Source organism: Prionailurus viverrinus, chromosome C1 (genome assembly GCF_022837055.1).
Source record: "Prionailurus viverrinus isolate Anna chromosome C1, UM_Priviv_1.0, whole genome shotgun sequence".
Classification (NCBI taxonomy): domain Eukaryota; kingdom Metazoa; phylum Chordata; class Mammalia; order Carnivora; family Felidae; genus Prionailurus; species Prionailurus viverrinus.
This window is the reverse complement of record NC_062568.1, coordinates 101,968,995-102,113,173: the sequence shown is the minus strand read 5'-3', so window position 1 is coordinate 102,113,173 and position 144,179 is coordinate 101,968,995.

The window sequence follows — 144,179 nt, the reverse complement described above, 5'->3', positions numbered from 1 at the left end:
ATGGGTGCAGAGAAAGAGGGAGACACAGAATCCGAAGCAGGCTCCAGGCTCTGACCTGTCAGCACAGCTGAGCTGTCAACACAAGGTCTGGCATGGGGCTTGAACCCACGAGCTGTGAGATCATGACCTGAGCCAAAGTCAGACACATAACTGACTGAGCCACCCAGGGGCCCCAATAACTAAATGATTATTTATTTTTCAGAGAGAGAGAAATAATGAGCTGGAGCAGGGCAGACAGAGAGAGAGAGAGAGGAGGAGAGAGGGGATCCCAAGTAGGCTCTGCACTGTCTGTACAGAGCCTGATGTGGGGCTCGATCCCACAAACTGTGAGATCAGGACTGGAGTTGAAATCAAGAGTCATACCTTTAACCAACTGAGCCATCCAGGTGCCCCAGATTTTCAGTTGTCAAGATAAGTAGGTGTTATCGCATTGAAGATAGAAAAAAATACAGAGAATCCCATGTAACTTAGAGAGTGTTCACCTGGGACACAGAAGAGGCTATCCTGTTGTTTGGAAATACCTCATGTCTCTGGTTTACAACTTGGTTTTTGCCTTTGCATTTGTTATTCCCTACCTCACAGCCATGACTGCCAAGCTATTTTAGCATCAACATTAAGGTTTATCCTTATGGCATTTATCATTAGTTGCCCAACTGAGTCTCCCAGATTCCAGCACTGCCATATTACCACCCTGTGGAACCTAACCTGACTAGAAAGTGACTAACAGGAGAAACCTAGACCTTCTCCACTTGGATATTATTGACATCCCTTGTCCACCTCACTGCTGACTTTACTGACTTTACTGATCATGGGTTTATCCTCATCCCTCTGATGATATCAAGGCTGCAAGTTATCCTTTCTCAGTAGGGTTTTAGGACTCTTGTCCCCACACTGCTGGGGAGAGTAGATATATTGGTAGCCTCCCTGCCACCTGGCCCTGAACATACATGTAAACTCACAAAATTAACAAAAAAAAATGTTAAAATTTCTGACTCTGATTAGCAGTACGTGACAGGCTATCACTTTAGATGTAATTAGATGAAAGCTTATTTTGAAGAAAAGCTTCTAGTAGGGAATGTGAGTTAGTATTTCCTAATGGGGGCATCTTGTCCCTAGTGAACACATAAAAATATTTAGGTCTGATAGTGTGAAGGTTTTCCAACAATCAACAATATCAACTTACCATTATCTACAATCAAATTAGTTGAGAAACTATTGTGGTAGACTGTAAGCTAACTATTTCAGTGCTTGACCTCCATTTTCACCACAGTACCCATGGAATCCGGGAGAGAATTTAGTGCCTTGCAGGTGCTATTATATCATATGATTAATGTTATATAAACCATTTATTGTTGCATGCACATAGAATTAAAAGTGTTTTTAAAAAGATGATCTCGTTCCTTAAAAAGATGAAATAGAAAATTAATATAACTAGCAATACAGAGCTGGAAATATGAAGTATGGAATTAGTGGCACAGATCTTTTAAAATAAATAACCATTCAGGGAAAGCAGGTTGATATGAACCAGGCAGCCAGGAAAGCCTTCATAGACCTTGGAGGAGAAAATGGATCAGCGACTAATTTTTGGTAATTGTAGCAAACATTTATTTTGTCCATCAAATGCCTCATTACCATTTTGTCAACCCAAGATGTGAAAGAAGGAAACTCAGAGTAACCTTCTAAAGAAATAAGGCAGTGAAAATTATTCATGATTTTAATATGAATAATGACCAACATTTCAACTTGAAATCTACATCATCTAGTGAATAATTTATTTGTACTAATTTGACTCTAATTCCTCAATATGAAAATTAGTTATATGGCATCAAGTATAGGTATATATTTAACCTCGTTTAACTTACAGTGGAAATGCTGACAAAGAATGAATATGTATTATCCTGTTAGGGTAAGTTAAGCCACTGTGTCCAATAAATCAGCTCAACACTACACACAGGAAAGGAGAATATTCTTTTTAAGTTTATTTATTTGTTTTGAGAGAGAGAGAAAGAAAGAGAGGGAGCATGAAGGACAGGCAGAGGGAAAGGGAGTGAGAGAATCTGAAGCAGGCTCCATGTTGTCCACACAGAGCCTGATGTGGGGCTTGATCCCACGAACCATGAGATCACAGGCTGAGCCAAAGTCAAGAGTCGGAGGCTTACTGAGCCACCCAGGTGACTATTTTACTGAAGAACGAAAAGATGTGTGGCCACTAGTCATGACTTACACTTCATACACTCACTCATTTGATTCTACCATCGTTTATCCATTTACTTAACAGTTGACACATACATTCATTTCAGAAGTATATACCAAGAGGTCACTGTAGTCAGGATCTATTCTAAGAGGCAGGTATTCTGAATAGAGGAAGATGGAATCACTGCCTTTCCCCTATCTCTTGTTTTATGCAATTTTCAGTGGCCCTGAGATCACCGATTGCCCCTCAAGGTTTTCTCCAAATATGTTGGCTTACCTAGCATCCGTCACTCTTGCCAATAAACTCTTATCTACCCTACTCGGGAATGGTGAAATCAGTTATCTGTCTATAATAAAATTCAGAGAAGCTATTTCATTCTACATCTTTTAAAGATGACGTGTTATGTCAAACTCCCTGGCAGGTGACACGGGTGCTCAGGTGCATGGCAGAGGGACAGCATGAAGATGAGGTCTCCGGAAAAGGTTACAGTCAGCCCCTGGATTCATGTCTAATTACAAGCCTGCTGTTAATGCTGAAGCTATCGTGAATATCTAGTAGGTCTCCACAGAAAGACCAAGCTCCTGGATCTGTTGCCTCTTGCTGTACCCTGGAGTGGTAGTTGTTTAAGAACTCTTTCTCTGTTGGTTACATCCTGTGGAACCCACAAGCATAAGCCCTTACAGGCTGCCAGAGCTGGGCAACGGACAGGTGTCTGCTTTAAGCAGTCACAAAAGTTGGGGCACCAAACAGGGAGCGATGGCTAATTTTAAGTGTCAAATTGACTGCACTACAGGGTACCCAGATATGTAGTCAAACGCTATTCTAGGTGTGTCTGTGAAGGTGTTTATGGATGAGATCAACATTTAAGTCAGTGGACCGAGTAAAGGAGATGGTCCTCCCTCATGTGGGTGGGCTTCAAGTCAACTGAAGACCTAAATAGAAGAAAATGGCAGAGTAACAGGGAAGGACTTTGGCCTGACTGATGGCACTGGACCTTGGTCTTTCTCTGGCATTTGGATTCAGACTGAAACATTAGCTTCTCTTGGGTCTCAAACCTGCTGGCTTTCAGACTAGAATTTATACCGTCAGTTCACCTGGTTTTCAGGCCTTTGGATTCAAACTGGAATGACTTCTAGTGCTCCTAGGTCCCTAACTTTCCAATTAAAGATCATGGGGCCTTTCAGTCTAAATTCAGATAGACACACATACAGACACACACAAATTATTGGTTCTGTTTCTCCGAGGAACTCTGACTAATACAGATGATGCAGCTATATATAGTAAAACTTTGGTTTGCAAAGACAATTAATTCCAGAAACATGTTTGTAATCCAAGGCACTTGTATACCAAGTGAATTTCCCCATGAGAAATAATGGAAAATCAGATGATTCATTCCACAACCGAAAATATTCACATAAAAATGATTACAATGCTGTAATATAATACAAAATAGTAAAGAAAATACCAATATAAAGAAAAATAAACAAACTAACCTGCACCTACCTTTGAAAACCTTTGTGGCTGGTTTGAGGGAGACAGGAGAGAGGAGGGTGACTGGATAGGATGACTTTCACTATCACTAATGGAATCACTGCTGTCTATTGGCTCAATGGAATCTTTTTCTGCATGGAGGCCATTGTATACTCTTGAATGGATGTTGACTACACTACAGTATTAATGAGCTCTTGTCGTATACTGTATTTAATGTAACTGGCAATGAGGCAGCAAAAGAAAAGGTCTATATCTGCAGGCAGCCTGACCTAGAATGAAGCAAATCATTCCTAAGCTTACTCTTGCATGGAAAAGCAAAAGACTGTCTGTAGGTGCTTTGAAGTGATGGAAAATACACTACTGCCAGTTGACCAGCCACCATCCTGCAGTGAGAGAGAGAGAGAGAGAGGAAGACAGAGAAGAAACACTGGACCAGTTATGATCATGTGACATTCGGTGTCATGTACGACTCCTGTTGCAAGACCTTGCTCCTTTATCAAGTTAAAATCTATTAGAAATCTTTGCTCCTCTTGTGGAACACCCACAGAACAAGTAACTCACAATCCAAGGTTTTACCATATTAATAATGACTGAATCCCACTGTGTAAATATAATTATATATATTTTAGGTTCCAGATAATGTTGACGGTTGCTGAATTCAAATGGACAATGGATTATTGAAATGTTAGAACTCCTAGCCGAGGAAAATTTCTAATGTTATCCTATGAAGAATTATGTTCTAGCTTCTATTGTTTCACCTTGTTTACCCAGTGCTAGGTCTTCTGTTAAAGAAAACAAAGGTGAAATCTTTAATCCTTAGCTCTATGTATAGTCAAACATGCTAGAGTGTGCTGGTCCAAATAATTCTGACTTGGAGGTAGAAGCTCATATGACTCATGTATGAAACCCTTCTCTCTTTCTGCTTTCACATAGGAGAGCTCTGCCTGGCCCATTCTGTATTCCATATTTTCTGCAGATGTACTAGGAATATTCTACTACTCTTGGGGAGATGTATTATTGTGTAACTGGAGTCTGAGGTGGAGATGTATCCTTACTGTATAGAAGCATATATGCCTTGAATCTTCCATCGCAAGACTACTATATTTTTATTCTAGAAATAGTTCCTTGGGGGTGGTGCTATTCAATCATTTAACACCAATATAACTTGGAATAAGTTTATCAGAGCCTAATGGAAAATAGGATTATATAGCTAAGGTAGAGTAATCTCACAGTATCAAATTACAGTAGATGTGGACATATGACAAACAGCAACAAACATTACATGGTTTTAATTCAAACAGCAGCATGTTATAGGAAAAACTCTAATTTGGTAGAAATAAGTAGTTCAACACCGAGATTCCTGAAATGCTAGGATGACACTTCAACCTGAGATATTGCAGCTGAAATATAATTGATAAAGCCTCAAGGAGGTTATAGATGAAAATACATTTAAAAAATAGAGAAGGGCTTTCAAGCTAAAATAGATTATTTCTATTTTTGAGAGGACTAAGCAATCCTATTCTACAGATTAAATATTCACAGATGGCACACATTTGGAGAGGGCACTCACATTTAAAGAAATGCATATAAAAACACTTCCTAAAATATGTATCATGCGATATTAAAGGCATACGAGAAAAAAATGAAACAGAATCCACAACTATGAAATATTCTGTGGTCTAATATATTTTAGAAACTATTGTTTATTTTATTATTTTCTTAATGTTTACTTATTTTTGAGAAACAGAGCATGAGCCAGAAAGAGAGAAGGAGACACAGAATCTGAAACAGGCTCCAGGCTCTGAGTTGTCAGCACAGAGCCCACATGGGGTTTGAACTCACAAACTGAACCATGAGATCATGGCCTGAGCCGAAGTCAGACACCCAACCAATGGAGTCACCCAGGCCCCCCAAGCAACTAGTGTATAAACAAAATGCTTTCTTAGATTTCTCAGAGCATACAATATACTAACATTCGTTGTGTATCTCTGGGATTGAGGTATTTTATGTGGGATTTCTAAAACATGTTTGAATACAAAATCCTTTCTTGGTGGAGCATCTTTTCTGCCTTGCACCTCACATAACTTCAGTTTGGAGAATATGAGCTGAGAACCTCATTATTCCAACATTTACTGCTTTTCTCTATTTGTGTATTTATAATTTGGAACTGAATTAGCAACAGACGATTTTCTGAATCGTGAACAAAGCTGAATTGTGCGCAACTGTATGCCCATTATGCAGAATTCTCAGCAACTTTATGTTATCATGTGAGCTTATATTCATACCGATCGATGTGGAATGTTGTAAAAGGGGACGCCAGAGTTTAACTGAGACCTATATATTATAATAAAGTAGCTTTCATAATCCTGGGTAAGGGATTCACCAATAATCAAATAATCATTCTTATTTTAATTAGCTCACATTTATTGTGCCTCATACCGTGTGCCAGATGAACTAACATAACGGATGATCACAAAGCAGATATGCCAATGAATTATTTGCATGTAAGTAAAGCATATTGACCAATCTAGACCAATCAATTTATCCTTTGTGACTGATAAAATCATAAACAAAAATTACCCCCGTGGGATTTGTTAAGAAAAGACACCTGCCTTCATTTTCAGTGACAGATATCATCGTCATATTCGACCACAAGACTTTCTCTAAGAGAAATGTGTTCCTCTTTTCAATTTCAGTGAACCATCCTCCCTTTTACAGCCACGAATTGGACTTGGGGGTTACATTAACTTGGGTCTTATTCTTGGTTCCGCCACTTTTCAATTGTGTGATCTTGGGGAACTTACTATCCTTATCTGAGACTTTATTTAACAGTCTAATAATCTAGTAAATTGAATAATTCATGTCTGGTGCAGTGAAATTTCATGTGAGTGGCCCACACCACGATTAGGATGGAGTGGATGCTCAATGTAAATGATTATGAAGAAGACGATGGTGATAAATGATTGAGGATCAATCTGCTTTTAGGCAAAATAGATTAGGGGGAAGGGATATTGGCTGTAGAGGGAGTGCTAGAAGTCAGTATTTCAATGATAATGAGCAGATAGCAACATTTGAGGTATATCATGAAATAAATTATAAACATCATTTAGTGATAAAAAAATGTGTAGGCAATGGAGTTACGCGCTTAGTTTTTCCTAATCTTTTCGTATGAGGAGGTGTGTATTGGGGGCTCTTAGCGGTAACGAGGCGATGGGTGGAGTTGAAGAGTCTGACCCAGAGGTGTTAAGTGCCCTGACAATTCACAATATCCCTGCAGATACTAAGGAGATAAATGTTGAACTGCATACTCCCCATGGCAGTGCTCAGCCACACCTAAAAGAGTGATGGGCAGTATCTACTCTAAAAATGCAAAGATCTAATTCTTTATACCCAGTATCGCTTTTTTTTTCCTTTTCAGTTTGCATATTATTATGTCTTGGCAGTATAAAAATAGGGAACTTCTTGGCATATTACGTTTACACCCTAAGACCATTTTGCTCAGGTTGCATTAGAAAAGTGAAGTTCGTTCACTAATTCTGTGGGTAAATAATTATTCAGTTTGAGGAGTAAAGTCTCCAAGCATTAACCTTGCTGAACAAAGAGCACATGTCTGCAATCCAAATGAATATAACTGCAAGAGAATTTTATGAGCTGTTACATTCTACTCATAAAAAAAAGCCTTCACAATAACAGCAGTGGTGATTTGTCCAAAAAGTTCAGGACTTAATATGCTCTGTGAAACCTCCCGAGTCCATAAAAAGGAGTTGTAAACATTGGCTTCTGATTCTGAAATGTTTCAGTTGGGGAAGCAGAACTGGGTACAAAAGGAAATTACAAGTGTAAAGTGAAATCAAAAGATGAGGAAAATAGAGTTTATTTTAATGCACTGTATGGCTTGATTGCTTCCAGGGTTTTTCTTCTGTTTTGGCTTCTTTTGTTTTCTTTTTCGTTTGCATGTTTGGGGTTATTGAGTATTATATTTAGGAAGACTCCAAAGTGTGTCTGTGTGTGTGTATTTTTTTAAGTTTTCAGTGAAACGCAAACACAAATTGAAAAAGAGAAGCAAAAATAATCTACGTGTTCATATTTTCATTTTTATAGTTGAGTGTTTAAGATCGATTTGATTATGGCATTCAATAAAAAACAGAGTTAATATAATAAAAATAATGTGCAAAAGTATAAACCATTCTACATTTGTGCATTTTTATATTCAGTGCACATAGGAAGAGCTTGATAAGAGCTCACTGAATTCAGAATAATGGCTCATCCGACTATCATAAAATCTCGTAAATGACTATAACATAGTTAGAACAATTATTAGCATGGCTCTCATTTTTCAGACAAGGAAACTGAGGCATAGATGATTATAAAATGATATAATAATAATTACTTTGCTCAAAAATCACCGAAAGGCATTCTATAAAAGACAAACCCACAGTGACTTCCAACCTCCTTTCTAATTAATTGCTTAGGCTACCCAAGTAAATCCATCTGAAGAAAGCAAAGCCTTTGCCTGGAGCATTTGTTGTTATTGTTGTTTTCATTAACTGTAACTGCTCCTTTCCACTTTTTGCCCTCTAGTGCTGCTGATTACGTCCCATAATGGTGATTCCAAGGACACAGACGATACACAGTCCCGTGTCATGGTGGTTGATTCCCCACATCATAGACTAACCTTGAACGAACAGTCTAACACAACCTCTGTAATCTCCTTTCCCTTATTAGTACTTGGTTGCAGATGGCCAAGCGGTCAAGATGACATAAAGGGAAAACTGTTAAGAAAGTTTTCCTTACTCCTAAAAATAAAGAAGGAGATGGACCGTCTTTCTAGTCTATTGCTGTGGCTGCATATTACACCTAAAAATTTGAAAGACGTTATATAATCATGAGTCAGACTTGCCTAACTAGGGACAATGAGCATTACTGTAAATCTTTATGAAGTTCTTATCATATGATACTGCTTTCTTGTTGTTCAAACCAGTCAAAATTTCCTCTATTCATAGAGATATTCATTAATGTGCATTGAAGCCCTTTTGACTTCTGCTATCCTGGGATCTGTCTCTATAATTACAAAAATTAAGGTAAAATGTGGAGATTCCATAAATCATCTGGCATTTGGGCATACATAAGCTTCCATTTTCATCTAGAAGTATAATGCCATCTATATACAACTTAGCTGATGTGGGATTCGTTCCAGATGCCTAGCAGGTGGGTTCCATTTCTTCTTGAATGACACTATATCCTCACTGGATTAAAGGGAATTTAATTTTACCCCATATTCTGATGCTTCAACTTATTTCTTTCTTGTACATTTGGAAAATAATTCATACATGAGAATTAAAAACAAAAGAGAAAATGTTGTCTTATGGCACCAAAAAATACACTGAGAATTTCATAAAACTTTATAAAAACTAGGTTTACTATTATTCAGATGTTATAACCATTAAAGACATCCTTTCTTGTTTTAGGAGTTTGACACAATTTCGGCTTTGGCAGATGTTTCCTTTGGTTTTTGTTCCAATCATGTCAGAGCTTGATTTAACTAAAATCTGTTGCAATGTGTGACTGGCAGTCAAATAGCAATTCCCTAGCAATGGGGCTATATATCTGAGCTGTTACAACCCCCCATTGCCACTGTTCTCTTAGAATCTGTTTTTGTGGTTACTCCCATGAGATTTTGCTTCCTGAGCTGAAGCATAGGCAGCAAAACCATAAGGCAAGCCTAGAGAGGAATCTAGAAATTTCTGTAAGTGTGAGATATCTGGCAGATAATAACAATCTAGTCAAGGGGCTGTTTTAAACAAGGAGATGCTAACAAGAGCCCTAAAACCAAGAGAAAAAAGATGAATCTGGGGGAGGAACCTGAAATTGATAGTGAGAAAGGTATGGGTTTGGAATCTAAGTAGATTTGGATGGAAAGTCAACCTCTCCTATCATCTAGTTTTTGACTTTGGCCAATTTTATTTCACTATTTTGAGTCTCAGTTCTCTCATCTTTAAAATTGAGAAAATATCATCCATCACAAAGAAAAAATGCAGTGAAAAGGAGATTTCTTGAACAGCCTGTGTTTTCTCTTAAATGTAACTCAATTGCTATTATTATTTGGGAAGCGTCCACAAAACTAGGCAGAAGCAAAATCTTATGCCCAGAAATATCAGAAAATATGAAGAATTAGAAGGGATTTTGACCTCTGAACTTAAGGAAATTGCTCCGAGCTCATTAATGTCCCTTGTTATACATGGGTTTCAAAGGCCTATAGAAGTAACTAGTAAGTGTAATACTATTTTTTATTCCACCCGGTAAGAAGGGCCATATATATCTTATTTTGTCATTTAGTGACACTGAACATTGCAATGAGGAATACAAATAAAGTCAAAATGAGTTAGCTTCCTGGTTTTGCTAATTATCTTCAAAATTCACATCCATCAAATGTATCTCTTTTTAGTCTTCAAGATGTGATCCAGGGAGATATGGAAGACAACACCTGCTCCAGACTGTATATCAAAGGATGCTAAAAACAATAACTAGGACACACGTGTAATGCAGTGATTGATCAATATATAGGCACTTACACAATGTTAAACCAATCAATGATCAGAAGGAAATATTAGCCAGAACCTGTGGAAATAGGTAAATCTGGAGTTGGATGTTAGGGTTCGAGAGAAGGACAAGAGACACTGACATTTTGTGACGAACTCCTCGAATCATGCCAGGCATTTTAAAGATGCCCTTCATGTAATCTACTCAGTCTCTCCGTAATCCTGGGAAATACCATGGGCATCTCCTTTTTATGTGAGAGCACTGCTGCCATCACAAGCTAGTTTGTATGGCAATGTTGGGACTGGCGCTCTGGTTGATCAAATCTTCTGAGCTGCACTTTCCCCACAGAACTATCCATGCCCCCCCATGGAGAAGCATTTAGGGAAATAATTTCTGGATCAAAGGGTAAAATTGACATGTTTTAGGCGAAATTTAGTTCAGAGACCTCCCTAGAGTTGATGTGTTGATCTGAATCGGTCTGGCTGTAATGATAATCTGAGTTCAGTAATGAGAAATTAGGAGTGGCATAGAGACAAAAAAATGTGTAGAAAGCCACTCTAAACAGATAATTATCCATCTGAAGTACATTTCTGTGAATGTGTTTTTCTACTAACAGTTCCTAATTTTACTGGGAAGGTATCCAATTCAAAGAAAATCAAAGCATAAAGTCCTGATAACTGTAACAAGGTTCTGTCTTTTTATTGAGCCCTGTTCTAATAATCTGTACTACATGAGAGAATTCAATATGATGCCATTCCATTGTCTATCATTATCTGTGTGTTTCAGAAAAGATCGTATTTTCCCTGACTAGTTCATGGTTTCTCATCCATTACCATAATGTGTGGTTTCTATTCCCTTATTAGATTGGCAAGTTATTTATATGTAAAAATTTTTTTGTAGTGAGTTAAAAGTTACTTGCAATGGTTTCTATAATAAAATGTAATCATTTTCAGGTAATGGGAAGTGGGGAAGAAAGAATGCAAGTTTAGTAATTTACATAACTTCTGCCTTACACTTTATCTCTGATCTACTCTGAGATGCCCTGAGAAACGACAGTGTGGTTGGGAAACAAGAACTGTGCAGGAAAGATTTTAAAAAGACCTATTTATTCCAGCTTTCTGAATTTGAAAAGAAAATTGAAATTTAAGAAAATCGTCAGGTAATATTATGGATTTATTTTTCTTCTTTTTACCTATCTGAATTTAAGAATCATAAGACATATGAGTAAAACTCTCAGCACAAAAATCACACCAGCTCCCAACAATGCTGCCTTCCTTGTGGCCTCTGAAAAGTTTTAAAAGCATTTGAGTTTATAAGGTAGATGTCTTATGGCCTGCAGGTGAAATCCCACCAGGAAATGTGCTTTGTTTGGTCTGCACAATTTTATTTGCATTGAATTAATTAATTCACGTAAACTTAAGGTTTGCATACAGCTCTGGAGAGATACCAAATTACTTTAATAAGACCTTGGGAGAAAAGAATTCAAATCAAGCTTCTTTTAATTTAAGAAGATCTCTAAGAAGTGTGATGGTTTAAAATGAAATGAATCTAGCTGATGATGACATAGTGACAAAGGACAGAAACACAAGAAGCTAACAACTTTGAATATGGCTTGTTGAGCTGTTGAATTCTGGGGTTAATATATGTTATCAATGTTTGTAGCTTGGTAAAACAAGAGACCCATTTTCCGGACTGATAAACCAGAGTACATGCTCAGCAGATGTGTGTACTCGTAGAGAGAGGCAGAGAAAACTACTGCCAACCGAAATCTGTATGTCTTCAGTCCAGTTTGTCCTCAAATTTTCCTAGAGTCTGAGCACCTTGTGGAAAGCTGAGACTTACTGTAGGAGTTTTGAACATATGCTCATTTTTTTTTGTCTTTAGTATTTGAGGTAAACATATTAAATAGCCCTCAAAGATGTCGACATGCTAATCCTGGAAATCTGACAATAAGATCGTCCTTATGGCAAAAAGCGTTTAAAGTTGAAGATATAGGAATCTTGCTAATCTTTACTTACTAAACTGACATTAAATTAGGGGGATTATCCTGAGTTATCTGGGTGGGAAACAGAAGAGAATCAAACAGATGGAACATGAGAAAGTCTCACCATAAAGTTGCTGATGGGGTGGAGGAAGGGGCCATCAGCCACGGAATGTGTGTGACCTCTAGAAACTAAAATATAAAAACAAGGACACAGATTTTCCTCTAAACCTCTGTAAAGGAATAGAGCCTTACACTAAAGCCTAACTTTGCGTTTAGTTTACTGAGACCAATGCCACGCATCTGCTTTATGAACTATTGGATAACAATTCTGTTTGTTTGTATTAAGCCACTAAATCTGTGATAATTTGCAGTAGTAATGGGACTTTAATATGATTTTTTTCTAACTGAAATAGAGTAATGTTGAATAAATACCTAAAAATGTGAGAGTGACTTTGAAATTCAGGAGAAGTCTGGAAAATGTCAGAGTGAACATGATAGAAAAAGCTTGTGTTAATCTGATCAGCTGTTAGTAAAAATATGAATGTTACCATACGCTGGTCAAGGCTCAAAAAAAAAAAGAGAGAGAGAAATGGTAGATAAAGCATATACTGCTATAAAGAATTCCTAAGTTGTGATGAATAGGTTATTGGTAGAAATGAGCACATGAAAAGCATTGCTCGTGACAGCTGAGAAGCCAATGAAGAAAATAGAAATTAGAAAAAGGATAATTCCTTTTTATAATAGGAAAAGGCTGAGCAGAATTGTGCAAAACAAAACTTGTAAAGGGAGAAACTGGACATTCATCTGGGAAGATTTCTAAGCAAAGTCTTACACCTTGGTTCCGTCTTGCCATTTGTATTAAAAGGTGAGAGGAAAGAGAGAGATTTGGATAAGAAATGTTCTGCAAAATGGAACCATAAAATGATGATTTGGGAAATTCTCAGCCTATCCAGATTGTAAAGATGTTATAATTAGTGGGTTCATTGCCAAGAAACCTACTCTAGAGAAAAAGCCAAAGATATGGCTGGGTAATCTTTAGCTTAATATACCTCAAAGACATTTTTTTAAGAGTACACAGTTGCACAAAGTCTCTTTCAAGAAATTAAGTAGATGACTCATAGACTTTCTCAGCCATTTAAGCAGAAACCAAAAAAATCTAGGTGGGATTATCTTTGGAGGAACTTTTTGCTTAATGGAATGAATGTCAGAGAAATACATAGAAGGCCCACCTATTTCTGGAGAAATAGACAAATCCACTTTTGTTTATTTTTTTTGAATTTTTAAAATAGCTTTTTTAATTTTTTAATTTGATTTTGAGAGAGAGTGAGACAGAGACAGAGACAGAGTGCAAGCAGGGGAGAACAGAGAGATAGCAGGAGACAATGAATCCAAAGCAGACTCCAGGGTCTGAGCTGTCAGCACAGAGCCCAATGTGGGGCTCTAACTCATGAACCATGAGACCATGACCTGAGTTGAAGTCAGATGCTTAACCAACTGAACCACCCAGGCACCCTGTTTTTTTTTAATTAAAAAAATATTTAAATTCAAGTTAGTTAACATACAATGTAGTATGGACTTTAGGAGTAGAACCCAGTGATTCATCACTTACATATAACACCCAGTGCTCAACCCAACCAGGGCCCTCATTAATGCCCATCACCCATTTAACCCATCCCCCCCTCCTCCCCTCCAGCAACTCTCCCTTTGTTCTCTGTGTTTAATAGTCTCTTGTGGTTTGCTCCCTTCACTGTTTTCATCTTATTTCTCCTTCCCTTCCCCTATGTTCATCTTTTATTTTTCTTAAATTCCACATATGAGTGAAATCCTTTGATATTTGTCTTTCTCTGACTGACTTATTTCACTTAGCATAATACACTTTAGTTACATGCATAATAGAGAACTCAGAGATGGACCCACAAATGTATGGCCAACTAATCTTCAACAAAACAAGAGAGAGAGTATCTAATGGAAAAAATACAGTCTCTTCAGAAATAGTGATAAGAACATGGAATAACAACATGCAGAACAATGAACCTGGACCACTTTCTCACACCAAAAAAAAAAATAAATTCAAAATGGATGGAAGACCAAAATGTGAGACAGGAAACCATCAAAATCCTCTAGGAGAACACAGACAGAAACCTCTTTTACCTAGGCCGCAGCAACTTCTTACTAGACATGTCTCTGGAGGCAAGGGAAACAAAAGCAAAAATAAACTCTTGGGACCTCATCAAGATCAAAAGCTTCTGCACAGCAAAGGAAACAATCCACAAATCTAAAAGACAACCAACGGAATGGGAAAAGATATTTGCAAATGGCATATTGGATAAAGGGTTAGTATCCAAAATCTATAAAGAACTTATCAAACTCAACACCCCAAGTAATACAGTGAAGAAATGGGCAGAAGACATGAGTATACATTTTTCCAAAGAAGACATCCAGATGGCTAACAGACGCTTGAAAAGATGCTCAACATCACTCATCATCAGGGAAATACAAATAAAAACCATGATGAGATACCACCTCATACCTGCAAGAATGGTTCAAATTAATAGCTCAGGAAACAATAGATGTTGACGAAGATATGGAGAAAGTGGAACACTTTTGCACTGGAGGTGGGAATGAAACTGGTGTAGCCACTGTGGAAAATAGTATGGAGGTTTAGGATTCTCAAAAAATAGAACTACCCTATGACCCAGTAATTGCACTACTATTGGGTACAAAAATGCTAATTAGAAGGGACACATGCATCCCAATGTTTATAGCAGTGCTATCAACAATAGCCAAAGTATAGAAATAGCCCAAATGTCCATCACCTGATGAATGGATAAAGAAGAAGTTATTACACACACACACACACACACACACACACACACACACACAATGGAATACTACTCAGTGATCAAAACAGAATGAAATCTTGCTATTTGCAACAAATCCACTTTTATAGTTGAAAATTTTAACACATTTCTATCAGTAATTGACATATCTTGTCAGCAGAAAATAAGAAACATATAGATGTATTGGATAGTACCATTAAATCAACTGGAAGAATACTTCATCCAACAACAGCAGAATATACATTCTTCTTCAACTTCTTCAAAATGTGGTCACCACATTTTGGACTTTAAAATACACCTTAACAAATTCAAAACAATTGAAACCATATAATATGTGTTTTCAAACTACAACGGAATTAAAGTAGAAATCAATAACAGAAAGAAAGCTGGAAATTTCAAAATATTTGGAGACTGAACACTTCTAAGTAAGACATGGGTCAAGGAAAAACTCTCAAGTGAATTAAAAAAAAACACTTGAACTAAATGAAAATAAAAATACAACACAGCAAAGAGTTGTGAGATGCAGTGAAAGCACTGGTTTGAGAGAAATTTGTAATATTTAATGCATCAATTACATAGTAAGAAATACCTAAACTCATTTATCTAAGCTTCCACCATAAAAAACTAGAGAATGAAGGGAAAAAACCTAGGGAATGAAGAATATAAATATGAAGCAAGCAGAAAAAAACTAGAACAGAAATCAATTAAATTGAAAACATAAAAGCAATAGGGAAATCAATGAAACTAAAGGTTTTTAAAAATCAGTAAAATTGATAAACTCCTGGCCAGGCTAAGCAAAGAAGAAAAAGACACAAACTACTAATACAGTTATTGAAAAAGAGGCCATAACTACTGACCCTATAGACAATATGCGATATAACTGGCAACTGTATCCCCACAAATTTGACTTAGAAATGGAAAAATTTCTTGAATAACACAATCTAACAAAAGTCACACATGGAAATATAGATCACACGAACAGGCTTAAAAGTATTACAGAAACTGAATCAATAATCACTTTCCAAAGAAGAAAGTGCCAGGCCCAAATGGTTTCACCAGTGAAGTCTGCCAAATATTTAAATAAGAAGCTATCAATTTTCTTGGATGTCTTTCAGAAAATAGAAGCTGAAGCAACACTTCCTAATTCCACTTCTAACATCCATATACTGTAAAACTGAAGACATTATAAGAAAGAAAAAAAACGTATAGACAAATATCTCTTACAAATATGTATGCAAAAATTCTCAATGAAACTATAGCAACTGAATTCAACAATGTCTACAAATAATTATAAACATCAGTCAAGTGAGGATTATCTTAGTTTTGCAAGTTTAGCTTATCATTTGAAAATTCATTAATACATCACATCAGCAGGCTAAAGGAGAAAACCATGTGACTGTATCATTAGATGCAGAAAAATAATTGAAAAAAATCTGGCATAGATTTATGATAACAACTCTCAACAACTTAGGAATTGAAGGTAAGTTCCTCAACTTGATAAAGGACATCTGCAAAATTTTAACATCTTAATGGTAAGAAATTGGATGCTTCCCCCCTAAGATTGAGAGTAAGGATGTCCCTTGTCACTATTCCTATTTAACAATGCAGTGAAAAATCCTAGACAATGCAATAAAAGAAGTAAAATAAATAAAAGATACACAGATTGGGAAGAGAGAAATAACACTGACTTTGTCCATACATGGCATGACTACTGACTATCCATAGAAAATCACAAAGAATCAACAAAAAGCTACTGCAATAAGTAAATGATGATAGTGACTTTACAGAGTATAAGGATAGAGAACAGTCTATTCCTTCCCCATGTATTAGCAATCAATAATTAGAATTTGACATTAAAACACATTTACATTAGCACCCCAAAAATGAAATATGACAAAATATATACAAGATCTCTATGACAAAAACTCTGACAAAAGAAATCAAAGAAGGTCTAATCAAATGGAGAGATAGTCCATCCATGTTTCTCGATAGGCAGAATACAAATTGTTAAGATGTTAATTATTTCCATTTTTTTCTACAGATTTAATAAAATCCAATCAATATCCCATCGAGCCATTTTGCGTATGTCAACAAACTGATTCTAAAATGTATGTGGGAAGGCAAAACTACAGAATAGCCAACACAATACTAAAGGGAAAAAAAACGTCAAAGGACTGATACTTCAAGTCTTCAAGATTTACCAAAATGTCACAATAATCAAGACAGTGTGATACTGGCAAAATAACAAAGATAACAAAAAAATAGAATGGAGAAATAGTCAACTATGGGTATGCAGTTATAGTCTACTGACATTTGACAAAGGAGAAAAAGCAATTCAATGCACAAAAGGCAGACTTTTCAACAAATGATACTCCAACTTGACATTGCCAGGCAAAAATGAAACCAAGCTAAACCAAACCAACACAAAAAACCCTATACAAAAACTTGACGCCTTTCACAACATTAACTGGAAATGGATCTCAGCACTGCATGCAAAATGCAAAACAGCAAAACATTTAGAGGATAGCAGAGATGATAATCTAGTTGAGATTGATCGTGACAATGAGTTTTTCAGACGATGCAGAGAGTATAATCCATAAAGAAATTGACAATAATTAAAATTAAAATGTTCTGTGAAGGACACTGTTGAATAAAAAATGAAGCCACATAGTGGGAGAAAATATTTGCAAACCATCTATTTGATAAAGGACTTCGGTCCAAAATATACAAAGAAGTCTTAAAACTCTATAAGAAACAACTCAATTTTTAAAAGATTTTCTTTAATTTGTTTTAATGTTAATTTATTTTTGAGAGAGAGAGAGACAGACAGACAGAGTGAGAATGGGTGAGGAATAGAGAGAGGCGGAGACACAGAATATGAAGCAGGCTCCAGGCTGTTAGAGGTCCACATGGAGAGGGACATGAAGCTCAAACTCACACGTGGTGAGGTCATGACCTGAGCTGAAGTCAGACTGCTTAACCGACTGAACCACCCAGGCATCCCTCAATTAAAAACAAACAAACAAACAAACAAACAAACAAACAAAAACCTAGGCAAGAGGTGTCTGCGCGGTTGTCAGTTAGGGGTCTGACTTGATTTTGGCTCAGGTCATGATCTCACAATTCTATTTGCAAGATCAAGCCCCACATCAGGCTCTGTGCTGACATCACAGACCCTGCTTGGGATTCTGTCCCTCTCTCTCTCTGCCCCTCTCCCTGCTCGCACCCACACGTGCGCTCTCTCTCTCTCTCTCTTTCAAAATGAATACATAAACTTTAAAAAATATGAAGGGGAAAAATATTCAAGCTTAAAAGAAAAGCAGGCAAAAGATCTATCTGCACAGACACTTCATCAAAGAAGACATACAGATGACAAGTGTATGAAAAGATTCTCATCATTATATGTCATTAGGGACTTGGGAGTTTAAAACAATAATGAAGTACCAGTAACACACTTATTAGAGTGGCTACATTCCAAAGAACTGACAATATCACACGTCGATGAGGACAGGAACTCTCTTTCATTGCTGGTGGAAATAAAAAAAATCATCCAATCGCTCCTGAGTACAGTTTGGCAGTTGCTTAAATTATCAAATATGCAACTACCATATACCCCATCAATTATACTTTTTTCATTTATTTTCCAGAGAAATAAAAATTCATGTACACAAAAACCTCTACATGAATGTTTGCAGCAGTTTGATTTTTTTTCAATGTTTATTTATTTTTGACACACACAGAGAGAGAGAGAGAGAGAGAGAGAGAGAGAGAGACAGAGCATGAGCAGGGGAGGGGCAGAGAGAGAGAGGGAGACACAGAATCCAAAGCAGGCTCCAGGCTCCGAGCTGTCAGCACAGAGCCCGACGCGGGGCTCCAACCCACAAACTGTGGGATCATGACCTGAGTCGAAGTCGGACGCTCAACTTACTGAGCCACCCAGATGCCCCAAGAGTTTGATTTTTAATAACCAAAACCTGGAAACAGTCCAGATGTACTTCAATAGGTGAATTGTTAAACAAACTATGGTACATTCATACTATGTAAAACTACCCAGCCACAGACCTAATGAACAATACACATAGCAATTTGGATGAATTATGTAGAGGTTTTTTTTTAAGTCAATTTGAAAAGGTCACCTACTGTATAATTCCATTCATACATAATTCCTTAAATGATAAAAGTATAGAAGTGGTGAATAGATTATTATTTGCCAGGGATCACAGGCAAGGAGGGTCATAGGTATGCCTACAGAAGGTCAACGCCAATATTCCGTGTGGTGGTGAGATTGTTCAGCATCTTGACAGAAAATGTCAATATCCAGTGTGTAATCCTGTCCTAGAGTTTTGTAAGACGTTGTAGTTCAGAGAAAATGGGTAAAGTGTGCATAGTTTTTCTGAATTATTTCTTGCAACTACATGTGAATCTATAATGATCCCAAAATAGTGATAATAATAATAATAATAATAATGAAACAGAGGGGAATGTGGTCTTCACATGGTGTTCTTTCTCAATCTCAGGTTGATATTAAGTGAAATTGTCTTAGTTAATTATACACTGCAGCAACAACACATCGTGTGTAGTTTATCATGTGGACCAGGTAACCCGGGAGAGATACTTAACACCCAGAAAAAATGAGGACAGCCAATCTCACCTAGCCCTTGGTTTAGGGTAACGGAGATATGAAGTTGTGTGTGTTATGTCAGCTAGGCAAGTTTTTCAGTGGTTCCACTATGAGATATAATTAGACTACTTATATTCAAACTAGCCCATTTCCAGGGCCCAATCTTTGAAAGCCAAAGTATCTGACTATAAGGCTTTTGCCTAAGTTCCAGAGTCAGAATATTCCTCAAAACAGCAACAAAAATAACAATGCTATTGATAGTAAAAACAATAGTTAATATTTACGGAATATTTATCACATGCCAGCCATTATTCCTATTGCTTTACAAGAACTGTATTATTTAATTACCCACTAAGTCCATAAGCTGACTAAAATTTGAATCACAGTTTTCATTGACCTAGTGATTTATAAGGAAAGCTAAGTGATTTTCCCCAAGATGAAACACTTTCCAAGTGGTGGAAACAGGGATTGAACTAAGGTAATACGACTCTGGAGACTGTTATCACAACACTCTGCTCTATTGCCTTACAGAGCAAAACTACATAGCTCATAAAATGATCTCTAGAGAAACATATACAGAGAAAAAAAATAATATGTAACACTGGAGCAGGTGTGCCTAGAAGAAATAATAAACATGAAGAACCTGGAGATTGTATATACGGCTAGGACTTAGTTATGTAAGGATTTGGATAAAAGAAATCAGTGTAGGCCAACTGAAGATTTAGAGGGATTCTTCATTAGAGGTAGGATGTCAGAGCTTCTAGGGACTAGACTGTCTGGCACCCGTCTGTGTACCTGATATCGAAACCTGGCTCTGCCTAAGGTCACGTTACTTGGCCTTACTTTTCCTTGGTTGCTCTATCTGTAAAAGAGGGGTAAAAACAGAATGTATGTCATTAGGTTGTTGGGAGAATGAAATGAGCTAATAAGTAAAAGGCACTGAAATAGGAAGATGAGCTCTTTTAGCATGTAAGTATTCAAACGTTAAAAATGTTTCTGAAGGAAAATGGAAGTGCTTCAAAGATCCTAGACAAGTCAATACCTTTGGTAAATTAATTAGTATGTTCTTTTCAATGAGAAGACAAAGGACACAAAATCACATAGTGCCATCTAGCTGGGTCTATCTAGCCCCATAGCAGCCTCAAGGTAAGATGATATCAGGAAATTATATATATATATATATATATATATATATATATATACACACACACACATATATATGTATATATACATATGTACACACATATATATGTATATACATATATATGTACACACACATATATATGTATGTATATACATATACATATGTATATATATGTATACATATACATATGTATATATGTATACATATATATGTATATATGTATGTATACATGTATGTATATACATATATACATAATACATGTATACATATATACATATGTATACATGTATATATGTATATATGTATACATATGTATATATGTATATATATACACATATATATGTATATATACATATGTATATATTTATGTATATATATGACTTTTTATACCATATTATGTCATGGTATATCAGCTTTAGTTTATACTAAATATATGTGTTTATACTAATAATATTTTAAGAATGTATTTTATTATTATTTTTCTTCTCCAGTAAACTGTGTTTCTTTCCACATTTGCTTTTTTATTTATTTCTCTTTCTTTCATGCTTTATCAAATGTCTGATGATTCTTAGCTTTCTACGGATATTACAGACTGAGGTGATTGAGATGCTCACTGGGAGTTCTATGTTCTTCCCATTGATAGAAATCTTTTTAAGATGAGCTCAGAGAAAACCAGACAGTAGGCTTCCTCTTCCCGCTGTAGGATGGCAGGGAATAGCTCTCTGAGGATAATGACTGCTAGCTGTCTCAGTTCACTTCAGCTTATATAAAGTTTTAAGAATAAAATATTGTAGTATTTGATGATGAGGTCATTTGGGTATGGGGTTTTGTGGCTGGAGTTGGGTAAAGGGCATGGTGAGTTTACTGTTTCATATAAAGACATTAAATGAATGTCTATTTTTTTCTTGACAATTTCTTACTTCTATATTTCAACTATCTTTCTAGGCTTCCCAGAGCCCCGAGCCTCCCGGGAGTTCTGCAGGGCAAACAGGCAATGCCACCTTTGTATACAGATCCTACAGCTGTGTGAGGGCTGACTTTTCTGTTCAGTGTCATTGTCAAGTTTCATACTTTTTTTTTTTTTTGTCTTGTATACATTTATTGATTCTCTTTCCTGTAGGGAAATGTATGTTTCCATTTTTGTTTTTAAGTTGTTTTTTTTAATTTTTTTTATGTTTTTATTTATTTTTGAGACAGACAGAGACAGAGCATGAGCAGGGGAGGGGCAGAAAGAGAGGGAGACACAGAATCTGAAGCAGTCTCCAGGCTCTGAGCTGTCAGCACAGAGCCGGACGCGAGGCTCGAACTTAGACCACGAGATCATGTCCTGAGATGAAGTCGGACGCTTAGCCAACTGAGCCACCCAGCAGCCCCTGTTGTTTGTTTTGACAGCTTTATTGAGGTATAAATGATCTACAGAGAATTGCACAAATTCAGTGTGTACAATTTGATGAGTCCTGACATATGTAAATACCCAGGAAACCATTATCATAGTCAAATTAAAGACACATCCAATATTTCTCAAAGTTTTCTTGTGCCACTTTGGCTTTTGACTTTTGTTTTTGTTTCATTGGGGTTGTGTTGTAACAATGAATATAAGATCTACCCTTTTAACAAACCTGGAAGTGCACAGTTCGTTAACAAACGAACAAAGATCTACCGTTTTAACAAACTTGGAAGGCACTATGTTAGACAGATCTCTGGAATTTATTCATCTTGCACAACTGAAACTTTATAACCATTGAAAACAGCTTTTATTTCTCCCATCCCCAAGACCCTGACAACCAGTACTGAATTATCAATGTCCATCAATAGGCAAGTGGATTAAAAATGTGGAAAATGCGTGCAATGGAACATTATTGAGCCTTAAAAAAGAAATACTGACACTCGTAACAATGTGCGCGAAATTGGAGGACATAATGCTAAGTGAAATAAGCCAGTTACTGAAGGAAATAAAATTGTATGACTCCACATTTATAAGGTATCTAAAACAAACTCAGGGGCACCTGGTTGGCTAGGTCGGTTAAGTGTCTGACTTCGACTCACGTCATCATCTCGTGGTTCATGAGTTCCAGCCCCACATTGGGCTCTCTGCTGTCAGCACAGAGCCTGCTTCAAATCTTCTGTCCCCTTCTCTCTCTGTCCTTTCACGACCCCCCCCCCCCAACTGGCGCTTGCTCTCTCTCACTCTCAAAATAAATAAATTAAAAAAAATAATCAAACACATAAAAGTAAAGAATACAATAGCACTCATTTATTTTCAGTCAAATACCATATTTTCCTCTAAGAAAGAAATGGTTTGAAGGAAAAGGATATGTTTATTTTTCTTTATTTTGAAAGAAAAAAATCTTAATTATTGCGATTAGCAGTAAGTTGTAACTCTGAGATAATTAAAAATGTTTTAACCAGAGTTTGAAGACTGTAAGGAAGGTAACTATGTGTTGCCTCAGGTATGTCCCTTTTGAGACCTCGCTTCTTTTTTTTTCTTTTTGTTCCTACTTTATTGAGACAAAATTGACAACATTCTGTACATTTAAGGTATACAGTATAATACTTTGATGCATTTTTGTGAAGACATTATCACAACAATGTTAGTTAACACATCCATCATCTCACATCGTTACAATATTTGTGTTTGTGGGTGGTGGGAGCTTTTAAGGTTGACTTTTTTAGCAACTTTCCAATACACAGTGCAGTGTTTTTAACTATCGTGGCCCTGCTGTACATTACATTTCCAGAACTTACTGATTGTACAACTTGAAATCTGCACTCTTTGACTATCTGCACACTTTTCCCCTCCAACTCACCCCCCACCCCGGCCACACCTGCCTCACCTCTGGCACCTAGCAATCTGCTTCTTGTATTTGACACTTTTAGATTCCACATAAGTTATACAGTATTTTTTGTTCCCTGACTTATCTTACTTAGTAAAATGCCCTCAAGGTTCATTCATGTGACCTCAAATGGCAGTATATTCTTCTTTGTTATGGTTGAATTATATTCCTTTTTAAAATATATGTGGTATATATGCATATTATTTATTACACATCGTACCCAAATTATATTATTATATTATTTAATACAGTACATATATACATATATGATAATATATATCTAAATCCATTTATGTGTGTGTGTGTGTGTGTGTAATATATTCTTTCTTTATTTATCGATTGACACTTAGGTTGTTTCCATGTCTTTGATATTGTAAATAGTGCTGCAATGAACATGGGTACATATATCTCTTTGAGATAGTGATTTCATTCCTTGGGGTACATGTCCAGAAATGGTATTGCTGAGTCATTTGGTAATCATTTATCTTTTTAATTCTGGAGAAATCTGCTTACCATTTTTCATAGGCGCTATCCCAATTCATACACCCACTAGATTGTACAGTGGCTCCCTTTTCCCCACATGTGTGATAACGCTTGTCTCTTTTCTTTTCAGAATGGACATTCTGGCAGGTGTGAGGTATTATATCATTGTGGTTTTATTTTTAATTTTCCTTGTGGTTAGTGATGTCGAGCCCTCTTTCATGTACTTGTCATTCATTTGAAATTTTTTTTCTGGAAAAATGTCTATTCAGGTTCTTTGCCCATTTCATAAATTGGATTGCTATTATTATTATTTTTCTATTCAACTTTATAATATTTTGGACATTTATGCCTTACCATACATATGGCTTGCAAATGTTTTGTCCAGTTTCTCAGGTTGTCTTTGAATTCTGCAGATTGTTTCTTTTTCTGTACAGAAGCTTTTTAGTTGGATGGAAACATACTTGTTAGTGCTTTTGTGGCTTGTGTTTTCAGGGTGATACTGAGAGAATGATTGTTAAGGCCAATGTCAAGGATCTCTTTCTCTAGATTTTCTTCTGGAAGTCTTATGGTTTCAGGTTTTAACATTTAGGTCTGTAGTACCTTTGGGTTTTCTGCGAGTGGTATAAACTAGGGATCCAGGTTTTGTCTTTTACGTGTGAATATTCATTTTCCCTAAATCATTTCTTATAGACACTATCTTATATCCATTGAGCAATGTTGGTTTCCAGATCAAGTATTTGTTGACATTATATGCTTAGGCTTACCTCTAGGCTCTTGATTGTGTTTCATTGGTATATGTTATTGTTTTCATGTTAATACCAAATTGCTTTGATTAGCTTTATGATATGGCTTGAAGTTCGCATGTTGTGATGCCTCCAGCTTTCTTTCTCAGGATTGTTTTAGCTTCTCAGGGTCTTGTGATTTAATAACAGTTTTAGAAGTATTTTTTTCTATTTCTGTAAAAAATGCCATTGGAATTTTAACTGGGATTGTGTTGCCTTCATTAATGGCTTTGGATAGTGTGACATTTTAACAATATTAATTCTTCCTATGAAAGAACATAAGATGGTTTTCCTTTTATTTTTGACTACTTTAATTTGTTTTTTCATCAATGTCTTCTAGTTTTCGGTGTTCAGAACTTTCAACTCCCGAATTAAATAAATTTCTAACGACTTTACTGCTTTGATGCTATTACGAGATTTTCTTTAATTCTTTTCCAGGTAATCTGTTGTTGGTGTATAGAAACACAACTTCCTTTGCATGTTGATTTTGTGTCTTCAGTCTTTACTTTATTAGTTAGAGCAGGTTTTATAGTAGGCCATTAAGAATTTCTATACAAAAAAAACCCGGCCAAATGCAGACAGAAACGTGATTGCTCTGGCTATTAGTATCTTAATATCATTGGTATTATGTTGAATAGGAGTGGTAAAGGTAATCCTCTTGTCTTTTTCCCGATCTGAAAGAAAAACCTTTCCAACTTTCACCATTGAGAATGATGTTAGCTGTGGACTTTGTCATATATGACTTTTATTAAGGTGAGTTATGTTCTCTGCATACCCAATTTTTTGAGAGCTTTGTCATGAAAGTAGAATTTTGTCAAATATATTTTTGTGCATCTTTTATGATGATCTTTTCATTTATATCTTTAATTCTATTCATGTGATATATCATATTTATTGATTTTTGTATTTTGAATCATCCTCACAACCCAGGAATAAATCCTACTTGATCATAGTGTCATAATCAAAGGATCATTTGATCATTTTAACATACCATTGAATTCAATTTACTAGTATTTTATTGAGAATTTTTATATGTAAATTCATCAAAGATATTGGCCTGTAGTTTTCTTTTTATACAGTGTCTTTGTCTGACTTTGGAATCGGGGTAATGTAAAGTGATTTTAGCCATGTAAAGTGATTTTAGGGGTGTCCCCTTCTTAATTTTTTAGAGGAGTTTGAGAAAGATATGTGTTAATTCTTCTTTAAGTGTTTGGTAGAATTTACCAGTAATTCTTCTGGTCCTAGGCTTTTCTCTGTTAGGAATGTTTTGATTGCTGATTCAATCTCCTTATGATTGATCTGTTCACATAATTTGTTTCTTCATAATTCAACCATAGTTATTTGTATGTTACTAAGAAATTAACCATTTCCTCTAGGTAATCCAATTTGTTGACATGTGTGTTCATAATAGTGGCTTATGATCAATTGTGTTTCTGTGGCATCAGTTATATTGTCTCTTCTTTCATTGATAGTGTTATTTATTTGGGTCCTCTATCTTTGTTTCTTGGTTAGTTTAGTTGAAGCTTTGTGAATTTAATAGGTTTTTCAAAGAATTATCTCTACTTTTGGTAATCTTTTCTATTATTTTCCTATTCCTTATCTTTTATTTCTGACTTAATATTTATTATTAGTCTGCTTTGTGCTTAATTTATATTTCTTTTTCTAGTTTTTTGCAGTGTAAAGTTGGTTGTTTATTTGAGATCTTTCTTTTGCTTGGTGTATGCATTTATTGCTTTGAACTTCCTTCTTAGAAATGCTTCTGCTGCATATAGTAAGTTTTGGTGTGTTGTTTTTCCATTTTCTTTTGTCTCAAGATATTTTTTTTGATTTCACAATAATTTCTTCTTTGACCCACTGGTTGTTCAAGAATGTGTCATTTAATTTCCATGTATTTGTGTATTTTCCAAATTTACCTTGTTATTGATTTCTATTTTTTCACCATTGCATTCAGAAAATATATATTATATCTTCTTGATTTTGTTGAGACTTATTACATGGCCTACCATAAGATATATCTTGGAAAATGTTCCATGTGCATTTGAGAAAAATGCATATTCTGATGCTGTTGAATGACATGTTGTATAAACATCTGTTAATGCTGCTTGGTCTATACTGTTGTTGAGATGTAGTGTCTACTATTGATTCTCTGTCTGGTTGAGCTATCTGTTGTTGAGAGGGAGGTATGAGTCTCCAGTTAATGTACCGCTGTTGGTTTTTTAGGTGTGTTGTTACTTGCTTAATATATTAAATTCTCCAATGATAGATGCATACATATTTATAGTTGTTATATATTTTTGATAGTTGCCCTTTATTATTATATAATGACCTCTTTTGTGTCCTTTTTTTTTGCATTTTTGGCTTAAAGTCTATTTTATGTGATGTAAGTATATATAACTCTGCTTTCTTTTGATTACCACTTGCTTGACATATCTTTTTCTATCCCTTCATTCTTTTACTATGTGTGTCCTTAAAGCAAAAGTGAGTCTCTTGTAGGCAGATTATCATTGGATCTTATTTTCTTTTCTTTCAAGTATTCCATGTAATTTTCATTAGAGAATTTAATCCATTTATATTTAAAGTAATTATGATAGGTAAAGACACTATTGCCATCTTTCTTAATTGTTTTCTGAATGTTTTCTGTATCTTTTGCTTTGTGCTAATTTCCTTTGTGATTTGATAATTTTTGTGACAGTATGCTTTGATTCCTTTATCATAATATTTTGTATACCTACTAAAGGTTTTTCTTCTGTGTTATCATGAAGTTTACATAAATATTTTGTTTATAACATCCTATTTTAAGCTGATAGCAAGTCAGTAACATCTGAAACTTTATAGTTTTCTTCACCTCCCCTCATATCTTCGGTTATTGGTAATACATTTTTCATTTTGTAAGTATTTTTAATGTTTTATTTACTTTCTTATTTGTTTGTTTGTTTGTTTATATGTTTATTTATTTATTTTTTGAGAGATACAGACAGACAGCAAGCTACAGAGGGGCAGAGAGAGAGGGAGAGAGAAATCCCAAGCAGGCTCACTGCTATCAGCAGAGCTCAAACTCACGAACTGTGATAATGACCTGGGCCAGAGCCAAGAGTTGGAGGCTCAATTGACTGAGTCACCCAGGCATCCTAGCGTTCTATTTATTTTTGAGAGAGTGCAGGTGGGGTAGGGGCAGAGAAAGAGGGACAGAGGATCTGACACAGTCTCCATGCTGACAGCAGCAATCCTGATATGGGGCTTGAACTTACAAATCACAAGATCATGACCTAAACCAGAGTCAGACACTCAATTGACTGAGCCACCCAGGTGCCCCCAATTTACATCTTTTAAATATTGTGGATCTAGTAACAAATTGTTTAGAGGTATTTTTAATATGTTTGTCTTATGACTTTTAAATCCTTTCTATATTGAGTATGAATTTGAGTAAAACTCTGAGTTTTACACATTCATATATATTTATGTCAATTTGCATCCTTTAATTTCCATTTGAATAACACACTTCAGAATTTCTTTTAAGGTAGGTCTACTGATAATGAACTCCCTCGGCTTTTGTTTGTCATGAAAGTCTTTATTTCTCCTTCATTTCTGAAGAAGAGTTTTTCTGGGTACTGTATTCTTAGTTAGCAGTATTTTTTTCTTTCAATAATTCAAATATATCTTTCACTCAATCTTGCCCTGCAAAGTTTCTGTTGAAAAATCAGCTTCTAATCTTAGGGGGTTCCATTGTCTGTGATAAGTATTATTTTCTTTTGCTGTTTTCAAAATCACTCTCTGTTTTTCACTTGCAGCAATTTAATTATAATGTGTCTCCATGTAGCTCCCTTAGTGTTCCACATTTTGAGGTACTGTAGATCTCTTGAATCTGGATATCCATTTGTCTCTTCAAGTTTGGGAAGATTTTAGCCATTGTTAATTTAAATTAAAAAAATAATGTTTATTTTTTTGCGACAGAGAGAGAGACAGAGTGTGAGCAGGGGAAGGGTAGGGAGAGAGGGAGATAGAATACAAAGCAGACTCCAGGCGCTGAGTTCTCAGCACAGAGTCTGACGTGGGGCTTGAACCCACCAACTATGAGATATTACCTGAGCTGAAGTAGACTGAGCCACCCAGGTGCCCCTAAACATTTTTCAATGTTTATTCATTTTTGAGACAGAGAGAGAGAGAGAGAGAGAGAGAGAGAGAGAGAATGTGCATGTGGGAGGGGCAGAGGGAAAGAAACACAGAATGCAAAGCAGGCTTCAGGTTGTCATCTGTCAGCCCAGAGCCCAACAACGGCTCAAACTCATGAATGAGGAGATCCTGACTTGAGCCAAAGTCGGGTGCTTAAGCATCTGAGCCACCTAGGTACCAGTAACCATTGTTACTTTAAATTGACTTTCTGTCCCTTTTTCTTTCACTTCTCTTTCTGGGTTTCCCATCATTTGTATGTTGTTTCACTTGATAGTTTCCCCTAAGTCCTATAGGCTTTCTTCATTCCTCATTTTTTTTCTAACTTTGTTTCTCTGACTGAATAATTTCAAATGACCTCCCTTTTAGTTTACTGATTCTTCCTTCTACTTTGTTGGATCTGCTGTTGAAGTTCTGTGTTGAATTCTTTGTTCAGTCATATTCTTTATCTCTAGGATTTCTATTTGCTTTTGATGGTTTTCATTTTTTAATTGAATTTCTCATGATTTTAGTGTGTTTTTTCCTATTTTGTTTAATCACCCTTTGAGTTTTCTTGTAATTCACTACACTTGTTTAAGAGAATTATCTTGAATTCTTGGTTAAACACTTCATAGATCTCTCTTTTCTTAGGGTGACTTATTAGATCTTTATCAGTTTCCATTGGTGGTGTCATCTTTGCCTTATGCCTTATGATTTTTTATTCGTTGCATTGTTATCTGTGCATTTGAGTATGTAGTCTCCTCTTCCAGACACTGCAGGCTTACTTCAACAGGGATAGACCTTTACCAGTCAGCTCTGTTTGGGAATATGAATGAGTCAACTGATAATTGCCATGGGCAGGTAGCTTGCCATTGAGTGTCTGTCTGGCATGTTTTGATGTTATAGTGGGGTGTTGTTGGCAGGGCTCCACATTTTAATAGGGCTGTGGGTGGACACCCTGATTTTGCAGGCCTGGTAACTGACACTACAATCAGGTGGGTCCACTAGCTGGTTTCTGTAATTGCCTTAGGTCAAGCCAGATTGCAGGGTTTGTTCCCTGGCAGTGTGGTGCCATGGGTTGAACTCCCTGACTGGGAAGGGCTATTGGCTGGGATCCACAACTGCTCCTGCTCAGGTCTCAGGCAATGCTCCTTAACCAGATGGTGCATCTAGTTGGACTTTTTGTTCGATCAGGTGGGTCTTTGAGTTCAGACAAGTCTGTGCTCTGTAATCAGGCAAGAATGCAGACTCTACCCCTAAGTTGAGTGGGGTCTCAGATTGGGCTTTGCAATCAGATAAGGCACTAGCTGTGTTCTGTCATTGGGCAAAGTCACTGGCTGGGCTCTCTGGTTAGCAGGAACCTCAAGCTTTATTTCGTATTTCGTACAGACTCCTCTGTGTTTGGGCAAAGTCACTGTCTGGACTTCCTCTCCATGTATGATTAGGCTGGACCAGTGGCCAGGATCCATGCTTCGGCAAAGACAGACAGTGGGGCAGGACTTCTGGCTTGGCTCCCTGCACAAGTGAAGTTGTTGGATGGTCTCTATAACTTCCCTGGCTTCTTGGATGGACAAGAGTGGAGACTACTCTCAGAAGTTTGGCGAGGTTGCAAGTTTGCTTTCCTAACCAGGCAGAGCTATAGGACAGGCTCCATAGCCAGTTCCACTTATTGGCTGAGGACTCAAATTAGGTAGAACTGTCAGCAAATACTTGACCAAACATGGCTACAAACTCTGCTTTGCAGATGGGCAGAGCCACTAGTTGGGAATCCCTGATTTGATACCACTGCAAGTGAGGCTTTATAAAGGACTCCATGGATGCCTGTGTTTACTGGCTAGTCTTCCGGGTTGGGGAGAGGGGTGGGCTGAAGGCTCTCCTCAGCCATTAAGAAGGACGCTGAATATGCTTCCTTGTTCAGGCAGAGTCATAGGGTAGGTTCCAAGTGAAGTACAGCTCATTAGCTGAAACCTGAATCAGGCAAGTTTCTTTCCATGGTCTGACCAGGCAGGGCCAGTAGCTAGACTCTGCAGATGGGCAGAGTCACTGGCTCAGATCTCTGCTCAGGCACTGCTGTAATCATGACTGTCAAAGGGGCTATACATCTGCTCATGTTCTCTGGGCAGGGTTTCTGATTGGCAGACCTGGGGCCTGTACTCAGGAGTTTGGTGGGGCTTCAGATTTGCCTCCTTTCTTAGGTGAGATTATGTTCCATGGCCAGTATGGTTCATTGACTGGGGATCAACATCAGGTAAAACTGCCGCTGAGATTCCTGGGAAGATAGAGTGATTGTATGGGCTCTTCAGAGAGGAGAGCCACTAGATGGCCACCAATCTCTGCTTGGGTGCCTCTGCAAGGAAGAATGAGGTTTGGCAAGATCTGAGCATAGGTGGCTGTAAGACCTATCCTACTTTTCCATCTCTATCTGATACCTAGTCGTCAGCCTCATGGGTTCTCCCAGTGATCTATGTGAGATGTGACCTAAGTGGGCCTCCTAAGAAGCATCAAGTAATACTGGGGAAGCTGGATGTCTACCCTGGGCTTTCTTTTTCCCACTAGATAAACTATTGCACTGTGCTAGCCTAGAAAGGGAGTGATGTGGTCAAAGTGAAATTACTCTTCTTACCCTTCTAATACATAGTCTTTCTTGGTTTCTGTGACTCAGGACATTACTTCAGCCTCACTCCCAGGTTCGGATGTTTCCTCAAAGTTGATTGTCTATCAATAGTAGTTGAGTATTTTTGTTTTTCTGGGGACTGAAGTCAGGAACAACCTAAGTCTCTATCTTGACAATTCTAGGACCTGGTCTCCAAGGGGTCAAAACAGATTTTACACCTTCACGAAGAGTTGGTTAATAATTGGGCTTTATTGAGAAAAGTAGAAATTCAGAAAGCCAGGTTGGCAAAACAGAGTCACATGATCCTCAAGATTTATTTAAAAAAATTTACATATCATACAGTCAGATGTAAAATTAATCCATATAATGATATATATATATATATATATATATACACACACACAAATATATATGTGTGTGTGCGTATATATATATACACACATATATATGTGTGTGTGTATATATATATGCATATATATAGCCATCATTAAGTCAGTTTGCATCACCTCAAAAGTACCCTGTATCTTTTACTTATCAACCCCTAGTTGCTCACCCACCACAGCCCTTAAGCCACCATTAATTTACTTTCTGTCTCTATAGATTCCCTATTCTGGACATGTTATATAAATGTAATCATGTAATATCTGGTCTTTTGCTACTGGCTTCTTACACTAAGCATATTGCTTTGAGGTTCATCCATGTTTTGACATGAATTATGTATCACTAGTTTATTCATTTTTTTTACTATGTAATATTCCATTAAATGGATATACCATGTTTTGTATGTCTTTCATCAGTTAATGGATATTTGGGTGTTTTTACTTTTTGAGTAGTGTGAATAATGATGCTATTGATATTCATGTAAAAATTTATGGGAACATATATTTATTTTTTTTATATATACCTAGACAGGAGATCGTTTGGATCTTATGGTGATTCTATATTTAATCATTTAAATGAGCTGTCAGACTGTTTTCCAAAGTAGCTGCGCCATTTCACATTCCTATCAGCAGTGTAGGAGTGCTCCAATTTCTTTATATCCTCGCCAATACTTTCTTTTTTATTTAATTTTAGGTATTCTAGTGGCTACTGTGTATAGTGTGAGATAAGGGTAAACTTAATTCTTTTGTATGTGGCTATCCAGTAGTTTCAACACCATTTGTTGAAAAGATGTGTCTTTCCCCCATTGAATGGCCATTGGCATCTTTATTAAAAATCAGTTGGGGCGCCTGGGTGGCGCAGTCGGTTAAGCGTCCGACTTCAGCCAGGTCACGATCTCGCGGTCCGTGAGTTCGAGGCCCGCGTCAGGCTCTGGGCTGATGGCTCAGAGCCTGGAGCCTGTTTCCGATTCTGTGTCTTTCTCTCTCTCTCTGCCCCTCCCCCATTCATGCTCTGTCTCTCTCTGTCCCAAAAATAAATAAACGTTGAAAAAAAATTTTTTTAAAAATCAGTTGACCACAAACACATAGATGTATTTTTCAACTATCAATTCTATTTCTTGTATCTGTATATGCATCCTTATGCCATTATCACATTATCTTGATTACCATTGCTTTGTACTAAGTTTTGAAATTGAGAAGTGTGAATTTACCTGCTTTGGTTTTATAAGATCATTATGTCTCTTCTGAGTCTCTTGCAATTTGATATCAATTTTATTATTATTTTTTATTTTTTTAACGTTTATTTATTTTTGAGAGACAGAGCAAGAGTGGGGGAGGGCAGAGAGAAAGGGAGACATAGAATCTGAAGCAAGCTCCAGGCTCTGAGTTGTTAGCAAAGAGCCCGATGTGAGGCTCAAACCAACGAACTGTGAGATCATGACCTGAGCTGAAGTCAGACACTCAACAGACTAAGCCACCCAGGCGCCCCATTTTGATACGAATTTTAGAATCAGCTGACCATTTCTACAAAGAGGTCATCTGGGATTCAGTTAGATATTGCACTAAATAGGTAGATCAGTTTGGAGAGTATTGCTATCTTAAACATATTAAATCTCCTGAACTATAAACATAGGCTGTTTTTTTCTACTTATTTAGATAATTTCAATTTCTTTCAATAATGTTTTGTAGCTTTCAGAGTACATATCTGCATTTATTTTGTTAAATTTACTCCTGAATATTTTATTCTTTTTGATAGATATAGTAGGTGGAATTGTTTTATTAACTTCATTTGAAGCTTTTTATTGTAATTGTAAAGAAATACAAATAGTTTGTAAATATGTAGTTTCTACCTGGTAACTTTATTGAATTCATTGACTAACTTTAGATTTTTAGTAGATTTATAGGATTTTCTCTATACAAAATCATGCCACCTGCAAATAGAGATAATTTTAGATTTTCCTTTGTAAATGGGTACTTTTAATTTCTTTTTCTTGCCTAAATGCAGTGGCTGTTACCCATTCTTGTATCCATTCATAAAGAGCTGAGCAGAATCCAGAGACATCCCCTGGACATGGTGTGGATTTCATTCCAGTGGAGGGACCCCTTCTCTCTGAAGCATTACTTTCTTAAAAAGCAAGCAGGGAGATTATATGTGCTGTTTGGCTCTTGTACTCTGGGATAGGGTACCAGATATATAGGTTACCTGAGACTAAGTACCTTATAGTCCATTGAGTTTTGAAGTATCCTCCTCTTGAAGGAAGCCCTTTACTGTGGGAAAAGGGAATCTAGTCCCTGCTGATTCATTGTCCATAAAATCCAGACTTAGGTCTTGAATGTTTTCCACTTATTGCACCAAATGGTGAAGTGAATTACATAGGATATCCATTTGTAAAATAAATGTTTGCTCATTACTGTATGATTTTGTTTGAAGTAAGAACTGCAGCATGATTTTTGCTCTGCAAGTTCATTTTTAAATTTGTGTAAACTCCAGATGACTTGAAACATAACCTGTAATCAAAACACAATATTTCACCTAGAAAAAAATCATTTTGTGCTAGTTTTACAACTTTAAGCTTGTCCCAATAATGTCTTGAAGTCATAAAGATACAGTAAAGTTTCAAAGGCATACATACATGTACACATACCTGCTTATTGATAGATTTATTTACATAAATTAGAGATATAATATTTTACAACATTTTTCTTTGCAAGTGATAACTTCAATTTGTGTCAACTCCTACCTTCTGTCAGTCTAACTATGGCTCTAAATAAAAAGTAACTTGAATTTTTCTAAAAGTTCTCAGTATTAGGTTTCTAAACACCTTCATGATTGTATTTGTCTCTTTCGTCCATCAGCCATCCACTGCAGAGGAATTGCTCATTCATTGATCTCTGAACACATTGCAAACATTCTGCCTTTATACTATGCATTCCCTTACCTACAACCCTTCTCTTAAGGTTTGACTAAGCCTCACCTTTTTCTTTCATTATTACTCATATTCCATCTCAAGAAGAGAACTTACCTTGGATTCATGGGCAGCACTTCCCCTGTTGAATGCCCGTTGATTTGGTCATATATCATTCATGAAGTATTGTGTTTCTTTTATCATACTATAATGCAATTGCTGTGCCTGAGTCACAATTGGATTACAGTATGAATAAAAAACACAGTACTTCATGAATGTTAATAAAACCTCATAGCAAGATCTGCTACACCAAAATAAAAATTTTGTATACGTATGTGTAAATGCACATATGTATGTATATTTTGAGTGAGCGCATACACACACACGCACGCACGCACATATATATATGTGTGTGTGTGCGTGCATGTGCGTGTGTGTATATACATATATGTATATACACACACATACATTATTTTTTCTTTTTTTACAATAATGTCAAATTTCATCTGCTAAAGATACAAGTTGAATTTGTGGAGCATGTTTTCCTGGGCACTACATTGTAATAGAGGTTTCTTGCAATGATTGATACACACACACATAAACACATACACACACTATATGCATATATATGCATATATTTATACATAGCTTTTAAGAAGTATCGAGTATATATATATATATATATATATATACTTTTTTGTATATGCACACTTTGTTTTTGAGATACAAATGCAAAACTATATGGAAACTAGAATTGCATTGACTTGTACAACAGGAAACAACTAAAGCCACACACAAAACCATTTAGCCTGTTTGTAAAGGACAGTAAAAGTATACTTGGTATTTATTTAAGACCATGTTATGAATGCTGCCTCTCCATGGAGCATAAAGGTTCATATAGAAATTGTTGTTACTAAGGAGAAAGGGTAAGGAATAGCCTCTATCTTGGCTTATCATCTGGTCATGGTATCTCTAAGTCAGCTTGGCAGAGAATTGCTGGGAACCTAAGCAAGTTTGGTCTGTTAAATGGTAGATTGAATTGATCAAAATACATTATGTGAAGGACCTTAGAGAGAGACCAAAACAAAGCTATATGAGAACTTGAATTGCATTGACTTTTACAACAGGAAACAACCAAAGCCACACACAAACCCATTTATCATAGACAAACTTAATGCCATCTTTAGATGCCTTCTTCATAGAATCTTAATCTTATGGTCCATAAGAAGTAATGTGAAGCTTGGTGAAATAAAGTCTGCAGCCCCTTTTCTCAAGTTTGATATAACAAAACAATCCAAAATGTCAGAGGTGGCTAACTTAATGTCGACTCTAGCCCATAATTTTTCTACAATAAGGAATTCCGATTGACCCCCTTCAACCCAATGTCTGTCATAAATATAAAATCTAATTCAGAACTCAAGTGCAATGCGGAAAGTAGAAGGCACTTGGGAATGGGTTATGAAATTGTGGCCGAAAAGGCTTAAAGCACCAGAAAGGAATATACAGGGTCAGAATTTGAACTGATGTTAAGAGATGGACAGAAATCAATATCGCCAAATCATAAGACTTCACGTCTGCCAGGCCTCTTATTTGTATACGTGAAACAGAAATGTTAATTTTTATTGTTAGCTTTTGCTCTTAAATTCTTGGGAGCTTGAAACATGAACGGGCTGGCACTTTTCTAGGAAAAACATTGCTTCTCAGCATCATTTATTACCACAAGCGTTTTTTCATAGACATTTTTAGCATTTGATTAATTTGTTAATGTGAGGTGAGTTAGTTTATAACTGTATTAGTGTTTCCTCTATCAGCCCCATTGGCCAAACCATAAAATTTGGAGAGAGATCAAAGCTGCTTGTTTTATTCCTTCTGATGAATTTCAATAAAAGTGGCAAAAGTGATTTTTACATAAAATGGAGACAGAACTGAGGGACTAGACATGTTTAGATTATATTTTATTTACTTTGTTAATAATTGGTGCTTAATAGTTTAGTCTGAGAAATTTGGGATTCACCAATTTAAATAGACGCATGAGAAATAAACTAAAAAGCCACCCTTTTATTTTGAATACCCTGGTTTTTGTTTGTTAGTTTTCCTCCTCCCCCTCTTCCTCAGCCTCCTCCTGTCCTCTCATTCTTTTCTTCTCCTTTCTCTTTATCCTTCTTGTGGTTTGTTTTTGTTTTATGTTTTTGACTAACTGAAGTGAAATGGTAGAGTAGAAAAGCTCCAAGTTCTCATACCCTCACAGAAACATCGAGAAACAACCAGAAGCTGTCTGAACCAACTCTGTAGAGGTTCTAGAAAGCAATAAAAGATTGCAGTAGCCAAGAAAAAGCCTAGTGAAGGAAAAAAAAACAGCAACAATCTTTAAAATGATAACAAATCTATATGGAATTATAATCAATTTTGTCCCGCCACTTCCAAGGTGGAGCAGCAGTCAGTCTTGAGCAGTGGCGACCAGGTTCTTAAATCTCTCCCTCAAAAAGGGGATAAAATAACAATCTTAATTTGCAAAATATTGTATATTCTGTTCTAACCATCCTGGGGGCTACCTGCAGGATGGAATCACTTGTTTCTCTTTTGCAAAATTTGAAACCTAGGCTATAAAAGCACTGCAAGCTTCTTGTAAAACCCACAAGAGAACTACAAATCTACAGATAAATACACCTGAGAAAGAAAGTGTGGGCAGAGATACACAACATACCATATGAGGTCTGAAGGAGAAGCTGGGTCGAGGCTCATTGGAAAGTTAGGACATTCAAGGCAGCCACATATAAAGCAGGAATTTATAAAGCCATGTGTATGCTTAAAGATGACGCATATTGAAAAAAAATTCGGAGACGGCCTTGAATTTTCATCGTAGGCAGCTCCATAAACCCAGAACAAACTTAGCCAATCATTGAAGGACTCCCCAGCCCCAAGCCAGACTGCAAAGACTGAAAGTGGTGAATTACTTTTGTATTTGGCTGTTTGTCTGTCTGTTTCCATCTGTGCTTGTTTGTTCATTTCAGCTCCCAGAATTCAAGAAAATCTCTGTGTAATCATTAGTCATGCATCAGCTAAAGGACTAGAGACTTCAGGGAACACACACATAGTAAGGAAGAGTCTTGTATAGATACTTTGAAAAAGTCTCAAATAGACTACTACAGGGTCAACAATTAATAAAAGCAGCAAACTCTGGAAAAGGGGCAGACTATGATTTCCATAGATACCACATTGTAACAATCGGATACCCACTTTTCAAAAAAAATCGCAAGCTGTACATATAAACAAAATACATAGCTGATTCAAAGGAACAATTTATATTGAAACTGTCCTTACTAGACAAAGCCTTAAAAAACTGTTGTAAACATGCTCAACTAGGGGAAACACAAATAACTAAAGAAAAGCAAATACATATATTATATATATATATGGAAAACAAGAAAAATGCAATGTATATATGTAAAACAAGAAAAAAATGCATAAAAATAATTTTATACTAATGTTAATGGGTACACAATGTATTAAGATGTAATTCATGATATAAGTAACATAAAGGGGAAGGGAAGATCTATGAAAGACTAGTTAGTGACACTGAAGTCAAAGTGACATCAATTTAAGATAGATTGTTATAACTTTAGGATGCTATAAGTAATCCCAATGGAAATTCCAAATAAAATATTAACAAGATATACACAAAAGAAATTAAGAAGAGAATCAAAATATATCACTAGAGGAAATCACTAAACATAACAAAAGGCGGTGACATAGAAGATAAAGGACAAAATAGCTATAAAATGAACAGAAAATAAATAGCAAAATGGCAGAACTAAGCCCTTATTTATAAGTACTGACTTAATGACTTTATGTGTAAATGAATTAGATTCTTCAATCAAAAAGTATACATTGGAGGAATGTTAAAATATATATGGGACACAAGTATATGCTATTTTCTGTCTACAGGAAATTCCCTTTAGTTTTAAGAACACACATATTTTCATTGAAAATGAAAGGATAGAAAAAGATAGTGAATGAAAATAGTTACCAAAAGACAAGATGATTATGCCCATGTCAGACAAAATATATTTTAGGCTAAAAATTAATACAAGGAACACAAGAGGACATTTTATATTGTTGAAGAGTTGATTCATCAAGAAGATGCAACAATTATAAACTTACATTCACCAACATCAGAGACAAAAATCTATGAAGCAAATATTGACAGAACTGAAGAGAAAAATAGTTTTATAGCAATTTACACATTTAATGCAATCCCTATCAAAATACCACCTGCATTTTTCACAGAGCTAAAACAAACAATCCTAAAATTTGTACGGAAACTCGAAAGTCCCCAATAGATAAAGCAATCTTGGAAAAGAAAAACAAAGCTGATGGCATCACAATTCAGGATTTCAAGCTATATTATAAAGCTGTAGTCATCAAGACAGTATGGTACTGCCACAAAAACAGACATATAGATCAATGAACAGAAGAGAAGACACAGAAATGGACCTAGAACTATATCCTCAACTAATCTTCAGCAAATCTGGAATGAATAGCCAATGGAAAAACTCTCTTCAGCAAATGGTGTTGGGAAAACTGGACAGCAACATACAGAAGGGTAAAACTGGACCACTTTCTTACACCATACACAGAAATAAATTCAAAATAGATGAAAGTTCTAAATGTGAAACAGAAAACCATGAAAATCCCACACGAGAACACAGACAGCCACCTCTTTGGCCTTGGCCATAGCAACTTCTCACTAGACACATCTCTGGAGGCATGGGAAACAAAAGCAAAAATGAACTATTGGGATTTCATCAAGATAAGAAGCTTCTGCTCAGTGAAGGAAACAATCACCAAAACTAAAAGGCAGCCTATGGACTGGGAGAAGACATTTACAAATGACATATTGGATAAAGGGTTAATATCCAAAATCAATAAAGAACTTAACACACACACACACAAAACAATGGGGAGAAGACACGAATAGATATTTTTCCAAAGAAGACGTCTAGTTGGCCAACAGACACAGGAAAAGATGCTCGACATCACTCATCATCAGGGAAATACAAATCAAAATCATGATGAGATACCACCTCACATCTGTCAGAATGGCTAAAATTAACAACTCACAAAACAACAGATATTGGCAAGGATGCAGAGAAAGGGGAAATCTTTTGTACTTTTGGTGGGAATGAAAACTGGTGCAGTCACTGTGGAAAACAGTATGGAGGTTCCTCAAGAAGTTACAAATAGAACTACCCTACAACCTGGCAATTGCTCTACTAGGTATGTACTCAAAAGATGTTACAGAAATGCTTATTTGAAGGGGGAAATGCACCCTAAAGTTTATACCAGCATTAACAATAACCAAATTATGGAAAGAACCCAAATGTCCATCAACTGAAGTATGGATAAAGAAGATGTGGTATACATATATATGTCATATATATGTGGCATATATATATGGTGTATATGTATATATACATATATATGTAATACATATATATGTATATGTATAATATATATATAGTGGAATATTACTCAGCCATCAGAAAAAATGAAATCTTGCCATTTGCAGCGACATGGATGGATCTACAGTGTATCATACTAAGCAGAAAGACAGATTAAAACAAATACCATAGGATTTCACTCATATGTGGAATTTAAGAAACAAAACAGATGAAAATAGGGGAAAAGGGAAAAAACAGGGAAGCAAACAATAAGAGACTCTTAACTATAGGGAACAATGGGAGGGTTGATGGAGGGGAGGTGGGTGGGAGATAGACCAAATGGGTAATGAGTATTAAGGAGGGCACTCGTTTCGTTGAGTGCTGGATGTTATATGTAAGTGGTGAATCACTAAATTGTATACCTGAAACCAATATTACTATATATATTAACTAACTAGAATTCAAATAGAAAATTGAAGAAAAAATACAATAATTGGAGATATTACTACAACACTGTCAATCATGGATAGACAATTAGACAGAAATCAATAAGGAAGTAGAGAAACTGAATACTATATCCCAATTAGATATAACAGACATCCCTAAAACAATCTATCCAAGAAGAGAGAATATGCATTTTTTTCAAGTGCACATGGAACATTTTCTATGATAAATAATATTTTAGGTTACAAACATACCTTGATTATTTTTTAATTGAAATAATACATAGTATCTTTTCTGATCACAATGGAATGAAGCTAGAAATTAATGTAAGAAAGAAAATTGGAAAATTTAAAATTATGTGTAAATTAAACAATACATTCCTAAGCACTCAATGTGTCAGAGGATATCACAAAGAAAGTTAGAAAATGTGATATCAGATAAGAAAGAAAGAAAGAAAGAAAGAAAGAAAGGCAACATATCAAAACATTTGAGGCAGTGAAAGCAATATTTAATGAGAGATGTATAGATGTAAAACTTGAAGAAGGAAATAATAAACATAAAAGCAGAGATAAATGAATTAGATAATATTGAATCATTAGAGAAATCAAGGTAACCAAAAGCTGGTTCTTCAAAAAAGTCAATAGAATTAACAAATATTTGGCTACGGTGACTAAGACAAAAAAGCCCACAAAAATTGAGATTACTGGAAACATAAGTGAAAGTGGGCTTTATTACTGGTTTTACAGAAATGGAATGTATTATAATAAAATATATTGTAAGAGAATATTTGTATGCCAACAAATTGGATTACTAGATGAAATAGACAAGTTCTTGGAGGGGGGTGAGAAACATAGTTTACAATAGGTGAATCTTGAAGAAAAAGAAAATCCGAATAGTCTTATACTTAGTAATACAATTTAATTGGTATTCAAAAATCATCCAGGTAAGATTTTACTGGTGAATTCTGCCAAAAGTTTAAAATAGAATTAACACCAATCCTCCCCAAATGTTTCAAAAAAATTGAAAAAGAAGGAAAACTTTCTAACTCATTGTATAACATCAGCATTAGACTTATACCAAACCAAAGACACCAGAAAAAAATAAAACCACTGATCAAGAATTATTATATTGATGCAAAAATCCTCAAATAAATACTAGCAAATCAAATTCATCAGTATATTGAGAGGCCTATACAGTACGACCAAGGATTTATTTCTTGGATATAAGGATTATTCAACATGTGAAAAACCATGTAAAATACCATATTAATAGAATAAAAGAAACAAAGTTGTAATTATGTCTATTAACGCATAAATTTATTTGATAAAATTCAACACTTTTTCTTGATACTCAATAAACTAGAAATATAAAGAAACTTCCCAACCATGATAAAGACTATATATGGAAAACCCATAAGTAACATACTTAAAGGTGAAAAATTGCTATTTTTACCCATAATATCAGAAAACAAGAATGCCAGCTTTCATCACTTCTACTCAACATGGTACTTGTTCACAGATAATATAATATATATATTGATACCTAAATATTCTGGATACAAAAGAATCATTATATCTAACAAACTAACTCAGCAAAGTTTCAGGATATAAAATCAACACAAAAATATTAGTAGCATTTCTTACACACTAACAATAAATCATCTGAAAAGAAAACTTAATGAGAAAATTTCATTCGTAATAGCATCAAACAGAATAAATAATTAGGGATAAAGTTAAACAAGAAGGTGAGGCTTCTACATTGAAAACTAATAAACATTGCTGAAATAAATTAAATAAGACAGATGAATCGAAAATCATCTCATGTTCATGGATTAGAAGACATAATATTGCCTAGATAACAATGTTATTCAAAGAGATCACAGATTTAGTGTACTCCCTATCAAAATCCAAGGACTTATCTTTTTCAGGTATAAAAAATCCATTCTAAAATTTATATGGAATCCCAAGGAAAACCAGATAGCCCAAATAATCTTGAAAGGAGAACAAATGAAGAAGACTCACACTTCCTGATTTCATAATTTACCACAAACTACAATAATAAATTCAAAATTGTCAAAGACTTAAATGTTAGAACCAAATAAAAACTATTAGAAGAAATCATAAAAGAATATGCTCATGACACTACATTCAGCTGGGATTTATTGTACATGACACCTAGAAGTACAAGCAACAACAAAAATTGATAAATTTTATTTCATCAAAATTAAAAGCTTTTTCAAATCAAAGCACAACACCAGGTAAATAAAAGGACAATTCACAGAATGGAAGAAAATATTTACAAATGACATATCTGATAAGAGTTTAATATACAGAATATTTAAAGATCTCTTACCACCCAAGAATGACAAAAAACTCCAAACAACCCAGTTTTTAAAAAATGGAAAGAATTTGAATAGAGAATCTATCCCCAAAAGAAATACAAATAGCCAAGAAGCACATAAAAAAAATGTTCAACATCACAACCCTTAAGAATGGTAAACCCTCAGGGGGCCAGGATGGCTCAGTCGGTTAAGCGTCCGACTTCGGCTCAGGTCATGATCTCACTGTCCGTGAGTTTGAGCCCCGAGTTGGTCTCTGTGCTGACAGCTCAGAGCCTGGAGCCTGTTTCAGATTCTGTGCCTCCCTCTCTCTCTGACCCTCCCCTGTTCATGCTGTCTCTCCCTGTCTCAAAAATAAATAAATGTTAAAAAAGATTTAAAAAAAAAGAATGGTAAACACAAACATCATACTATTAGGATGGTTCTTATACTGCAAAACAAAATAAAAACCAGAAAATAACAAGTGTTGAGGAAGATGTGGAAGAATTAAAACCCTGGTGTATTGCAGTCAGGAATGTAAAATGGTGCAGTCTCTGTGGACTTCTAGTTATATATGCAAAAAAAAAAAATTGAAAGCAGGACTCAAACAGAAAATTGTGCATCGATGTTTACATTAACATTATTTACAATAACAGGTATTGGAAACAGTGCAAAAGCCCATCAAAGAATGCATGAAGAATGTGCAATATATACATATAATGGAATATTCTTTAGCCTTAAAAAGAAGGAAAATTGATATATTCTAAAACTTGATAAACCTTGAAAACATTATACTTGTTGAAATAAGCCAGACACAAAGAAACACATGTTTCAATATTCCACTTATATAAGGTACCTCAAAAAGGCAAATACATAGAAACTGTAAGTATGATACAGTCTGGAATTCGGGTTAGGAAAATGAGATGATATTATTTAATTGGTAAAGACTTTCTGTTGGCGGGGTGCCTGGGTGGCTCGGTCGGTTAAGCATCCAACTTCGGCTCAGGTCATGATCTCACAGTTCGTGGATTCGAGCCCCGTGTCTGGCTCTGTGCTGACAGCCTGGAACGTGGAGCCTGTTTCAGATTCTGTGTCTCCCTCTCTCTCTGCCCTCTTCCCCCTTGTGTCGTGTCTCTCTCTCTTCCTCAAAAATAAATAAACATTAAAAAAATTAAAAAAAAAAAACAAGTCTCTGTTGGGGATGATGAAAACCCTTTGGGAAATGGATAGTGGTAATTGTATAATTTTGTAAAGAGACTTAATGCCACTGAATTGTACATTTAAAGTGGTTAAAATGATAAATTTTACATGATGTATATTTTACTATGATAAAAGATGCAAAAGACCAATGATTTACATTTTAATTCTTTTAATTGCTATCGTTTCCAAGTGATAGGAATTATTATTATCTTCATTTTCCAGATGGAAAAGGGGTGTTCCCAAGTCTTCAGATAAATTGTTCAAGGTTGTATAACTAGTGAACACAATATCCAGTTCCAAACTTCTGCTGTTTAGCTCCAAAGTCTTCACTCCTCATCGTGATGCTATGTAGCAAGAACACCTTTGTTATCTGATTGTTAATATCATAGTACACACAAATCCTTTATCTAAGAAAACCATTTGTTTTGTCTACAATTGGAAAATCTTCATGTTCCCCAATACTTTGAGTAACACATTTGCTGTTTCTCATAAACTCAATTTGAACAAAATTATATCTTGTATTATTTTTCAGATGGTTTACATTTTTTTTCCAATATCCAGGTAATAATTTTCCTTTTGGATATAATTTTAGAAAATTATTTTATACTTGGTATGTAATTCTCCTAGATAGTGGTTTGGATTACTTCATTTAATTTACCTTTGTGTGTGTGTGTGTGTGTGTGATCCAGGATTTTTAAAGTTGTTTTTTCAATTAAGCAACTCCTGAGTGTGTAACACATGCTAAAAAATTGTGAGAATTATTCATGTATTCTGCCCTTGTTTATCTATAAATAAAATAGATACATGAAAAGCTATTTATAAATAGTGATAGGGTAAAAGATAAAGCATGAGCAAAGAAATGCCTAAAATAAAATTCTATATAAAAAAACTGTAATATATTTAAATATATAAATTGTGGTAGTCAAAGTGTGGCAGAGATAAAACTGGAGAGTTAGGGGGGGCGTCTGGGTGGCTCAGTTGGTTAAGCATCCGACTTCAGCTCAGGTCATGATCTCATGATTCGTGAATTCAAGCCACAGGTTAGGCTCTGTGCTGATGACTAAGAACCTGAAGCCTGCTTTGGATACTGTGTCTCCCTCTCTCTCCCAGCTCATGTTCTATCTCTATCTTTCAAAAATAAATAAATGTGAAAAAAATTAAAAAACAAAAAACAAAACACTTGAGAGTAAGACCATAGATCATGGAAGGTATTGTATAATATGTTACACAGATATTCAGATATTCAGAGAAACTAGTTCTTTCTGACAAAAATAATAATAGCTAATAATTGTTATCCCTTTTGCTGTTCCAAAAGACACAAAATGTGTGTATTCTACATGCTTTAATATCATAACTAATTAAATATATCATTTTGAGTTGAGAAAATATGAGGTTATTTAATTTGACTTGTTTCACAAAGTTAGTAAACGGTGGAGTCGTGATTCACATAAAGCTCGAAAGCCCTCACTTTTAACCCAAGCAATATTGCTTGCTATAATCACATTATTAGTAAGTTTATCAATTACTCTCGTGGCCACAGTAGATGAATTTGATATAATCAAGTCTTAAAGCTGCAAGGTCAAGTCAGAACTTAGGGCATTAGTGAAGGCATAAAAAAATGAGAGGTTTAGCAACATATGGAGTTACAGAAATAAGAAGGGTATGTTTTAGATGTAGAAAAAAAAAACAGGCTACAGATTAAATGTGCGAAATGAAGAAGAAGGGAAATTTAGGAAGATTCCTAATGTAAATGGCTGAGAAGACGTTAGGGACACTTACTGATGTTAAGAATAGCAAAGGCTGGAACCCTGGTTGGTTCACTTGGTTAACTGTCCCACTCTTGATTTTGGCTCAGATCATGATCTCACAGTTTGCGAGTTCAAGCCCAGTGTCGGGCTCTACGCTGACAGTACAGAGCCTGCTTGAGATTCTCCCTCTTTCCCTCTCTCTCTGCCCCACCCCACCCCTGCTTGCACTATAAACAAACAAACAAACAAATAAATACATACATACATACATACATACATAAATAACTTTAAAAAGAATGCTTATGAAAGGCTGCCATATGGACTGCCCCTTTGGGTCTGAATCACCAAAAATCTTTATTAATAGTTCATTAATGCCTACAAGAAGAAAAATGGGGAAAAAAGGATATCTAATTCCAAATTCACAGTCCATCTCTAGCACATTATTTTATTTACAATAATAGTTTACAGGATAGCAATGTAAATCTCACCTTCTGTTCTTTTATACATTTTGTATACTTTTAATCTCAACCTCCTCATGCTAATTTTATCCTGTTTCATATGTTAGATAAACATCATAATCTTTTAGGAATAAATGAAACTGGCAAAGGAGAGACTTTTTTTAGTATGTTTTCTATATAGTAAAATGCACAAGTATGCCTAGAGTTTTATCATTTTGATAAATATATACACTGCTGTAACTCATACCCATTTTAAGATATAGAACATTTCCATAATCCAAAAGATTCCCTTGTTCCCCCTCATAGTCCTTTAGCCTCTACTCAAGCAACTACTATTCTGATGAAAATCACCATACATGATCTTTATCTGTTCAAAAACGTGATGTAATTAAATAGTATGTACATATTTTAAGCTGTTTCTTTCACTAAAGAGAATGTTTTTCAGGTTTTTATGTATTGCCGTATGTATGAGAAAATGTATTAAGAAAACCTAACTCAATATTGAAATTTAGAATCCATAAAGGGCTCTGATTCATGTACCTTTTATTGCAGCTTCCATAAGACCAGCAGGAAAAAGGATATTTTTCTTGGCCCCACAATAGTAAACTGCAAAAACCAAGCAAAAGCAAACTTCACTTGCTGCAACCAATAAGAGCTCACCATCACTTTGATTATCTACTGACAGTTAGAATCCACCACCACTCTGAACTCTCATTGAACTCTCAAGACAACCCTTTCCATCTTCCTCCTTTCCTGTATAAGAAGACTCTCCTCCTTTGTTCTCTGGACTTGCCTATATTTTGACATAGTTTTCTTGACCTGAATTGCAATTCATTTGCTATTTCTGAATAAACTCAATTTTGCTGGCCGAATAATTTACCTTTTAATTTAAATGTTGATATTTCATGGTGTCATAAGTGGGATCTTATGGTGACAACTTCCTGAGGAACTAATAACCCCTGAAACTGTGTGCAGAACCCACTTGAGCCCCTTGTGCTCTCTGGAATAACTGAGGGTCCCCGCATATTCCCTAAGGATTTTATTAAAGTCATTCAAATTTATCAACCTGACTTCTCTGACTTATATCAGCTAGTCCTCATGCTTATTGGTAAAGGTTAGGCCCAATATTGAATGAAACTGCCAATTGGATTGATCTAGAGAAGTCTTCAGAATTACAAGCCGGGGACAAAGAAATATCTACTGCATTATTATATGATCAGGCTTGGATAGTTTGCCCAGTGATCACATTTGGTAATTCCTTGGACTTTCCCAGAGCCAGTAGATTGGAATAAGATGCAGGCCTGTAACCAGAAACTAAATGAGCCCATGAATTACTATTACAGCTGGCTCAAAATTGTCTTTAAAGAGTATTCTGGGTTTTTTGTTTTTGTTTTTGTTTTGTTTTGTTTTTTGGATATTGAATCACTCAGGTAGCATTAATTAATTAATTAATTAATTAATTAATTTTTCTGGTTTCTATTTTTATTTTATTTGAATACAAAGTTAGTTAACATGTAGTGTAATAATGATTTCAGGAGTAGAATTTAGTGATTTATCACTTACATATAACACCCAGTGCTCATTACAAACACTGCCCTCCTTATTGCCTATCATCCATGTAGCCCAGTCCCCACCCAATACCTTTCCAGAAACCCTTGTTTGTCTCTGTATTTAAGAGTCTCTTATGGTTTGCCTTCCTCTCACTTGGGAAGCTTTTAAATCTATATTCATTAAGGATGAACTGGGATCTTTCTCCTCAAATTATAAGTCCCAAGATGAAATGGGAAACTATGTCCACTATAGACTTAGTTAATTATCAAACCACCTTGCACATACCCAATAGGAAATAATCATGGAATCCCATTTAAGTTTGTGTCATATGCTGTTGTAGCTCTTATCTATCATTACACTCTATATCTTTCAGTAAGCAACCTCATTTCCTATGCATTTCTCCTATTAACTACCCCTTATGTTATTCTTGCTCATGGTAATAACCTTAACCCTGCAATCTTCACCCCCACCCCCATCTATTGATGAAATCCCCCATGATTACTTAATACTGACAGATTACCTTCTGACCCCCTGTGATGACTTATAGAAAATCCTTTGGAAAATGTGGACTTTTCATGTTTCACTGATGGTTCTTATTTTAAAGATGAAAATGGTAAATATTGTGTTGTATCTGCAATATCAACTTCTTTTGAAATCAGTGAAGTGGCACATTTGCCTTTGGCTACTTAGGTCCAACAAGTCAAATTATATACACACAGGTCTGTGTTCTTGTCAAGACCAAAATTACTATATGCCTTTGGAATGGCTCACAAATTTGGGATGTTATGGAAACAATGTGTCTCCCTACTTCCAGTGAAGATAAAATTATAAATGATTCTTACATTCAAGAATTATTAGATGCCATATTCTGACCTACTGTTCAGCACTTATTAATATCCCTGGGACATTCTAAGCTTGACTCTTGGGAAGATAAAGGAAATCATCTTGCTGAAATTTCTGCAAAAATGCTGCTCTCAAAAGATCCAAAGTCAAACCTCTGTCCTTGTCCAAAGGAACTTACCTCCATACGATAATCTGGAGAAATTAACTACACACCCAACAATCAGCACCAGAACAGGAAAAACAATATTGGCAATCAAATGATTGCTGGTATGATAAAAAGAGAAACCTCTGATTTGGACCAAACAAAAACCTAGTTCTGTTGGACCGGTCCAGCAGAACTTTAGTTTAGAACTTTAGTTCTGCTATAGTCTCACTATAGACTACTACACATTTATTAATCCATCAGTCTATTAATAAAATGATAATGATTGTGAATCATCACTGGTGTGGAAATATTAACAAGGCTGCAAAAAGTGCCTACTTTGCTTGCCTCATATGCCTAAAATACAATCTAAGGAAACCTGTCTGCACTGCTCCTGGTCACATTAAATAGCTTAATGGACAATTTGAGGTTTAATAAATTGACTTTATTTAGCTACCCCTATCTCATAGATACAAATATGTCTCGGTAATAATTTATATATTTTCCCAATAGGTTGAAGCTTTCCCATGGAGATAAGCTACTATCTCTTCAATAGCTAAAATCCTATTGGAAAAAAATTATCCCTACCTGCCACTTCATGAGCCTCATAGCAACGAGGGAGCCCATTCAACTGGCCAAATATGATGGCGTGTATGTGCTGTTTGGACAGTTGTATAGCATTTTTGTTGTGCTTATTATCCTCAGTCGTCAGAACTGGTTGGGCAAACCAATAGCACCATAAACTGAATTGGCAAAATTTGTGAAGACCCTCCAACTGTCTTGGCCAAAAGTATTGCCATTGGTCTTTCTTAATTTTATCCCACCCACTTTCTCTTGTTCTTTTTCAGGATAGTGTGGCTGTCCTACATCGTTTGCATATCCAAAGCAACTTTAAAATCAATTCAACAATGTATTCCAAAAAAATCTTCCTTGGATTTTTTAAGGTTTAATTTGGGCTTTCCCCACCCCCAGGCTTATTGAAATATGTCTGACATACAGCATTGTGTAAAATTACAATGTACAATGTGATAATTTGATGCATATATATTGAAATATATCTCAGTAAGGTATAGCACATACTTCACCTCATGTAATTAACATTTTGTTGTAGTTGCTATGGAAAGAATATTTAAGATTAAATCTCATAAAAAATTTCAACTACACAATATAGTATTGTTACCTATAGTTACCATGCTGTGCATTAGGTTTCCAGAACTTGTTAATTTTATAATGGGGATTTGTATCTTTGACCAACAAATTCTCCATTTCCCTCCCCACCCCTTTAGTTCCTGACAACCATCAGTCTGTATTATTTCTATAAGTGCGATGTTTTCAGATTTCATGTGAAGTGACATCATGCAGTATTTCTTGTTTCTGGATAACTTACTGCTCTTAGCATTATGCTTCAAGTTCCATCCATTGGCAGTATTCTCTTTTTGTGACTGAAAAATATCCCACGGTATATATGTATGTATATATACATATGTGTGTATGTATGTATACATGTATTCCATGTATGTATACCATGGAATCCATTGTATGTATGTGAATGTGTGTGTCTGTGTATATACCATAGAATACTATACAAACACACAAACATCACATGTTTGTCCATGTTTATCCGTTTATCTATATATGATACTTATATTGTTTTATATGTCTTGGATATTGTAAATAGTGCTATAATAAACATAAGGGTGTAGATATATTTTTAAGATGGTGATTTTGCTTTGTTTGGATAAGCCCAGAAGTGGAATTGCTGAATTATATGCTAGTTATAGTTTTAATTTTTTGAGAAACCTTCATATTGTGTTCTGTAGTGACAGTACCAGTTTACATTCTCAACAGTAGTGCATAAAGGTTCCCTTTTCTCCACATGCTTGCCAACATTTGTTATTTTTTGTTTTTGATAATAGCCATTCTATCAGGTGTTAAATGACATTTCATTGTAATTTTGATTTACATTTCCCACGTGGTTAGTGATGTTGAGAGATTTTTCATGTACGTGTTGACCACTTGCATGGCTTCTTTGGAAAATTGTCTATTCAGACCTTGCCCACTTTTTAATTGGATTGTTTGTGTTGTTGCTTTTTCATTATTGAGTAGTACAAATTTTTTAATGTGTTTTGGACATTAGCTCCTTATTAAATGTATGTTTTGCAAATATTTTCTCCTTTCAGTAGACTCTCTTTTCATTTTTTTGAGGGTTTCTTTGCTGTATAGTAGCTTTTTTGTTTTATGTAGTCCAATTTGTTGATTTTAACTTTTTTTTTTAAATATATATGATTTTGGAGTCAACCCCCCCCCCCAAATTACTGTCAAGACAGATGTCTAGGAGTTTACCTTTACCCTTATATTTTCTTCTAGGAGTTTTATAATTTTGGGGTTTACATTCAAGTTTTTAATCTATTTTGGGTTGATTTTTGTGCATAGTGTAAAATAATGGCTTGGTTCCTATCTTTTATTTAGTGACATTTCTGAACTATTTCACAAAGGGTTTATCCCTCATTGTATATGATCAATGATGTTATGTTATTCCATGGTCACCAGTGTCTTGACAGTGATGTCCTTAATTACTTGGATCCACTAAGGAAAGAAAAAAAAATCTCCCCTGACTAATGCCACTAGGAAAGACAATTCAACCAGTTTGTGTGTGTTTGGGGTGGAGGTGGACTGTTGGAACAAGGCTAGTCCCTCTTCCAGGCTCTCAATAGTCAAAGTCAGTGATAAAAACCCACAACCTCAATTTATGTGATACAAAGTCTCTACTATCCAACATGGTGCCAGCAAGCCATGGAGGTTTGAGGACCATGACTCCTATAACTGTCTGCCATAGAAGTTGGAATAGAAGATGATAGGCACTCTGCAAAACAGTAAAGTTCAGTAAAATATACAGCCTTTCTTCATCTAAGTAAGAAATGGATGTTACAAGTATTCCAAAAGACTCTAGGGTTTCAAAGTATCTTCAGACAGCTCTTGACAACTCAATAGTTGTTTTAGCAGAAGAACCAATCCCTGAAGCTTCCTACTCGGTCTACCATCTTCCATTATATAACTCCCGTTTTCTGGATTTTAAAGGAAGATTGGGTCAACCCCATAAAATGAGTTGAGAAAAGCTGTCTCCTTCTCTATTTTCCAGAAAGAATTGGTACAATATTGATATTATTTTACACTTATGTATTTGATAGCACTAACCAATAAGGACATTTGATCTATGTGGTCAGTATGTGTTTGTGTATGTGTATGCATTTAATAAGATAATATCTATGTATTTAGTGAATATAAAGATACATATGTTCCATTTATTGCATGTCAATTTCAAGGCATTTGTCCATTTCATCTTTACATGAATGAGTTTGTAATATCTATTGTTTTTATTTTTAATATCTGTATAATTTGTTGAAAGGCCTCTGTTTTAGATATTGAAGACTTGTGCTTTTTTGTGTCTCTTTTAATTAGATTTTCTAGATTTTATTTTAAACTTATTAAAAAACGTTTATTTATTTTGAGAGAGAGAGAGAGAGAGAGAGAGAGAGAGAGTAAGCAGGGAAGTGCAGAGAAAGAGGGAGACAGAGAATCCCAACCAGGCTCCACACGGTCAGTTCAGAGCCCAATGTGGGGCTCAAACTCACAAACCATGGGATCAAGAGTCGGATGCTTAACCAACTGAGATACCCAGATGCCCCACTAGAGTTTAGTTTTGCTATTCTTTTGAAAAAGAAACCCAAATCTCTGACTTGGTAATTTTTTTTTTATTGTTCTTAATTTATTTCTTCTTTTTCTACCTATCTTAGGTTTATATTTTTTCTCTTTTTAGAGATTTTTAATGTGGTAACATAAGTCATGGACCTTAACACTTTTTTCTTTAGTAATACGGGTATTTAAGTTATCAATTGTATGTAGTGTTTCCTTTGTCTATACCTGTAATCTACTATGAAACAGTGTGAAAATATCTCTTCCAGTCTCTGTTTTCAATTATTTTAGGAATATACCTATGGTTCTAATTTCCACATTTTCTCATCAATACTGTTATTTGCTCATCACTGGATTCCACTCCTGAAATCATTATTGCGCTGCATTCTAACTAACTTAGATTTAAGTAAAAAAATATAATAATAATAAATTTTTAAAAATAACTCTCATTTCACTACGTGTACAGGGTATCTCATTGCAATTTTGATTTGCATTTTATTTTTTTAAGTTAATTTATTTTGAGAGAGAGAGAGAGAAAGAGAGAGAGAACACATGATGGGGGAGAGGGACAGAGAGAAAGGGAGAAAGAAGATCCCAAACAGGCTCCACGCTCTCAGCATGGAGCCCATGCAGGGCCTGACTCCCATGAACCATGAAATCATGACCTGGGCTGAAATCAAGAGTCAGAATGAATCACCCAGGAACCTCTTGATTTTCACTTTTTTAAATGTTTATTTAGTTTTGAGAGAGAGACAAAGTGCAAACGGGGGAGGGGCAGAGAGAGACGGAGACATAGAATCTGAAGCAGGCTCCAGGCTCTGAGCTGTCAGTACAGAGCGCGATGCAGGACCGGAACTCATGAACTGTGAGATCATGACCTGAGCTGAAGTCGGACACTCAACTGACTGAGCCACCCAGGCACCCCCCCCCTTTTTTTAATGTTCATTGATTTTCATTTTCTTAATGATTACTGATATTGAGTTAAATATTTCAAACCTCATATGATCAATAACATTCAATTCAACTTTTCCAGTATATTTATGATTTTTATTTGACCAAGATTATGTACAAATGTGTTGTTTCTTTGTTAATTTATTAATTTATTGCAGGAAAAATAAGAAACCAATACACTCTCTTTATGCAAGGTTTATTATGTCTTTAAAATTCCATTGACTGCAAAACTCACAAATTGTTAGGTTAATCTCAAAATTCATATTTCCATACTTCATCCTTTTTAAAGTATGGATGGTCCAGGAGCTAGGATTCCAAACATTTAATTGGAGAAGCAATGTGGTTAATGCGCTATTATCAATCACATGGCCTAGTGTTTCTTTTGTCTATGCCTGTAATCTACTATGAAACAGTGTGCAAATATCTCTTTCAGTCCCTAGTTTCAATTATTTTAGGAATATATGTATGGTTCTAATTTCCTCATTTTCTCATCAAAACTGTCATTTTCTCATCACTGGATTCCACTCCTGAAATCATTATTGCACTATATACTCACTAGCTTGGATTTAAATCAATAAAAATAAATAATAATAAATTTTAAAAATAATGCTCATCCCATGATTTGGTTCAAGGAGTCTAGTTTCTTTATTTTTTCTTAGTATACTTTGGCATCCATATGGCTTACAATATAAAAGGGGTGCTTAGAAACTGATTATCTCCCCAGTTTTTCTCATCAAATTTTTTAATGTTTATTTATTTTTGAGAGAGAGAGAGAGAGAGAGAGAGAGAGAGAGAGAGAATGTGAGTGAGTGGGGGAGGAGCACAGAGAGAGGGAGAGAGACAATGTGAAGCCATCTGTGTTGACAACAGAGAACCCAATGCAGTGCTGTCCATGAGCCATGAGATCATGAGCTGAGCTGAAGTTACATTCTCAACTGACTGAGCCACCCAGGCCCCCCCTCACCAAACATTTTTGAAGAAATACAGGTACAGTGTGGAATCCAGAAGAAACAGCCTGCAGTAGATAGTTTAGTCTCTAAGTCTGAGGGAAAACCAGTTCCTTAGTATGTCCTTACATTTTACTTGGGTGTTACTAAACTCTGGGCTACTGTGAGAACAACAGCATATCCCAACAGAATGAAGTGAAACAGAATGGACACGCATTGCTCTTTTAAAGCAGTGAATTTACTGAACATTTTTGTATGTCTCAGGGGATGTATGATCCTAACGAACTAATTATCAGTTTCCCTTCTTGAAGAAGGAGGACATAAGTAAGTAAAAAGGGAACCTAGAAGTATTGACTTGAATACCAATTTCTTGATAATGAAGTTAGATCCATCTTGAGTGATAATGAAGAAAAACTGATCTTTTATGATAATAAAGACATAAAATAATTTGTGTTTGTAAAATACCAGGAGATTAAGTGACAAAGTATAATGAGCTGTATACTTTTTTCCAAGAATAATTTCAATACTGTGTGGGAATTATCCAGTTTTTCTTATCATAACATGATACTGTGACATCAATAGCATAAACAAAAATTTCAAATATAGAGGGTTATTCAGGAATTTACCTTGAGGACTGTGTTGTGAAGAAGAAGAAAATAAAACATGGTGTAGATGTATTACCTAGAACTCTTTGTTGACAAGTGAAAGAAATCCAATGTGAATTAGCTTGCCATTCAAGTAGCATTTTTGTTTCATAAATTTCAAGGAGAATTTGAACAATCAAATATTGAAAAGGAAAGAATGTACCTTGCTTGACCTTAAGAATAAGTTGTCTCAGGTCCGGAATTTTTTCAGACCTATTTAATTAGATTTCATTTTTGCTTCTTTCTCCATGCTGGTGTCTACCTTTTCAAGAAGTTACATCTTGTTGCTCTGAGAAGTTCATTATCTTTATTTACAATGTTTGCATAATTAGAGAGACATTGACTGTCTCTGTTTCTGCTAAAAAGACTTAGAGAAGCGCTCTAGTGGATCTATGTTAGCCTATTTGTCAAGCTTTGATTTAATAGTTTCAGGATGTCATATAAGAAAATGGGCATCAAATAATCATAGTGAATAGTGAATATAATTATAGTTGAATAGAAGAATTATAGAAGAATATAAATATAGAAGAATAGGGAATATAATTCCTAGAAGAAGTGAGGTACCATATTCATATAAGCATTATTTTCAAAAGAAAATCTCATATAGTTCAACTTTTTGTGGAGGTTATACAGGGAAAGGGGCTTAGAAGGAGGAAACTTCCTAGAAACATAAGAAACATGGTAGACAAGAAAATAAATATTTATATAATAAATTATAGCTTATGAAGGAAAGGATAATAAAAATAGAGGATTTTAGACTTTCAGGGAAATGGAATACATCTTGCTCTGTAAATTCATATTCTTCTACTCTACTCTTCAAAGCTTGTGTGACTGGTTATTGCTCATATGTTCATGAGCCAGTTATCATACTGGATAGCATCATCTCTTTGCTTTTCTGTTTTCCATTAGACTATGACCTGCTTGGCCACTGAAGGCAAGACACACACCTATCTATTGTTTATAGCTCTATCCTGACTACCTTCCTCAATGCCTGGTAAAGTGTAATGTCCAATGCAGTGCATATTATTGTCTAATACGTAAATAATCAAGTATAATCAATTTATAATATATAAATAAATATGTGTATTTGACCCCTTAGTCTCTAGCATATAACATAGTACATGGAATATAGTAGGTAAATTATGATTTTTATTCAATTTTGACATAGTAAGAAGAGGAAAAACAAGTATGTGTAGACTAGTATATTTATGTAACTGTACTGAAAACAGGTGGCTTTTGGTTGTAAGTAGTGAAAATTGAATAACTTTATAATAAATACTGAGCCAAACATCTGATAAATCACATTTACTGTCTGTGGGGCTATAGGAATTGGACAATGTACATCCCAGGCAAGATACTGCTGTCTCAACTATGTGAACTATGCACATGAGTGTCGACCAAGCAGATTCTTGATTCCTTCTCATTCCCCGAGCTCTCTGGTCCAATCATAATGGAGGCATCATAGGACTAACCAGTGTGAAGGTTGCATAAGGAGAACTCTAAGATAGAAGGTTGTGTATGTAATATTCTGCCTCAACTTTAGTGTTATTATAAGACTTTTCAGTGCTGTGTTCCTATTTTAACCTAAAGCCTGTGTCTATTTGAGTCATCAAGCCAATTGAGTGGAGTTATGTAGTGGAAAGCTTTCAAATGAGAGTTTCACTCACATTTAAAAGGTCGAATTGCTGTGGCTTCCTCTGTTAGCCTTGGGAAAAGAAAAAAAATCATATATCAATATCTAAGTGCTGCAAAAAGCACACCATGCATTTTCTTCTTTAACTGGTTCATAAAACTGAATTTCTATCTGCAGCACTGAAGTTAAATATGAACCCATTCTGTAAGGGCAGGAGGACTAATTTTCTTTTTAGTGTTCCATATGGCTAAATTTCACATACAAATTCTCCTGTGACTAAGACTAAGGCGATTTCTTATGGCACAACCAAATACAAGAGAATCTTTAAGAAAAACGAGAAAATCCATGCTAGGTTAGATCAAGCAGTCAACTTGCTCAAACTCTTTTTAACAGTATTAAATATCTAATATATGCTAAGAATTTTGAGGTGCATGTGGGTGATGGGTATTAAGGAGGGCACTTATGATGAGCCCTGGGTGTTGTATGTAAGTGGACGAATCACTAAATTCTACACCTGACACTAATATTACACTGTATGTTAACCAACTGGAATTTGAATAAAAACTCGAAAAAAGAAAACTTAAAAACACAGAGATAAATTTTAGAAAAGAAGATAAAAAAGGAATTTTGAGGTGTATAAAACAAAAGTCCAGACCTCAGGTAGCTCACCAAATAATTGGGCAAATAACACCAATATGTGAAAAGTGTATAAGGAATAATATAATAATACGCTGTAAATAACTCTAACTTTGATTATTCCATCAAGGTAAAGTATATGGTTCAGTAAATGGTTAGTTTCATCTTCAGTAAATAGTTGGTATACATCTATATCTAAACAAATATAGCTCCCTCTCATTCATACAACTACTGTTTATAATCAATACTTATTCTATAACTTATTCTATAACTTCACCAGCAAGATACCAGGCAGGGACTAATCCATACTATTAGTTTAGAACACTCCTCAATTTAAAACTTAACTTTCTATGCATTATCTTCTAAGATCATGGTTTAATCAACATTCTGCAATTACCATATAACACATATAGGCTAGACACAGGATTGTTTGTAGTTTATACAAACGATGAGACTTAAGTCGTTGGTACCAGATCTGGGCTATGGTAAGAATATGGCGTGGCTTCTGTGAAAAGACACATTGATTGGGAGCACCTGGGTGGCTCAGTCGGTTAAGCATCCGACTCTTGTTTCAGCTCAGGTCAGGATCTCGTGGTTCATGGGATCAGACCCCCCATTAGGGTCTGTGCTGACAGCACAGACTCTGCTTGGGATTCTCACTCTCCCTCTCTCTCTCTCTGCCTCTCTCTCTCTCTCTCTCTCTCTCTCCCTTAAAATAAATAAACTTAAAAAAAGATACACTGAGGCATTATTAACCATGTTGAGTTTATTCAAGCCAAACTTTATTTGAATTTGGAAGCATCAAACCATAGGTGCTGGAGGTACATTTATAGAGAATAGACAGATGAACAACAAGGTAATTACTAATTGGCTACGGGTTAGAATATAGTTGGCTGTGGTAGGTTGTCCCTTAGGTATTTACCGGCTTGGATTTTGGTTTGCTTACATAGGCTGCCAAGGCACAGGAACCACTGTGTTCCAATGGTCTCCTTGTTTAATTAATTTAACATGTGTTTTAGATCTTACCACATTTTCTCTCCAGAGTAAGGCTTGCGTACATTTCTATAAGAATACTGATGCTCCTTTGCATCATCGGGTATTGTTATTGAATCACTCAATATAACCAAAATTCTCTACACTGGGGCCATTTGGCCTCTCAATAAATGACTCACCCTGAGTTATAAGAGAATTTTCCTTTACCTCATGTTGAGTGTTAAGGGATTTGTGTGAAAGATTTTATTCCAATTGTTCAGCAAGTCACAAAAATACTAAGTTCTGCACTCTGAATCCTCTACAGAAAGACCATAAGAGGGGGAAAAATAACTCTCGATGGGGAGCAGAATGTGGCACTCCAAAATACACCCCTTTGGCATAGGTTTTATTTTGAAGTGAGGAAAACAGTGGAAAACACACTTTTGGAAGGAACATTTACACTTATAGGGGAAATCTCCATTTGTAAAGGCATCTCTCCTTCTTCTTACTAGGAAGAAAAGGATGATTTTAAGTGACAAGAAAGTATTATTCATGGAAGATATAGTGACTTCAATCTGTCTAACAGCCTTACCCTTGTTTACTCTGCTTTTCCTAGTAAACTCCCATGACTTTCTCCCCCTTCCCCAACATCTTTTTTTTTTTTTTTTTTTTTTTTTTTTTTTTTTTTTTTTTTTGCCTTCAGCTGAAGCTGATATTTAAGATGGCACTTTGGGCAACTTCAGAATTTTTCAGTTGTCTTGGTTATTTCCTGTGTGTACATGGATTATACATGGCACACCTTTGTTTGTTTTTCTCTTGATAATCTCTTTTAGTGCAGAAGGTTTCAGACAAGAATTCAGAGGGGTAGAGGGAAAATTATATTTTTCCTCCCCTGCACTGTCATATTTAAATGCCAAGAAAATATGTTGTTTACTGAGAGGTTTGTTATGGATTTTTTTGAACTTATGAATCATGTAATCACTGCTTTCATTTCGCATTGACCTCCTAGATATCAGAGTTAAATTTATGATTCAGTTTGAAATGCTGTAAATTTCTTTACAACCTCGGTATCATTGTTCGGCTTCTAGTACCAACTTCAAAAAAGATTTAGTATCCCATTTCATTATTTCACAGATTTTTTTCTCTTAACTGATATTTTTCTATTTTATATAAACATACCCACATCCTCTGATAAAGCATATCAAAAATTCACAAATAAATGATTGAAAGTCAATTATTTGGAATTGTCCTGGTTGGTTTTTTTTTTTTTTTTTTTTTTTGGTATGGCAGGGTAAACATACTAGAAGAATCTGAACTTGTCACAGGGACTTTGCCTTTCCTATTGTTGGAAAAGAAAAAAAACAGGCCCAAACTGGACTCAATTGTCCCCAAGAGAGCAAACCAAGACTAATTTGCAGTTTCAAATTCTTCCAGAAATGTGACATTTAAGCAGTCCAACTGCAATCTCCTGATCTGGGCTGGTGAGGTGTTCAGCATGATATAACCCCATCATTCCATGTCTCCCAAAAGACGATGACCCAGCCTGAAACAACCCTTTCTTTTCTTCTGCTAGTCACTTCCCTGTTCCACTCTCCTTCTGCCTATAGCCTATAAAAAGCTGTTTTGTACAACTCCTTGGAGCACCTGTCTAGGGTCGAGAAGGGATGCTGCCTAATTCATGAATTGTTGAATAAAGCCAATTTGATCTTCAAATTTCCTCAGTTGACTTTTTGTTCTTTAACGCTTTCATGAGGGCACAGTTTAGAGAGTTCAGAAGACTAGATTTTGAGAGAGATAATTGCTTGAAGTAAACGGTCAGTACTGTTTATTTACTACTCTTTTGAAGATGAATATGATTTTGGAACCTGGTTCAATGACCCAACTATACATTTTTTTTTCCTTTTTTATCCCTCAGTGATGTTTTCATGCTTGTTGAATTGGATACCTAAAAAACTGTGCTTGGCCAAATTAAAAAAAAAAAAAAATATATATATATATATATATATATATATATATATATATATATAACACAATCAGTTCCATTTCATTCCTGTTTTGAAATGAATGCAATATAGCACCATCATTCTAAAAAGTGACAGGAAAGACAGAGACTTATTAAAAATATATTATCTTTACTGTTTTACATGCATTAAATATGTCAACCCTTTTCCAACTCTTTTACTTTTTCAGCCCGAAACAGAAGGGGATTCAACAGGGGAACATCTCTTGTGCCAGAGTTTGGCTGAATAATTGCATTTCCTAATCCAAAAAGCAGATTACATTATTTTATGCAAAGATAAATCTTGTGAAGTGTCTGTGTTATTTTTTTTTCTTCTGAAAAGGGAGAGCATATTCCTTCTTAATATCACTTGGCAATCATTAAAGCATAATATAACTTAAGGAAATATTTCCTGCAACCTCTTGCTAAGTTTGTTCAGAAGCAAAGTACAGACTTCACAATCATAAAGTGAACGTGAGACCACAAGTCGAAATTCCAGAGCCAACAGGGTATTTGGGCTGTCTGTGCAGGGAAAGGAAAAGTCATCTAATTGTGGATTCTACTAAGGCTGATATTAATAAGAACGCCCTCCACTGATTGTTCAAAATTTCTTTTCAGGGGAATCATGTTCCTGGCTACATTACCCCTTGGAGCCACTGCACGGAGTCTCAATCAAGCCCTTGTTTTCCTAATCATATGGTCCTGTAGATATTATTATTTATGTGTAACCGTTAAAAGCTTTGCTCTATTCTCCCATAAGGTGTTTGAATATTAACACGAACAAATGATGAAATATTAGCAGAGTGACTTTTAAGAATGCTCTGTGGGCTGTGGAGAATGTTAAAGGGGTCACAGATCCTAAAATCTTGCCACATGAACTGCGCATCATTGATTCTATCAGTTTTGACCACAAATCCAGGAATACGAAGAGAGGTATCTATTGCCAATGAAAGTGTAGTCGTGCCCTCTTATTTATTGGAATCCTAGAAAATACAGATTTATTATTTTCTAGGATTCCAATAAATACTTCTAAAAGTAAACTATGACTTTTCCACATTAAAGTGAATATTTTGTAGCAATCTGGATGTCCAATTGGTTAAATTAAGTATTAAACATTTTACATAATTATCACCAGGTATTCATTCAAAGAGATACTATGGAAACATGCTTACTGACATGGGAAGTATGTGCAAGATACATTATTAAATGAGTAAAATAGGTACAAATTATGTTTAAAATTATTCCCCAAATTTATTAAAGTAGCAGTATTCTAAGTTCATGTTGGTGGAAAGCACTCAAAGACCTTTACTTTCTCGAAAACACTCGAAGACTTTTACTTTCTCTTTCCCTAACAAAAAACTATATACAATTTCTCCTTTAGATAGTATTTCTTGGGGCATCTGGGTGGCTCAGTTGGTTAAGCACCGGACTCTTGGTTTCAACTCAAGTCATGATCTCATGGTTTGTGGATTTGAGCCCCTCACTGGGCTCTGTGCTAAAGGGACAGAGCCTGCTTGAGATCCTATCTCTCTTTGTTTTTCTGCCCCTCTCCTTGCTCCTACTCTCTCTCTCAAAATAAATAGACATTTTAAAAAATAATAAATAGATAGTATTTCTCAATGGAAAAAATCTACTTTTATGAATTCTCACTTAATTTTGAAGCATATTCTAATTTAGAGACAATATTGTTCGAATCCCTTATTCCTTTCCTAACTAAAATTTGAAATGCATGGATCTCATCTGAATAACTCAAGTTCATGGAAGCGATGCTGGCCAACAAAAGAAAAATACATTACCAGTGGTAGTGAAAGTCAATCTCTACAAGAAACCCTAAAACTAGAAACCATATATTGACTGATAAATATCAATTAACCCTCTAATAATTTAGCCAGAAATTTAAAAGCAGAAATTTTGTTTCATAATTTGTGGCAAGGTGATAAACAAAACAAAGGGCTACTGATAGAGGGAGGGAAAAATCATTGTAGAGAAGGAAGGTTTTTTTCATAGTAGTAAACCCTAGAAAATATTTATGATATAAGCAATTCATTAGCATATACATTTTTCCAGAAAAGTTGTCTCAAGCAGGCCGAATTTGCCCTAAAATGAGTAGCTGATACTCAGAGCAGCCTGACTTTCAACATTACATTCAGTAAGCAGTGGTGGGGCCCCTGCATGGCTGTCAGTGAAGCATCCAACTTTAGCTCAAGCCATGATCTCACCTTTTGGTTGGTGAGTTCAAACCCCACATCGGGCTCTTGCTGACAGTGTGGAAGCCTGGTTGGGATTCTCTCTCTCTTCCCCCCACCCTCTCTCTCTGTCCCACCCCTACTCATGTTTTCTCTCTCTCCCAAAAATAAATAAACTTAAGAAAAAAAAAAAAGAAAGTAGCGGTGATGCTACATTTCAGCCACCATCAAGGGTTTAGGTTTGGTCACCTGGCTAGCCTTCTGTCAAAGTAAGTCAGTGAAAGAACAGGGACTTGGGCTGGCCCTTGAATGTAAGGTTGACCATGACAATGTAGCAAAGGCAAGAAATCTGAAGAGTCCTTCAGGTCAGGAGTCTTCATCCATTATATGTGTGTCTTTTCCATGTGGTATTTTATTTTATCTGACTAAGCATCCCACAGAACAGGAACTATTATCTTTGTTCCATGGACGTAAAAGCTGAAACTCAAAGAGATCCTTTGATTTCCTAGAGAGGTACAACTTGTATATAGAATCTACAGCTGCCAGTTTAATACATAATGCCTTCTTATTTTATTACAGTATCGTGTGGTTAGAGGAAACATTTTCTGACACTGTGAGGCACTGTCCACATTTTCAAAGACTTCCCATAATTTTCAGAATGCTTAGTTCAAAAATTACTTATATTTTGAAATTAATATTCAGTAATATTGATTTATTTTTGGATATGGGAGTCATCATAAAAATCCTACCTTTTCTCATCAGTTCAGTTCATTCCCTCTTTTCCCATGAGCTTCACCTATCACGTTTCTAATATCTAAATGGCTAAGTTCCAATCCAAGTTTATCCACATTATACATTGACTAAATGCAAATTGCTTTCATTCTTGTGAAATCCTACAGGATTCCTTGCTTACACATTTATGTACTAATTAATGTCTTTGGAAATGTGTTTTTCTTGGTTTAGTGTAGTGTCACATCATACTTACGTCTTTCTAAACTCTGATCTACTTTTTATTTGCCAAAAATATTTTACTATAACATCCACCATTTATTCAATGCTCATTATCAATTCAGGAAATGTATTACATGTTTTAAAATATTACTTCATATAATAACCATGAAATTGCTAAGCGGCGGGTAGTATTATTTGCTTTTGAAATTCTAGTAAACAGAAGCTTAGTGAGATTAAATAAAGAGCTTCAATGCTAGTATATTGCGGCGGAGAAAACTATCTCTCGGACTTAATGCAAAGAAAAATTTCAAAATAAGAACTCAAGAGACCTTAGGAACTAAGGTAACCTTCATAAATATCAAAGGCTTTTCTTGCCTACTTCTCTTCTGATGCAAATCTAGGGCCCAAATTTTTTTCTTATAAGAACTACACATATTTATTTATTTAGTTAGTTAGTTAGTTAGTATTTCACATTGCAGAGAACAGAAGAGAATGAATACACACACACACACACACACACACACACACACTCCCCCCCCCCCCCCCCCCAGAAAACAAAACCAAACAGGATTGCCATGTGCATCGGCTTAGGAACCTAATTGTTTGTAATGCATGGATGTGTTCCCTACAAGTTCTCACTGGCAACCTTAGTGCTTAAATTTCTATCACTTTTCTTTCTTTCTTTCTTTCTTTCTTTCTTTCTTTCTTTTTAATTTTTTTTTTCAACGTTTATTTTTATTTTTGGGACAGAGAGAGACAGAGCATGAACGGGGGAGGGGCAGAGAGAGACGGAGACACAGAATCGGGAACAGGCTCCAGGCTCTGAGCCATCAGCCCAGAGCCCGACGCGGGGCTCGAACTCACGGACCGCGACATCGTGACCTGGCTGAAGTCGGACGCTTAACCGACTGCGCCACTGAGGCGCCCCTAACTTTTCTTTTTTTAATGTTTATTAATTTTTTTGAGAGAGAGAGAGAGAGAATGCACATGGGGGAAGGGCAGAAAGAGAGGGAGACAGAATCCTAAGCAGGCTACATGCTGTCAGTGCAGAGCCCAACGTGGGGCTCAAACCCATGAACCATGAGATCATGACCTGACCTGAAAGCAAGAGTCAGTTTCTCAACTGACTGATCCATCCAGGCACCCCCATCACTTTTATTTTTTACTGAATATTCAAAAGAATGCTCGAAATCTTACTTCACCTGAAGCTTATCCTAAATTAATTCAAGAGAACATGCTCAGAAGAAAGCAAGGATTGGGACATGGGCAGGGAGTTGTGTGCTTTTGCAATAGTAAATGTTCATGAGGGGAGGAAAGAGGCTGGTTATGGAAATCAGTTTCTCCCCTCATTTTATAAGGTAGCACAGAGGTACTCGTCTGGTCACTCCAAGAATGGGCTCATTCAAAAACTAAACCCAGGAGACTTCTGTTTTCTAAGTGGTCTACTTTCACAATCAGGAAACTCCAGGCACTACCAAGTTGCCTAGGAGTTCACTCTGCTCTTTTGTTATAAACATGTAGTATTAAGAAGTCAGTATGCTCTAGCCAGTTCATTTAATGTTATACCACCAGGTGGAGAACTCAAAGAATGGTGTGTCATCTTCTATGGCAATGTTTGTAAACTCTTCCCAATAATCCCTACATTATAAGCTACGGAGCTGGTGGAGTGGGTGTTCATGCTTCCGTAGCAAGACAGTTTGTTCAGTCCACAAGCGTTTTAGGAGGTAGCTACCAAAAGTCGAGCAGCACAGCAGGATCTGGGTGATGAGACACAGACCTTTAATGAATATGTACGTGGTTCGTTGGGAAGAAAAAGTAAACAATTACGACACAATTTACCATTACCATGTAACAGTTTTGGTCCAGGGCAAGAGGGTCTAAAAGTGACGGTAGCTCTAACTCTTCTGGGAACAGCTTTTAACAAAGGAACTCCCAGAGGAGGCCAGGGATGGAGCCTTCCAAACAGAAACAATAAATAAATAAATAGAATGCAAAAAGTCATGAATTGAAAAATTCCAGAGACATTCTCTGGGAAATTATGATTTGCAGGAATGGGGAAAGAATGGCCAGGAATTACCAAACATAACTATTTTAGGAAATCTCCCAGGTGAGTTTCACGTTCTCGTAGTTTGAGACCCAGTGTTTCAAGAAATTCTAAAATTCTTAGTTGTGCACCTTGACCTGCTCCATTCATTCCATTTCCTGTTCTTTAATCTTTCCCTTTCTCATTTTTCCATATCTCACTATGTTACATGTTCTGAGAGAACATCTTATTATCTTAGTATCCCCACTGACAACTATGGTTATAAAATTTTTCATTAAGGAAGTCACACCAAATGTGACCAAGGGCTCGGGGGTTTCCTGCATAGCAAAAGATTAAGTTAATTAGCAATAAAAATAGATGAAAATTGAGTTGTCACTTTTGTAATGAAATCAGCTGCTGCTAAACTCGGGGAGATGTGGTTACAGGTCAAAAGCAAAGGTTAAAAAACAAAAAGAAGCACACATTTTAATTATCTGTACACTTGGGCACTAAGAGATATCATAGATCAACACCCAGGCATTCAGTTTTGTCTAGTCATTTAATGACTGATAACTTCAGTTATATAGTCACCCAAAACCAAGCATATACATAGTAAATAATTCTATCAAAAGAACAAAGATAATATTAATAATATTCTTAATATTTAATATTAATCATTACAGGTAGTATGTGTTGGGAGTTACTATATGCAAAACATTGTGCCAAGTATTTACCTTCATTATCTCATTAAATTCTCACCACAACCTAGTAAATTACTACCATTATATTTCCTCTTCTACAGATTATGAAATTAAGGATTCAGGCGGTTCAAAAAGAAAGTAGCACAGATACTGAAATTCAGTAAATAGTCCCAATGATCAACAATATTTTAATTCATTTCCAAATACTTATTCTGCTTGACCAGCTATGTTTTATTTATTATTCAAAGATCATGTTAAAATAAATGTTCTTAACAAAGAAAAAGAAAGAGTACAATGTTTTCCTTTTGAATCTACTTGTGTACTGGATTTATCCTCTATGCGTACCACGGAGTGATGGCAAAAACATTATTATATTTTGGAAACTAAAAATAGGTTCTTCAATTGGAAAACTAGACTTGCTTCAGTAGAGCTGAAAGTCATGAATTCTAGAGTGGATGCCATAAATTAGAAGTTTAGTTCACTACAGTTTGTCAATGTTGGAAACCTGCACAAGCAGGGATGAGAATCAATGACTCAGCCACTTGTAGTGAAATTAGTTGATTAATGGCAGACTACATTAACTGAATTTTTTTTTCTTTTTACTCTTTGCGTGATCTTGTTAATTAGGAAAATTCCCTCTTCTCATTGAAATTTCAAATAAATTCACTTGCCTCCTGAATATGTTGACCTAGCAGAGACATAATTTTATCTTTTCAGAAACATGCACATTTTAGAATTGACTCTTCTTAATGAGATTGCAACACGTACAGTTTGAATAAGCCATCTGATTTCTCTAAGTTTCTAGTCACTGACATGAGAAAACCCTTGATTAAACCAGAAGGAAACCTACTTTAATTTTTTTCTGTAAAATGTATACAATTTACTTCCTTTGTCTATAATTTATTTTTTGTTTCCATTTAGGCCAACAAGTCCCCATATCTACACAATGTAAAAGGATAGAAAGAGATTTAGATATTTACATTTTTATTCTAAAATGAATTGATACTCTCTCTTCCAAATCTTACTGATTTATATTGTACTGTTAAAATATATATTATACAACACAATATCCTGGTGTTTTAACATGTATAGAAAGATAAATAAGTAGCATTCATTTGAACTGTCACATTTATTATTGAATAATAAAATAAATTCCACAGCAAATTTATAGAATCACACAATTAAGTTTCCCTAAAAGATCATGTTTTTACAATAGAAATCATTGCTATTTTCCTATTTCATTCGGAAACTTGGAGCTCAGCTGAGTTTTGTTTGAAATCAATTATTTGGTGTTATTAAAGGAAACATTTGTTCTGCAAGTGTTTATTGAAACCAGATGCCGGACTCAGGGCTCAAGTTGAACAAGAGTGGGAGGTTTTGGCCTCATGTAATTAAGAAGCAGGTGAGGGGCACCTGGGCAGCTCAGTCAGTTAAGTGTCTGTCTGACTTCGGCTCAGGTCATGATCTCATGGTTCATGGGTTTGAGCCCCATGTTGGGCTCTGTGCTGACAGCTCAGAGCCTGGAGCCTGCTTTGAATTCTGTGTCTCACTCTCTCTCTGTTCCTCTCCTACTCCTGCTTTCTCACTGTGTCTCAAAAATAAATAAACATTAACAAAAAAAAAAGGAATTTAGCAGGTGAAACAAAAACTTAATTAGTAATCACAAGGCAGTGTGGTAAGTGAAGTAAAAAGGTAAGTGCAGTGTGCTACTGAAACTTGTATGGAGAATGTACGTTCCAGCCTTAGGAATTTAAAAAAAAAAAAATATATATATATATATATATATATATATATATACATATAGGCACAAGTAATGGTTCATCTTAGACTGAATGGTTGGTTCAGAGTTAACTTGGTAAAGTGGCACCTGGATGGCTCAGTCAGTTGAGCATCTGACTCTTAATTTTGGCTCAAGTCATGATCTCACGGTATGTGGGTTCCAGCCCCCCATCTGGCTCTGCACTGTCAGTGTGGAGCCTGCTTGGGATTCTCTTTCCCTCTGCTGCTTGCTCGTTCTCTCTCTCTCTCTCAAAATAAATAAATAAACTTTAAAATTAAAAAAAAAGAGTTCATTTGATAAATAGTTAGAGTGTTTCAGGCAAAAATAACACCATGTAAAATTTCCTGCAAATGGTAAGGTGCATGGCAAGTGGAAGAAAGAGAAAATCTTAATATAGCTGGACCTTTGAGTACAAATGGGGGCATAACAGAACTGAGACTAGACATAGAAGGGTGCAAGGCATATGGGACATATTAAACCATATTTCAGCTTAAACTTTAACCTACGAATATGAGAGCTAATAATATGATTTATCCGGGAAAATTAAATAAGTTGATTCAGGTTTTAATCTAGGTATAAACAGAAAGCAGGAAGCATGATGACATATTCACCAATTCCCAATACTGAACAGCAATTTCAAATTTTAAACCTGGTTAAAAACCTGAAAATCCAGTTGACTTCTATTCAACATATTAGACTATAAAAATTACTATATGTTTAGAGTCACAGAGATCTTGAATAGAATCAATGTTGACACTCTGGCAAACTAGATAAAGAATCACATATTTAATGCACAGCTTCTTTACATATAAAAACAAATGTGGCAAGGCTTACCTCATAGATTCTTATAACTAATAGAAAATGTCAAGTAATAGCTGTAATAAATATCACACATAAATATTTATGTAAATAAAAATATTACCAAATGAAATGTTCAAGTACATTAAATTGTTTACATAAGAATTCAGTTACTTTCCCATTTTTTTGTAAAAAGGAATTTTACTTCATTCAAATTGAAAATAAAACAAAGTTGAAAAAAATTACGTATGAAATTCAGAAAACAATGGATGTGAGCTCAAAAAATTAGAAGCAGAAAGACAAATACCAAAAGCAATTACCATATTAAAAAGAAAGTCAAGGGCTCTGAGACAAAAACCAAAGCAGAACAGAACAAAACAAAGCAGATCCATATGGAAAACAGCATGATTAAAAAAGCAGAGTCTTAATATTTGTTGTCACTGAAAAAAATGAAAAATAACTGTCCAAATGGTGAGGAAAACAAATATGTGACACCATTTTGATCAATTTATCAAGACAATAAATTTAACGTGTCTGTTTGTGTTGCTTGTCATATCTTTGGATAGCACAAAGTGGATGTCAGGATTACAGGATTCTATCTCACTATTTGGTTCTGCGGTAAAGAACACTTACACAATGATAACAATCAATATCTATTAGGATACCCAATTTAAAGAACATAAGTTTGAAACATCCTTATAATCTTAAAAATTTTTTTAATCTTTAATAATTTTTGAGAGAGAGACAGAGTGTGAGCAGGGGAGGAACAGAGAGAGAGGGAGACACAGAATCCGAAGCAGGCTCCAGGCTCTGAGCTGTCAGCACAGAGCCTGACACAAGGATCGAACTCACAAACCCTGAGATCATGACCTGAGCCAAAGTCGGACATGTAACCAACTGAGCCACCAAGGCAACCCTCCTTATAGTCTTGATATTTATTTTGATTGGACCACTTTGATAAATAACACGAACAGAACTCGAAATACATTCAGGAAAAAAGGGTATCTCTTGACACAAGTAGCTTGGAAGTCCAGGACTTGACCTGGATTTATGAATTATTGGATGTGAGAATCCATATTACATTTTCAGCTCTTTCAGTTTATTCTTCTGTGACTATCATCTCCTCTGTAATTCTACTATTATGTTTCCTCAATATACCAGGAAAGATGGCCTTCACCAGCCCAAGATTTTGTCCCCAAACTTCAAAACCCCAGTGGAGTCAGACATTGTTGTTCCAACACAGTGTATAACCAGCAAAATCTATTGCACATGCCTTTAGTGATTTCTACTGCCCTAGGCATGATGTATAACAAATACCTAACATGAGAGACACAATCCCAACCCAGAGATCAGAAGGAGAAAGAAAGTCTAATTTTCATTTCCTCCAAGAGTCAGTGGAGTAGACTTTCTCCAAAGTAGCTAAAAATACCATCCAAAATAAAAATAATTAGTACAATATGTAATAGTAATGTAAATATCATGTACATAATGTACATAATATCATGTAATAATGTAAATAACATGATGTAACTAACAAAACGTGGACGGTAAAAGGAATGATAATGTGTCTTCAAAGGCACTACTAACTTCTAATTTTGTACGATTTGGAGTTAAATGATGTGGTACCAGGTTGAGCAGAAAATAGAGGTTTAATATGTAAAAATGGAGAATTCAAAAAGGGTGTAGGGATGTGAAAAGAATCAGATTTAGATTCTTTTCAAACTAAGTCAAACTAAGAAAACTAGATATAAAGTCACACTGGAGAAAAAGAAGCATGGTATAACTGAAACATGGGAACCAGAGGTGTAACCTCTATGTAACCTGATTCCCAAAGAGAAGGCACACGATGGAGTAAAGGTAATACTGGTAGAAATAATGGCAAAAATTTTCATTGCTAATAAAAGATAAGAAGCCACTAGTGAAAAGCTCATCAACCAGAGAGCAGAAAAAGTACCAAAAAAATCTTACCACATTGTCTTCATGACTTTAGCTTTGTGTTAAATTTTGAAATCAAGTGGGGTGAGTCCTCCAAATTTGTTCTTCTTTTGCAAGATTTTTTGCTGTTCTAGATGTCTTGCATGTGAATTTTAGCATCATTTCCTCAAACAAACAAAAAACAGCTAGAGTTTTGATAGAGATTGTGTCCAATCTGTTGATCAACTTGGGAAGAATAGCTATCTTAATAATAGTAAATCTGGGGGCACCTGGGTGGCTCTGTCATTTTAAGGGTCTGATTCTTGAGTTTGGCTCAGATCATGACCTCACGTTTCGTGAGTTCAAGCTCTGAATCGAGCTCTGTTCTGTCAGCTTGGGACACTTGGAATTCTCTCTCTCCCTCTCTCTCTGCCTCTCCCTGCTCTCTCTCTTTCTCTCAAAATAAATAAGTAAATATTTAATAATAATAATATTAATTCTGACTTTTAGACATTGGATGTCTTTCCAGTTATATTGATATTTAACTTCTTTCCAATTTGTTCTGTAGATTTTAGTGTACAAGTCTAGCATATTTGTTAAAACAATTTCTAATTATTTTATTATCTTTGATACTATTATAAAGGGATTTTCTATTTTTGGATTATACATCGCGTGTATGCAGGAAAACAACTGATTTTTTATGAAGATCTTGTTTTCTGTGAACTTAGTCAATTTGGTTAGTACTTCTAATAACTCTTTGTGGATTCTTTATAATTTTTCATACACAAGATCGTACCACTTGCGAATAAAGGTAAGTTTATTTCTCACTTTCCAAACTGGATCCCTGCTTAAATGTCTTCTTTTCTGATTTCCTTGGCTAGGACTTCAAGTACAATGTTGACTAGAAGTGGCGAAAACAGGCATCCTTGTCATTCCGGTGGGAACGGAAAAGCATTCATGCTTTCATCATGAAGTATAAGTTTTACTATGATAAACCATAATGTCACTAACTATGGCTTTTGATAGATGCCCTTTATATAGGTGAGGATGTTCCCCTCTATTAGTGGTTTGGTAAGTGTTTGTATTGGGAGAAGTTTTTAGATTTTGTCACATGATTTTTCTGTGTCTATTGAGACACTCTTGTGGTTTCTGCCCTTTGCCCTATTGATTGGTATTAACATTAATTTATTTTATTTTATTTTTTAATTTTGTAATTAATTTAAAATTTTTTAAGGTTTATTTATTTATTTTGAGAGACAGAGACAGCACAAGTCAGGGACAGGGGAGAGAGAATCCCAAGCAGGCTCTGTGCTGCCAGTGCAGAGCCCAATGCAGGGCCCAATCCCCCGAAACCACGTCTGTGATCTGAGCCAAAACCAAGAGTTGGAGGCTCCACCGACTGAGCCACCCAGGCATCCAAACATTGCTTTAGTTTAAAATTCTAAACTAAACTTGCATTCACAGGATAAATCCCACCTGGTCATGGTACATAATTCACTTTATTTATTGCTTGGATCCATTTGCTGGAATCATTTTGACAAATTTTATGTCTATATTCTTAAGAGAAGTTAGTCTGTCTTGTTATGTCTTTGCTCACTTTAGCATCAGAGTTAATTCCGGATTTGTAGAATGAGTTGGGAGCATACCTTCTATGTTTAGAACAGCTTGTGAGGGACCAATAATAATTTTTCTTTAAACATTTGGTAGAATTTACCAGTGAATCCTGGGCCTGAGCTCTTTGTTAGAGGATTAAAATAACTGATCAAACATTTTAATTGTGGTTTGTCTATCCAGGTACCATATTTTCCCTTGAATCATTTCTGGTAGTTATTGTATATGTAGGTTTTTTTTTTTTAATCTGGGTTATCTAATTTGTGGGTTTTTTTTTTTTGCTTGTTTGTTTGTTTTTAGAGAGAGTGCAAGCAGGGGAGAGGGGCTGAGGGAGGGAGAGAGAGAGGAGAGAGAGAGAGAGAGAGAGAGAGAGAGAGAGAAAATCTCAAGCAGGTTCCATGCTCAGTGCCGAGCCTGGTGTGGGACTTGATCTCATGACCCTAAGATCATGACCTGAGCTGAAATCAAGAGTCAAATGCTCAACTGACAGGGCTACTCAAGCATCCCATGGATTATCTAATTTGTTGATGTGTGTTGTTCATAGTAGTTCCTTACACTCCTTTTCCATTTGTGTAAGGTCAGTAGTGATGTCCCCTTTCATTTTTGATTTCAGTAACTTGACTCTTGTCTAATGTTTTTATTGGTCAGTGTAGCTAAAGATCAATTATACTGATATTTTCAAAGAACTAAGGTTTTATTTGTTGACTTCGTTATTTTTTTTATAGCATTCATTTCCTTTCTATATTTCTTCCCTTTCTTAGTTGGTTCTTTACTTATTTGTTTCACAAGTAAAAAGTTAGGTTATTGATTTGAGATTTTATTTTAAAATAAAGTTATTGAATTATTTTTTTAAGTTTATTTATTTTGAGAGAGGAAAATACAGAGAAAGAACATGGGCAGGGGAGGGGCAGAGAGAGGAAGAGACAGAATCTCAGGCAGGTTCCACATTGTCAGCACAGAATCCAGTTCAGGGCTTGAAACCACCAACTGTGAGATCATGACCTGAGCAGAAATCAAGAGTTGGAAGCTTACCACGACTAAGCCACCCAGGTGCCCTAAGAGTTATTTACATTTTAAGGATGCTCTAAGTGCTACTTAGTTACATCTTGTAAATTATTTATTGTTTTCATTTTCATTCACCTCAATTACTTTCTAATTTCCCTCATCAGTTCATATTTTTAAATTTCCTAACTTTACTTTTCATATAAATGTCTAATGAATTCCATTGTTATTGTACCACATACTTTGCATGATTTCAGTCAGCTTCATTACACGGAGGTTGGTTTTGTGGGCTAGCTTAGTGTTTATTCTGGTGAACATTTCAGGTGTGTCTGAGAAGAGTGTGTGTTTGTTATTGTGTGAGGCATTCTATAGATTTGACCTAGATCTAGTTTGTTTACATTATTGGTAAAACCTTCTCATCCCTCTTGGTCTTCTGGCTACTTGTATCCATTATTGAAAGTGGAATATTGATATCTGCAGCGATTACAATTTAATTATCGATTTTTCCTCTGAATTTCATTTTTTATCACTGTGTATATCCTCATGTGCATATATGTTTATATTTTTTGATGGATTGACACTTTTATTCTCAAATGTCCCTATTTTTCTCTAGGAACAAGTTTTGTCTTAAAGTTTAATTATGGTTTAGATTATTCCTTTTTTTTTTTTGCTAAAATATAGAAACTTTTCTCCAATATAGTTTCATACCTTTGCTCCTCCCTTGTGCTATTTTTTGCCATGCAAATTATACTTTTATAAATGGTATTGCCAGCAAAATCAATTTTACAATTATCTCTTTGTGCAGCTATGTTTTAAATGAGGTAGGAGAAGAATGATTTTACAAAAATACGTTTCTACTGTCACTTATATTTACTTACGTAGTTGCCTTTACCGGAGCAATCATTCTTTGATATGGATTACAGTTACTTCTCATGTCAGTTTCTCTCTGTCTGAAGGACTACCATTAATATTTATCATAGGAAAACTTTGATGGGACAGTTCTCTCAATTTTTGTTTAAATAAGAATGTTTTAATTTCTGCTTAATTTTTGAAAGATAGTTTTGATGGAAATGAAGTTTTTCTTGATTGTCCTTTTCTTTCAAATTGTCATCCCAGTGTTTTCTGACCTCAATGGTTTTGGTGCAGAAGCCATCTGTTAATGTTATTGACGGTTCGTTGTATGCAATGAGTCATTTTTCTCTTGCTCCTTTTTAAAATTCTATCTTATGTTTCTGACAGGTTGACTTTGGTGTGTCTAGGTGTAAATATCCTTGACTTTATTCTATATGGATTTTGTTAAGCTTGTTGTGTAAGTAGATTAATGTTTCTCTCATTGGGGAGCCTGGGTGGCTCAGTCCCTTGAGTGTCCAACTTCAGCTCAGGTCATGATCTTATGGCTCTTGGGTTCAACCACACATTGGGCTCTGTACTGACAGCTTAGAGCCTGGACCCTGCTTCGCTTTCTCTCTCTCTCTCTCTCTGCCCCTCCCCTGCTCATGCTCTGTCTCTGTCTCAAAATTAAATATAAATATTAAAAAAAATTAAAATCTCATTGGATTTGGTAAGTTACAAACACTATTTATTCAAAAATTATTTCTGCTCCTATTACTTTCTCCTATTTTTCTAAAATTTCCATAATGCTTCTATATTACTCTTAATGGTGGTCCAAATGTCTCTGAGGTTCTGTTTATTTTTCTTTATTCTCTTCTTTTAGTTCCTCAGACTTGATCATCTCAAATAACCTATCTTCAATTCTGCTGATACTGTCTTCCCTCTTCTATAGTCCATTGCTGAGTCCCTTAGGAATTTTTCTTTACTTCACTTTTTTATTTGGGTATTTTTTATTTTCTACCTCATGATATTCTATATTTGGTGAGACATTGTTTTTGTTATTTTCTTTAATTCTTCATATTGGGTTTTCTTTACTTATTTCAATATATTTAAATAGATGATTTAAAGTTTTTGTCTGGTAAGTTCAATATCTGAGCCCCCACGGAAACAGTGTCTATCAATTGGCCATAAGTGTTTGACCATAAATTTCTGTTTATATGCATGTCTCAAGGTTTTGTTAAATTTTGGATATTACAGAAAATAATATGTGGTAGCTCTGAAAATCATATTTTGCCAATCCCCACAACTTGTTGATATTGCATCTTAGATTTGGGTTCTTGAACTAATTGTATGATGTCTGCATTCCATGTAATATTCTGGAATTAAAACTTCAGCTTGGTTAACTTACAGATCAGGTAAAGATTGAATATAGATTTCCTTGAGTTTTAGAACATTTAGTCTTTCATACTTTCCCAAGGAGCTCTGCATGTGTGTTGGGCACGTTTTAACAAAACAGTTTACAATTACGCCGTAGCATTCACTTTGGAAGTGTTCATGGCCTCAACATCAGCCACAGTTGTGAGATTAGGGCCTTTTTGGTGTTGCTTGGACATCTCAACAGTTCTCCACAAGCATGCAATCTTCTAAACCCCAGGAATAAATCACAGCCTTTCCAAGTCACCCAAAGATTTTTCATTCTCCATTTTAAGTTTTAGGTAGGCTGAGTTTTTTTGTTTGTTTGTTTGCTTTTTGTTTTTTTTTTTTGGGTGTGTTTGTGTGTGTGTGTGTGTTTATAAACAGATAATTTCACTCTCAAGTAACTGTGATGTTTTAACAATTGCCACTAATCATTTTCAACAAAAACTCTTGGCATAGGATATTTCTTAGATAGAAAACCTAAGTCAGGTTATGTAACCACAATGCCTGTGGGTGGGGCTTCTCCAGGGAGCTATAAGAGAAATTGATGCACAAAGGATGGGGTTTTAAGGAGCTACAGATACAGTCTTCCCCCTCAACAGTTTGCACATAAAAATAAGTAATAAGCTATCATAAAATTAAATCCAGCAATATATAAGAAATGTAAAATATCATGGAAAGTAACATTAATCCAGAACAATACAAGTGTAAATTAGCATGCACAAATGAATGAAAATTTGTTTACATTAATAAAATAAAGAAGATAAACCATATGTTCATTTAAATAAATGGGAGAAAAAATGTAGTTTGACAGAGTTCAGTGCCATTTCAGGACAAAACCTCTCAGTAAACAAAGAAGAGATTCAACCCGATTCAAAGTGTCTATCAAAAAACCTAAATGTTAATAAAACTATGATGATATTGGCATCATAGTCAATAATTAAGTGCTTATTATTATTATTTTTACCTAAGCTCAAGAACAAGGCAAAGATTTATGATCCCAATTTATGATCTCAAAACATTCTTATTTAAACAAAAATTGAGAGAACTGTCCCATCAAAGTTTTCCTATAACAAATACTAATGGTAGTCCTTCAGACAGAGAAACTGACATGAGAGGTAACTGCAATCCACAACCTTAGTGTTTTATGTTGTATTAGAAGTGTCAGCCATGGTGATAAGGCAAGGAAAAAAAGCTATTCATTTGGAATAGAAAATGTAAAATTGTTCTAATTTTGCAGGCAACACAATCATATATGTGAAAAACCTTACTGAATTTATAAAAAAAACAGTAAAAATAGGAAATCAATAAAGCTAGGTTTTATGATATAAGCTCAATATGCATACAAACATATTGTGATTTTTACATAGTAGTCAATTAAAGAAAGAAACAATCATTTAAAGAAAAAGTTCATGACAAATATATTGAAAATTATGAAATACTTTGAAAAGTATTAAATAAGATCTAAATAAATAGAGGTATAAATATTTTTTGTGCATAAGAAGATTCAATATTATTGACATGGCAATAGTCTTCAAATTTATTAGCTCCATGAATTCTCAAATCGTAACAGGCATTTTTGGGGAAATTTGACAAGATTGTATTAAAGTGTATACGGAAATTTAAAGGGAATAGAATATCTGAAACAATTTGAAATAAAGACCAAATTTTTTGAGCTTCTTCACCAAATTTCAAGTCTTACTAGTTAATATATTGTAGTGGGGGCATAAAGATGGAGATCAAGTTTAACGGAATGGAATAGAGAAACAAGAAGTGGGGGCCTGGGTGGCTCAGTCAGTTAAAGGTCCAATTTCAGCTCAGGTCATGATCTTGCTGTTCCCAAGTTCAAGCCTCACGTTGGGCTCTGTGCTGACAGGTCAGTGCCTGGAGTTTGTTTCAGATTCTGTGTCTCCTTCTCTTTCTCTCTGCCCCTCCCCCACTTGTGTTCTGTCTCTCTCTCAAAAATAAATAAACATTAAAAATTTGAAAAAAAAGAAACAAGTACACTCACACACATTTATGTTCAATTAAATCTCAAAAAGTATTTTAGTAATTCAATGGAAAGAGATATTCTTTTCACCAAATGATGTTGGAACAATTACATAGCTATAAGGGGAAAAAGAATCACTATATTCTACATATAAAACTAAAATTATACTGTATGTTAACTAAGTACAATTTGAATAAAAATGTAAAAAATGCCAAATCACTATTTTATGGAATACACACATAAAATAAATAAAATGGGAATTTAGACATAAATTTAAGATGTGAAATTATTAAATTTCTGTGAAAAGAGATAAAATTTTGTGACATGGGATTCAGGAAAGACTTCTTTTTTTCTTTTTTAATTTTTTTAAATTTTTTTGTTTATTTTTGAGACAGAGAGAGACAGACCATGAGCAGGGAAGGAGCAGAGAGAGAGGGAGACAGAATCAGAAGCAGGCTCCAGGCTCCGAGCTGTCAGCACAGAACCTGACGCGGAGCTCAAACTCACGGACTGTGAAATCATGACCTGAGCTGAAGTCAGATGCCCAACTGACCGAGCCACTCAGGTGCCCCACAGGAAAGATTTCTTAAGCAAGAAACAATACTATAAAAGAGAAAGGAAACCTACTTTTGAAAGATCAAATGGAGTTGTTAATGGGATTGATTCCTTGATTTCTCTTTTTGCTGCTTCATTATTGATGTATAGAAATGCAACAGATTACTCTTTATTGATTTTATATCATGTGAGTTTGCTGAATTCATGTATCCATTCTAGAATTTTTGGGATGGACTCTTTCAGGTTTTCTACATAGAATATCATGTCATCTGCAAAGAGTGAAAGTTTGCTTCTTCTTTGCCAATTTGTATACATTTTGTTTCTTTGTGTTGTCGGATTGCTGAGACTAGGATATCCAGTACTATGTTGAACACCAATGGTGAAAGTGAGCATCCTTGTAGTTTTGACTTTAAGGGGAAAACTCTCAGATTTTCCCCACTGAAGATGATATTAACTGTGGGTCTTTCATATATGGCCTTTATGATGTTGAAGTATTTTCCTTCTGTCCTTACTTTCTTGAGAGTTTTTATTAAGAAAGGATGCTGTATTTTGTCAAATGCTTTTTGTGCGTCTATTGACAGAATCATATGGTTCTTATCCTTTCTATAATTAATGTAGTGTATCACGTTCATTGATTTGTGAATATTGAACCAGCCCTGAAACACAGGAATAAATCCCACTTGATCATGGTGAATAATTCTTTTAATGTACTGTTAAATTCGATTTGCTAGTATCCTGTTGAAGATTTTTTCACCTAGGTTCATCAGGGATATTGACCTTAATTCTCCTTTTCAGTGGGGTCTTTGTCTGGTTTTGGAATCAAGCTAAAGCTGGTTTTGTAGAATGAGTTTGGAACTTTTACTTACATTTCTGTATTTTGGAACAGTTTGAGAAGAATAGGTATTAACTCTTCTTTAAATGTCTGGTAGAATTCCCCTGGAAAGCCATCTGACCCAGGACTCTTGCTTGTGGGGAGATTTTTGATAACTGATTAGTCAATTTCTTTGCGGGTTATGGGTCTGTTCAAATTTTTTATTTCTTCCTGTCTCAGTTTTGGTAGTTTGTATGTTTCTAGGAGTTTATCCATTTCTTCCAGATTACTGAATTTGTTGGCATATAATTTTTCATATTCTAATTGTTTATATATCTACGGTGTTGGTTGAGATTTCTTTCATTCATGATGTTATCTCTTTGGGTCCATTCTCTCTCTCTCTCTCTCTCTCTCTCTCTCTCTCTCTCTTTCTCTCTCTCTCTCTCCGTTTCTCTCTCTTTTACTTTTTTAATAAGTCTGGCTTTGGGTTTATCAATTTTGTAAATTATTTCAACTAACCAGCTCTTAGTTTTGTGGATTTGTTCTACTGTGTTTTCTGTTTGTTTATATATCTGTTCTACTGTGTTTTCTATTGTTTATATATCATTCATTTCTGCTCTAATCTTTATTATTTTCTTTCTCCTGCTGGATTTAGGCTTTATTTACTGTTCTTTTTCTAGCTTCTTTAGGTGTAAGGTTAGATTGTGTATTTGGTGGCACAAAAACAGACACGTAGACCAATGGAATAGAATAGAAACCCCAGAACTAGACCCACAAACGGATGGCCAACTCATCTTTGACAAAGCAGTAAAGAACATCCAATGGAAAAAAGACAGCCTCTTTAACAAATGGTGGTGGGAGAACTGGACAGCAACATGCAGAAGGTTGAAACTAGACCACTTTCTCACACCATTCACAAAAATAAACTCAAAATGGATAAAGGACCTAAATGTGAGACAGGAAACCATCAAAACCTTAGAGGAGAAAGCAGGAAAAGACCTCTCTGACCTCAGCCGTAGCAATCTCTTACTCGACACATCCCCAAAGGCAAGGGAATTAAAAGCAAAAGTGAATTACTGGGACCTTATGAAGATAAAAAGCTTCTGCACAGCAAAGGAAACAAACAACAAAACTAAAAGGCAACCAATGGAATGGGAAAAGATATTCGCAAATGACATATCAGACAAAGGGCTAGTATCCAAAATCTATAAAGAGCTCACCAAACTCCACACCCAAAAAACAAATAACCCAGTGAAGAAATGGGCAGAAAACATGAATAGACACTTCTCTAAAGAAGACATCCGGATGGCCAACAGGCACATGAAAAGATGTTCAGCGTCGCTCCTTATCAGGGAAATACAAATCAAAACCACACTCAGGTATCACCTCACGCCAGTCAGAGTGGCCAAAATGAACAAATCAGGAGACTATAGATGCTGGTGAGGATGTGGAGAAACGGGAACCCTCTTGCACTGTTGGTGGGAATGCAAAGTGGTGCAGCCGCTCTGGAAAGCAGTGTGGAGGTTCCTCAGAAAATTAAAAATAGACCTACCCTATGACCCAGCAATAGCACTGCTAGGAATTTATCCAAGGGATACAGGAGTACTGATGCATAGGGGCACTTGTACCCCAATGTTCATAGCAGCACTCTCAACAATAGCCAAATTATGGAAAGAGCCTAAATGTCCATCAACTGATGAATGGATAAAGAAATTGTGGTTTATATACACAATGGAATATTACATGGCAATGAGAAAAAATGAAATATGGCCTTTTGTAGCAACGTGGATGGAACTGGAGAGTGTGATGCTAAGTGAAATAAGCCATACAGAGAAAGACAGATACCATATGGTTTCACTCTTATGTGGATCCTGAGAAACTTAACAGGAACCCATGGGGGAGGGGAAGAAAAAAAAAAAAGAGGTTAGAGTGGGAGAGAGCCAAAGCATAAGAGACTGTTAAAAACTGAGAACAAACTGAGGGTTGATGGGGGTGGGAGGGAGGAGAGGGTGGGTGATGGGTATTGAGGAGGGCACCTTTTGGGATGAGCACTGGGTGTTGTATGGAAACCAATTTGTCAATAAATTTCATAAAAAAAACTTTATAAAAATAAAATTTGAATTTTATATAAAAAAATAAATTAAAAAAATAAAATCAGAAAATGCAAAAGCAAAAAAAAAAAAAAAAGATTGTGTATTTGGGAACTTTCTTGTTTCTTGAGATAGGCCTGAATCACAATATACTTTCCTTTGTTGCATCCCAAACAGTTTGCACTGTTGTGTTTTCATTTTCATTGATTTCCATGCATTTTTTTAAGTTCTTCTTTAATTTCATGGTTAACCCATTCATTCTTTAGTAGGATGTTTTTTAACCTCCATGTATTTGAGGGCTTTCCAATTTTTTTCTTGTGGTTGACCTCAATTTTCATAGCATTGTAATCTGAAAATATGCACGGTATGACCTCAATCTTTTTGTACCTGTTGAGGGGTGATTTGTGATCTATTCTGGAGAATGTGCCATGCACACTTGAGAATAATGTGTATTCTGCTGTTTTAGGGTAAACACTCTGAATATCTTTGTTAGTTCCATCCCATGCAATGTGTCATTCAAAGCTATTGTTTCCTTATTGATTTTCCGCTTAGGTGATCTGCCCAATCCTATAAATGGGGTATTAAAGTCCCCTGCTACTATTGTATTGTTATCAATGTATTTCTTTATGTTTGTGATTAATCAATTTATATATTTTGGTCTTGCCAAGTTAGGGGAATAAGTATTTACAATTGTTAGATCCTCTTGATGGATAAACCCCTCAGTCATGATATATATAATGCCCCTCTTTATCTCTTGTTAGAGTCTTTGCCCTAAAATCTAGTTTTTCTGATATAAGCATGTCTACTCTGGCTTTCTTTTGACATCCATTAGCATGATAGATGGATGCTTTCAATCTGCAGGTGTCTTTAGGTCTAAGATGAGTGTCCTATAGGTAATATATAGATGGATCTTGTCTCTTTATCCATTCTGATACACTGTGTCTTTTGATTGGAGCATTTAGTCCACTTACATTCAAAGTGATTATTGAAAGATATGAATTTAGTGCCTTTATGTTACCTGTAAAGATGGTATTTCTGGTAATGTTCTCTGGTCTTTTGCAGTCTTTGAAAAAAAAATGAAATGGAATTAATCAGTATCAAAGACATTTGTTCTTAAAAAGACAAAGCTAAAAATGATAAGCCATTGATGGGGAAAAATTTTTAAATCATATACCAACAAATGGCTTATACCTAGAGCATATATAGAATTCTTATGCTTCAAACTTAAAAAAAAAATCAACTTTACCCATATTGGGGAAAGTTTCAATATTCACTGTGAAAAAGAAGATAAATGAGTGGTCAATAAGCATAACAATATAATTAATTATCAGACAATGAAAATAAAACATAATTAGATACACTATACAGACACTAGAATGTTTAACTTATGGAAAGTTAGTAAGGTACTTAATAGGAGACAAAGAAGTTTTTCATGCAAAAAAAAATACTAGGAATATAGATGGTATTCTGACAATTTTTACATACAGCATCTGAAAGAAAGCTTAGAGAATTTAATATTTTCATGATTTTAAGGTAAGCAAAACTTTATGAAGTAAAGCCCTAAAATGATTTGGATAAATTGGACTTTATTCATATTATAAATCCTATCAATAATTGGTGCTTTAATAAAGTGGAAACAGAAGTGACTGACTGGGAAAAGATATTTACACTTTACATATATGGCAATACCTTTTTATCCACAATATGTAAAAGTTACTACAAATCTATATTGTGTAGAAGATATTCAAACGAGCAGTACACATACCAAACAACGTTTAACATTAATCATATAAGAAATAAAAACTTAAAAAGATACTATACAACCGCCAGAATACATTATGTTAAAAAAACAGAAAATGCCAGATCTGGCAAGGATTTGTAACAATTGCTGTGAATAGGAATTGGTACAATCACTTTAGCAAATTCTTGGCCATATCATGAAATATAATGTGATAATTTATGACCTATCAGTTCCATACCTAGCAATATACAAAACGAAAAAGCAAGTGCTAATGGTTTCCAAAATACTTGTATTATATAATAGCTCCAAATTGGAAATAATCTAAATATCCTTCAGTCATAGAATGGTTATCTAAACTGTGTTCTATTAAAAAAAAATGGAGGGGCACCTGGGTGGTGCAGTCGGTTAAGCGTCGGACTTCAGCCAGGTCATGATCTCGCAGTCCGTGAGTTCGAGCCCCGCATCAGGCTCTGGGCTGATGGCTCAGAGCCTGGAGCCTGCTTCGGATTCTGTGTCTCCCTCTCTCTCTGCCCCTCCCCTGTTCATGCTCTGTCTCTCTCTGTCCCAAAAGTAAATAAACGTTGAAAAAAAAAATGGAGTTTATACAACAATAAAATGTGACTATTAATAGGTGCAAAAAACATATGAATCTCAAACACAGAAACAGGAAAACATAATAAATTTTTGACAGAGTGAAAAAATAGTGTTTTTTTTGTCATAAGATGAGGGAAGAAATCAGTATTTGAATTATATTTGTAATAACATATTATTAGTTAATAATTAGGATTAATTAAGTAGTAAAATTTTAAAATTATAATGCTTAAAAGTGAAACAAAATTGGGAGTTTTGACAGAAAAAGTTGTGATGATATTTTATATCATTTTATACTCACAACTTTTGTTTTCATATGCATGTATTCTGCCTGTAATAATGAAAATTAATATATGTATATATTCAGCCTATAGATAATTATTTGCATAGAAACTAACCAGGAAATATCTATACCAAAATGTTAAAAGTATATTCTTTTCTCTTTTGTTTTTAATTTTTTTAAATATTTATTTATTTTTGAGAGAAAGAGAGAGAGAGAATAAGCTAGGGAAGGAAAGAGATAGAGGGACAGAGAGAATCCCAAGCAGACTCTACGCTGTCAGCACAGAGCTAAAGTAGGGCTCAATCTCACAAAATATGAGGTCATGACCTGAGCCAAAATCAAGATTTAGACAACTAACTGACTGAGCCACCCATAGGCCCCAAAAGAATATTCTTTAATAAAAGATTTAACTGATAAGATGTTAATAAAATTGAAAGTTTTATTTTATAAAAATTCATGGTATCATTTCCAAAGTACTAATTGCATCTACAATATTAAAAATAAATTTTTTTTCAACGTTTATTTTTTTTTGGGACAGAGAGAGACAGAGCATGAATGGGGGAGGGGCAGAGAGAGAGGGAGACACAGAATCGGAAACAGGCTCCAGGCTCTGAGCCATCAGCCCAGAGCCCGACGCGGGGCTCAAACTCACGGACCGCGAGATCGTGACCTGGCTGAAGTCGGACGCTTAACCGACTGCGCCACCCAGGCGCCCCTTAAAAATAAATTAATAATTAAATTTTGGAACATAATGTTTCAATCAACAAACCAATATAACCTGTTAATTAAATCAACTGTACAATGAAAAATGAACTTGAAAATTGAATATTGAATTGAATTCAATACAAACTGAAAAATGGGCTCAAACTTTATGATTCAGCAGCTATTTTCTAAAGTAACCTTTGTTAGGAAAAAGAGTCATAAATTTATATTAATACTTCTATATGCTCAACATCACATTTTCCACCTAATTTTCAAAATAATGCCAAGATTTATATATCATTATCTACATTTATTAATAAAGGATAGATAATAAGAAAGACAATAATTTTCTAAAAATTATAAACAGGATTGTTGGTTGAACAACATTTGAAAGCATAAAATTCTATTCTGTAAACACATGATTCCTCATATATCAACTAATTCTAGTTTTTTCTTTCTTTCTAATATATTCATTTGCGCAAAGAATTTTTTTTCTGTTTTTATAACAACACAAAATCAAGAGCAGAATTAAACAGTATTTGGATATTTTAGAGAAAATTAAACCATTATTTAAAACAGTTTTTGGCTGAAAGTTTGTCTAGGATTAAATCGGTAAAAAAAAAAAAGTGTCACAGTTTCAAAAGCCAACGTTGTTTTTTTGTTGTTTTTTAATTTTTTAATGTTTATTGGTTTGAGAGAGAGAGCGTGAGTGGGGGAAGGGAGAGAGAAAGAGAGAGAGGGGAGACACAGAATCCAAAACAGGCTCCATGCTCCCAAGACATCAGCACAGAGCCCTACATGGGGCTTGAGCCCACAACCTGTGAGATAATGACTTGAGCCTAAGTCCGATGCTTAACCGACTGAACCACCCAGGCGGCCCAAAAGCGAGTGTTGTTTTAAAAAATATCCGATGGTCCCTATGCTTATAGAACAAAACCTAAAATCCTCATCTTGATGTTTGATGCGGTACCCCTAAAATTAACCCTTTCTGTCTATACCTGATGCCACTTGCCTGGTATTTTTTACTCTTTTTGCAGTTAAGACTTCTCGTTGCTCAAGTCATATCACACTGATGTCTGCATCTCCTCTTGGTTTGCATTTACCAAATAAAAGTTACCTTATTTCTTTTCTTTTTTTTTTTTTTTACTGTGTCAAATTCTTGCCATACTTAAAAGCCTAAGTAACCAGAACAGCACCTATTATATCCAAGGCACTTATACTTATCTTCACTTGTTTAAATTTTGCCTCTTGAAATAAACTAAACTTCTTAAAGGAAGAGACATTGATTTTCTTATTCCATCCCCAACTTACATTCCTAGGACCCAGTCAGTGTCTAACACAAGGTTCCCAGCCTATAAGTAGGTGTTGAATAGAAAAATGAAATTTCTCATTTACTTCACAACGTCTTGAAGCTACACTGATTTTTCCTTTACCATTATCCTATTTCCTTTAACATTCGTATCACAGAGTTTAGTGTTTTGTGAAATAAAGTGCAATCTAGCTTTGTGAAATCTTAGCTACTTAAATCTTCTTAGATATTTTAAATTCTTTGGGGAGCATATCAGTCTATGTCATAAAGCATACTGAAATGTTATAAAACCATATGCTGGAGGAAATATGTGGAAAAGCAAATCTGAGCAAAAGCTAATTTTTAATGTATAAGGAGTTCATACAAATTGACTTCAATAAATAATGTTTTAGAAAATACACTTCAGGTGGCTGTCAGTTGAGCGTCTGACTTCAGCTCAGGTCATGGTCTCATGGTTTGTGAGTTCGAGCCCCGTGTCAGGCTTTGTGCTGACAGTTCATGCCGGAAGCCTGCTTCAGATTCGGTGTCTCCCTCTCTCCCTGTCCCTCCCCTGTTGCCACTCTGTCTCACTCTCTCTCAAAAATAAATAAACATTAAAAAATTAATTAAAAAAGGAAAATGCATTTCAAATAATAAAAATGGCAAATGACTAATATACACATAAAGATAAAACATTAACCTTATTAGAAATGAAAGAAACACAAAAGGAAATATACACTGGATAAAATTTCCTTCTGAAAAAAAATATTTTTAATTAATAAGGTCATACACATACTTTGTTCTATTGGTTACATATTTAAGATCATAATCTAAGTGAAAATCATAAATTTAGATTAAAATTTATTTAGAGTAATGCTTACTATAGAATGTTTTATAGTAGTGAAAAAGTGGGTACAATCTAAATGTCTAAAAACAAGGAAATACATAATTAAATTAAATAAACGATTATGTGGTTTTATAAAATAAGAATGTTGAAGACTATTTTATTGCCCTGATAAGTGTTCATTTTGACTTCTTATTTTCATAAGCAGGGTGTGCATATGGTGAAAGAAATTTGTTCAATTGTATGAATATTGATAATTGTCATTTTCTTATTTAAAATTTCCTGCAGTCTCAGGGGCACATGGAGGACACATTCAGTACAGCATGCAACTCTTGATCTCAGAGTTATGAGTTTGAGCCCCATGTTGGGTGTAGAGATTACTTAAAATTTCCTACATTCTTGACTTTCTTCTTAAAAGTAAAATTTGTTGCTTTTAACATACATACATATACCCAGAAAGAAGGTATCCAGGAAGATTTTCACATCTGATCTCTCTCCGGAAGATGATGTACTAGGCGACACATTTATGTATTATCTTTCCTATTAATAGCATCTATACTCATAAAGTTTCCATGCTGGAATATGAACATATAATCTGGACATCATGTCCGAGTGACATCAACCATTCCCATCACCAATTAATTTCACTCAATCTGAATTTGTATTCACCAATTTTGTGATTATAATCCATCTTCCAATTTAGATATACTTACATAAATGGAATCCATGGTTTTATGTGTTAGTTCCTGGATGCGTTGTCTCATATAAATGATTGTCATTTGGGCTTTATATACCATTGTTTATGAACTAAGTGGATAGAAGCATGTGAAATGGATGTGAAATGTCTCTGAAAAATAGATTAGTTATGGTGGGTTAACCAAAAAAATATCTTGGTTTACCAAACAGCCCTAGGTTTTTGTAAATTCACCATATGTAAGCATATGTCACATATATCCTATATGTATAAAATATATGTATCTTTACATTTAAAAAAAGATTCCAAAGCCAATCAGTTTTTTTTCTCTTTTTTTAATATCCTCCTCCATTCAAATTCCCAAATGTAATGTAACAAAATCATTAACCATGTGGGCTTTGGAGCTCTGCTTCTCGAGTTTTGAACCTGGTCACTTTACCTACCATAGGCAAATTACTTCATTTCTTTGTGTCTCAGTGCTTTTTCCATGTAAGATCAGCTAATAATGTTGCCTAAATCACAGTGCTGTGAAAAGAGTAAAAGAATTAGTAGGTGCCAGCATCTCAGAATGAGAACAAATGCACAAATATAGACGAGATACAGGTTGTTTTTACAATCATTATTATTATATTCTCCTTTCCTCAGATTATTTTGTTCAGTTGGTTGGTTGGGTTTGTTGTTGTTGTTGTTGTTGTTGTTGTTTTTGTTTTAGTAATATTTGTGTATATTTAGTGTATATTTGTGTATATTTACTGTTCACTTTTTTCAGGGTAGTATAATGGCCTTTTTATTTCTTCATATAGGTTTTTTGATCACTTACCTACCGCAATGATTTGTACATAAGGGTCTTTATCAATACCTGTAAGACAATGGACAAGTAGTTTAAAGACTACACACTTAAATAAGGCATATGACAAGCTTTTGATAAATGATTATTTACAAGCTCAATATTCTTATTTTATTGATACTTATGAGGATCTAGTATTTGTAGAATTATTATTTTTTGTTTGGATAATTGGTAAATTGTGTCTTTTCTCTTTTCATTAAGAAATATGATAAAAAACAGGGAGGCAAACCATAAGAGATTCTTTCAACGTTTATTTATTTTTGGGACAGAGAGAGACAGAGCATGAACGGGGGAGGGGAAGAGAGGGAAGGAGACACAGAACCGGAAACAGGCTCCAGGCTCTGAGCCATCAGCCCAGAGCCTGACGCGGGGCTCGAACTCACGGACCGCGAGATCGTGACCTGGCTGAAGTGGGACGCTTAACGACTGCGCCACCCAGGCGCCCCATGAGAGAGTCTTAACTATACACAACAAACTGAGGGTTGCTGGGTGGAAAGTGAGTGGGAGGTGGGGTAAATGGGTGATGAGCTTTCAGAAGTGCACTTGTGATGAGCACTGGGTGTTGCATGTAAGTGATTGGTTTCTACTCCTGAAACCAATGCTACTTGAATGTTAATTCATGTGTTAATTAACTTGAATTTAAATCAAAATTGTTAAAAGAATAAAAAAGATTTCCAAAACGATGGTTATTTATGCATCCAATAATTATACAGACATTTTGTGTTAAATACAAAATCTCATGGATTAGAAATTGGATGAATGACAGCCACTTATGTTTGAGGAGTAACTTAAAAGAATATGTATTTATGGGATATGGTGGTAGAAAGTGGTACTTTTTAAAATCTTTTTTGTGTTTTCGAAGAATATTAATTTATTTATTTTTGAGAGAGAGAGACAGAGAGAGAGAGAGAGATGGAGAGGGAGAGACAAAATCCAAAGCAAGTTCCAAGCTCTGAGCTGTCAGCACAGAGCCTGACACGAGGCTCAAACTCACAAACTGTGAGATCACTACCTGAGCCTAAGTCAGACACTTAACTGACTGAGCCACCCAGGTGCCCTGAAAATGGTACTTTTGAATGACTAGTTTGTAGTCTGCCATATAGAATTTTTATTATTGAATTTGTATGCGGGGAATGTAACTTTAAAGCTTATTTTCATAGATAACTCTAAACCACTAATATGTGCCAAAACAATTTCTGGATCCTAAAGGAAATATTAATGTTATTAAATCAGTGTTAAGTCAGTTGTGTTGATTTTTAGCAGTCCAGAGTCTTAGATAACTAATAGTTTTGGACGGCATATTACTATATTCAAGAAATGGTTCCATTTACCAAAAATTACTTATATACTAGTCATGTTGGTAACAGAGTTGACTAAATACAATCTAATGGCTGTGCAGACCAACTCTGATTAGTGATTTACATGTTCAAATTCAACAAAAGGGCAATCTACCACCAGTGAGCAGTTCAATTGCATAAATAGAAATGAAAAGGAAATATAAATTACCCTGAACAATTTGAACCACTGGAAAATAATATTAGCATACAAAACATTCTAATTATCTCACTCAAGGCAAATTTATTTTAGAGCATGTGCTAAACACAAAATGCTAGCAGGTTTTTATTTTTTTTAATGCCAATTATAGCAGATTACCTTTTAGCCATTATAGTTTATTATTTCCAATTCTTGGCTTTTCTTTCTCCTTTGGATTTAGACTTAATATTTTTACTTAAATACATTTATGTCATTTGCATCCTAATTGGGTTTTCTGAACTATCTTTATATTATATAACATATATTACTCAGCTTGATTGTGTTTTAAATGTATTTTGTAGCATTAACTCCTCCCATGGTGATCTAGAAATTGTATTAGAAAAGTAAGCTAATGCAGTGTTTCTCAAATAGTGTTTCATCATACACTACTTCTGTGCTATATTAATAGCCATTCTAAAGAATGAGGCATTCCATGGTCAAATAACTTTGAAAGACTGGAAGTTAAACAAAGTATACAGATGGGCATGTGTTGACTCAGAACACTGCAATCCGCTGGAAATTTATAAGGTCTATGTGCTTGTGCATTGTATTGTGTCTTTCAGTCATGTGTGTGATGGTGTATTTTGTGGAGATAGTGTACACTGTAGCATGTTTAAATGCTGATTGAGGGGGATTTTGATTTGGGGATGAATCAAATTTTGCTTCGGTATTTCAAGGGATGTACTACGCTATCGAAGAAAGTTGTTGGCTGAAGACTACAGCTTGGGGCTTTTGTGTTGGTTCTTCCTTCTCTTCTCTCATCTACTAAGACCTTTTTCCATTTTTTAACCCCAACTTTCCTCTTTTCTGATTTCAGGCTTGAGACTCCAACATCCGCTTTTCCCATTTGCTCCCCCCCCCCGCAAATTTATTTTATATTTCTAAATTGTCTTTACTATCGACCTTTGATGTTGTAATTACTTTGCTAGAAAAAGAATGGAAATATGTGGAACTTAGAATCAGGAATGTCTGAGTTCAAGTTCTTGCAAAAATAAGCCCTATCTGTGTCTGCCACAATTCAAGGCTCAATTCAGGGCTCAATTTTTTGTTGCTTCCACCAATCTATCTGTAGAATACCATGAATTATGCCCAGAAGCATCAGCATGTAAGGAAGTGTTTCGGTCACAGTAAAGCAAGACCACAAATAAATACATAACTACATAAATACTAATTTAAAATTATTTGATTTTGGGGCGCCTGGGTGGCGCAGTCGGTTAAGCGTCCGACTTCAGCCAGGTCACGATCTCGCGGTCCGTGAGTTCGAGCCCCGCGTCAGGCTCTGGGCTGATGGCTCAGAGCCTGGAGCCTGTTTCCGATTCTGTGTCTCCCTCTCTCTCTGCCCCTCCCCCGCTCATGCTCTGTCTCTCTCTGTCCCAAAAATAAATAAAAACGTTGAAAAAAAAAAATTTAAAAATAAATAAATAAATAAATAAAATTATTTGATTTTAGTATTACAAACTAGTGACTAGCTTGATATAGTGGTCATGGAATATTCAAATTTTATTCAAATTCCTTCTTTATTTTAGGATTTATGTTGTTATTGTCTTCAATTCCATAAAGGAAAGTGATCCATCACTTTTTTAAATTAAATTTTGGTTAACATGTAACACAGGAGTAGAAGTAACAGTCAGTGGTTCATCACTTACATACAACACCTAGTGCTCATCACAAATGCCCTCCTTAATACCCATTGCCCATCTAGCCCATCTCTCACCCACCTCCCTCCATAAACCCTCAAGTTGTTCTATTGCTAAGAGATTTTTGTGGTTTGTTTCCTTCTCTTCTTTTTTTTTTCTCCCTCTTCCCATATGTTCATCTGTTTTGTTTCTTAAATTTCACATATGAGTGAAATCGTATAGAATTTGTCTTTTTCTGATTCACTTATTTTACTTAGTATAATACATTCTAGTTCTGTCCACATCATTGCAAATGGTAAGTTTTCATTCTTTCTGATGGCTGAGTAATATTCCATGGTATATATAAGCCACATGTTCTTTATCCATTCATAAGTTGATGGACATTCGGGCTATCTCCATAGTTTGGCTATTGCCGATAATGCTTCTATACATTGGGGTGCACGTACCCCTTTGAACCTGTATTTTTGAATATGGGTAAATACATAACAGTGCTATTGCTGAATGTGGGGTAGTTTTATTTTTAGTTTTCTGAGGAAGCTGGAGCAACTTCTTACTAGACACATTGCTGAAGGCAAGAGAAACAAAAGCAAACATGAATTATTGGGACCTCATCAAGATAAAAGTCTTTTGCATAGTGAAGAAAACAATCAACAAAATTAAAAGGCAGCATACAGAATGGGGGAGGATGTTTGAAAATGATATATCTTATAAATGGTTAGTATCCAAAATATATACATAACTTATAAAACTCAACACCGAAAAACCAAACAGCCCAGTAAAGACATGGGGAAAAAAAACATGAATAGACACTTTTCCAAAGAAGACACCTGGATGGCTAGCCAGACATGAAGGGATGCTCAACATCACTCATTGCCAGGGAAATACAAATCAAAACCATGATGAGATACCACTTCACACCCGTGTGGTGCTAAAATTAACAGCACAAGAAACAACAGATATTGGTAAGGATGTGGAGGAAGGGTAACCTCTTGTGCTCTTGGTGGGAATGCAAACTGCTGCAGCCACTCTGGAGAACAGTCTGGAGGCTCCTCAGAAACTAAAAACACTCCGTCACTATTTAATTGCTGAGAACACTAACAATCTCAATCCAGCATTGCTGGGACCCTGTCTATAAATTGCACTTCATCTTTACTCTCTTTTTGTCCCCTGCATTTCTCCCCCTCTGCCTGGCACCTTGGTTTGGGAGAGGCCATCTTTGCCTTTCATCTAGAGGTACCTTAATCTCTTTCACAAGAATTCTCCAAGAATTTATTCCAAAGTTGGAATCATTTAAATCCCCTTAGGCCATGGTGGGGAGAGTAAGTGCTGAGATAAGGGGAAAGGAAAGGAAATATTAGCATGAAAATACGTATACACACATTAGTCAATATATGAAGCGATATTGTTTCCTCAGTTTCCTTTGACTGGGCATGTGATCCATTGGGAACGTCCTGCCTATATTTATGTCTGAGAGTCTATCTTCATTTAAAAATGCGCTCAAGTTAATTTCAGTAGGTACAGTAGATGCAGAACTCACTTATCTATATGATTTCTAACAGACCATCACATTCAATAGAAGTTAATTACATCATGAGGTCACTAGGATGATAAATACAGAATAATTAAGTTGAATGCATGTTTAGGTTTCAGATATCTCTGATATCACAGGTAGTTCTCAGCAGATGAGAAATTCTTATTTTATGAATATCAATAACTTTGCAAATTTCCAGAAGGTATGAACAAGTAACTAGAAGTATATGTCATTAGCATAATGTTTAATAATGTCTTAAAAGTCACTCATGACAAAAGATTTTAAATTCAGATAGGGTGATTAATGGAATTTTAGAATTAGAGGAACACTTTTAAGTAGTATACTCCAATCCCTCATTTTTGTGGAGATTTTTCTAACCTCATGTAGTAAGTTAAGATGCCATGATTGGGAGAAATTATATCAGTTAGCATTGTGCTACATTGTAAGTATAAAAATATGATGATAGTGGCTTGATCAAATAAATGGTAACAACCTAAAAGTAGCCAGTCTTATATCACTCAGGAATAGTTACTTGAGGGTGTTGTTTCCGGTATAGGCAGGCTATTTGTTTCTTTCTACAGGGCCACTCTTAGTATGTAACTTTCATCCTCATGGAACCAAGAGAGCCCATGCTCCTTTGAGTACCTTGTCCACATTCCAGGAAAGGTTAAATGAAAAATCAAAAGGGGCACCTGTGGCTCAGTCAGTTAAGGGTCTGACTTCGGCTCAGGACATGATCTCACGGTTTGTGAGTTCAAGGCCCACATCGAACCCACACTCTAACCACCTTATACTTTATCTTTTTTTCATCATCAATAACCTATAAAAATACTATTATTATTCTCAATTCACAATTAAGATATGACTTTAAGAGACTAAATGACAGATATGATGTGAGATAATACTAAAAAAATGAACCCTGGTCAATCTGACTCCAAAGTTCATGTTTGTAAACCATGGGATATCCTGCATATGTAGGTCATTGGTGAGTGGAAAAGCTCAGATTCTGGCTCTTTCGTTTGTAACTGTGCCCTATCCCAAGGCTGGTATGAAACTGTTAGTATGTTCATTTGAAATCTCTTTATAAGGTAAAATTTCAGCTACTTGGACATCATAAATTATTCATAGAAAATAAACCATTTAAACACACTACGGCTATCAATTATTTTTATATTCTTATTTAAGTTCCAATAAGGATAATAAATATAAATTTAATTTGATTATAAATTTAGATCAAGCATATAGATTAAAGAATGATAAGCTATAGACAGCTCAATTATGCTACAAAATGATCTGTTGCTTTGAATCATCACTTGAAATTAAATATAGCTTCTCCCCACATGGATTCTAAAAATCACACATTTTATTTCAAAAATGTAAGTTGTTTATTTTATCTTTTCACTATTTAAAAAGATTACATGGAATCTTTATTTGCAAATGTCATATTTATGCACAAAACTTTATCTGTCATTTTCTTGGTTTAGTTCCCTGAAGACAGAAGGTGGTATGTAAGCAACATGATCCTGGCCCACTGTGAAATTTGTTTATAATGAAAATAATTTTAGACACATTAGAAACTCTGAGTCTGTGAAGCTGCCAATGCATTTTTCCCCATATATTTGCAAAGAATATAAAAAGAAAAAAGAGGAACTTTCTCTATAGGGAATAAAAGGTAGGCTTGGCATTGTGATTTTCTTATATTTTAAATTGTGAATTAATTCATACTTAATATTAAAGAAAATATATACTCAGTATATATATATATATATATATATATATATATACTTATATATAAAATATATAACTAGTTTAAAAGTGTTAATATTTTACCATATTTAATTTAAGCCTTTTTAATTTTAAGCATGGAAAATATAGGTAAGCGCAAACATCTCTCTCAATCCTTTCTCAATATTTTTCTCCCCAAAAGAAAAACAGCAAAGCTAATTGTATCACTCCCACTATATTTGAATATATTCATTAAAACAGAAACTATAGTACCATTTAAGATTAAAATATGTCACAATTTTAACAATTTAATTACCAGAATCATATTGCACATATTTTTAAACAAATTGCTTATTTTTGTCAACATTATCTTTTCAGGATTCGTGTGTATGTGTTTTATTTAATTCAGCTGCTGAATAATATTTGATTATTTTGAATTTATTAATTTTAAATGCATTTATTCCTCTTTTAATGGACATTCCTGCTTGTCCATGATCTTAATTACAAACAATGCTTGGAACATTATTAAATTCCACTTTCGTAAGAATACAAACGAAGGTGCTGCTTCTCAAGTCTATGCTTCCTAGTTGATTAAAATAGTGAAACACAGGGGCCCCTGGGTGGTTCAGTTAGTTAAGCATTCTATCCTCAATTTCAACTCAGGTCATGATCTCATGGTTCCTGAGATTGAGCCCTACCTCGGGCTGACAGCATGGAGCCTACTTGAGATTCTCTCTCTCTCTCTCTCTCTCTCTCTCTCTCTCTCCCTCTCTCTCTTTCTCTCTCTCTCTCTCTGCCCCTCCCCTGCTCCCGCTCTCTTTTTCTGTCTCAGAATAAAAAAAAAAAAAAAACTTTAAAAAACAGTAGAACACAATTAGTCCTGAAAAGTGATTTTCACAGTTTTTAAGCTAGCATATATGAGTATTCCTAGACTGTCATACCCTTAAATTATGTTTGGTATTATCAGAGATTTTTCATTATTTGAATTTCTGGCTATGAAATAGCATATCTTTGATTCATAGGGATATAAACTTTTTCAATATTTATTGGAGATTCAAATTTTTCTTTTAAACTGACTTTTCATGTTCTTTGTATGTGTTTTCCTATTCACTTCCCTTTTTATTTTAGTTTTCTCAAAACTTTTCATAACATACAAATATATTTTTTTTAATATATGATGTAGATACCAGTTTTTAAGAGAGCTACAAATATTTTCCTCTATTCCAAGGCTTATATTTCAGCTTGTTGGTCTTTAATACAGTCAAACGTATCTGTGTTTTCCTTTTCCATGTGCACAAAACAAATATTCCTGACTTTTTCCATTTGCTAGAAGGGACCCTTCTGACCCCTTCTCCCCATATATAATACAGCACCTTGCCATTTACTGTACCCATTTAATATTCTTGGAAATATAAATATACGTAGCAAGGTTTTAGATGTGTGAAAATGACTGAACACACACTGCTTTTTTGAGTATCAACCTACATCTACGTATATTTCACAACTCTAATTATTAATGAAATTTCAATAATAAGGCAAAAAGGTATCCATGCACTGTGGGGCAAATATCAGTTGTCAACATCATGATCATTTTATCCTAATAGAGTATTCATAGGAAATAGGCTATATATTTTGTTAGACTTTCATATTTTAACAACTGAAAATTAACACAACTTAAAATTAATTAGGTGAGACATAGGAAAGCTCATCTCTTCATTAACCTTTTTCATAGGCTACTGAAATCTCAAGATACAATAAAGTCCTGGATTAATTGCTGAATAGATATGTCTAAGTTTGAAAGAATTTTACTTTTCTTGATACTTTGAATTACTGAGTATTCTGGGCTTTGATTATTGAAAGGAATTCTGTTTTCTTTAATTGTTACAATTCTAGGAACTCCCTTTGAAAGCAACTTTTTATTGTTATGAACTTCTAGCATTCTTTTAAAACCACGTATGTCTCTACAAAAATTTACTTCATCTCAAATGAATTTAACAGTCACATGACTTTGAAAGTGGATATCCTTCCTTGTCAATTTTTTAAAATGTTTATTTATTCTTGAGAGAGACAGACAGACCATGAGCAGGGAGAGGAGGGACAGAGAGAGGGAGACACAGAACCCGAAGCAGGCTCCAGGCTCTGGGGCTCCAACTCATGAATCATGAGATCATGACCTGAGCCAAAGTCAGAGGGAGGCTTAACCGACTGAACCAGGCGTCCCAGAGTTTTACTTTTTAAAAATTTTTTTTCAACTTTTTTATTTATTTTTGGGACAGAGAGAGACAGAGCATGAGCAGGGGAGGCGCAGAGAGAGAGGGAGACACAGAATCGGAAACAGGCCCCAGGCTCTGAGCCATCAGCCCAGACCCTGATGCGGGGCTCGAACTCACAGACCGTGAGATCGTGACCTGGCTGAAGTCGGACGCTTAACCGACTGCGCCACCCAGGCGCCCCGAGTTTTACTTTTTAAATAGCATTTCCATGATAGCTACTTAATTTGAGCGCATTTTAATATTTGTGTTGGGTCCTGGATCTGAATACCTCTGGCACACCTCTGGGGCAGCTGACAGAAGCAAATACAATCTAATGTGGGATTACCATCAACCCAGGAGACGCATTAAAAATTCACATATATTACATTTATATTATGGACCCAATAATAAATTATATAGGTATGATTTTCTGCAATTTAATTTTAAGTAAGAAAAGGTAAAAGTTCATTTAAACTATTATGCTTACATGATAATATTTACCGGTGATTATTTATTTATTTATTTATTTGGACTTGAATTACTGTCCAGGATCTCTTGTTTTTAGCCTGCAGAACTTCCTTTACTGTTTATTGTAAGGCAGATCTGTTAGCAACACATTTTCTACTGTTTTTTTTTTTTTAATCTGAGAAAGGTTTTATTTTATCTTCATTTTGAAAAATAGCCTTTCTGGATATAAGATACTTGCAAGGTTGACAGTTCTTTCTCTGGGTATTATGACTGTTATCCCATGGATTTCTGGCACTCATAGTTTCTGTTGAGAAAATTACTGTTTCTCTTATTGGTTTCGCTGCAAGCAAAGGGTTGTTTTTTTTTTTTTTTTTCCCTTTGTTTTATTCAAGATTTTTCTCCTGGTTCTTGATTTCAACATTTTTACTATAAGTCTGTTTCTCAATCTTTTTATGTTTATCGTACTTGGAATTCATCAAGCTTTCTGGTTATAGGTTCTGGTTTTTCTTTTTAAAAATTTTTTTTTCAACATTTATTTATTTTTGGGACAGAGAGAGACAGAGCATGAACGGGGGAGGGGCAGAGAGAGAGGGAGACACAGAATCGGAAACAGGCTCCAGGCTCCGAGCCATCAGCCCAGAGCCTGACGCGGGGCTCGAACTCACGGACCGTGAGATCGTGATCTGGCTGAAGTCGGACGCTTAGCCGACTGCGCCACCCAGGCGCCCCTAGGTTCTGGTTTTTCAATAAATTCAGGAAGTGTTCAGCATTATTTCATTTGAAGGTATTTTCTTTTCCTTTCTCTCTCCTCCTTCTTGTCCTCTAATGACATACATATATATATATATATATATATATATATGTATATATATATGTCCTCTAATGATATACATATATATATACATATACATATATACATAGATATACATATATACATGTATACATAGATATATATACATATATACATGTATACATATATACATATATATATATTAGACATATATATGTCCTCTAATGATATATATATATCAACATATACGTGTATACATATATACATATATCTATATATCTATGTCTGTATATCTATATATTAGTACACTTAATGGTAACCTACTTTTTTTCTGGGCCTCTATTTGTCTTTATTCTTGTTTTTTCTGTTCTTTAGCTCATGTAACCTCTATCTTCAGCTTGCATACTCTTTATCAATATATCTTCAATTTTATTTATTCTTTTTTCTGTTAGTTGAAATTTACTGTTGAGACCCTGTAGTATTTTTTTAAATACTCACTTGATATGTTTCACAGTGGCCTGCACACAGCAGAAAATGGGTTAGTAACCTCAGAGATATATTAAAACAGATTATTCAAATAGAGAGAGAAAGAAAACTAAGACAAATAAATACAGTATATCAAATAATATGTTGACTGATTCTCAAAAAGTGAAGAGAAAAAAATGGAGTAGAGGCAATATTTGAAAAGATAAAAGTTAAGTTTTTTTTTAAGAGGATGAACGTTATCTACCACGCATTGAAAAAGCCTAGTGAACAAGATTAGTATCAAGCAAAATTAAATACAACACTCCCAAAGGAAGAAAAACCCAAATATACAAATCAAATATATAGTCAAAAAAACAAATACACCACAATCATATTACTGAAAACAAAACAAAAAGAAAAATCTTTAAATCATCCAGGAAAAAAAAAACTAATAGTAAGCATTAAATAGAAAGATAATGCTAAGTATTAGTCTAAAGCTATAACTTAAAATATATGTCATAAAGTAATAAACTAAAAGAAGAAATAGACAAATTCACACTCAGATGGAGATTTTTGCACGTGTCTTTGCAGCTGACAGAATAGGTAAAAAATCAGTAAGTAACTGTGATTTGATTGACAGTATTAACTAACATAAATTATTTGATTACCTAATAATGACAAAAGTTGTAATAGTGGATGTGACAGAGTTATAGACTGGGAAAAGATACAAGGCACCTTATGAGATTCATACATGTTTTATATGTTGTCTCAGCAGTTGACACACGGAAGTAAACACATGATAACATCGTTAAAGTAAATTTAATGATATCACACTTTATGCACTTTTTAGTGATTTTCTATGCCTCCTTTATTAATAAAAAAGAAACATGTAAGTGAGAAAAATAATTAAATACAGAATAAGGAGTAAGATGGTAGAAAGAATGGTAAACAAATCACTTACATTTATTTATAATGATACAGGTAAATATAAACAATATATAAGCAGTTAAAGATTTTGGAAGTAAAAACAAACAATGCAGCAATAAAAGAATCAACAAGATAAAAGCATGGAAGGGGTTATTAGATTTAAAGGGTCTTGCGGTGCCTGGGGGCTCAGTCAGTTGAGCGTCCAATTTCGGCTCAGGTCACGATCTTGTGGTTCCTGGGCTCCAGTCCCACATCAGGCTCTGTGCTGATGGCTCAGAGCCTAGAACTTGCTTTGGATACTGTGTCCCTCTCTCTCTATCCCTCCTCCGTTTACACCCTCTGTTTCTCTCTGAAAATAAATAAAAGAAACATTAGATAAATAAATAAATAAATAAATAAATAAATAAATAAATAAAATACTTTCCTTTTACAAAAAGAATAAAGGATCTTAAGTTCCTTTCCTTTTTTGGTTGTGGGTGACTAAAATATCAACTTCAAGACTTCTACAATCCCATATCTGTTAACATTTAAATGTAGATCTCCACTTTCAAGAATGGCAGACATGGTAATAATCCAAGGCAAGTCTATCAATGAGAACTTTAGAAAATGGGTAACGTCTATAGGATTTGTTTAAGCACATCCTGAGCTACCCAGGATGACAAATGTGGGCTTTGTCTTGAAATCTAAGCACGTTTAAGGCAACCCTTTTAAAGTTCTTTTCTGCTAACTCTGCCACCTCTGGGATTCTTACGTTTGTTTCTTTTGACTGATTTAATTTCAGGTTCTAGGTCAAATTGTTTAGCTCTTTTGTATAGCCAGTAATGTATGACTGGGTGATGGATACTGTTAATCATATGTTGCCTGATGTTTTCATTTCCTTAAGCATGGAAGACTTTCTTCTGGCAGACAGTTATGTTACTCACAGAAGCTGGATCCTTTTAAGGTGTTTTTAAACTTTTTTAGCCCAGGTAAATAAACAGACTTTTTATAGGAATAATGTAGCCCTGAAAACTGCTTCTTTTCTCATCTGCAGAATAAGAGGGAGATCACAGCAGTACCTACTTCATAGAGTTATTCTTATAATTAAATTCCTTAATCTGTGTAAATACCTTGGGATGGTGCTTGGTGCATAGTATGATCTACTGTGATCTATTATTAATGCTATTACTCATATTATCTATTAGTGAGTCAGCAGGGTAAAGAAGGGAAGGGCAAAAGAAAACACTGTCAATACAAAAAAATAAGTAAAAATAACTATTGAAAACGTTGGGGCAACAAGAAAGTAAAAATATGCAATGTTTTACATAAATTCCAATGTTTCAATAGTTGTAGAGCCGAATAGGATGCAATAGAAAAGTAATATTTTTTCCTAATTGCATAAAAAGTAAATAAATATATGAGACTGATAGGTAACACCTTCAAGAGCATAGAAATGAAAGTTGGCAAACTTAGTATCAGATGAAACAACTTTGATAAATGCATTATTGCAAGAAAAAAAGTCTTGTACCCACTCCCCCCTCACTTAACACATCATGTACTACAAGCTTTAAGTGCCGGATTCAAGTCTAATTCTCAGACACTGTCGCTCATGGCCATATTTCAGCCAAAATGGCCTGGTGACGATCTTGGGCAAAAGTCGAAGCTCAGCAAATGTCTACTTGTTTGAACAAAAGAAGAAACCTAGAAAGAAAAGAGATATAAATGGCCTATGAGAATTATATTCATCAGTTTCTAAAATATTTAGAAATATTAGGGATCGAACTGTTAATATTATTTTTCATAGCAATTTAGCAATTTATGATTACTATTTACGGCTGCTATTTATCATTATATAGCATACTATATTATAGGTAAATTTATCTTATTCAACATACAGCATAATAATTTTTATTATATACTCATGTCTGATTACAGTTATATATTACCTTATATATTATGATTACTTTATATGTTATCATTTCTAATTTATATGTAGATAATTTTCATTGTTCAAATTAGGGTTTGCCATTTAGTTTCTTTACATTAATTTCCAACTCAGGGATATACGATTACTTAAAATGGAAACATTTTCCTCTAGAAGTGCAAAAGAAGTCTTTAGTTAGTTAATTTCCAAATAGTTGTTCCTAGCGGTAGCTATTAACTGCCCTTGTATGCTTTGTTCATAATATACAGAATTTAACCCAACCACCTTTTATGCCTAATGCTTTTCAGTGATTAGGTTTCTCACAGAATGAATAAGTTACAAAAAAAGAGAGAAGCAATTAAAAGTGAATTGAGTAAATTAAGTATTTGAATCTATTAATGTACCACTATGGAGCAGGTAATTTCTTTAAATCTGGGGGGAAATGAGAAAATAAACAGAGGTATATAATGACTATCATTATATACAGTCTTTTTAATTAAAATAGCCTTGCCTTGGATACTTTTAGATTTCCAATTATAATTACCTTTTGGGTTTTATTTTGCAAAATACAGATTTGAAACAAGAATCTTTGATTCATTACTTTTAGATAGATTGAGGTTTTGGAAGAGCCTGTAAACTCAAAAAAAGGCATGGCCTCTGGATAATGGCATGACCAGCTTTTATAATGCAAATCACATGTATAAACTTTTAATAGCCTGTGTTTCAGTAGTCCAGTTTCTGTCTAGAATCTCTGTTTTCTGTCTCGAATCTCTGTGGTTAACTACGTAATAATTGGTCTAAAATGGTGTGAAGTGTGTCCAAATATCACACGTATTATCAGCTGGATTTTGTAATTTCACTGATGAATTTTCAATGACCCCTCCATATATAATCAATGAGTCAGCCTCATAGATGGTGTCTGTTTAACAGAAGTAGATCTAAATCTTAGTAGGCCTGAACCTATATCATTTTTAGGATCTTTCTTTCGGGGAAAAAATATATGCAAGTAGTTATGTGAATGGATCCTTATTTAGGAAAAATACATATCACAAACACAATATTATAAATGTACAAGAAAGAAGGTTTGCAATGTACAGATGGTATAATTATTTTTAATTAATCCTTTATGCACCTTTGTGATATGTTTTCCTCCTACACTTTTAGATATTTATTCTTTGTCCTTTACATGACAAAAATTTGAAAATAAAATTTTCGATAGCTGGAAAAAAAGATTTTATCATCTTTTTTTTTTCTTTCCTCCCTTGCTTAAGGTTATTTTTTTTAATAAATATTCCTGCATTGTGACAAGTTTAACTTTTAAATAAATATTCCTTCAGTGTGACAACTTGGTTTTGAAAATCCGTAAAAATTTTCAGATTAAATTAAAACATCCATATAAGGAAAATAAAAAAAAAATTGATGAATGAAATCAAAGAAGAACTAAATACATAAAGAGAAAGTCCATGTTCATGGACTTTAACATAGTCAAGGTGTCCGTTGTTCACAACTTGATCCAAAGCCATCCCATATAAAATCCCAGCAAGTTGTTATATGGCCAATATTCACAAAACAACTTACAAGGATTCTAAAGTTTACATGGAAAGGTGAAGATGGTCTGATTCATAAACAGATTCCATATAAACAAGTTTATATGGATGGGTAAAAAATCCAGATGGTCAATACAATATTGAAGGAGAATAGCAAAATTGGAGGACTGTTACTACCTGAATTCAAGAATTAATATAAAGCTACACTATTCGAGAGGGTGCAGTATTGAAGTAAAGATAAATAAATATATTAATGGAACAGAATAGAGAGCCCAGAAATGGACCCACATAAATCTAGACAGCTAATCTTTGATGAAGAAGCAAAGGCTGTGTAATAAACAAAAATAAGTTTTTTCAACAAATGGTGTTGAACAATTGGACACCACATACAAAAAAATAAAATAAAAGATAACAATTGAAGCTAGACACAGACTTTATCCCTTCACAAATATTAACTTAAAATGGGTTGCAGACCAAAAGTTAAAACACAAGCTATAAAACTTCCAGAAGATGACATAGGAGAACATCTAGATGACTGTATCTGGTGATAACTTTTTAGATACAACATCAAAGACAAGACCCATGAGAGAAAGAATTGATACATCGTACTGCATTAAAAAAAATGCTTTGTTAAAGAAAGCCAAGAGAATGGGAAGCCAAAAACAGACTAGGAGGAAATATTTGCCAAAGACATATTTGATTAAAACACTTGTCCAAAATATACAAAGAACCCTTAAAACTCATTGAAAAGAAAACAAAACAACCTTATTTTTTTAATGTTTATATATTTTTGAGACAGAGAAAGAGACAGACTGTGAGCAGGGAAGGGGCAGAGAAAGAGGGAGACACAGAATCTGAAGCAGGCTTCAGGCTCTGAGCTGTCAGCACAGAGCCCAATGTGGGGCTCCAACTAACGAACTGTGAGATCATGACCTGAGCCGAAGTCAGACACCCAACCGACTAAGCTACCCAGGTGCCCCCAACCAACCTTATTAAGAAGTGGGACAAAGACCTTAATAGACACCTTATTCAAGAAGGTATACAAATGGTAAACACGCACATGAAAAGATGGTCCTCACTGTATGCAACCGGGGAAATGCCTTGTAAAATGAACTCTCACTGTATACCTATTGAATGGCCCAAATCCAGAACCCTGAAAACAAATGCTGACGAGGATATAAATTATCATGAATTCTTTCCCATTGCTGTTGGAAGTACAAAATGGTACAAATACTCTGGAAGAGAGTGTGGCGATTCTTTACAACAGTAAACTCCTACTATAAGATCCAGCAATCACATTCTGGTTTTATTCAAATGAGTTGGAAACCTATGTCCACACCAAAACCTGCATAGAGATGTTTATAATAGCTTTTTTTCATAATTGCAAAACCCAGAAGAAACCAAGGTGTCCTTCAGTAAGTGAATAAATAAATAAACTTTGTAACATCCAGACAATAGAATATTATTCAGTGTCAAAAGAAATGAGCTACCAAGACATGGGGAAACCTTAAGTGCATATTACTAAGTGAAATAAATCAATCTGAAAAGGCTACAATGCTTTATTATTCCAACCATAGGACATTCTAGGAAAGGCAAAACGATGAAGATACTAAAATAATGAGTGGAACAGAGAGGATTTTTAGGTTAGTAACACTACTCCATACGATACTATAATAGTCCATAGATGTCTTTATATACTTTTCCAAACCCATAAAATATAACACAGAGTGATTCCTAATATAAACTGTGGAGTTTGGGGGGTGCCTTGGTGTCTCAGTGGGTTAATTTCAACTCTTGATTTCACCTCAGGTCATGATCTCATGGTCCCGGAGTTCGAACCCCTGATTGGGATTCTCTCTCCCTCCCTCTCTCTCTGCCCCTCCCTGGTGCTCACTCTCTCTCTCTCTCTCTCTCTCTCTCTCTCTCCCTCAGAATAAATAAATAAACTTTAAAATATTTTTTAAACAATGGTGAACTTTGGGTGATACGAATATGTCAGTGTAGATCCATCAGTTGTAAACAATGTACCACTTTGGTGGAGGATGTTGATAATAGGGCAGGGTATGCATGTGTAGGGGTAGGTGGTAAATGGGAGAGAAATCTCTGTACCTTTCTCTCAATTTTGCTGTAAGCCTAAAACTTCTCTAAAAAAAAAGAAACTTCTGATTACAGTAAAATTTGAGAAGAATTCTATCAAATTTCTTCTATTGTGTGCTGAACGTTTCAGGACATTTTAATTACCCATACAACGACTATTCTTATATACTCTCTGAATTAAGGACCACTCACTAAACACATTGCCAAACTCTAGAGATCCTTGGTAAATTCGCTTTGTTAACTGCCTCTCACATCTCTTCTACTTTTACATTTCCAGTGCAGGAGGGGCCTAACTTATTTGTCTCACTGCCATGTTGTATGAAACTTCACTCTACATGTTCATTTATTTGTCACCCACCATAAATTGGGAGCCAAAGTAATACTGCACTGTCTAGGAAACAATGAAAAGTGTAGCTCTTCATGGAATGGACCATGGAGAATAGGGAAGCATGGGGAAAGCTCTTAAGGTAATGAATAATTTTTATCACATCCGCAGGAATAGAAAAGTGCTTGGAATAGGGTAAGATATGTTTGTGAGCAATTATATTTTAAGATGTTCAATACGTTTCTCACTATGGTAATCTCAAATCTGTACTTTCTTTCACTAATGATACTTTTCATCTCTGAGAAGACAGTAGTTCTTCTCTAATATATTCACCTATTGAACTTGGCCTTTTCTTAATGCATTGCTACTCCAATATCTTTCCCTTCACTCACTCCTGCTGCTTTCTCCTTTGATCTCCCACACTCCTTGTTACTCAAATACATCAGACATGATTCTGCCTCCAAATCTTGTTATAAGCCATTCTCTCTGCTTGTAAGAGGATAACCCTTCTAAGTTTTCAAACATTCACTCAGTCTCATGTTCTAAATAAGACTTCTCCTGATTTCATTATGTAAAATTTCAACTCTCTTTATTCTCTTAAAACTCCAGATATCCTTTGCCCTGCTCTGTATTTTTCAAAACATTTTTTTCTTGTACTTGTGGTACTTGTTGTGTGCCACAAAATCTAAAGTAGTGTTTCTTTGTTTGGTTCACCGATGTCAAGCAAAGTATCTAGCACATAGTAGATACTTAGTTGAGAATCCCTGCATGAATTAGCTTATAGCTCACACACTTTGGCAATCTATTTGGGGTTGCTCTTTTTGAAAGGGATAAAAAATAAAAGAGAACAGATATTAAGGATTGACTTCGAGATAGATGAGGAGAGATAAACACAATCTATCATTTTTTCTTGGGCTTAGCCAATTGCCCTTCACAGAAATAGGAGACATCAATGATACAAATAAACCACTGTATTTGAAAAAGAAGGGTCAATAGAGTGCTGAAACTCTAATTTTGCTGATAGTTGATGAGTATTAGCTGACTGACAGGCTTAGGTAGCGACATGTAAACCACGGCAGAATTCATCAGTCAAAGTCACCCTTTGTCAACATATGAAGGTATTTTATTTGACATGAAGGACATGATTTAGTGCAGAAGATTTTTTTTTCATTTTCTTTCCTATTTACAACGACTTCCTCTTTACATCACGTCCGTGGACATACTTGTTCAATAGCTTCTCTGTGTTTGCTTTGATCAGCCTCTCAGCATTTTGTACATATCCTAAAGGCCTCTAAATGTCTGGTCTCTAAATGTCTGGAAAATGGTCTCTAAATGTCTGGAAAAGAATCTGTTCCAACATTATATTTTGTGTCCTGATGCTATGAAAACTATTTTTAAAAATACGAATTCCCTTCAACAGTTTCATGTAACATTCTCACTGAACTTTTTTTCTTTCGTTCATGTAAATAAGAAACATATATATGTATATACACACACATACATATTCTAACAGCATATCCTTCATAACAGATTTTCTCCTTTGCTATTTCAGTGAACCCTTGATCAGATTCTTCAATTTGAAACGGCAATATCCTACTTAATACATGTGGCAATAAAATTTAATGCACATAAATTACTTAGTCCTCACAAACTCTTAAATGTTTTGGGATTATTTATTGATGGAACAGTTCACCTGGTGATACTTTTCCATTCATAAAGCCAATAAGCCCTCTAGCACCATTTTTCTCAACCTGGAGTACTGGGCCCAAAGATAATCTCCTTTTCACCAAGGCTCATACACTTACTGTGTTTGCCGATAGCACAATGTGACAACAGCAGGGACCAAAACTGAGCACTCCTTATTTCACCGTCCCCTTAGGAATCCAGCCAGACATTTGGGGGGGGGGGGGTTAGTATTTTTTATGTACCATAATTGACATCTACTCTTAACGTGGATTTGTCAATCCTGTTTGCGGTGTGTCTATCGGTACAAGCACTCGAAGGCTTACAGGTTGTCCAATACAACAACACAAAACCCCCAATGACATAGTTCCAGCCCAAGAAACTATTTACTAGCACGGGGGTACAAGGGTAGGTACATGGCCACAAGGACCACTTGTCCTCTTATACACTATGTCATGAAAATAGCTAGGCTAATAGGATGATAGAATGTTCTATTAAAAATAGCCTAAAGCATTTATTTGATGCGCTCCCTGAAATTGAGATGTAACAGATGTAATATTTGCACTGTGCCAACAACCTATTTATGGAACCGTGTCCAAAATAGTAAACATACATGGGTCTAGCGAGCAAAGGGTGCAAACTTTATGACGTCCTTCCCATAACTCTTGCAGAACTTATGCATCTTGTACTGGCAATTTAGGTTGTACCAAACTGTAAGTCATTGTTTCCACAGGGGGTCATCCTCCATAGGGGCACAGATAAGAGCTTTACTGAACCTGAAGTTATGACGATCATAGCCATTTGAGCTATATGATTTGCCAATGAACTAAAAGGCAAATAAAATAATTAAGATATGGAGGGAGTCATTGATTGTAAGTCACCTAAGGAGGTAAGATTGCTATAGAACAGAAGCAGTGACGAACAGATATAAAAATCAAGGAATGGATCTCTTGATGTTTCTTGCCTAGTGATTACTATAAACAGATAAGTTCACCAGATGCTGACTGAAAAGAGGTAGGGCAAATAATGACTCCCAACCCCATGAGGATAATATTTGGGGTACCAGATCTGTTGGAAGTCCTGACAAGAAAATGCATCTGGCAGTAGCTGCTTAGTATAGTTTTATATGTAAATGATATATCTAATACAATTTTGCTCTTTCCTGAGATTATTTGAATATTGAAATATTTATTGCAGCAAAATGTTTCAAAATTAGTAGAACAAGCAGGCTTAGTAGAATAAGGGTTATCCCAAGGTAAACAGTCAGTTCAGACTAAATTAAATATGGACAATTTCACAACTCTTACTGAAACCTGATTTAATATGAAATGAAGCAACATTGGGGCGCCTGGGTGGCTCAGTCGATTGAGCAGCCGACTTCGGCTCAGATCATGATCTCGCAGTTCTTGTGGGTTCAAGCTCCGCATCCGGCTCTGTGCTGACAGCTCAGAGCCTGGAGCCTGCTTCCGATTCTCTGTCTCCCTCTCTCTCCCCCCCTAACCAACTTGCATTCTGTCTCTGTCTCTCTCAAAAAATAAATAAACATTAAAAATTTTTTTAAAAAATATGAAGCAACATTATACCTACAGACATTGATTAATTCTCTATAAAATTCAGGCACTTTCAGAGGGGAGAAAGAGAGACGGGTTTTCTTATTTTATAAATAATAAAATATAGGCTCATGGAATTGCCACGTAAAAATGGTTGAAGACACAATTTAATCCCAGGTCCATGTCATTCTTTCAATTGTATTAATATGGCTTCCATTTTTATGTTCACTTAAATTATTTTTTTGTGAGATACAGAAAACAGTGAGCCTAATTGTCCACACATGACATAAATTCATTACCTTACATTTCACGCAGCTTTATATTTCAGTTTGTGTTCGGGGTTCTTGTTGCATACAAAAAACACATGCCATATCAGAATGTGTTTTCTATTGAAATATTTAACTGTAAAAATATACATACACACTTGTATAAATAGGGAAACATTTTACAATTTAAATGATAATATTCAAAAGGAAATCGCATCCATGTTGGAAATTAGCAATGTATTCTTAAGGTTTCTAGGATAATTATTTCTGAGTTTTTATGAGTAAAAGAATATGTATTTAGTTACAAGTATTTAGACCATAGTTGGCAGGGCTCATTAATTTAAATAGCTGTTTTGTGTGTTGGTTTATTCCTCCTTAAAATATAGATAGCTCGGAATTAAATAGGCATGAAAAAGATTATTTTCTTCCTCTAGGGCTTTCTTTTCTGTTACCAACAGCAATCACTTTTGTACAAAATGAGAACTGAATTGAGGAATTATGAAGGGAAATCGTCCATAAGCACATTTAACCACAAAGATCGAATCATCATGACCTATTTAACACTTTTACTATTTCCCTCGTTAGCAAGGTCTGGGATTGCTGAGCAAGTCTGCAGCCAAGTAGCACTAGCACCCAAATCCTCTGCCTTTTCATTATCAGTAGTAATAATGATAAGAAAAATTGTCAAATGCAGTGACTACTATCCCTCCTCCAACTTCCAGACTATTAACCACTAATTTGTTTTTCTTACTGCCTCCACTAACATGGACTAAACAATGCATTCACCCATCTTGAACTAACAACCCATTGATCCCACTGATTTTCTTTGTCTTTTTCAGCCTTGGATGTCTCTTTCCTATTTACCCACATAAGAATCCACCACTGTCTTGTACCTGCTGTCCCCTTTTGCTCTTCATAATACATGCTAATACACCATCCCTGGCAACATCTATCTCTCCATCTCTACTCCGCATCTATACCATTCAGCTAAGTTTGGGTTAGAAAAAAGGATACGACTAGGACGACCATTCCGACTTTAATTCATGATCACTTCCGTTAAATTCTGCCTGACATTCTGATTTCGTTTCCTTCATCCATTCGTGTCTCATATTGCTGGATACCTTTCACATCTTCTCACTCAATCTTCCAGCACCATCAAGCTAAGCTGATTGTCTGCTTCGTATTTTAATGAAGGAAGAGCAGTCAGAAAACAATGCCTCTGTACACTCCCCATTACATGTATCCACCCTCTTGCATCTGTCCCTGTACGTTTTACATCCCCTCTAAGAACCCATAGCTACATCTGTACTCTTTTCCTCTGAATTTCCTTGACTTATTATAAATGAAGAATTCATGGACTAAAATAAGCCAAGCGTTGGTGCCATTTTTGTCTACTGGATGCCATTGTTCACACGACTGTCTCCTAGCACCACTGTCAATATTTGCCTTTATGCTAGATAATTCCCAGCTGCTTCAAACACTCTACAAACATCCTTCATGTTAAAAAATAGTCTATCTATATTCCATTCCAGATATTGTTCCTATTCATTTATTTATTTATTTAGCAAGCAGGGAAGAGGGACAGAGGGAGAGAGAGAAACTTAAGCAGGCTCCATGCTCTGTGCAGAGCTTAGTGTGGGGCTCTATCCCATGATCCTGGGATCATGACCTGAACTGAATCAGGAGCCCCACACCTAACTGGCTGAGACACCCAGGTACCCCACTCCCATTTTTAAGGTAACACTTAGGACAAAATTGTTCCCCAAAAGTGTCTAACCTTCCTACCTTCAATCCCTCTTCCCCCCTCTCCTGGGAAAGCACTTCCACCAGGGTTTTGCTTGACCATCCATGGACAGAGTCCTTTTAATGTCTTTGATGATATTCACTTCACTAAATCCAATGGTAAATTTTTAAATTTCATCACATTTCATCTTTCAGCTGAATTTGGCATAGTTGATAATTTCCTCCATTTTAATATTTTTTAATATTTAAGTTCTAAGACCTTATCTATTCTTCATTCTCGGTAACTTTTTCCAGTCTTCACTTCTGCTTCCTCCTGATCTCTCTCTCTGACTTCTAAATGTCTACATGCGTCAGGCTTCATCCTTACAAGTTCACTCCAACCTCCTTGCACTTAATTATTTAGTGATCTCACACAATCGTGTGGCTTTAAATAGTCCTGATAGATTCCAAGTTTCTAGTCCCAGGAAATATCTCTACCCAAAGCTCTACACTCATATCAGATTATTTATGGGAAATTTAGACTTGAATTTCTGATAGACTTAACTGGAACTTAAGCTGGCCAAATTTCTGATTGTCCCTCCTACCCTGTTCACACTAATCTTAGTGAATTGAGATCCCATCATTCTATTAGTTACAAATGGTCTAGGAAATGCTGTAGTAACAAGTATCTTCCAGAATTTCAATGAGTTAAAACTTTTTTTTTCCTTTTTCAAATGCTATATCAACTTTGGGGTAGGCTGAGAGCCCTGCCTTTTGTTGTTCACACTCCAGAATCTCAGCTGGTGAAGTAGCCAATAGCCATAGCATTGCCAGTGCTAGCAAGGAGATGAGAAGTATTTGTGAACCAACATGTTGGCAGTTAGAGATGCCACCAAAAAGAGTCACATGGCATGTTTTCATGGCCAAAAAAATCCTGCGGGCCATATCCAAATGCAAGAGGTCATAGAGTATATTCCTCCTGTATACTAAGAATAGAAAAGATATAATGCTGGTTCAAGGATGAACAGAAGCATTCGGTAAGCATTACTGACTATATTACCAGACCTAAAATATTAGAGGCATCGTTGAGTTCTTTTGCTCTTTCATATCACTGATACAATTTGTTTCCAGCCCTCCAGCAAAGTTCCTTGGCTCTACTTTCAAAATATATCGAGATTCTGACCATATTATGTGCTCCACACCCACCACCCTGGTTTAAGCCACCATGACCTCCAGCCTCTATTACTAGAATGGCTTCATAATCAGGCTTCCTCCTTCTGCCTTTATGCATCTATAATCTGTTCTCCACACAACACTGTACTGGTACTTTAAAACCAGTCTGATTACCATACTCATCTCTCAAACTCTCTAATGTCTTCTCAACTCGTTCAGACTGAAATGCTTTTACTCTGGCCCACAAGAGCTATGAGACCAGGACACTAGCTACTTCTTGGATCTCATTTGTACTCAATTTTCTCCTCTTTCGTTCTGCACCAATGGGCCGGCCCAACTAGAGCATGAATTCAGAATGTGCATTTCTTCCTCAGCATGTTTGCACTTGCTGTTGTCTCTAAAGACAATCCTCTTACCTGGGGTATCTGCTTTGTTCATGGCCTCCCAACATTTAGGCAATCTTTATTCAAATGCGACCATTCAACGAGATCTACCCAGAAAACCTTATACAGAACAGCATTGCCATGCTCTATCTTCTTTACCCTTATCCATAGCATTGTCTTGTGACATAAATTTACTTTGTATATTTCTCCTCCCCATCCTTTAATGAGTAAGCTCCAGCAGGGAACAGTTTGTCTTTATTCATGAATATGTCCCTAGCTTCTGAGGCATTGTTTGGATAGAATATTCAAATTATAGTTATAGAACCAATAAAAGAATGGAAAATAGCTGCATATTTGTATATCAGGGTACTTGAATTTCATATTTTATATATTGTACTAGTAATATGCGTGCAATAAAATGTACTAAAGCTTTTAACCTGAGCTTGCTGTCAGATGGGGAGATTGAGAGTGCATAAAACAATTACGAGAAAACTGTGGTTCAAGCTGAAGCTGTAATGGAACAGAAGATGTGTCTATTTTTTAAAATTATTTTAGAGAGAGAGAGAGAGGAAGAGAGAGAGAGGTCAAGTGGGAGAGGGGCAGAGAGAGAGGGAGAGAGAATCTGAAGCAGGCAGTACAGAGCCCAACATGGGCTTGATCCCAGGACCTTGGGATGATGAGCTGAGATGAAATCAAGAGTTCAACATTCAACCAACTGAGCCACCTGGGTGCCTCCATGTGTCTAATTTTTGACGACATGTGAACAGATTAATATGGGGCCCCTCCTATAGTCTGTGCTTCCTCTAAATCTTCTCCCCATTACTAGCTGGATGCAGATCATGCAAAAGGGTCATCCTAATTGTTGAATGGAACCTGAATCCTTAAATAACGATTGAGAGTTAAGTTGCATTTTGTCCAGGGATACTGGTTTCTATTTTGTGACAAGGAAATTGTATTGTTTTTCAATTTGAGTCATTATACATCTTGTGACTGTGTCACATGGAAGTCTAGGGTCAAGGATGATTCTTATACGTCTTCCACAGATTTAGAGTCACTAAGGGTTCTAAAAGGAAGACCAAATTTGGGGAGGTGGGGTGGGGAATGAAAAGCTAAATTTTTTAACCTACCAGTTTTGAAGACACAGAGGAAACTCAGGAATATGTATCTTGAGATGTGCCTGGAGCTCGGAAAAGAGACCTGGAGCAGACATTTTTGACCATCAAGAAATGTACATATAGTGGGTAGTATAACCTGAGGAAGTGAGCAAATATTGAGGATGAGGTTAAAAATGTAACTAGGAGAGGGGCGTCTGGGTGGCTTGGTTAAGTGGCAAACTCTTGATTGGGCTCAGGTCATGATTTTGCAGTTAGTGAGATGGAGCCCTGCATCAGGCTCCGCGCTGTCAGATCTCACTCTCTCTCTCTCCCTCTCTCTGCCCACCCCCCCTCCACACACATTCTTGCACTCCCTTTCTTATCTGTCTCTCAAAACAAATAAAGTTAAAAAAAAAAGAATGTAAGTCTGAGAAATACCAAACTTTTAAGGGGCAGGCAAATGAAGAAGAACCTGGAAAAGGCTTGCCCACGCATGCTTAATATTTTAATCAGGCGAGCAAGGAGAGTATTATTATTCCCATATTGGGGGTAATGGAGCAGACATTCTATATTTCTAGACTCCAGAGACTAATTTATACAGTGTAGAAAGTTGCTTAAATTTCTTAAGATAGGAGTATCTGACAAAGTAGGTTTGTGTCTCAGAATCTCACAAATATGCACATAAAAAGGTTTATTTAGACAGCAGCATGTTTAATGAAATTCACTTTTGTAAACTGTTAAATATTCCAATTAGAGTTAGTATTTAATTAAAAAGAAAAAAACTTAAATATATTCGTCAGCAGATTGTGACAAGTGCTACTTTATTCTGTATTCCAAATACGTCCTCTTCATAGAGGCTAGCCTAAGTCACCCATGCATTGGCTAGGATCCAACAGCACGTACTTTTAAAATGTATTCATTGGAATCCAACACTATACTTTTTAAATTTTTTATACTTTTAAAATGTACTTGTCGGAATCCAACTCTACATTATAATTGCACTGAATATAGTGATTTCGCCTTTATTCATGCAGCACTCCAAGTGCTTAGTTCTTGGAATACATTTGGATACATAAAACAAATATTTAATGAATCAATGCATCAATAAAATGTATTCATTAATTTTAATGAATCTGTCTGAATTAACCAGCATTTAGCTACTATTTAAAATAAAGACATTTGGGCCCTGGAGAAGTCTCTAATCCACACATTTTGAATTTTCCCTGAAGACCCCATCTTAAGTGTTCCTCATGCCTATGCACCTGAGGAGTGTTCTCTCGGTGTGTAGACATTACTATTCCTTGTAATGGATCTTTGTCAAAACTATTCTGGGGGGGCGCCTGGGTGGCTCAGTCGGTTAAGCCTCCGACTTCGGCTCAGGTCATGATCTCGCCGTCCGTGGGTTCGAGCCCCGCATCGGGCTATGTGCTGACAGCTCAGAGCCTGGAGCCTGTTTCAGATCCTGGGTCTCCCTCTTTCTCTGACCCTCCCCTGTTCATGCTCTCTCTCATGCTCTCTCTCTCTCAAAAATAAATAAATGTTAAAAATAAATAAATAAATAAATAAATAAAAACTATTCTAGGGTTTACTCTCTTTTTCTCTTCCCCCTCATTTTAATTGGAATTTTACAGGAAGCACTTCAATATCTTCTGGCCATTTTAACTCTGAAAGGATAATTCCTTTTATATGAATAAAAGTTCTTTCTTCTTCAAGGATGCAGACTATTTACGCTTCTATTTGTAACAAAATGCAATAATGCAACCCTTAATGCTAAACAAAGCTAAGCAGAGTTATTCACAGTCACAGAACTTAAAATAGAAAGTTGTTTTTAGGATATTGTATTGAGAGGACAATCATATAGTTATGTCTTATCCATTAGTCATCTTTTGATAAAATTAGAAAATGTTCCAGTCAACTCACTGGTTAATAGGTGAAACACTAGTCAAAATGGAAGCCAATATATTACATTTCTTAGTTCTGTTGTTTCTTTAAGAAAAAAACAAACCATATTTTTCCTCTGGATAATTAATGTGAATGAATAGTTATATTGTGGTTTTCTACTTTTGCTTTTGATAACCCTTATCAAAGATAACTGTGATGAAACTCAGTTATTGTTTCAACTATATCCTTAACATCATATCCCAAACTTTTGCAATTTTGTCGCTGCTCTAAGTCAAGGTTTAGTGGTAGAAGAATCTAGATTAGTTAGGGTGAGCCAATTACCCTATGGAGTAAGCCACCTGCCTGAACGTTGCTGGTAGCCAAAGATAAAGGATGTCTAGATCTGTAGTAGAGACACAGTGATTTATCAAGTATAGCTTTGACATCAGCTGCAATCACGTGGTCTGCATTAGTTTGCATGGACCACCATAACAAATATCACAGACTAAGTGGTTTAAACAACATAAAGTTATTACACTATGGAAGTAAGAAGTGCAGGATCAAGGAGTCAGCAGTTGGGGTTTCTCCTGGAGCTCTTCTCCTTGACTTGCAGATGGGAACCTTCTCTCTGTGTCCTCACTATTTTTCGTTTCCCTATGATTGCATACTTTTCTAACGTTTCTTCCTTTTTGCAGAAGGATACTACTCATGTTGTATTAGGCCCCCCTGAAGGACCTTATTTTAACTTATTGACATCTTTAAAGTCTGTATCTCCTAACAAGTTTACATTGCCAAGTACTGGGGGCTGACACGTCAACATATGACTTTTGTGGGACATAATTCAGCCCATGACAAAGTATACACCTAATCCCACTGATTTTGTCTTTTTATACTTCCCCCGTGAAAAGGCTGCAGCCAGAATCCTGCAGATATCCTTCAATTTTATTATGCGAAGGAGCAAATCTAAATAGCACAAGTGGTAACTTGTAGTGGATACCATGGCATCCCGCTTAGAGAGAGAATTGTCCTCAGTTCAAAAAATAAATAAGTAAATAAAAGAAAGAAAGGAAAAAGTACTTCACCTAAGATCATTCCTTCTAGCTGTTTGCAGCCTCACCTGATGTCTGGTTCACGTGGGGTTAGAAGACATCTTCTTTTGCCCCAAAGTGAGACAAATATAGAGAATCATTCCACATCCTAGACTCCTAGTGGAATCCACTGGTTTATTTATTTGTTTGTTTGTTTATTATGTTTTAAGGTTTTGTTGTGGTGGTGGTTCGTTTTTGGTTTGTTTTTTTGAGGTAGAGAGAGAGCATGTGTGTGCGGAGGGGAAGAGAGAAAGAGTAAGAATCTTCATCTGGCTTTGCCTCCATGCCCATGAGATCATGACCTGGGCTCTGAGTGGAAATCAGGACCCAGGTGCTCAACTGACTGAGCCACTCAGGTGCCAGACTGCTCATTTTAGTCCTGCTATGCTATTCTACTCCTATGTTCCGTTCTACGTTCTTTAATCTACACAGGTGCATTTTCTGAGGGCAATTGTTAAGAAAATTTGTTCATACTATTTTCTATCTCAGTGTCTCTTCCTTGGGAATCCAAAATAAAATTTTCATAACCTATGAGCTTTTTACAGAGTCATGAATTATTTATTTTTATTTATGTTGAAACCTGAAAAGTGAAAGTGAAGGATATATTATTAGATAAAAAAGGTTGTAAAAATGAAAATAGAAAAAAGCATATACTGCAAAGTATTTAGCACACGGTCTTATAATTAGTATGTGTTTAATAAATCAAGCAGATGTTTAAAAGGAAACATCAAGAAAGACAAAGTGAGTAATGTTGACTTGTGTGCTCCTGTATGCCCCTTATGGGCTCAATATTACTAATATAATGGGTGACCATATGCACCACAATAGTTATTTTCCTTTTATATGCAAATGACTCTGACTCTGGGTCAGACTCATACTGGCTTCATTAGAAAATGAAAATATAATGGACAACAAGGAGTTCGATTGCTGTTCTTAAAGGGGGGAGAAGAACAAGTAAGAGGAAAAAAAAGGCATAAATGAACCTAGGAGACATCAGCAGCAGGAGTGAGCATGCGGCCCTCTGTTTAGATTAAGCACAGTGAGTCCCAGATTCCCTCTGCATTCACTGCACTGGAATTTAGAATGCAGTTATTCTAGGATGAAAAAATATAATTGGCCTAACTTGAATCAGTCACCCATATCCAGCGTGATAATATTTAACTGATGGCATGATCACTGGGTGCCCATTTTCATATACTGGGCCCATTGTAAGAGGTGATAAATTCATTAAAATATCAAAATACAATAACTTTAGAATGCATTGCATCATGATTTAAGAGAGACACCATATTAAAAAAAAACCGTGATTAAACTTCACAAATATTTTCTAATTAAACTGCACAAAATCATTCCTGTGTGCTCTGTATGTAGGAAGTTTTCATTTCAACATTACTGAGATAAAGAAACTAAAGAACATAGGATAGCTACCTACATGAGTAATTCAATCAATTGATAATAAAGTTAAAATTGGACTACGGAGAGATAATTGTCAACTCTTCATTATATACTGCAAGATATATGCCCCACAAAGGAGTTAGCTTTGAACAAAAGTGCATGGAAACCAGTTATGACCTATTGCTTAAGACCATAATAAAGCTGAGCTGAAAAGAAAAGGCAGTAGTCTTGTCAGTATCACCTTATGCTGTCATGGCACACTAGCCCCTAATCACAGCATGGAAAGGACAGGAATTGCCATAATTATATAGATTAGAAGCTTCATAGTCCCATGATTGTAGTTTCTCCCCTGCAGTCTGCCCCAAATTACTGCTAGAATTCTCAGCAATGCCCTAGGATGTGATGGGCAAGGGGGCCGTCGTACATGTCATTATTCTTTCATTCGTAAGTTTTTTCCAGTATATTCTATTCTCTTTGGTCCAGTGACCGCGTTCCTCAGTAATGGTCTCATCATTTTGCATAGCAGATACTTTAGTATCAACGTCTGGGATGCTAAAAAAAAAACCCCTCTAAATTCTAGCTGATGATATTCCAAAGAAGCAGAGACAGGGAGAGGAATAGATGATTCAAAAATATACAGGATATAATAAGAGAAAAAATAAAATTCCAAATAAAACTAAATTTTGTCCATGCATACTTTTAAAAGATTCTCAAAAAATTATATTTCCCTAAATTTTCTTAGGCGTAATTAAATTGTTATATATGTTCACAGAGGGTAGAAGACAAAATTGTAAACAATTTGGAAAGATTACAAAAAACTTAGCAAACACTATATGGGTTTAGCAAATACATTGTTTTTCTTTTGTTCGCTTATTTGAGAGAGGGTAAGTGGGAGAGGGGCAGTGAAAGAGAGAGAATCCTAAGAAGGCTCTGTGCTCAGCACAAATCCCAAACAGGGCTTAATTTCATGACCCTGGGATCATGACCTGAGCTGATATCAAGAGTCTGATGCTTAATTGACTGAGCCATCCCAGTGTCTCTATATATGTTTTTTTGTTTGTTTGTTTATTTGTTTGTTTGTTTTAATACAATGGTTGCATTTGAAGGAATATATATGTCAAGCTGAAATTGCCATGAAAAGTATAATATTCATTTAAAGTCAATGTCTTGTGGTTCTTTAAGACAGGGTGATTGGAAACAAGCTAAAATTTTAGCAAGAGGTTGATAAGAAAACTGTGGTACTTTCACGTAATAGAACGGTAGGCATGTATTAGAAATGTTATCCACACTACTATATAATCATTGGACATCACTTGAAATATAATAGCATATGAAAAATCAGGACACTTCTTACTAACACAGTATATTAGAGTAGAAACAGAACAGAAGGAACTGTTCTATACTGATTTTAAATGATGGGATTATAGTTGAATTTGAAAACGAACTTCTTTGATCTGTTTTATATGTTAAATTTCATTTAATGGTTATATAACCATATTTGTTGTATTTATTTTGGAATGCATTTTTTTTAAAAGTAATATAGGTGACTCCACTTATTCAAATTAAATGCATTCACCCTGTAGGAGAGGCAAAATGTTACCTTTACCTTCTTAGAGTTTTTTGTCTGGGATTCACAATTAATCTCACAAGAAAAAAGCACACAGAAGTGTGTAAGTTTAACCTTCCATGGGAGCTTCCATGGGAGCTTTTGTGGAAAAGTAAGGAAATGATGTGAGAAAGCTAAAGGAAGATGAGAATTATTTTAACACGGTCAGCTTATATAGAATTCTCTATGTCTCAACTTTGCATCATCGATAAAAATGTTACTTCCCTCTTGGTAGAGGAAGAACATCTTTCATAGAAGAATTTTATCTTGTACTTTGGGAAATATAAAAGAGGGGCAGAATGCCCATTTTGCACCTGCTGTTTCTCAAGTGCCCTTAACTCAAGATAATCAATATGCCAACGTGGCATATTTGGGGGTGACACACTTTGAATTTCCTCAATATATTTGGAGCTAAAAAAACAATTATGTGTTGAATTAAGGAAATGACCAAGGGGTTAGCATGCAGACACAGAATCAGGAGAGTTTAGACAAAAGCCTTCTCTTCATAGATGGATATGTTACATCATTTGGCTGGCTTGCACCTATAATAATTGCCAGGAAGGATATGGGGTGGAAAGAGCTTGCCTTTGGTCCTCTACTAGCTTCCTTTAGGTCATGCCATGATGTTTCATCAGATACTGTGCTTTTTTTCCTCCCTAAGTACTTTGCTTTTGGTGATTAGCTACTAATCTCTGTTGAGATATTACATGATGTCTGCCTAAGGAGATACTGTATTTTTTATTTGAATAAAGAATGCCTCAAACTATTGACCTTAAGAAAATAAATATGTAGTTAGGTAGTTCAGGTGTCAAAGAAAGTTATTAGAGTAGATTTATTTCATGTCTCTCCCAGAACGCCTGAAAATACATTTATTCAATGATACCTCTTTTCCTAAGGGTAAGATTGCAATTCTCCTTGCTTAGTTGCTTAAGGCTGAGATGTAAAAGCCTTTACATGTTAGGGGGAAAAGCAAGCAGAAATGTTAAGCAAAAATTCCTATCAGGTATAAAGACCCTTAAAGCCCCATTAATCTACTTGTTTGGAAACAGATTTTAAAACCTCATCATAAATACAGACAGAAATAAAAACCAGAATACAAAAAGAAGCACTCCCATGCCTAAGGGCTATCTCCCTCAAGTGCTACTGTAGATTTCTATGTTGGGCAGGTGGGAGAAAATCCAAGCATTCAGATCTAAGTCAGTCTTTAATCATTCACCAGTGCTTGGAAGAATTGCATTTCTTTAAGGTTGAAATAAATTTATGCTTTCTGATACATACATTCTAGAAATCTTTTGGAACTGTATCTCAAGGGGTGGAAGAGAAGACACTTAAAATCTTAGGGGGAAGAAGGCAGCAGCATCTTGTAGGGAAAATGCCAGAGAACAGTTTCTGACTGGGGGCACCTTTGTATCATATACATTTTTACAACTAGGCCATCTGTGGCTGCCTAACAAAGAAATGAGTTTGAAGAAATTAATTTTGCAAGAAGAATTTGAATACACCCTATAAACTGGAAGGATCTCATAAACTCACTGGTGTTGACAGCCTGAGATTTATGGCAGAATTAACAAGTCTTACACAATTTGGGAAAATTTCCTGACATCATCATATGTCGCTGATCTTAGTATTCTATTTCAATAATATCAAGGGTCAAAGATGTATTTTGTGTTTTCTCTTTTAAAACCTATGTCCTGAGGGAGAGTATAGATTATACATCTAACATTTGCTGTGAATAATTGGGTCCCTTGGTTGTTAGTCTAGTCTGCTCAAATTGAGAAGGAAGAAGTCTTAAAAGCCCACTGACTAGGAATTATATTACATATTTGTCGTCTAACTATTTTAGGAGCATAATGGAAATATTCAAAGCTAAAATTCTTAGTGTAATTATGATTCAGGAACTTTTTACACATCAGCATTGTTGGGATGCCCCACTCTGGGGTGGATTCTGGTTCCTCCACTGATGCTATTTGGGAACATTGACGGCACAAGAGGGTAAATAGTTGCTAGCTAGTACACAGGATAAATAAAGCAAGAGGGGCATCTTTATCAAGATTTTACTGGTCACTAACAACAGAAGAACATGAAGCCAGCTTAAGCCAAAAGGGAGTTGTGTTATATGGAGACGGTTACTCCCCGGACTATAGAGGGAGGGTGCAGCAGGACCAAATCTTGGCCTATTTGAGCAATAAAATACGTAAATCAAATTATAAAATAAATATCCATGAAGCCGGATGCATAGATATTGGATACATACATAAAATGGGTAAAAATATACAAGCCTTCCCTAACGAAGAATTTCAAATAATTTATATATATATATATAAAGCATATATATATAAGTATATAAGTATATATATATATATATAAGTATAAGTATATATATATGCTTTATATATATATATATATACTTGTTTCTCAAGGTGGTAGAACATAATTCTTCACTCCTTAAGTAGAATTAAGTTTTATAAGCCATGAATTAGTCTCTAAACATTTTTTTAAATATATTTACTATTTCTTTTTTTTTCTCATTTTGGGTCATTGTCTTGATCTTGATGATTTATCACAGCTGTTGTTGTTCACGGTGTATATTATTTGGTCTATTCAACTTCTCGGGGCATTATTTTCTTGTACTAATTCTCTCTCCCTCTCTCACTCTCTCTTTGTGTATAGTGTCTTTCAATGTTGTTTTATTAAATATATCAATCTTAAAGATATGAGGGGTAAATACTATTCCAGCTTTTGTTTTCTTTTTAAATATCAGTGATAGGCCTAAAGTCCTTCAGTGAGTTTGACATTCAGATAAAAAATCAGTATTATTTGGTTTCAATTCTTCAATTCCTACCATTATAACATGAATCTTCTTTCTACTTTTTCTAGACTTCACTTGTCAATGATATATGGACTATTTAAAATTTGTCATTTTCATTAATCTTCCTATCATTAATTCTCCTCTCCCTACTAATTAACATTATAAAGACAGAATAACTGTAGTGCTCAATATTACTAATTCAATGTAATCACCAATTTATATCTCCTTTTCCTCTATTTCTGAAGAAAAAGATTTTTCTCTGCTCAATTTTTATTTTAGTATTCTGTTAGATTAAACAAATAAATATACTAGTATTATATTTATTATTACACTGCCAAAATGTATGCAGGTAACTACCGAATGATTCATAATATGCAGCCATACATCTGAATTATTCCTTTTAGATAGAAAAAGGAAGCCAAATAATAAAATCAAAACAATATCTCTTTTGAAAACAGAAATGTTTTCCTTTTTTTTTATCATCTCTAAAAAGCTTCATGAAAGTGGAAGAAATACACATCCTTAGATTTAAAAAATACATCAGAATGTGTTCAGGTAATTGGAATGTGTGTGAAGTCAAGATAAGAATGAATAAACTGGTGAATTTTAAAAAGTGATGACGTTTTCTTAGAAAAATTAAATATCCCGTCAGTCCTCACACAGGGAAACAGGACTATGAATATAAAGCTATTCGATCCTTTGAGAACATGGTTAAAATGCATGTCAAATGTCTAGAGGAAAAAAGCGATTACTTCTTAAATTACTTTTTACTAAATCCATGAGAAAGGAACCTCAAATATATATGTCACAGGGACTTCCATCACAGCCAAGATGGAATAGACTGATCTATTCCTGCTTCTCCCCAATTATAAACCCTGGAAATAATGCAGGAGACAACCAAAGGGGAAATATAAAAGATGAAAAAAGAAGGCCCTTCAACTGAAGGAACAACATAGTGTTCATGTGTCTTACAACCTGCACACCCAACAGAGAAAGTTGACCCAGGCCTGGGGTTTGTTGCCTCCCAATTGAGCATCCAAGGCAATCCAGATAGAATTATTCTTTTTTTTTTTTTTCCAACTTTTTTTTATTTATTTTTGGGACAGAGAGAGACAGAGCATGAACGGGGGAGGGGCAGAGAGAGAGGGACACACAGAATCTGAAACAGGCTCCAGGCTCTGAGCTATCAGCCCAGAGCCCGACGCGGGGCTCGAACTCCCGGACCGCGAGATCGTGACCTGGCTGAAGTCGGACGCTTAACCGACTGCACCACCCAGGCGCCCCCCAGATAGAATTATTCTTACTGCAATTCGAATAGGAGTACCATCAACACAAAGTGAGTCCCACAAAAAGAGCAAGGATGATCCATTGGAAGCCACACTAACAATAACTGAAAACAAGCGGAAGGTGCTTTCACGGAGAGGACTGAGACTCTCTTCCCACACCTAGGGAAACTGCACATTTGGGGATAATGAGCAATGAGGATGTCACTACAAGCACCCAGTCCACAGAATCTCTGCCATTGCAGGCATAAAACTCCTCTACCCACAAAGAGATACAAGACAGCCAGGTGGCTCCAAGCATGAAGATTTCACCACCACCACCACCACAACAACAAAAACTACCCATGAAGCTATCCTTGGCACTTTGGGCTAGAAATTCCCCTCTTCCATTAGAGGACACCAGGCAGTGTCTCTTCAAGCAGCATCAGTGGAAGCTAGTAGGAACACTAGCAGCGTGAGATAAATTAAGCACACCAAACTACATGAAAATTTCTCTGAAAATTAGAATGTCACATGAAACAGCCCACCAAAAAAAAAAGCCAGAACTCATGTTCTAAACCTAAACAGAGTGTTTACATCCTAAAATCCACTATGTAAATAGGTTCTGGAACTTACTAATATAAAAGTCAAAATGCCCAGTATAAAATAGACAACTATCCACCATACAAAGAATTTGAAAATTAACAACACAAATGAAAAAAGACATAAAAAAACCAAGATGGATCAGATGTTTTAACAAGGATTTTAAGGAAACATTATAAGAGAGGATTCAAAAGACAATTACAAATTCTCTTGAAACAAATGAAAATGTTAGCAAAACATGAAAACTATTTAAAAAAAAAGAACTCAGTGGAAATTATACAACTGAAAAATAAAATAAAAATAATTAAAAGCCAGATATGCTCAATAGTAGAGTAGATGATAGAAGCAGTGAAATTAAGGATGAATCAAAATAATTTATTCAATTTGAACAGCAGACTGAAAATACACTGAAACTAAAAATCAGTAGAGGGTTAAGGACCGAAGGTACAAATATAAAATATTCAAAATTGTTATGATTGGAGACTCATAATAAGAGGAATACAGTAAGATTGAAAAAGTGTTTGAAGAAATAGAAATAAAAAATCACTACATTCTGTAAAAAAAAAAATGCAAAAATCACAGAACAACAAACTGAGCAATGTCAAATAGAAATCAAAACAAAAAGTCTATGCCAAGACATGTCAAAATTAAAATTCTGAAAGCTGTACATACAAAAGAAGTCACAAAAGCAGTCAGAGATAAATAATGTATAACCTGTTAAGGAACATCAATTCAATTTATTATAGTTTTCTCCTCTGAAACCATGGAGTTCAGAAGGCAGCAGCATGTCTTTTAGGGCTGAAAATGAAGAAATGGCAATGACATTAACTACATCTGACAAGACTTTCCTTCAGGAAAGAAGAAGAAATAAAGACTGTACCCAGTAAAGTATAACTAAAGTAATATGTCACTAAAAGAGAATTACTAAAAGAAGTTTTTCAAAAACATAAGAAATGATAAAAGAAGAAATATTGGAGGAAGAGTGAGAACAAGATACAGAAATATGGAGAGTCGTATTAGACCAACCTTCTCTTAATGAGTTTGGTAAATCATATGTGATGATTGACACAAAATTGATTAAACAATCTGATATCCAAGACGATATTTAAAATTGTGAATTGTAGGGGTGCCTGGGTGGCATAGTTGTTTAAATGTTGGACTTAGGCTCAGGTCATGATCTCACAGTTCGTGGGTTTGAGCCCTGCATTGGGCTCTGTGCTGATGGCTCAGAGCCTGGACCCTGCCTCAGATTCTGTGTCTCCCTCTCTCTGCCCCTCCCCCACTCATGCTCTGTCTCTCTCTTTCAAAAATAAACATGAAAAAAAATAAAATTGTGAATTGTAAACAGACCTAGGGAGAAGAAAAATTTCCACAATACAAAGTGGACTTTGATATCACACAGGTATATTGGTATCACTAGAAGCAATATATCAGGAAATAAAAAATTGACACATTCATAAATAGTATATATAAATCAAGATGAAATTGTAAACATTATGTAATCAATAAAAAGATTTTAAAAAAAACAAAGAAGAGAGAAAAGAGGAAGAACAGAAAATTAATGTAGTCAGAAAAAATCCTTAAGAATACCAATAATTACCTTAAAATTAAATTATCTAAATATAGAATTTAAAAGGGAGAGACTGGTAGAGTAATTTTTTCAATAGCCTCAAATATATGTTGTTTATGAGAAACTCACTTTACTTTTTGTTTTTTTAAAGATATTTATTTTGAGAGAGACTGAGAGAGGATGAGGGGGGAGGAGCAGAGAGAAAGGGAAAGAGGGGCAATTGCAATCAGGCTCTGCACGCACTCGGCACACAGTCCAATGTGGGGTTCCAACTCATGAAACCATGAGATCATGAGCTGAGCAGAAATTGAGTTGGTCACTCAACTGACCAAGCCACCCAGGTGACCAGAAACTCACTTTAAATTCAACTAAATAGGTAGATTGAAGGTAAAAGGATAAGAAAAGTTATATCAGATGACAATTAATTTTCAAAAATTCAGGAATGTCTATATTGACATGTAATAATGTAAAAGTTACAACAAGAAATTTCTAGACCCAAAAAACAATAATAGGATGATGAAAACATTATTTCATCCAAAAGATACAATGATTCTAAATGTGTATGACCCAAACAACATAGTCTAAAAATATAGTAGAGAAAAAAAAGGTAAAAAGTGGAAGGAGAAATAAAAAGCTATACAATTATAACTGAAGACATCAATATCTTCTTGATGAAATTATTAGACAGAAGAACTATAAAAGATCTGAACAACAAAATCAAACAATAGTATCTAATTAACGTATATCACACACTCCATCCAACAATAGTACATACAGAACATTTATCAAGGTAGACCATATCCAGGGACATAAAATAAACCTCAGTATGTTTAAAAATAATTGAACTAATAAAGACTACATTTTCTCTTCAGAATGGAATGAAACTAGGAATAAATGACAGAAAAACAACAAGAAAATCTCTGAATACTCAGAAATTAAATAGTGCACTCATAGAAATCCATCATTCAGACACTAAATCTTAAAGGGAATAAGACATAGTAATTAGAACTGAATCAAATGAAAATGCAGGTTCAAAATAGTGATGTATAAAGATTCTGAACTCACCTCCTTGAAAAGACTCTGCAGCTACATATGGAAAATTTTCCTCTGAAAACGAAAACAAAAACAAAAACAAAAATGAACAACAACAACCAAAACCAAAACCAACCAACCAAACAAACAAAAAAACCCCTAAATCCCGGCTGAGTAATGATTACACATTAGGCAAGTGAGAAACAAACCTACTGAAACAGGTAGGAGAGGTTATGACACAAACTCGCCATAAACCCCATTCCCGGTACAGAAACTCACAATCAGGAAGAAACCCAAATCCCGAGCTTCTCAAAGAGGAGTGATGAATTTAAACTTCACATTGGGCAACCCAACTTTTAACACCTGCACCTAAGAGATGAACGCCCAAAACATCTAATTTTGAAAATCAAGAAGGCTTACTTATGTCTCAAGATCCAAGAGACTGTAGCAATCTGAAAAATGACTTACAAAACTCATGGACTTAGATTTACTTTCCCAGTGCCCAACTCATAGGCAGCTGTTCAGGCCCAGCTTCAAAGTGAAGGGTGCTCACCTGCTTATATTAAAGTGTAATCCTAAGGGGCAAGTATCTAATTTAACACACAAATCTAGGAGCCTGCTAATGCATTCTCCAGGGATGGAGACTGCAAGTTACCATCTTCTGCACTCACCCTTTGCTCTTTTCCAGACCACTGATATCTCCTGGAAGGGAGCTTTCACAGACATCTGGTGCCCTGATTTTTGTGGCTGCTTCCCAGGGATGCTTCTTAATTGTCTGTCTCTGGAGACCAGGAGAACATCTGTTCCAGGTTCCACTGGAGCCAGTATCACTAACTCACCCAGAAAGGATCTTGTAGATTTGCCTCATGCCTAATTTTGGGGGCTTCTGCCAGGGGACATCACTTGAGTCTGGTGGCCAGTGAAGTCCCACAGGATGTGACCAACAGAGAATTTCTAAATAGTTGCTGCTCCCAGGGCAGATCAAGAGGAAACAAACCAAGGGTCTTGGACTTCCTATGAAGGAAACCTATTAACTAATTACCATGCCTGTGGCCTAAGGGATCTGTTTCTTCCTTCCTTTCTTTGTTTCTTCCTTCCTTCCTTCCATCCATCCTTCCATCCTTCCTCTCTCTCTCTTTCTTTCTCTCTCTCTTACTCTCTCTCTCTCTCTCTCTTTCTTTCTTTCTTTCCTTCTTACTTCCTTCTTTTTCCTTCCTTCCTTTTGGGATAAGTTTCTAATTAAACATGCACCTAGGGATTAGCTAATCCTTTCCAGATCTCAAAGGGCTGGAACAATTTTTTTGTTGTCTAGTGCTCTCCCACTGCCATGCTCCAGAGGATCAGTGTTGCCCAGTAGAGAGCTCTACAAGCAGCTGGTGCCCAAATTTTTATATCTAGTGTCCTAGTTTCCATAGTTGCAGACCAGTGGATGCCTCATGATCCGGAGTTCAGGGGACTTGCATTCCTGGGTTCCATGGGACAATCATGATCACAGAGATAGCTCTTGGCAGGCTACCACCCCCTGAGTACTGCACAGAGATCAGCCTAGGGCATACCACCCAATTTTTCTGTGAAGGAGATCTCTTCACTTGTCTTGGAGCTTAAGCTGAGGAGAAGGCTTCAGGTTTGGCATACACTTAGTAGTCCATAGAGCTGTTCTCAAGTAATGTAGGGAATGGATACCATCTGGGCACTCTCTCTCTGCCTTGCTCCAGCTCACTGCTATCTCCCAGAAAAGTGCTTATATACATAACTTCAGCCCGGACTTTTGCCACTGTTTCCAGGGAGACATATTCGGATCACCTGGATCTGATGGCCAAGGGAGATTACATTTGTGGTTCTATAGGACCATATATATTTGCATATTTCTAAAAGCTGCTGACTAAAGGTCTGACTTCCCTCAGCCTAAACGAGGGTGCTAAAATCTCACTTTTAAGACACTGATAGATCATGGCACTCAGTTAACTACTGAGAGCTATTAAAATATAATAGGCTGCTTAGAGAAGCACAAAAGTGTGAGAGACATGAACTAGGGAAAGGGTTGAATGGCAATGTTCATTCACATGGAGTCACTCTTTCAAACTGGGAGAAGTAGTTGTCTCATATTCATCTAGTTGGTATAGAAACCAAAAAAGTCAAGCAAAATGGAAAAAAAATCAGAAGACTATGTTCCAAATGAAAGAACAAGAGAAAACCTCAGAAAAAAACTTAATTAAAGAGATAAGCAATATGTCTGATAATAATTTCAATGTCATTGCCATAAAGATGTTCAGGGAAAGGGGAAGAAGAATGAATAAATACAGAGAGAACTTCAACAAAGGATGGAAAATATAAGAAAGTACCAAACAGAAATCACAGAGCTAAAAGAAAAATACCTAAAGTAAAACATATGCTAGAGGAATTCAACAGCCAATGAATGATGCTGAGGAAAGGATTAGTGAACCCAAGAAAAAGCAGTGAAATTTAATCACACCAGTAAATAGAAAAAAAGAATGAATAAAAGAGAGGATAACTTAAGTAACTTATGAGACAACAACAAATGGACTAACATTCACATGACAGGACTTTCCAAAGAAAAAGAGAGAAGGGGGCAGAAAACTTCTTTGGTGAAATAATGGCTGAAATCTTCCCTAATCTGAAAAAGAAAATAGACACTCAATTTCAAAAAGCCCAGAAGCTTCCAAAGAAGATAAAACCAAAGAGACACACACCAACATTCATTACAATGAAAATGTGAAAAGTGAAAGATAAAGAAATATTAAAAAGACCAAAAGGAAAAAAAAACCCTTCATATGTACAAAATAATCCCATAAAAGTAAGAGCAGATTTTTCAGCAGAAACTGTTGAAGCCAGAAAGGAGTGGCACAATATATTCAAAGTACCAAAATAAAAAGCTTTCAACTAAGAATATTCTACCTGGCAAAGTTATCATTCAGATATTGAATTAATAAAGTTCTCCAGGCAAGCAAAAACTAAAGGAGTGCCTAACCACTATATCAGCCTTACATGAAATATTAAAAGGAATTCTTTAACATGAAATAAAAGGTCACTCATTAGTAATAAGAAAACACATGAAAAAAACAAATCTAATTAAAACAGTAAATATATGGGGCCCCTGGGTGGCTCAGTTGGTTAAGCTGCTGACTCTCGATTTCAGCTCAGGTCATGATCTCACGATTTATGAGACCGAGTCCCACATCAGGCCCTGTACTGACAGTGCAGAGACAGCTTGGGATTCTTTTTATCTCCGTCTCCCTTTGCCCCTCCCCAGTTCTCTCTCTATATATATCTCTCACTGAAAATAAATAAATGAACATTAGAAAAAACTGTAAATATATACCATAAATAGTGGAAAAATCACTTATAAATCCAGTATGAAGGTTAGACAAAAGTAGTAAAAATAACTATGATTATAATGATTAATTAAGGGTTACACAAGATGAAAAGATGATGGAAAATATAGAATACGGGGTGAGTAAAAATTTTGAACTTTAAAATGTGGTCAAATTCAGTCATTATAAGCTTAAAGTAGACTGTTACAGATATAAGTTGTTATACGTAAGCCACTTGGTAACCACAAAGTGAAACCCTATTATAAATACACAAATATAAGCATAGTACTAAAGAAAGTCATCAAACCACAAAAAAATAAAGCAAGAAAAGAGGAAAGAACAATAGGGAATTACAAAAACATCCATAAAACAATGAACAAATGGCAATAATACATATCTATTAATAATTACTTTAAATGTAAATGGACTAAATTATCCAATCAAAAGCATCACATGACTGAGTGGGTTAAAAAAATAAGACATATCTATATGCTGCCTACAAAAGACTCATTTTAGATGTAAGAAAACTCATAGAGTGAAAGTGAGATGATGGAGAAAGATATCCCATGCAAATGGAAACCAAAAGAAAGCTGGAGTAGCTATACTTATATCAGACAAAATCTAATTTAAAACAAATACTGCAAAAGATATAAAGATGGATATTACATATTGATTAAGAGGTCATTCCAACAACAGGATTTAACATTTTTAAATATTTATGCACCCAACATAAGAGCTCCTAACTATATAAAGTAACTATTAACAGGCATAAAGGGAGAAATAGATAACAATGCAAAAGTATTAGGGGACATTAATACCCCACTCACATCAATGGATAGATTATCCAGAACAAAAATCAATAAGAAAAACATGGGCTTTAAATAACATATTAGATCAGAGGGACTTAACAGGTGTGTGCAAAGCATTTAATCCAACAGCAACATAATATACATTATTCTCAAGTGTGCATGAAACACTCTCCATGGTAGATCATATAATAGGACACAAAACAAGTCTTAATAAATTTAAAATAATTGAAATTGTATGAGCCATTTTTTTATGACCACAATGGTATTAAACTAGAAATCAATTATAAGAAGATAACTGGAAAATTAGCAAATATGTGGAGATTTTAAAATGTGCTGCTTAATAACCAATAGGTTAAAGAAGAGATCAAAAGAGATAAAAAATACATTGAGACAAACAAAAATGCAAATATAATATATCAAAACATATGGAATGCAGTAAAAGTAGTTATGAGGTAATTTAATATTGATAAATGCCTACCTCAGGTGTGCCTGGGCGTCTCAATCAGTTGTATCCAACTCTTAATTTCAGCTCAGATCATGATCTCATGGTTTGTGAATTCAAACCCCAGATTGGGCTCTGTGCTGACAGCATGGAGCCTGATTTCAATTCTCTCTCTCTCCCTCCCTCTCTGCCTCTCTCTCTCTCTCTCTCTCTCTCTCTCTCTCTCTCAAAATAAATAAGCATTAAAAAAAATAAATGTCTACCTCAAGAAACAAAGAAAAGTCTCAAATAAACAATTTAACTTTACAACTCAAGGAACCAGAGAAAGTACAAATTAAGCCCACAGTTTGTAGAAGGAAGTAAATAATAAAGATTATAGCAGACATTAATGTAATACAGACCAATAAAAAAAAGGAAGAAAAAAGAAAGTATCAATGAAAGGAAGATGTGGTTACTTGAAAAGATAAATAAAATTGGCAAATTTTTAGCTAGATGTAATAAGAGGAGGGATCAAAGAAATAAAATCATAATGAGAAAATATTACAATCGCTACCACAGAAATACAAAGAAGAAATTACTATGACTGATGTCAACAAATTGGACAACCTAGAAGAAATGGACAAATTCTTAGAAATATACCATCTACCAAAAATGAATCATGAAAAACTAGAAAATCTGAATAGATTTATTACTAGCAAGAGACTGAATTAGTAATGAAAAAACCTCCCCCAAAACAATAAATTCCAAGACCAGGTAGTTTCACCAGTGAATTCTACCAAATATTCAAAGAAGATTTAAGGCCTCTCTTTCTCAAATTTGTTCAAGAAATTGAGGAGCAGAAAATACCTCCAAATTTATTTTACAAGACCAGCATTACCCTGAACCCAAAACCAGACAAGGGCACCACGTCAAAAGAAAATTACAGGCCAATATCTCTGATGAACATAGATGCAAAAATCCTCAACAAATAGTAGAAAATAAAATTCAGCAATACACTGAAAGTATCATAGACAATGATGAACTGGAATTTATTCCAATGGTGCGATTATGGTTCCAACATTTGCATATAAATCAACATGATACACCACATTAACTAAATGAAGGGCAAACAATCATACGATTTGAATACAAGCAAAAACAAATTTGACAAAATTCAACATCCAATTATGATAGAAACTTTCAACAAAATGGGTATAGATGAAACATACCTCAAAATAATAAAGACCATTTTTGAGAAAGTCAAAGTAAACATCACAATAGTGAAAAGCTGAATTTTTTTTTTAAGATCAGAAACAAAACAAGGATGCCCCACTCTTCTCAATTTTATTCCACTTAGCATTGGAAGTCTTAGCCAGAGCAATTAGGTAGGAAAAAGAAATAAAGACATCCAAGTCAGGTAGGAAGATGTAAAATTTCACCACTTATAAACAACACGATTTCATAAAAAATCCTAAAATCTCTACCACGACATCGTTAGAAGTAATATACAAAATCTGTCAAGTTTCAGGGTACAAAAGTCAAGAGAGAAATATCTGTTGTGTTTTTATACACTGAAAATAAACCGTCAGAAAGAAATTAAGAAAACACTCCCATTTAATATTGCATCAAGGAAGAATAAAATATCTGAGAATAAATTTAACCTCAATAGGGTGAAAGTACTGTATACTGAAAAGTATAAGTTATGGAAATAGATTGAAAGAGAAACAAATAAATGGAAAAATATTATATGCTCATGGATTAGGAGCATTAATATCATTAAAATATCCATATTACTCAAAGGAATATTTAGATTCAATGCAATCTCTATCAAATCGCATTTGATATTTTTCACAGTGATATTTTTCACAGAAATAGAACAATCATAACATTTGTATGTAACCACAAAAGTAATAACCAAAGTAATTTTGAGAAAGAAGAACAAGGGTGGAGGAATTATGTTCCCTGATTTCAAACTCTATTAAAAGTCTATTGTAATCTCTGAATGACTAATTTCACTTAGAATAATACCCTCCAGTTCCATCCACCTAGTTGCAAATGGCAAGAATCATATAACTTCACTCATATGAGGACTTTAAGAGACAAAACAGATGAACATAAGTGAAGGGAAACAAAAATAATATAAAAACAGGAAGGGGGACAAAACAGTTTGGAGAACAAACTGAGGGTTACTGGAGGACTTGTGGGAGGGGGGATGGGCTAAATGGGTAAGGAGCACTAAGGAATCTACCACTGAAATCATTGTTTCACCATATGCTAACTAATTTGGATATAAATTTAAAAAAATAAAAAAAAAGTCAATTGTAATCAAAGCAGTATGGTGTTGGCATAAAAAACAGACACATAGGTCATTGGAACAAAATAGAAGGCCCAGGAATAAACCAACACATATATGTCAACTAATTTGCAATGAAGGATCCACAAATATAAAATGGTTAAAGTACATTCTTTTCAGTAAATGGTTTTGGGACAATTGGACTGCCAGATGCAAAAGTGATTTTAGACCCTTATATCATATCATACACAAAACTTAACTCAAAGTGGAATATACACACACACACACACACACACATATATATATATATATATATATATATATATATATATATAACAGACTATTATTCAGCCATAAAAAGAATGAAATCTTGCCATTTGCGACAACATGGATGGAGTTAGAGAGCATTAAGCTAAGTGAAATAAGTAACATAGACAAAGATGAATACCGTATGATCTCTCTCATATGCATAATCTTAAAAAAATTCAAACTCATAGATACAGAGAACAGATTGGTGGCTGCCAGAAGTGGGGGTTAGGGGGTGGAACAAATGGATGAATGGGTTCAAAACATTAAAAAAAATGAAACCTACAATACATATTTCCCAATTCTCTTTACTGAATGGCATAAAAACAATGACTAATTCTGTTTACAATGAGAACTGACTGAATCCAGCTTGCAGGCTCTAAATACTATATCTCATTAAAAGGAATCAGGGCTTGGGACATCTTTTCCAATCAGATATCAAAAAAAATATCAAATATAAAAAATACAAAATAATAATATTACACCCATACTTACTAAATATAAAATGCATAGCATATCTATATAGCCAAACATATACACAAAGAAAATCCAGCGTATCAATCTATGTGAGACATAACTAAAACAGTAATAAAGAGAAAACTTATGGTCATGTATGTTATTAGAGGTAAACTACAAGAAATGTCTTAAATCAATAATCTAAATGCCTACATAGATAAAACAACAGCAGAAATCTTTAGCAAAACACACTTAAGGCAAATAGAAGGAAGAATAAATCAATACAAATGAAATTAGGAAAAAAAGAAAACAAGTCAATAAAACAAAACCAGGTACTTAAAAAAACTCAATAAATCTATAAACCCTTCATAATACTGACAAGAATAAAAAGAGACACAAATTACCAGTATCACGAATGAAACAAGAAATATCAGTGTAGATTATACAGTTATTGTTAAAAGGTAATAAGGGAATACTAAAAATATGTTTATTTTCATGACCTTGGTAACTGCAAAAAAAAGACAAATTCTTCAAAAAACACTTTAACAATATCCAACCAAGATGTAATAACACAATTGAATTCATAATTTCAAAAATCCAAAAAATAAATACCCCAGCCTGACATGATTTTACTAAAGACTGTTATTAAATATTTAAAGTAAAATTAATACCCAATTTACACAATCTCTTCCAGAAATTAGAAGAGAGTTCTTCCCAAAATATGTTATGAAGCTATAGTTATCCTGACAACAAAATCAAATAAAGATAGTACAAAAACAATAAGAAATAGAAAATAAAAGACAAAGGGAATTATAAATATCATGAATTTAGATGGAAAAATAAAATATTTTAAAAATTAACCCAACAATGAATAAATTTGTATAGCAAAACTAAGTGGGATTAACTCAAGGTATGCAAGTCTGGTTCAACAATTGAAAGCCAATCAAGATAATGCACAACAATATGTTAGAAAAGAAAAATCATATGATTATACCAATTGATCCATAAATACATTTATCAAAACCCAGCACATTCATTATAACATCTCTCATAAGAGCACCTGTGTGGCCCAGCTGATTGAGTGCCCAACTCTTGATTTCAGCTCAGGTCACAGGTCATGATCATTGTGAGCGCAAGTCCCACATCAGGCTGCAGACTGAGTGTGGAGCCTACTTAACAGTTTCTTTTCCTCTCCCCCACTTTCACTCTCTCTCTCTCTCAAAAAAAAAGGCTCTCATAAAAATAGAAATAGAGGGAACATAAAACAGCTTAGTAAGGTGCATACACACAAAAAAGATCCAGCTTGTATTATACTTAATAGTGAAAGACTGAATGCTGGCCTCCTCGATTACAAACAAGGGAGATGTCCACTCTCACAACTTCACTTACACTTGATCTAGTACTGTAATTTCTAATCATGCAATAAAGCAAGAAAAATAAGAGAAAGGCATCGTGGAACAGAATAAAGGCACTTTTGTTTGCGGAAACCCTCACTATCTTTAAAGAAAATTCCAAGGAATTTATTTTTAAAAAAACTAGCCCTAATAAATGAGCTCAATAAAGTCACAGCTTAGATGATCAAGATGCAAAAGTTAATTACATTTCCATAGACTAACAATGACCTTGAGGAAATAAAAATTAAAGGCACGGTCACACCAAAGAATATGAAACACTTTCATACGCACTTTAGAAAATATGTATAGGGTCCGTTGGTAAAAACTACAAAATGCTGATTTAAGAAAAAAATGAAATAAAACTTAAGCAAATGGGGATACATGAACTGAAAAAATATAGTAAAGATATCAGTTCTCCTTAAACCGACGTACAGGTTTAATGAGATTTCTATCAAAATCGAAGCAAGGAGTTGTTGTTTTTTTTGTAGTCATAAACAGGCTTATTCTAAAATTAATATGAAAAGGCGCACATTTTAGAAGACTTAAAACTACCTTTAAAAAGAAGAATAAAGTAAATCACTGAACCAAATATTAACACTTATTATACAGCTACAGTAATCAAGACAGCATAGTGTTTAGAGGTATAGACACGTAGATAAAAATAAACGAAATAGAGTGTCCCAAAATAAATCCACACAAATATGCTCAAATAAAGTTTTACAAGGTTGAAAAAGCAATTCAATGGAGGAAAAATCGTTTTTTCAAAAATAGTGCTAAAGTAATTGAACATCCATGAGGAAAATAATGAAACTCAATCTAAACTTCATAGCTTATGGAAAAATTAATATAAAGAAATCACAGTTAAATGTAATACATAAAACTAGAAAACTTTTAGAAAAAAGTAATATAATCTTTGGTATCTAAGGCTAGGCAAAGAATTCTTAGACTTGAAACCAAAAGCATAATCTGTAAGAAGGAAAAATTGATAAATTTGCCCTCATGAAAAATAAAATCTTTTTCTCTGCCACAGACACTGTTAAGAGATGAAAATACGAAATATACACTGGGAGGAAATAGTTACAAAATCACATACCTGGTAATGAAGCCTCATGTAGAATATATAAGTTAGTCTCAAAACTCCACAGTAAAAAATTCAAACAATCCAATTTAAAAATGGGCAAAAGGCATGAAGACACATTTCGCTAAGTAGGATATACAGATGGCAAATAAGCTCATGAAAAGATGTTCAATATTATTAGCCATTAGGAAAATGCAAATTAAAACCACAATGAGATATTAGTATATACCCATCAGAATGACTAAAATAAAGATGTAGTGACAATGTTGGATGATGTGGAAAAACTGGATTATACATGAAATGCTGGTGGGAATACAAATGGTATAGTCACACTGGGAAATGTTTTTCCAGGTTCTCTTATTTTTCCTCTTTTTTTTTCCAGGTGGTTTTAAAATGAAATGTGCGACTACAACATGTCATGTCCCAGGAATTTTACTCTAGGGTATTTATCCCACAGATATGAAAACCTCTGTTCACATAGAATTTCTACTTGAATGTTTACATCAGCTTTATTTGTAATAGCCAAAAACTGGTTACAACCTAGATTCCTTTCAAATGAGGGAATGGTAAACAAACTCTGATACATCCTATGTAGTAATTTAAAAAAAAAATAATGGAATATTGATGCACACCCTGACTTGAACAAATATCCTGAGAATCATGTTGAATGAAAAACAATTTCAAAAGATTGCTTACTTTATCATTTAATTTATCTAATATTCTTGAAACATATATATATGTATACACACATATATATATTCTTGAATATATTTAAAACATTCTTGTGTGTGTGTGTGTATATATATATATATATATATATATATATATATACACATATATACTTGTCTCCATTTAGGAATGGAGATTGAAAGTGGGCCTGATAATTATGACAGTTATAGCTAAAAATGGGCAGCACAAGAGATTGTTTTGGTGGCGGAACTATTCTACATATTCACACTGTCATTACCAATATTCTAGTTGTGCTATGGTTTTACATTAGGAGTATTAATAGTAGGGAAAGTTAGTAATAGATTCTGGGATCTCTATATTGTTTCTTACAATTGCATGTGAATCTACAAGTATCTCAAAAAATGCTTACTGAAAAAAATCTAGGGGCACCTAAATCAGTTGAGCGTCCAAATCTTGATTTAAGCTTAGATCATGATTTTAAGATCATGATGAGATCAAGTCCAGTGTGGGGCTCAACCCTGAGCATGAAGACTGCTTAATATTCTCTCTCTCTCTGCCTCTCCCCTGCTTGCACTCTCTCTCTCTCTCTCTCTCTCTCTCTCTCAAAAAAAAAATAAAAAATAAAACAATCAAATAAAAAAACCATAATTTGCAGTGTAAAATTGAATGCTACCAATACACTTACCTAGACTTGGGTAGGTGAAATGAAAATGTTGTTTGTAGTCAAGTTGGGATGGTTTTTCAGGTTGATATGTACTAACACTATTTTTTAAAATCATTTGTCCAGGAATATTGAATCTGAGAAAGATTTTATTAGAACTGTGAAAAAGCATATTCTAGTGCAACAAGATTATCCAGGATAAATTAAAGAGTAAGTCTGTTTAAATAAAATATTTTTTAAAGTCTGCTTTATAAAACTGCATTAGAAATTTGATCTTTTGTAAATAAATTGTCCAGAATACAAAGATCATGAAGGGATATCATGGGCTGTAAACTTAGTCATAGTTTACAAGGATAAAAATGATACTAATCCAGAACTATTGGGAAAGGAATGTCCAGTATAGCTTCTTGTCTTCCAGTGCAGTGTACTTCATATTATACTGTGTTGCTGAAATTGAACAATTTAATGAAATAACCTCTAAAACTTTCTAGCAGATGTGAGACCATAAACCGAGAAAAATCCATTCTACAACTTCGTCTACCATATCTCTTCCACTGCCCAAAGTGTATGAAGCCCCTCTTGAGGATCTATTCATATAACAGTTTATTACAACCTTTTGAAGGTGAGATTCTTACGCTAGAAATGTCAGGTAACAATAAAATTTACAATCCAATCTCTCTGATATCCATATTTTGGGGAATATCTCTTGAAAATATACATCAATGCACAACCTTGTAGTAAAGTATAACATCCTAAAGAACAGTCATCATAGATCTCTGGTAAGTGTATTTCATAAGCAATTTTAATTTTCTTTTATGACAGAAGGTTAAACAATGTAGCAGTGGGAGAAATAACAATCTTTTTGCCTACAGAAAGATTTTGAGTCTACCCAACATAACAATTTTGCTTGATGAAACTAGTATCATAACATCCATAGACAGATGGCATTAATAATTTTATTTCAGTTAATTTTATTTACTCTTCTTACTGTTTTTTTTCCTTTTGATAGAAATTATCTAGGCAGAAAGTGAAGTGAGCCCCAGTGTGACTCTCCATGCTCCTCTTATAACTCATGCAGACTCAAGAATTATTTTCTTAACATTAGGAAACTGGTAAAACTTAGTAAATCCCTCATGAGATTTCTAAACCAATTAAAAGAAAATTCACAGTAAAGTATAAGGTTAGAGAGGAAGAGAAGAGAGAAAATAATTGAGTGAGATTGTTGGAGATCATTACATGATCAGAGTTACCGAGAAATAAAGTACATCTCTGGCTACAAAATGAATGATAAAAGGAGTAATAATAGAGTATGGATATGGATGTAGATATGAATATGTAGATATCCAGAGCTAGGAAATGTCAACTAAATAAACTTGTGTAAGTAACAGAATAGTACCACAACAGGGCAGGAAATATAATTAATATCTAGTCAGTTGAGTTCTACACAAGACTCATAATTTTTCTTTATCTTTCTGATAAATATGGGAAATTTGTATTGTTTAGTGACAAATATAACTGATTTTTAAAATTACTATCTGTGAAGTGACTTTCTTTCCTTTGACCTTGTTTCCAGTTCTCTTCATTTCATATACTTGGAGGGAAGGTCTTATGTAAGTTTTGCATTTATTGTAAAGTAATAGAACTTATGGATTGGAAGAGAAAAATTTTATAGAGTGAAAGAGAATAGGCTAGAGATTATAAAAAGGCATATGAGATATATACATATATATATATATATATATGATTTATGGTTGAATGATCATGACAAATTAAGAGATATTAGATTTATGCCCGTTATACACAACCCTAATATTTTATAAAATGTATGAATAAGTTTTCAGGCATTGATTATAAGACCATGCAGGAGGGTGTTCTGAGACAGAATAATTACACAAGATAAGTACCATATTCCTTCAGAGTATATGCCCAGGGACACTTTTTATAACATGGAGAAATAAAGCACAAAGAAAAATCAATACCTTTGCAGTATAAAAGAAATAAAGATTGAAGTTTAAGTGTATTGACGCAGGTATCATTTATTGGATAGAGAAAGAAGTCAAGAATTCTGTATTGGGTAACCTTAACATTTGTGTAAATACAAACATGTGAATGTCAAGGTCAAGTTTTATTGAGGCCTGGTGTAGAAGAGCTGGTAAAATGTTCTGATATGTGTCAATATTCTGGAGAATACTGCTGAAAGTCACTGGTGTTACATTCTGTGAGAGTAGAGAGGTCTCACCAGTCATCTTAAGTATTTAATGTGAGATCCCACAAAAATCTCACTTTAAGAATATCCCTCTGAATAGAGCCAAAAAAACAAGCCTTGACATACTAAGGTTCATTATACAATAAATAATTGCCAGACAAATCAAGCTAAGTATAAAGAGAGGCAACAAAATTCAAATGTTTAATATATGATATAATAATGCCCACCATAAAAATTAAAACAAAACAAAACAAACTAGATATGTAAAGACATTTTAGCACTGTTAACCTTGACACGAGGCTAATGTTCATTTTTTTTTAATTTTTTTAACATTTATTTAATTTTGAGAGAAGGAGGTAGAGCATGAGGGCGAGAGGGACAGAGAGAGCATGAGACACAGAATTGGAAGCAGGCTCCAGGCCCTGAGCTGTCAGCACAGAGGCCAATGCAGGGCTCGAACTCACGAACTTTGAGATAGTGACCTGAACTGAAGTAGGACGCTCAACTGACTGAGCCACCCAGGCGCCCCATGTAAGGACACTTTAAAAAATAACAATAGGAAGAAAAATTCAGTACCAACAAATGGAAATGACACAATAACTGGAACTAACAAACAAAATCTTGAAAACAGTTATTGTGAATGTAAATGTTTGAGAATATAAAGAAAAGGATGTACACCATGAATGGATAGATGGGTAGCTTCTAGCAGAAAATGGAAATTATAAGCAACCAAAATTTATGGATTTAAAAATAAAATGCCTACAATTAAAAATTCACTGAATGGTATTAATAACAGATGGAAATTGTAGAAAAAGAGGAGCAAAGCGATAGAAATCCACTTTTAAACATAGAGAAAAAAGATAAAAAATAATAAACAAAAAATCACTGCCTTCTGGGTCAATATTAAACAGTTGAAAAATATGAGTAAATGAACTAACAAAAGGAGAGAAGATACAGAAATTGGGACACAATATGCACAAGTCAATAATAGTTGTTTTTTTTTTATCCCTAAATGTAATAAAATTTGAAAACCACAGAAACAAGAAGTTCAACCATTTCCATGAGTAAATACTCTTGGATTATTTAAAAAAATAGACATATGATTGTAAAATTTCTAAAACCAAAAATAAATAAGTAATCCTAAATGTAACCAGAAATTAAAATTAAAACTTATTTATACATAACACCATTAATAATATCCACGGATTTCTCAAAAGATTCTACATTTATGATAAAAACTCAACAAATGGGTACAGAGGGAATATGCTTTAACATAATAAAAACTATATGATAACCCCACAGATTACATTATACTCAATGGTGGAGAGCTGAAAGCTTTTCCAGTAAGACCAGGGAAAAAGGAAAGGATGCCCAATTGTGCCCTTTTTAGTCAACATCATAGTGGATGTTCTAACCAGAGTAATTAAGCAAGAAAAACAAATAAAAATCATCCAACTTAGAAAGGAAGAAATAAAACTATAACTATTTTCAGATGACATGATATAGATATAGAAAATCATAAAGATTCTATCAAAAAACTTTTAAAACTATTCAAATAAATTCAATAATGTTGCAGGATACAAAATCAATACACAAAAACCCATTTCTACACACTAATAACAAACTAGAAGAAAGAGAAATTAAGAAAACAATCTGATTTACAATTGCATTAAGGGGTGCCTGGGTGGCTCAGTTGGTTAAGTGTCCGTCTCTCCATTTTGGCTCAGATTATGGTTCCAGGGTCATGGGAATAGAGCCCCATGTCCGGCTCCAGGCTGATTATGGAGCTTGCTTAAGATTATCTCTCTCCCTTTCTCTCTGCCCTTCTTGTGCTCGTTCTCTCTCACTCTCTCTCTCTCAAACAACAAACAACAACAAAACAAAAACAAAAAACAATTGCATTGAAAATAATTAAATGCCTAGAAATAAATGTAACAAAGGAAGTGAAAGACCTGTATACTAAAAACTGCAATATATTAATGAAAGAAATTGAAGACACAAATAAATGGAAAGATATCCAATGCTCATGGAATAGAAGAATTAATCATATTAAAATGTCCATGCTACTCAAAGCAACCTATAGATTCAATGTAATCCCTATCAAAATTCCAATGGTATTTTTCATAGAAATAGAACAAACAATCCTAAAATTTGTGTGGCACCATAAAAGCCCCCAAATAGTCTTAAGCAAGAATAAAGTTGGAGGCATCACAATTCCAGATTTCAAAGTATATGACAAAGCTGTAGTAATGAAAACATAAAAACAGACACAGATTAATGAAATTGAATAGAAAGCCCGGGAGGGGGGGAAACCTACACATATATGACCAATTAATTCCTGACAATGGAACCAAGAATATACAATGGGAAAAGGATAGCCTCTTTAATAAATGTTGGGAAGACCAGACAGCCACATGCAAAAATAATGACCCCAGACCTCTGTCTTACACAATATACATAAAAAAAATCAACTCAAAACTGATTAAAGACTTGAATATAAAACTGGAAATTTTAAATACCTAGAAGAAAGTATAGAGGGTGTGATCCTTGACAAAAGTCTCACCAGTAATTTTTTCCATTTGACACGAAGAGCAAAGGCAACAAAAGCAAAAATTAGCAAGTGGGACTACATCAAACTAAAAAGCTTTCACACAGTTAAGAAAACCCTCAACCAAATGAAAAGATAACTAACAAAATAAAAGAACAAATTGAAAATTATATTTCTAATTAGTTAGGAGGAATATATATATACATACACATACACATATATATACACATATATATACTCACATATATATATACACACACACATACACACACACACACACACACACACACACACACATATATATATATATATACACACACACACACATATATAAAGAACTCGTACAACAAAAATCCGATTAAAAACAGGGTAGAGGAAATTAATAGACATTTTTCCAAAGAAAACATGCAAATGGCCAGCAAGTACATGTAAAGATATTCAACATTACTGATCATCAAATCAGGGAAATACAAATAAAAAGCACAATGATATATCAACTCACACCTGTTAGAATGGTTGTCATCAACTAGAGAAGAGAGAATAAGTTCGGGTGAGGATGTGGAGAAAAAGCAGCCTGTGTGCACTTTGATGAAAATGTAAATTGATGCAGCCACTGTCAGAAAGAGTATGGAGATTTTCTTAAACATTAAAAATAGGGACATCTTGGTAGCTCAGTCGTTTTCGTGTCCGTCTCTTGATTTCAGCTCAGGTCATGATCTCACCATTCATGGGATCAAGCCCCACATCAGGCTCTGCCCTGACAGCACAAAGCCTGCTTGGGATTCTGTCTCTCCCTCTGTCTCTGACCTTCCCTTACTTGTGCTTTCTCTCTCTCTCTCTCTCTCTCTCTCTCTCTCTCTCTCAAAATAATAAATAAATAAATAAATAAATAAATAAATAAATAAACATTTAAAAAATTGAAAATAGAATTACTGTGCAATCCACCAATTCCACCTCTGAGTATATACTGAAGAAAATGAAACCACCATCTCTAAGAGATATTTGCTCCCCATGTATGGCATTTTTTACAATAGCTAATACATGGAAACACCTTGAGTGACTTTCAAAGGATGAATGAAAAAAGAAAACGTGGTGTACAGGCATACCTCAGAGACATTGTGGGTTCAGTTCCAGGCACTGCAATAAAGCAAATATTTCAAAAAAGCAAATTAATATTTTTTTTCTGATTTCTCAGTGCATACGCAAGTGACGTCAACATGACACTGAAGGGTATTAAGTGCGTAATATCATGTCTAAAAACAATGCATGTACCTTAATTAAAAATGCTTTATTGCTAAAAGATGCTAATCATCATTTGAGCTTACAGTGAGCTGTAATATATTTGCTGATAAGGGTCTTGCCTCAATGGTGATGTGTCTCAGGGACATATCCTCGTGGAGGCCTGAGGAGAGGGTTGGTTGGTGGATAAGTCAGAACACAC